This window comes from Anser cygnoides, chromosome 1, assembly GCF_040182565.1.
Source record: "Anser cygnoides isolate HZ-2024a breed goose chromosome 1, Taihu_goose_T2T_genome, whole genome shotgun sequence".
Classification (NCBI taxonomy): domain Eukaryota; kingdom Metazoa; phylum Chordata; class Aves; order Anseriformes; family Anatidae; genus Anser; species Anser cygnoides.
In genome coordinates, this window is record NC_089873.1 from 139677710 (window position 1) to 139821480 (window position 143771).

At 42.8% G+C, this 143771-nt stretch overlaps 3 protein-coding genes and 1 non-coding gene across 6 annotated transcripts in view; 3 read left to right on the forward strand and 1 right to left on the reverse strand.

Annotated features, from left to right (window-relative positions):
- The first annotated feature begins 14118 nt into the window (after positions 1–14118).
- Positions 14119–81090, forward strand: SLC9A7 (solute carrier family 9 member A7). Of its 2 annotated transcripts, XM_048051152.2 has the most exons (17): positions 14119–14478; positions 43409–43608; positions 44890–44967; positions 45678–45754; positions 46760–46872; positions 48176–48281; positions 48570–48711; positions 52213–52318; positions 52681–52769; positions 52906–53019; positions 56528–56639; positions 57886–58039; positions 64535–64594; positions 68250–68313; positions 70902–70984; positions 74034–74139; positions 79299–81090. In XM_048051152.2, exons 1-17 carry the CDS (start codon positions 14211–14213, stop codon positions 79545–79547), a joined length of 2121 nt encoding a protein of 706 aa, XP_047907109.2. In that variant the 5' UTR covers positions 14119–14210; the 3' UTR covers positions 79548–81090. The 2 variants fall into 2 exon arrangements, with proteins under 2 accessions (XP_047907109.2, XP_047907111.2); XM_048051154.2 differs by lacking the exon at positions 64535–64594.
- On the forward strand, positions 77219–77416 carry LOC125180540 (U2 spliceosomal RNA). The gene has a single exon (XR_007159155.2). It is a non-coding gene; the product is annotated as a U2 spliceosomal RNA (small nuclear RNA).
- Positions 81091–95322: 14232 nt separating the features above from the next.
- Positions 95323–101389, reverse strand: CHST7 (carbohydrate sulfotransferase 7). The gene has a single exon (XM_048051186.2). The coding sequence runs from the start codon at positions 101272–101274 to the stop codon at positions 99856–99858; it is 1419 nt and encodes a 472-aa protein (XP_047907143.2). The 5' UTR covers positions 101275–101389; the 3' UTR covers positions 95323–99855.
- Positions 101390–132320: 30931 nt separating this feature from the next.
- TUBGCP5 (tubulin gamma complex component 5) overlaps positions 132321–143771 on the forward strand; it is a 24350-nt gene continuing 12899 nt past the window's right edge. The window contains exons 1-11 of one of the 2 annotated variants that reach the window (XM_013180638.3): positions 132321–132789; positions 135145–135198; positions 135276–135384; positions 137255–137351; positions 137957–138067; positions 138620–138699; positions 139781–139916; positions 140963–141080; positions 142473–142562; positions 143114–143207; positions 143510–143756. In XM_013180638.3, coding sequence (XP_013036092.2) covers positions 132605–132789; positions 135145–135198; positions 135276–135384; positions 137255–137351; positions 137957–138067; positions 138620–138699; positions 139781–139916; positions 140963–141080; positions 142473–142562; positions 143114–143207; positions 143510–143756 — 1321 coding nt within the window. In that variant the 5' untranslated portion in view covers positions 132321–132604. The remainder of the gene's footprint in view (positions 132790–135144; positions 135199–135275; positions 135385–137254; positions 137352–137956; positions 138068–138619; positions 138700–139780; positions 139917–140962; positions 141081–142472; positions 142563–143113; positions 143208–143509; positions 143757–143771) is intronic. The other variant, XM_048051190.2, reaches the window with a different exon arrangement.

Here is a 143771-nt window from a genome sequence, read left to right on the forward strand (position 1 = left end):
TACCGCAGATGCAAGTTTCTGAGCTGGGATTTTTCAGCAGTGTCAAAACCAATATACTTGCCTTGCAAAATCATCAGTCCCATAAAAAATCTGGTTTCCTATATGGTTAAAGCTGATCGAGACAGGCCTTAGGTTTTATCTCTCCGTCATAAAACAACCTCTAAAGCCCCAGGGTGTTTCCTGACACCAAAGCACCAGAATATTTGTTCCAGACCAAATTAATATGACTTGTGACTTACGAGCACGTGACTTCTTAAGAAATTGAAAATGCCTGGTTCAGTTCTTCCTTCTCTATTCACACGCCAGCCAGACCCAACCCTCTCGGCTTGTGAGATTTGATACAATCATAGCCCGAAGTGTAGTAATATAAGATTGCAATAATATCATAGTCACTACCGACCATTATTATACTTACTTTAATTTCAACAAACTGCTGTAATTAGTGACTTGCCTCCTGGGGATGTTGTGAAATATACCTAATTACACTCTAATACGGAGCTTTCTGATCCCCAGACAGTAGTTTCCAGGTAACTGGAAAATAAGACATTTTCATTGTAAAGGTTATGTATCAAAAAGGATTTGGTGAAGGAGACTTGGCATACCCGTACCTTCTGTGCTAGCTTTTATCCCCGCACAGCGTTGCAGTGCCTGCTCGTCTGCGTGTAAGGGGATGCTGCCTTCCCCTCCTTCTTCTCGTTTGGCAACCCCTGTGCATCACCTCGAAGGAGCAGGGAGGGAGCTTGTTCTCAGTAAACACCGGGACCTGGAAATCTGCCCAGGCCTTCAACAGGTAGCACGAGGAAGTGAAAGCTCCCAGTGCGCACATCTGCACTTCCCCTAACACCGGGCAGGATCGGGCTCTCTCTGTGCTGCTGGAAGCTTGCCGAAACACACAGAGCCCAGCTTTCGCAACCTCATTATTAATGAGGCTCATTGTATTCTGCGTGTGTGTGCCTTAAAGCTCTTGAAACCGTATCCTTGTGACAAAATCTGGAGAGTGTCTTGTTTAAAACGCAGGTTTTTAATCCTGTTGGTTATAGAGAAGACCTTGAAAATATCATCTGTAAGACATGAAAGTCAAGAAGACAGAACAAAAGAACTTTACTACTGCTACTTCCTAAAAGCTCAGCTCATGTTTTCTGTCAGGAAGGGTTACAAGTCCTGTATTTGAGATACTGGCCGCTTATCTAGACTATGCTTTGAAAAGCATTCCTAGTTAAGATTAGATTCACCTACACTCATATGAAATTGTGAATTACGGGTGAGATAAATTACATGAGAGGGGCAATTCTTTATGTATTCAACAGAAAGGAAGAGAAGGATATTTACTGCTGGGCTCACTCTATGAGACTATGTTTTGATACACGGTTATGACAGAGCTGTTACCAGAAAGCATCCCTTGCCTCCAGCTGCTTATCTGCATCCCCCACCACCTATGCACAAATGTTTGTACAGACGTGGTAAACTGTGTTGGGTAACTGATGAATGTGAGAAACAACCATTTTAATTAGACATCTGTGCATTTGTGTCTAAACAGACACTCTTTTTTTTTTCACAGAAGCAGATGACATATACTGAGTAATCTCACACAGAAACCATCGCATAGTCTGGGATCGCATCACACTGGCCTTTTTTCGTTTCTCCTTGCAGATTCCCTAATGCCAGGGTCTCTTGCTAGACTGAACACCAACAGAAGTTGGTCTGGGACTCGAGACCAAGATGAACAAATAATATGGCTAATTTTGTGATAAAATGTACTAGAATTTATTTTGCATTGTTACTGCTGATTTTGGACTAACTTCCTCCTGTTCTTCAAGCAATATATGGCTTTGTAGCATCTCCGTGCATACAGAATCCAGCCCTGGTCATCAGTAACTTTGTTGGACCACAACGGTGTTGGACAACGAGGGAATGTGCTGTTTGTAGCTGTCCTCAGCAATGAGTCTGGTAGGTGTGGTACACAGCTGTAATGCTGGGGTTAGTTAAGTAGGGACAATGCACCCATGTGGCTGTGTCCCAGGTCACTGTGAACTGACGTACTACGACAAGGAAAAGCACAAATACTGAACTGAATGGTTCATTTTTGCTAACTTGTTTGTTCAGACATTGCCTTTCTGATATTCCCAACCTAAATTAACTTCCTGGTAAGAAATTACACCGTGTCCGCAACCCTTTCTCTATTGCTGGTGTTTGGGGCAAAGATGAGCAGAGTTCTGCACAGTACATTAGACACAGACAGGGAGTATACTATTTACAAGTCATTTCAGAAGTTTTTTTTTTTTTTTTTAACTGAAGATCTAAGTGGCCCCCCAAATTTAAAAGCCATAAATTAAATACTGCCGGCCAAATGAATGAAAGAATTATGTGAAAGTAGGCCATCATTTAATATATCCTATACAGCTGAAGTATGCATCCTAATATTAGGACAGCAGAATGTATGACACAAAAAAAAACCAACAACATATTAATCTGAATTTTGCTGCAAGCTGTTTCTGTGGCAGAAACTCTGCAGCTGAGAGGGGTCACAGTCTGCTTCAGGGCTGCTAATGTTTTGACTGCACTTTCTCAAACAGAGCAAAATTAAGTTTTTGTCTGTAAAGCATATTCTTGTTTAGCAATTGCAGTTTCATAGCTGTTACACAAGAGCCTAGATCCTAGATCCTTTTTTGTGATAAGAAGCGAGCCGCCACAACCTGGGAGTTGCCTAACTGACATACCAGAGGAGCCTGAGTTCCACCTGAGCACCTCGCTGAGGCAGGCAGGGCTCTTCAGTGTAATGTTACGTGCAGATGCAATGTAACAACAATAAAGTTTATGGAGAGTACCTTGTGTGGTTTCTGTTTAATAGGGCAGCAATTCAGATAACAAGCTACAGTGCTGATTCAGCAAGGCGTGTATGCACGCGCCAAAACCTACAGATTTCAGTGGGATTTAAGCAAGAGCAAAAAGCTGGGCACACAGCTGAATTTAAGATGAGCTTTAATAGCTTGCAGAAGCATAGCCCAGGAGCCCTTACTTCCTTCCCTAAGCTTAGGTCAGGGACTTTTTTTGTTCTAGGTGCACCAGTGCCCTCTGTGTCCTAGTTAAAAATGACAAGATCACCCGCCGGCATCTGTCTCCGGCTGCTTCTCCGTGTGCTTTATCCTGGTCTCGAGCTCCTAATCTTAGGGGTGCTCTGTGGAGCACTGCTCCCAGCGGAGGCTCCTGGGAAGTTTCATTCCACTACAGCCCTAATGCAGAAAAGGAAAGCCAGAAATACACTGAGTAAGGGTTGCTTTCTCTTACCACTTATTTTTCATCCTGGACAAGAGAGGGCTCAGGGGCAACCTTGTCACAGCATTCCAGTGTGTAAAGGGCAGCTTTACGAGGAGGACAGAGGCTCGCTCTTCAGGGAGACACATGGAGAAGACAAGGGGCAATGGTTACGGGTTGCACTGGGAGTGGTTTCACCTTGATATAGTAATAGGGTTTTTGTTTGTTTGTTTTGTTTTTTTGTACAGTGAGGACAATCAATAACTGGAACAACCTCCCTGCAGATGTGGTAGAGTCCCCATCACTGGAGGTTTTCAAGCTGTGACTGGACAAGGTGCTCCATAGTCTCATATAGGCTCCCCTCTCCCCCAAAAAAGTTGGACCTGATGATCTTTGAGGTCTTTTCCAACCTGGGCTATTCCATGGTTCTATGATGTTACCATTTCAGAGCCCAGATGACTTTTTAACTGTAGAAAAATAGGAGTCCTATTTGTGGTTCTGAGTTGATTTTCTTTTCTTTGTTTTGTTTTGTTTTGTTTTGGGGGTATTCGGGGGTTGTTTGTTATCTGACATTGTATCAACCCTCTTCCACTGTTGTTTCAAGCCGCTGCTACGGCACAGGAGAGGGATTGCTGAGGCCTGGTGTACACACTCATTCTCCTAATTCTGGTGCAGCAGACCATCAAAGGCGGGTGGTTAGAGGTACCAACATGTTAATTTGCTTTTGCACAATTCATTAGAATTTGTCTAGCTGAAGTCTTATTTTACATTGTTGCATGGTCTATTGATGCTCTTCCCATTTCAAGCAGTTAATTTCTGGGGGTGGCTTTATCTGTGGTGCCTATTGTCTTCGTGGGTGAGAACAGTGGCTGGCTGATGTTCCCAGGGAGACTGGCAAAAAGTGAGAAAAGTGGGATCTCCAGCAAAAATGTAGGAGACATCACTTATCTGCAACCATGGTGAAATCCTGGCAAAATCTACGCAAGGGCTGTAGGTGTGCTGGACGCTGCCTACATAACTTTAGGGAATTACACAGGATCTGTATCCCTGAACATTCCCCACATGCTTTAGGCTATCAGGTCAAGGTTTTTATTGAACCTCATCAGCACCATTCTGAGCCAGTGAATCAGATCTAAACTACACATTTTAATATTCCGTGTTAACTGTAAAATATAAAAATAAAAATTAAAAAAACTCCTGCTGTTAAAGTCAACAAATGCAGGATTCCATTTGTTTTGCCTTTTCTTCCCTTCCTGTCTGTCAGCAGAATGTGTAATAAACATTCCAGACACTGTTTTTGGAAATACTGCTACGTCACTGCGAGGCTCCGAGGAATAAATTAGTTAAGCTGTTGATAGCACAAAATAGCAAGGGATTCTGCAGAGACAGCAGGTGGAAGGAAAATATCAAAGTAATTATTAGTTGGAAGAGTTTAAACTCTAAAGCTTGCTTGCGTATTAGGAAGGCTTGTTGCACTAAGCCTGGTTTTCAAATCATGTATTTTGCACGGAAGGAGCAAAAATGTCCCGTACAGAAATCAATAAATTAAAATGGTCAGATTGGGAAAAACTGGGGTGGAATGAAACGTATGTTCTCTTGCAAAACAGACTCACTCACCAGAGAGAGGTACACATTAGACAAATCTGAGGCGGAAAGACCTTCCATTCAGTTCAGAGAGGTAGAAATGCAGATCTTAATACTGTAAAGTGAAATCCCAAAGGAATTCTGTTACCATATGCAGGGGTATGCACACTCTATGTAACCTACAAATAATGTAGGCTGATGGCTCTTGACTTAAAGGTCAGAAGAAGGGCAGCACAGTCACGTCACGAGAACCTGGTGCAAAGCTGGCTGATGAGCAAGGGGAAAATGGAAAATGTCTTTGAGTTAACGCAAATGAAGTCTCCCTTCATTCAACCCTGTGCTGTTTTGCTGAGTTTCTGCCCCTCTCTTTCTAGGCATTCAGAAGTCATTCCAACTGCAGTAACCTCTGTAAAAAAATTGTAAATGAGAGAGGCATGGGGACAGGGCCAAATAAATAAAAGAGTAACCAAAGTCCAATAAGAATGGCTCACTTTGGGACTCATACTTTATGTGTTTCAGAAGTATTCGGTAGGCTCTATATCCCCAGCAAAACAGCCTATTGATTGTCTCTGTTTTGCCTCATTTGAGGAAAAATTTGTCTCTGCTCTACGCCTCTGAGAGATTGCATGTTTTCAGTACAGGTGAACTACCAAAAAGCACCTTTCTTTTGGAGATGGCAGTACTTAACTGGCGTCCTCTGCTACCAAACTAGATCCGTGGGTAGGTTTCCTTGGCCCTAGGTCTACTAGCTAGATATGCAAGTCAGTTTGAGTTTGTCATCCAAAGCAATCTCCTTATAATAAAGTCAGTGGAGGAAAACTTTGGCGATGGCAAACTCATCTCCTCGGATAGGCACTTTTTGGGGTAGCTAATCTGACCCATCTCAACTACCCATTTTTCTGTGTTGATTATAAAGCCAGCCTAGGGTGAGGAACACAGACTTAGGCATCAAAATTCAGCTGCCTAAAGCTGACCTTCCAAAGCTGTTTCAGGTGAATCACACTTTTATGCAGAACTGCTTATTGTTCGTTATTTCTAGCAGTACCCTGTATGTTACAGGTGCTGTACATAACTGAAACTACAGTCCCTGCCAGCAGGAGCTTACATCTGAAAAACAGCTGAGCCCAACCAGCTCACACACATTAAAGAGGTGCTTGCTATAACAACTGAGCTTCAAACAACTGGCTAAATTACACTTGCTTGTTAATTATGAAGGTGATATATATATAGAGAGAGATAAATATGCCAAGTAAATAACCCTGTATTGTACTTTGAAACAAATCCATTAAAAAGTTTTATTTAGGCATATGAAAAGAGTTGGAATAGTTTTGTAAGATAAGGCAAACACAATGTTAATTTTCTGGATTAAACTGGTCCGTGATCAATTTTGTACATCACCTATTTAAAATGATTTCATTTAAAAACTATTTGCTTTGAAGTTCCTCTCTCTATTTCGTAGCTATTTACACACCAAAGAACTACACAGCAAATCACAGAAAATAACAAGCAAATAATTAGAAAACATCAAGAAAACAGCCGATTGCCCTGAATGTAATAGCAGTGCACAAGAGAAAGGCTCCAAACCCCAGTATGTGAGTGACACCAAATTGTAGTGCAAATAAAACAACCCATGTCTTCCATAACGTGCACCTGCACCTTGTTGAAGTGCCTACATCTCTTCCAGCCGTGACAGAGCACCGGGATACCTTCTGCTGTTGGTGACTGACTCACTGCACGTTCATCGTGACTCAGAGGCTGCAGAATATGATGGATGAGAAGGGAGGCCATGGGAACCAGCCCAGCACTCTACAGAACATAACTTGTCTGTCTGGGGCGTCCCGCAGTCTGCTTGCTGCCCTGCCGAGACTGCGCCAGCTACTGCCTCTGAAAAGGCTGATCTTCTCCTGGCAGTCCTGTGAGAAAGTGTGGTTTCCTAATCACACAGTCATGTTCACCGATTTCTGCTGCCACGTTTGCTTCCATTTCCAACTTATCTTTGTGTCAGTAGCTTCTTTCTGGCAGCCCTGATCCTACCTCTCTCTGTTGCCAATGTCCATATCCCAGGCAGGGAGCCATTCCTAACCTTCTGCTTTTGCTGTAGGGACTTTGGACCCTCGAAGTGGAAGTCCTGCTTTTCCTCCTTGAGTGAACAGGGCCCCGATAGGACCCACAAAAACAGGGAAAATAGAACGTTATTCTTCTGCCAGTGTTAAAAGAGAATGATATTTATCCTTAACCTCCTGAGTCACTGCAGAGAAAACGCTGGAGGCTTTACCTCCCGGTACTCCTTGCCATTCCTTCTTGCACTGGTGTTGCGGGTTTCATATTTCTCTGCATGAAGACAACAGCAGGGAAGATCAATGACTCTATGTAATTAGTTGACAACAAAAGCATTGCTGCAAGACATTTGCTCTGCTGAGTGTTTGGAATTTCTGCTGAATTAAAATTTTTTCTCAATCCTATCCTGGCTGTGGGACAACATTTGGGCCGGCATAAGCCTGACAGTAAGGCGGGATACGTCAGAATAAACTTACACACAGTGCTTCTGTAAGTGTGGCTTTTCCCCACTTGTATCAGATTGCTGTGAGTGACTTTGACAGCGCCTGGGCTTAATACCACTAGAGGTCATGCAATGTACTTACTATCTAAGCTGCTTTTGAAAAAATGCTCTAATACTCCACATTTAGTAGATGTGTTTGTAGATGGTATTTGCAGACACTGCTTTGGCCTGCTAGATGTCCCTGCTTTGTATGGACGTAATAACCAGGCCACAATAAATCATCCTACCTATTCTATTGCCCAAATTCGGAATTTATCTTCAGTAGCACACAACTGGAGAAGGATGAGGAACGGGGAATATGCAAATAATATTAGCATGAAAAGCCTTCTTTATAGAATGAAATATACTCCCCACTAAAACAACAAACACACAGGGAAAGACAGTCCAGTATATTAAGAAACCTGTCGTTACAATAGTGCAAGTGGTGACTTGTGCCTGACCTGACTACTGTGATGCTGATTCTGCTAGCATATCTGCCTTGGATTTTTCCTATCTTGGGGGTACAGCTTGAGATAATCTTGAAGCAGCTGACAACTACTCTGTGTCTTTTGATTTCAAGCATTTTGGAGTCTTTCTCCTCTTTGCCTTTGGCCAGCAGCCTAACAGTCAACCAGATAAGCACCCCTTTCCATATCATCCCCATCCAGCTCCTTCTTGAATAGGCATGCTTGTGAGCTGTCAGACTTACGTTCTGCCACAATGTGGCCTGGCCCCACTGTAATCATTAATCTGGTAGATGCAGAGCTGTTGTGAGAGGGATCAACTGTTGGAGCCAGCACGCTTTCCCTTAGAGCTTCCCATTGTTACTAGCCAGAGTCCATGAGGCACTAAAACTTGCCCAATGGCAAGTTTTGTCCTCACCAGCCCGAGTTTGCTTATTCTTGGAAAATACAGCTCCCAGTATTGGCATTACCTGACCTCATTCTGCACTTACGTCTGAATCTCTTTCAGCTATGCAGCCTTTTCTGCCTCCTTCACTCAGGTTTCCCCATGTTGTGGTGAACTGGCTGCCTACATAGCCTTTCGAAAAATATCTCCAGATTTCCTACGCAATTTGTCAAACCCTGTAAAATGAGATCAATAACAATCAACTAGCTGTTTATTTTCCACAGTAATCAAAATTTACAATGAAGTTGTTCTCATCCTCTTGGAGGGCCATTCACTTAGACTTTTGCCAGTCTGGGAAATTCTGGAGACAAGTATTGTTACTAAGATAGATTTTACATTCATAATCTCATCATTGATAAACTCATTTTATTTTATCATACATTAATAATCTCATCAACGAGTATAAATATCTGAAGGGGGGCATTAAAGAAGACATAGCCAGGCTTTTCTCAGTGGTGCCCAGTGCTAGGACAAGAGGCCCTGGGCACAAACTGGCCCACAGGAGGCTCCGCCTGAGCACCAGGAGCACTTCTGTGCTGTGCGGGTGAGGAGCCCTGGCACAGGCTGCCCAGAGAGGCTGTGGGGTCTCCTCCTTGGGGATCTCCAAAAGCCGCCTGGAGATGGGCCTGGGCAGCCTGTGCTGGGTGGCCCTGCTGGGGCAGGGCTTGGGCCTGGCAGCCTTCAGAGGGCCCTGACAGCCCCAGCCCCGCTGTGATTACTGGCCAGTTAGCTGAGGCTCTGAGGCTCTGCTAGTAAGCAATTTATTATCTATGTAGGAGATTGTTCAGATTATAGAAATTGGCTGTATTAGTATATTGTTAATAATTCAGCACTTTCAGCAGCAGGAGAGCCTAAGGAGATATGGCAAGCAGGTTACACTTACTTGCCAAACTACTAGGCTTTCAAAATTGCAGAGCACAGTGTGCAGCATGATAGAGCCATTTATCACTCAAGCACATCTCTCAAGGGATGTTTTAGGATCGAATATTTATAGAAGAGCCTGTTTTCCTGGAGAAGAAAGTAGAAGTCTCCTGATTTTTCCAGAACAAGAGTAAAAATAAATACATTCAGGTATAGCTTCCTAAAACAGATATATCCTTTTTCTTGCGTATGCCTAGCCATGCCTAATTCATATTTCATATGTCTAGCTGCCCAATTCAAATGAAGCCAAGATACTTAGCATATTTTTACTCACAAAGACTCACTTTCTAGCCTATGTGATGCCTACAGGCATAATGTATTGAGTGTAATCAAGATTTAATCAAACATAGTTTCGGCATTCTGTTTCTCTATCAAGAAGAGAACAGAAGGAGAGCTTTGTCAAAAGATTTGGTACGATTGTACAAATCCAGAATAGAAATATTTTCTACCAAGCTTGAATGCCATAACACTGTACCCAGTCTTTCACCCTTTGCACTTTAGAACTCTGCCTGAGGAAATCGTCCATAGGTAGTGTTTCTAGTAGTGGCCAACAGGCTGTTGACAAGATAGAGCATCCACCTGCATGTTTGCAGTTTCGATGTTCAAATAACTCCTCATAGGGCTAGACAAGATTAATTTTGCATGAGAGGAGGTCAAATTTCACGTGCCTCAGACACGGCTTGCCTGCTATTCTCCAGAACTTTTTCAGGCACTTCTGGCACAAGGTGAGTCCTGGCACTAGGATATTTGCTTGTTTAAATATTTATGGGGACGTGATGGGGAGTGATGAGAACAGACCAGTGATCACTTAGCTACTTCAAGCAATTATAGGATTGAAAGTCATAACCATGATGTGCACCTGCAAAGAGTAATGAACTACCTTCTTATGAAGAATAAGGGGAAACCTGCTTAGTTCCTACTAGAATGGCACTTTCTTGTCTCATGAACAGCTAGAAGGGGAAAGCATCCTATTTAGATGTGAAGGACATGAGAAAGCCCCTCTGTGGATAAAATTCCTAGTCTTATCCATCTCTGACACTTTTTAAATGTACCATGCCCTAAAAGCCAAGATGTGCTGTACAGAAAGGAACAACTCCTGCACCCTGCAAGTATCACAAAAGAGCTTTTACTCTTGCTACACTTTTGTCTATTGGAAAGGGTAATGTTGGTTTCTGCATTTGCACAATGAAAAGTGGCAGTTTTGACATTTTCTCTGATATACAACACCTCTGCAAAACTGGTACTAATAGACAAATGTGTCACAATTGTTAGCACCTCCAACAAAATGGAGATTCAAACAAATTCCTTTTTGAGTCAAAATATGACACATTCTTCAGGATTTTGTTGCAGAACACTTAGTTGTCTTTTAGGTGATGTTGGCAACAGGGCAAATTTTCTGGAATCCCAGGGTGTGGGGATGTCTAAATACTGACACAGGTGGGCAGCCCACAAGGCAATCCGGCCACTGTCAGAAGCTGGCAATAGGCTCAGGATGGGTTGCCATTTTGAAAGCATGGTGATGAGAGGTCTTAACTTAAATGGGAAGAAAGGAGAAAGAAAGGAAGGTGATAAGGACTGTGCTAGCTGCTGCAAGTTTATTCTGAATGCTAGTCAAATTACTACTGTGTTCTGGATTAATGTGGTAGAAAATTTGAGCATGCAAGGGAAGTTGTATAAAGACACCACATATTGAGGTAAGGATTTGTTAGATTTTCCAGTTTGTTGTAAGCATAAGCAATTGTGAGGCATTTCTGTGTCAGAATCAGTCCAATAAGGGCATGTTAGATCAGTGAAAAATCTCAAAATGCTGTTTTCGGCAACACAAAGAGCTACTCAAAACAGAGCTGAACAACACAAAAAAAGGTCTGGACAGAGGGTAGAAGCTCTTCGGTGTTACTGATGAGGAGTGAACAATGCTAACACCAAGAGCTCAGAGACAGAGCAAGGCATGAAAATAACACTTGGCATTTGCCTAACATAACATTATTCAGTTCTGGGAATAAGAATAAACATGAAGTGTGTATCGTTTCACATGGTAACAATGGCTTACGTAACAAAGGAAATTATAAAATTGCTGAATGGACTACTTGATGATGCTTCTGGCAATCTGAACTTGTCAATGAGAGAAGACTGGCTGGCAAAAAGAATGGAGCAGGCTGATCCATATCAATCCTGTGAGTCACTGTGACTGTGTGCAAATGCACCTGTTTATTAGCATTTAATACCAAAAATCCTCCTGCATCCCTCCAGCTATGGCTGAACTCAGTAGAATGACTAGATTTTGTCCACTGCCATCTCTAAGTGCCATCTCGTAGCTTTCGTGTTAAGACTTTGATGCCTTTGCTGTGATCCCACCTGGCCATCGCCTTGCACGTCATTGTTCCTGCCTTGAGCGGGGCCTCTCAGACAGCAATCAAATCTAAGACCTCTGCGTCGGACCAGATAAAAATATGGCAAGTAGGAAGAAAGCAGGGATAGAACAAAGATAGTTTTGCTAAGTGAACAGGTTGCAATGCATGTGGTGGCCTTGAAACAGAGGTAACGTCCAGGTGCCGCTTACGGAGAACACAAAGAGGGTTTAGTGCAGAACGGCGTGGGAAGGCAGGCGGAGACCTGCCAAAAAGTCTGGAGCACAGCTGCAACCGCAGGATTACTGTGATGATGAAGCTTACCTAGAGGTGATGTTGCTGATGTTCCTAATGGACTAAAACCAGCACAGCAGTCCACTAGAGACTTTGCTGTAAGGAACTGAGGTGTATGAACACAGCTCTCAAAGGATGCTGTAAATCCTGGTTTACGGTGGTATGTAGACAAGCTCAGGCTGATACCTTTTTTCTTATTTGATGCCATACTCCCCAGATGATCCTGTTTAAAACAGTTGAACTATTCAGGCACCATGATACCAATCAATGAATGTAAGAACAGAAAACTTTGGTCTGTAGGAGCCACATATACCACATGTGGGTATATGTGCATCAAATTTCCTGGCAACAATCTATTAGGCAATGCACAGAACTGAGGAGACCTTAATTACATCATTATTAAGTGTTGACTGACCTCCTAAACAGACTGAAACAACCATATTCCTGTCACCGATTTGTGTATGTGATTTAGTCACGTCCACATTGTCCAACATAAGGATGAGTTTTACCTGATTTTATGCACAACAGTGGCAAACATAAATTTTGTATGCAATAAAAATATTTTGGGACAGTGCCCACTGAGGTATTGATTTTAGTGGAGGTGTCCCTAGGATGAGGGGATACCTGGGCAGAGGCTACAAGGGCAATGCAGCAGTCAAAACACATAAATTTGAGTGTGGAGACTTAAAAGTTGTCCTTATGGTAGTACTGACATGCCAGACTATGGATAATGTTTTCCTCCACAAACAATAGTTCAGCTGAAAGAAAAAAAAGAAAAGTAAGACCAGGCTATTACACTTCAGTATTGAAAGAATTGCCTCGATATTACTCACTGTTGCCTGGAGAGCAAGAGGCATAATGCATCTGACCTGCATGAATGTTGAAAGATAAAATAAAAATTACTGATGGAAGATTTTGCAGAATGCAATTTAAGATGCTGACTGCAGCTCATCTACAAGGTAGATGAGGTAGATAAAGTATAGACGTAAATCGTTTTCTTAAGACCCACCATACACTTAGGGACTGACTTTACTTGGCACAACACAGTGCACAACAAAGAACAAAACAGAAGAGAGCCAAAAAGGTTGGATGTGGTGCTTAGGGACATGATTTAGTGGGTAATATTGGTGGTAGGAGGATGGTTGGACCAGCTGACCTTGGAGGTCCTTTCCAACCTTAATGATTCTATGACTATTGTCGTATAGCTTTTTATTTTACAACTTTATCAGCATTACACGTACCTAGCACTGTATTGCATACCTTTAGTCTGCTGTGAGGCCTATAGCTTGTTAAATCCTGAAGATCTGGAGGTACAATGCTATCTTTGTAACAGAAACCCTAATCTGAATGTGAGATTTAACATAAGACAGTCTGAAGGCGGCAATTTTTAATGGTTCATGTAGGTTTAAGAGCGAGGTCTTTAAGGCAAATGAACAATTTTCGTCTCCTCGAGGTATACAAATGAGGGCACTATCAGTGTAAACTTTCACTGCTGTACAATCGAACATTTACAGATAATTGTACCAGATTTTGAAGGCTGCTGAGGAGTTTGTGTAAATAGCATGTTTAAAGGGACTATGTGTAAATAAAAATGTGAATTTACATAGCTACCATCTTGAAAAGTTTCTGAAAAGGACTCTTCTAAATGAAAGTGTATGGGATAAGAGGCGATCCCAAGCCCACTAGCAGGAAAGTTTGGGAGAGACTCTTGAACGCCCCAGCGAACACCCAGAGAAAACAGCTGTGCAGCGACATTTAGGAAGGGGACAGCGCTAAATGACAGGGGACCTGCTGTATAGCCAGCCGGACGTGGCCAGAGCCTCTCCTGCGTGCCTTTTACCCCGAGCAATGCTAGAGCCGGCCGGGCAGGGCCCCTGCCGCCACAGCCCTGCTCAGGCCGGGCGAGCAGCGAGCCCCCAGCCCCTGTACGAGCAGGCAGCCGCGCTGCCCCTTTTTCCTTCTCATTTGCGGACGCGGTATAGGTTCTGCCGTTCGTTAAAGGACGAAGTTAGGGGAGAAAGTTCAGATTTTGGCTGGCCCGGACGGTGCTGGCTCCCAACCAGAGGACAGGGAGGCGGCAGGCGAAAACCACCGCCGGGCGCAGGACGCGCTGGGGCGGCAAGCCCCGGGCAGGCAGCTCAGGGACGTGCCCTCCCTCCGCCAAACGAACCCCCCCCCCTGCCACCGCCGCCACAGCGCCCGCCCTCACCCCCCGGCCCTCGCCGCCCGCCCCTGCGGCCGAGGAGCCGCCCCGGCTCCGCCCCGCGGCCGCCGCCTTGAAGGGGCCGGGGGCAGGCGGCGGCGGGCGGCTCGCTGTGCGCCGGGGCCGCCTCCCCCGGCTCGGGGCCCGGGCAGCCGCGGCCATGTCGCTGCCGCCGCTCGCCCTGCTCCTGCTGGGGGCCGGCGGGCTGCGGGCGGCCGAGCCGGGCGGCGGTGGCGGCGGCAGCAGCGGTAGCAGCAGCGCCATGGAGGAGCTCGCCACCGAGCAGGAGGCGGAGGAGAGCCACCGGCAGGACAGCGTGAGCCTGCTCACCTTCATCCTGCTCCTCACCCTCACCATCCTCACCATCTGGCTCTTCAAGCACCGCCGCGTCCGCTTCCTCCACGAGACCGGCCTGGCCATGATCTACGGTGAGCCGGGGGTGGGCTGCGCGCTGCGCGCACCGCCCGTCCTCCCTGCGCGGCCGCGCGACCTGTCATCGCCCCCGGCACCGGCCTGCCGCTGCCGGGGGGCCCGCACGGCTCCCTCCCGCAGAGCCCCGCTGTTAGCGAGCCGGCTCGCCGGGGGGTATTTTTAGCTGGGCCGCGCGGGTCATGGCCGTGGTTGTCTGGCAGAGCGCGAGCCGAGCGTCCCCGCCGCGCTGCGTAAAACGGGCTGCGGTGCAACTTTGGTGCTCCCGGTTTTGCTAGCTGCCTGCCAGCACAATGCTCTTCTGTCGCGGGCAGCTGGAGCTTACTGCTTACCAACTCACTGCAGCGAAACCAGGTAGCCTGGAAAGCTCCCACAGCTCGTCTTAAACCCGCTCGGCTCAATGAGCACTGCACCGGGGTGCCTTTGTCCGCACCAGCCCCCAGTGAGCGCCAGGAAAGTGAAAACAAGTACCTGCACAGAGCATATGTGCTCGCCCGCTTTCTGTGGCGCTGATGATTCAGATAAGCCGGGCTCTGTGCTGTTTCCATTAATGACTGGTGCAGAGAGCTGCAGGTGAGCCGGTGCTGGGGTGTAGCGCTCTGCTGCGAACTTATGCAATTGGGTTTCGTGCGCGGTTTGCTACAGGGAACGTAACAGTCCCGAGGAGAAGCAGTCATCCATTTAGAAACTGATTCGTCCGCCTGTGGTTGGTTCCTGCCGTGGTGCCGGGGGCCCTTCTTCTCGTTCGTTAGTTAACGTTCCCGCCGAACAGTGCGAAACACCTGCCCGATATTGGTTGGGATACCACGGATGAGAAATTCAGCACGCCGGGGGGCGAGCAGGGAATGGTTTCCTCCCCGATGAGTACTACTGCTCTCAAGATGTACGTGATTGCTTGCAAAGCAGTGGAATTTTCCTCTGCTGAAGCATCTCTTAAACCACCCCAATTTGCTCTTAGTCACTGATATCTTTGCTGCATTGCTGTGTATTTCACATATGCTTGTTGCTGAAAACTGGCAAATTAAAGATCGGGCATATAAGTAAATTATGCACGAGGATAATAATCCGTAACACTTGTATAGTGCCCGGGAGGTGGTAGATTAACTGTACGAATGCTGATTGGAAGTGACAGAGTAAGGTTGTATTGAGGACGTTATTTAAATATCACCCTGGTGTTGTCACCTTCAGAAACTGTTTTAAGACCATTACAGTGATCCGGATGTTTGACTGTATGGTAGAAATTCTGCGTACATGGGCGTGCTAATGTATGCAATACAAATAATAGGGCATCAAGGGCGTTTGCATTTTGATGAGCTGTGATGGCAACAAGAAAATTGTTCACCCACAGAACTTCTGCCTCTCATTAAACTCAAATTACTTTACGATAGCTTCCAGTTGCTGATCCATGAAATGGGTGCTAGATTCCTAATTTGATGTACAAATGCTGAAATTATGTGTTAGAAAAGGTACTATGTTATGGCCCTTTCTGCACCATAGGCAACACTGCCAAAATAATGATTGGCTTGAACTGCAGCATGTTCTTGGCACTCCCTCATTTGAATCTTTGTTTTCCAAGATGGTGAATATCTTGGGGAAACATCCCAATGAACCCCTCTGGTATCCCAAAACACACACTTTCCTATCTCCCAAGCAAAATGACTCTTGCCATGTCACGGCAAATGTCTGAGGAAACATATTCAGCCAGTGCAGTTCTGTTTTATGCTGTTAGCCTTCGATGCCTGTGAAGCTCTGCTGAGGCCTGGCTTCATTTAAACATTTTGTAGACTTCCTTTAGAGCAAAGAAAAAAAAAACACATAGTAACTGTCATAGTAACTGTCTGCTGCACTTCTGATAACCCAGCTTTATTCTTCAAATGGGAGTTTTTCCCTCTTCTTTCTTTTTGGTATTTAACGGACAGTGGTTAAGCTGAGAAACATTTATGCTTTGCTGATAACTTGGGATCTGAGAAATGCACACATCTCAAACTGTATGTGTGTTTAAAACACATTTGATGTTTGACTTACACACAAAATTGTGTGGCAATATTTCGACCGAAGAGTTTGTAGTCCTAAAACCAGAAGCATCTGGCATGAAACAGTTCTGATTATGATAACAGGTGTCTAGGTGCTCTCGAAGATGTATTGATTAGTATGGTATTGATGTAGGTAACTTTAACAGCGTCTTAAGCTGAAGTCAACAGCTCCTGTACCATTTGCATTCCATTTCTTTAACAGTGGCTTTTAGTGGTGAGTAAATGGCTTTCATGTACAGGAGAAAAGTAGGCTGGCAGTTAAATGCCGATTACTTCTTATCGTGGAGACAATGACCTGGAAAAACTGGTCTTGTTGCACCTAAAAGCCCTCTGAAATGGTTGGTTTCAGTGACTGAATCTTGGGGCGATTGCAGTAGATGAAAACCTGTCAGCATGATGTGTCTGAGCTAGTTAGAACTGGAGGTCCTGATGGTTGCTTGCTTTTTTCTTTCTTTAGGAAGAGGGGATGGAGCTTTTCTTATTTCTGGTCTAGCCGCACAGTAGCATGCCATCCGACCTCTTTCCTCGAGCACAGCAGGAATCAGGTGGCATGACAGTGGCCTGAGATGGTGGGCGGTGAGAGAAGAAGCTGCCTGCAGCCAGACCTTTAACCAGCATTTCTCACTTATCTTTTCTCAGAACCCAGCTACAAGCACATCCTGTTCTACTTTCGTGATGTTTTGGCTGCTGATCTGATCGCATTTCTGACACAGAAAGTATGCGCTTTATCCAGCTAAAAGGACCTGTGGCCCAAATACTGCTGGTGCTGCTAAAGCCCAGAAGAAATGCAAACTTTAAGTAGCACCTTTTTCTGTTGAGTAGGAGGCATCTGTCGTGCTGGTCGGTTTCAGTGTGGTAGCCTAACAATTACCCAGTCCTCATCAGAACAAAGGCTCCTACCCTGTCCAGATTTGCAGGGCATTGTGTAACTTCACCATGTGAGCTGCTTTGGTTCAGAAGTCATTGCGATCACAAAGGGGTCTTGCTGTGTTTCTTATTTCCTGTGCTGTCACCATCTTTTCAGAGACGGTTGCTGCTTTCCTGTCTCTTATTCTGATGTGCTAAATGTCCTGCTCTGGAAGTGTCTGTTAAGATGTAAAATAACCTAAAGTTTACACAAATGCTTAATGACTTACCATGCTGCTTTCTTGTGTGGTGTACAGCTTAAAGTCTTAGAAATTAGATCAAGAAATACGAAAGTCACAGAGCCCAGGTGCACGTGCTAGCTCTGACAGCTGTGTACATGAAAGGGCAAGGGGTCTTTTTCAGACGTCTTAAAATACTTTGCACCTAGAACTGCAGGTTCAGGTGCAGTGCTGACTTTGGTTCTGCACCACGGCACTGCACGGCGACTATGCCCAGGTCGTTCCAGAAGAGGCACTTGGCTTGCGAATGCAATTGAAGCCTGGTCTTCAAACTTTAACAGGGAGTGCTGCTCTTCTGCAGCTGCTCCACCAATAGTATTACTACTGCGAGTCATTATGGAGCAATTAGAGGGAGGAGGAGGAGGGGGAAAAAAAGGCAGATAGAGAGCAATGAAGGAAATTAAGCGCATGCCAACTTGTGGTGGTGGCTGTGACGCTCGCATTGTGCCTCTTGAGTCCTGAGGGCACAGTGCCCGGAGTTGTGACCTTCCTGAAAGGGCTCGGTGGCACAGGGCTGCCCTGTGGGGCAGCAGCCTTGGCTCCTCCTGGAAGCTCTCCAGGGCATTAGGGAGATGCAGGATGCCAGAGGAGAGCTCAGGGAAGAGCCTGCTGACAGGAGGTGGCTCCTTTGCTTTCTGCTCCTGAACGCACGTGTCGTGGTGCGTGGACGTGTCCCAGCAGATGCAGCACTATCGCTGCCATCAGGGGACTTGCCTGTCCCCTTCCTGGAGTGACAACTGGGGCAGCCGGCCACCTGCACAGCAGCACAGGTCCCAGATGTAGCCGGGGCCTCCCTGACTGCAGAGCGGGTCCGGAGCCACCTGTGGGCCGCACCTCGTGGTGCTGCAGGCTGGCTGCCTGCCCTGGCTTTCACCGCTGCTGCTTTTGTTGTGTGCCGCTCTCCGTTATCAGCCGTGTTGCTCCCAAAGGTCGCATGCTGCCCGAACAATTCCATCAAAGTCTGGCCTCCTGTGACGTAGGGAGCACGCCTAGGTAGCGAGATCATTTGTTAGACGCTTTTATTCAAAGCTGCACTCCCTGCAGGTAAAAAATAAAAGCCAAACTGGACTCGAGTACTAAGAAAAACAATATATGAAGAGTCACGGGAAACTTCTGTTACTCTTTGTAAATCAGAAATGAGAGGCGAGGTAAATGTTCAGGATAAAAAATACCACGTTTGTTCTGAAATACTCAGTTTTAGACTAGGTTCTTGTATCTGCAGAGTAAATACAGAAAGTCTGTCCTTGTCTCATCTCGCTGCAGTGTTATCTGTTACAATTCTAGGCTGGAGACATGCAAGAGAGGACCTAATGCATCTCCATGGCTGTCAAAATAATGGCAGTGTTGATGTTTAATAAACCACTTTTATGTGAGCATTTTAGTATTAGATTTAGGAGCATAACTCCAAGCACTCAATTGCAAGAGCATTATCCTTTCTTTGGCAGCCCGCATGTTCTTTTTAAATCACTGAGTTGCAAACTTTCAAAATGAGTCTTGCTCCATCCTTTGGGTGCTCTGGACACTTCAGTTGTACTGCAAGTCTTGTTTCTAAGCTTACTTTGTGGGCTTGGACTACATAGTTTTAAAAATCTTTATCTTGTGAGAGATTTCAGAAGTGCTGTATCTCTGCCATTAACCTACCTCTATTTCAACTCTGCTTTTCAGGTGGGATAACTGGGTGGCCTAAATATTTCTGAAGTGTCCCTGGGATACAGTTCAGTTGTAGTCCTCAGGACAGTGGGTTTTGGGGGTTTTGTTTTCTTAAGTGTTCTCAATAGCAATTAATATAAATTAGTTCATTTTTGTTAATGTTAGCTTCTCGATGTTCTGTCAAATCGGTGTCAAAATACCCTTCTGAGCACTGGTATGAGAGGAGAGGAGAGAAATGACAACCCCAGATTTATGAGGAGAGAAATGACAACCCCGGATTTCCTGTCTGAGCAGCCCTTTGGTAACGTAACTGGCTTTTAAAGCTAGTGCTGCTCTACAACATCAAACTGTCGTTGTAGGAGGGAAAGTGTCCCTTTGCATATACTTTAAGTCTCATCTGAATTAGAAAGTTGCTGTAAACAAGTGCTAGTAATGCTGCGTAGCTCACACACATGCTTTCTTGTGCTCGTGTGTGTCTGTACAGTGAATGGTCTTCTTGGTAAGAGCGTGCTGAACTGAGGGCAGGTAACGCTATGTCTAGCACGCAGCGTTGTTATTAGACAGTGATAGTCTCTACAGCATGTTACAGGTTACCTAGCCTGAGATTTTCATTAATCCATTTCAGAAGATTTTTTGTAACCGTTTCCAATTTCTTTGCCACCTTGCAATAGAAATGACTCTCAACAAGTCCTCCAAGGAATCTCCCTAAAACAACACAAGGGCTGAGTTCCCATGTAGAATCAAAGTGCCTGCAGCTATTCCAGTAGCCTCAGCCCTTATTGCAGATAAGACTGAAAAGGGGATGATGAGGGAGTGTATAAAAGCTGTCAAGTCCTACAGGGATACCCCAGAATGCTTCTTGGGTGCTGATGGTATCCACCTCAGTGCTGTTCTGCTTAGGAGTTGGACTCCATGTTTTTGGGAGAAGGTGGATGGGACAGAACAGGTCTGCATTTTCAGCTGTCTCCTTTCCCTTCGTTAAGTTGGGTGTTTGCTTTATGGATAATGGAAAGATAATAGGAAGCGTTTCCTAGGCCATGCTATCAAAAATCTGTGTAGCAACCATCACAATCTCATTTCTGGATTTTGCAATACAATATTAGCTTATACCTTATTCAAAATAGAATGAACAATTCTGACATTGTTTTTCCTGATTTTTATTTTTTTTAATATTGTGCTGGATTGAAGTCATTTTGGTCGTGGACTTTATTGCAGTGTCTTTTACACTTCTTTCTCACCTGTAGTGCTAAAGAAAAACCAGAGCATCATAACACTGAAGTCACTGTCATGCGAAGCAATTAGGTGCGCAGCAGGGTGCTTTCAGAAGTGCTTCAGGTTCATTTGTACAGCCAGTCCTGGGCAGCATTTGAGTACTGGAGTGTGACCTACAAAACTCCTTCCTAAGTGACTGTGTGTTGGGCGCACTGACTGAGGTGGGAACTAAAGGCTTCTGCTGCGTGTGCTCCTGGCTCCTGCTGTTGGCACAGCTGGTGCAAGTGGAAACAAGCTGACACCTCGCCTCTGACTGGATAGGGCCTGAGCTCTCACTTCTCAGGGGGGCCTGGCCTTGCCTCCAAGCTGTGATGGATTCCTGCAGCGTACAGAGATGGCTCAGGGAGCAGTGATGGGAAGGCTCGAGCCCCTCTGACGGAAGAGTGTCTTCATTCAGCTCGCCATGTTCCTGATTGTGTCACCACAAACCTTGCATTGCGGGTGCATAGTAAGACTTTTGCCCCCTTCCTTCCTACTGGAAGTTGGCTTTCCCTTCCAAACCTATTCTGTGGAGCAGTTCAAGACAACACCTTAGAGTGTGTGTGAAGCCTTTCCCTCCCTTCTGGTAAGGAGATATTTCCACCCCAACCCTACTGTCTGGGCAGCTAAGCATCTTCTTATTTAGATAGAGGTGGTAGTATCCATCGCCTGCAAGAGGTGATTTAGGAACCAGAAATCTGAAGCAGGAACTGCAAGTCAGCCGTCCAAAATAATAACGCAAATAAGTAAGACTCAGAGCTACGGTCTACAACAGGACACTTCCTGCAGGTGTTGCAGTTCCTATCTAGCCCTTTAAAGCTTGCTGCATGCCGTGGATGTGCTTTCCTTGCTGACTGCTGCGAGTCCTGCGCTGAACTGCTGAACCGTTCCTGCGTGTCGAGGAGACAGCCTCGGTATCTCACTCAGGGCTGTTACTTTCACTCTGACAGCCAGGAACAGCAGCTTGCAGACAAATAAAAAAAAGTGTTTTAGAGTGTTCTTCTTTGTGATTTAGGATTAATACTTCATCCCCATTTAAGGCTGAATGTAGCCTTTCTCCCCCTGCTTTAGGCTAAGTGGTATCTATATTGAAAGGAATGTGATACAAGCAATTATTTTTTAGAAGGGTATTTATCTTGAACACTTTTACTTGTGCTGTAAAAATACACAGTTGTTCTCAGCAGATCAGATCTCTTCTGTGTCTACCGAAGATGGGTAATTTAGCTCAAAAGTACTGCTTTTTTTTCGCCTATTAAAAAGCACTTCAGCCTGCAATTAACCGAGTGTGAAGGAATAAAAGGGAAATGATTAAAAAAAAAAAAAACACTGCTTTTTATCATGCCCTGAAATCAGACAATTCACTTTAGTTTAGAAGTGCCCAAAGGCCCCTGAAAGCTATGGCTAGGGAGTTGGTTTTTATCAGGGAGAGAGAGTTGGAGGCTCCCCCTTGATCAGTGTGGAGGAAGGTGAACTGTGCTCCTGGCCGAGGGAGGGGTGTGCTTTCTTCCTGGCTTTTGCATTTCACATTCGGTTTCAAAGGCTGGGTTTAAGTTCCAAATTCCTCTTGATACAGCTGTGCATGTGAGCAAGGCATGGAGGAAGACTGATGGATCTGGCCTGGCAGCACCCCGTGGGCCCGACATGGCTGCCCCACACGAGGGGTGCACTGGGAAGCCCTGCTGGAGGCTCCTCTCCTGCCTGCTGTGGCCTGTGCTGCTTCTCGCTGCCTGCTGCTGTCACAGCTCACAGATTTTGTGAAGTGTCCCCTGTTGAAAGAGCTCTGGAGCAAGTGTTTTAATGGCAGCTGGGGACTGCCGAAATACCCGATGAGCTCTGAGCTCGTGTAGGGCCTGTATTGCCGGTTCCTCCTCTGCTACATCGTAAGCCCTTTGGAGGCAGCAGCCTGAACAGCAGAGCTGAGGAGCTAGTGGATACCTTCATGTGCTGGCTTTGTGGGAAGGTTTAAGGTGGCATGCTTATTCTGAATGCCAGGTGTCTCCATAGCGGTCTTTCTGCTTTAAAAAAAAACACACAGCAAAAACCACTTAAAAAAAACATTCTCTTCAGTAGTTTCTTTAGTTGTTCTTCTGCTCTTTCCTTATGAAGGTGGGTGGACTATTCTTAACAAAAAATAAAAATTGTAGAAACAAAAGAGCACAGTGTAAGTGTGTCTCAAAGTGCAATTAACTTGTCTGTGCATAAGATGACAGTCTTCAGTGTGCTGGCAGTGTGTGACTGTGGTATGTGCTCCTGTGAGTCCTGACATCGGTGGCTACCTGTGGTCAAAGTGTCCTGTGCAGCTGGACGTCCTGCACGTGTGAGATTTGATAAAAGTATTGTGTCCTGCAAGGGTATGGCTAGCTTTTGATTTGTATTCTTTGAATCCACTAAGATGGATATTACCTCTTTTCACGCTAATTTGGAGAGACAATTGTTATTCCCTCCACTTCTTAGCACTTTATAATCAAGTCTTTCAGCTTCAGTAGTGAAAGTAGTGAAAAGAAAGTGTCATATACATCTCAGCTGTTTTACTGCTGCATGATCCCTCCTATTTGTTCTTCCCTTCGTGTCAGTCTTCACTGTGCTTACTGGTTGAGTGCTGGTCTCTCTCCTGGGAATAGTTTCATTCCCCTTATCCATGAGACAACTTGAATGTTCTTCCTTAATTTGCCCTCTTCATGAGCAAACTGATAGGATTCGGCCCCAGCATCCACCCTTTTCTGTGGCTGGAGAACTTGTATGTGCAGCCAAGTCTGCAAAGCAAGTCTTCTGCTGCAGAGCTGAATACTTCCTCCATCCAGAACTCTGCTGACGCTGCAGGTCATGTCCTTGCGTTACCTGAATACCAAGGAAGAACCCCAAAGTAATAAAAAAAAACAAATAATAGCTGTTATTGCAGTCTCAGGGCCTGGTTGTTTCTGCAGGTGAATTGCAAACTCTTCTGTACTGTTAAGTGTTTTTAAAAGTATATAGATGTTTGGAGAAGTGTTACTTGTAGAGGCTTCATCAGAACATGTTTGAAAATGATCTGGTTGGCTTTGTTTTGTATAACAGCAGTAATCAAAGACCTAGTTAGGTACCTGCTTGTCTGTGTGTGGCTGAGAAACAGGGAATAAATTTTGTGCTATATTTATATTTGCTAGTGGATACTGTATTTGAACTTGTTATTCTTGGCCTGAAATACTAACTTATTCCAGCCGGCTCTTAGCTTTGCTATTTAAGTGACTCTAAGTAGTCTTTAGAAGTTGGACTTAATGGAGTTTGAACTGGCAAAAGTAAAGAGCTCCTTGGCTGGTCAGGAAGGATATGCCCCACGAGGTGGAAGCAGGCACTTGTGCTGGTTTCGCTTGACTGCCAGAGCACAAAGCCTCGAGGCATGAGTGTGGCACAGCATGGAAGGCACAGCTTTGCTGCATCTATTGGGAATCTTGCAGGGAGCTTATTTGCACTGTGCAGTGGGAGTATTCTGAAGGAGGAGAGTATCTGGCAGATGTGATGGTGTAAGTGAATTAGCCTTAACCCTGGAATAGACTTTCATGTGGGTAACTGAGTATTGCTGCAATGTTTCAGCCTGACCATTACTGTTTTTCATCTCTGCACAGCAGGGTATGTAACTTGGCAAATACTTCATGAAGTTGATTTTTATCTCTAAATACTTTTAACCTTTAAACCCCTCAAACCACATTCATCTATGTTAGAGCAATGTGTTTGTGCTTAGTCCCAGACATATTCTTCAGACTTAAGGAGCTTAAATGGGAAGATTCTGTTTCCATACCAGCTTTAATTTTTCTCTGAAGTTTGGACTTATCAAGTTGTCAGAGCGTTTGCTGCTCCCAAATCTCTCTCCCTCTCTGAGAAGGAGTCTGTTCAGAACACACAAATCGCTTGGTCTTCCAAAAGTCCAGTGGGTGACCATCCTCCTAATGATTGTTTACAGAGTTTTGTGAACACAAAATTAATCTTTTCCTCAGCACAACATAACTTAAGTTCGTAAGCGGTTTCCTATTGAGAATGCTTGTTAAGCTGCATTAACTAAATATAATTACAGCATACTCAGTTTTTACATGTGTGCACAAAACAGAGGAAAAAATAACTTGGATATCGTGGTGATACCTCGTACTTAATATGTTGATTTCTTACTTGCCTTTCCCATATATTAGCTTCAGAGAACCATAAAAAAGAGTTTATTGCTATTGCTGGCAAATATTTGAGTGTGTTTATTTCAACATTTTCAATTTCAAATCCTAATGGTTCTGGGATCTTTTCCAAAATGTAAAACGTAGGACAGTTATATTTCTCTGTACTTCAAACACAAATACCTAAGCTGCTTATCTGACATCAGAAGCACCTGATGCAATATGTGTTTTGTCAACCCTAATTAGGGATGGAGAAAATTTTTCATCAGCTGTTGAGTGCGGCCCTATGCTACAGACTGGAAAGTCAAGGCAGGAAGTGCAAATGCAATCTACTCTGTATCTATTAACATGTTCACCCAAGCTTGTTGAAGTTAAGGCTCTGGATCAGGGCGTCAGTTTTTTTCAGTAGTACTTAAACTTACAGCTATGTTCTTTTTATAAAACAAACAAAAAAACACACTGGGGGGGGGGGGGGGGGGGAACCCATCTGGAGTGTTTGGTTTGCCACCCTCGCTGCCCAAAGTCACAGTTTCTCTGCTACCAGACCACAAGCCATTTTTCAGCATTAGGTTCTACCTCTACCACAGCTCCAAGAAAGCACAGGGAGTCACATAATGAATAATGTCCGTATGGATTTTGGTAGTCTCCTGTCTGCCTTCCCCCTCCTTTCCTCATACGAGAGGTGCTGACATGGATACAGACACATGTTGCCCTGCAATGGCTCCTCCAGGTTTGCCTATTGTTTTTGGTCATGTTCAGCTCTCCTGGAAGAAGTACTATCCTCATTCTGTCCTACAGCTTGTTGTGCAAATCACCTTAAACTCTTTCCTCATCTCTTCTCTGTTTCTTACCCAAGGTGCATCCAGTAGCTTAATGCTGGCAACTTGGATTCCTCTTCATATACTGGGCCTGTTTTTTCAGTCATAACTAAACATTTTTGGTCTTCTTTCTTGAGAACAGGTAACTGGCTCAAGCCCAAAATGGCTGAAATAACTTCTTCCCCCTGCGTCCACCATCTTGTCTGTCGTGCAGTCCTGTTCCCTGAGCATTGCTGAAATGATCTATGCCTGTCTTCACCTGCAAGCTATTTAAGTGTACCGCTTACTATTCTTTACTACCAAGGTTATGTTATGGAATTCTCTTGGAATGGTGAGCGAGGAAATGAACCCAACTTGGCTTAATTCCAAGTGGATTATTACAAATTGGATAAAAATAGGCTTTTAGTAGGTCTGGTCTGCTGAGATCTTCAGGACCCTTAGTTGTAGAATAAAAGGGTAATACTTAAGAACAAGAACGGGCAGATTTTGCAGTGATGGCAAGTGCCAGGATCCAAATTATGCAATATCTGCATCATGTTTTCCAGACACTGAGATCCGTGAACTGGTCACATTCCTGACCCACGTGCATGTGCCCACATACTACATGCATGCCACAGAGCTGAATTACTTGCTTGCCAGAATAGCCTGTGCTTGGGTAATACTGTGTATCCAAACACAGAAACAGTTTTCTGAGACTTCACTAAATTGGTGACCTTATTTTCTTTGCATTTGTTTTAGTGTAGTATGTACATCATTTTAAACGTGGAGACAATATTTTCTTTTCTAATGACAACCAGGAAAAAAAATTGACTAAAGAAACACAACTATATTGCTCAGCCCATATATATCTTTTTTTTAATCAGCTGTTAACACCACTCCTATTTTCTTCATACTCCTGTCCTGCTTGGCACACCTAGCACACCTGAAGGGGTGGTGTGATAGCAGAGAACAAGGGAATGGCTGGGCCACTTCTACTCATCAGCTTAAATCTACGTGAGCCTAAAGTTAGTATCCATATATTACCCGTAAGATCTGCTCAGATCTCTTTATTTCTGTTTAATTCAATGGAAGATTTCAGTTACCATTGTGATGGGAGAAATTTGGCACACCTTGTTAACTTTTAGTCATATTTTGTGTTCTTTCCCTTAAATTGCTGAGGGGGAAAAAAAGATCTTTTGCTCAGAGAATAACTATAGCTGAGCCTAGTGCTCAAAGCAAGCTTTTCGGTACTGCCCAGTCATTGTGCTGGTTTCTGAATGCGTGGGTTTTATACACTCAGTCATAATACCTGCTGGTTTTTTAGTGTTACGTTTGTGGTCTAAAACGTGTCTGATTGTGCTCTGGTAATGCTTTCCCAATGCTCTTGCAGTGCAGTCTGTCAGTATTTGGTATGAGCAACCGGTTTTGCTATTAGAACAATCCAGTGGAGTCCAGCAATGACAATACTGTACTCTTCTTCAGAGTTCTGCTGTTGCTTCTGAAATGTTTTCTTCTAGCATAAATAATTGTTATGGCCCAATAAATAAATTGGACTAATTAGTCCAATTGCTTCTTTATGATAATTAGCTCTGATCTGGAAACCGATCCTTTATGCTAGTAGCCAGGTAACGCCTTCCTTTAAGGAGCAGTTCTCCAACTTGATCTTCTATTTATTGTTGCTTAACCAGTTCATGTTTCATAACAAGTTTTCATGCTTAAGTTGATACAGTCTCATTAAAAGCTTTGCAAAAAAATCCAGTGAATGTGTATTTACTGGTCTACTGTGCAGTCTATTCTTAGAATTTGAGAGGCAATTTTTTTATTCACATTGTTGTAACAAGAGTACTGTAACAGCTGGTATGCCTGCCACAGAGTGAAGGCTCACTAAAGCGGTAAATCTCTTGAGTTCCTTGGCATGAATAGGCATTGCAGCAGTATTTTTTTTCTCTTAAGAGCTACTTTAATGTCACGGCTTCGGAACGCAGCAGTGTCAGGAGCTGATGCGAATTTGCTGGCTGCACAGAAGCAAGAGGATGCTCCGCAGTGCCCTGTAACTTCTGCACACCGGTAACCTCGTTCGATTTTTGTCATTCCTTCTTTCTGTGAGTTATTGATCCCTAGGTACCAAGGTGTGGGGAAAGGCCATCTCTTTGTGTATTTGGGATGGAAGATCCGAAGCAACTTTGTTTATACAGAAGCATATTGTAGCTTTTGAAATATAACATCTGAATGGTCTAGCGCTTCGTAAACCCCCTTTGACTTAATTTCCACAATTTTCCTGTTTTGTTGGAGAACATGTACCTTTTTTGGCTGATCGTTGTGCAGATCAGCAAGTCTTCAGTGGATGCTTTGAAAGCCTGAATTTTCTTTGGATGGATTTTCATTATGGCCCCGTTGCTGTTCTTTGCAATCTAAAGAAGGCCCGCATTCATAAGGGTTGCTGCATCTGTGAAGGATGAAGAGCAAGTAGGAATGATGAACTCCAGTCGGCATGAATGGATGGATTGTCCCGGGCATTTGGTCGTTTGGCAGTATATTGTGATGTATTTGGGCTGGCAAAAGCATTCGCTTTGGGTAGCATACAGGTTTTACTAAAAGCATAAAAGAGTACTCAGAGGGAATGTATTCTGAGACAGCATGTGATGTACCGGCGTGGATCTCAAGTGTGACTTGACTTTGTTTATTTTTCAGGAAATGCTTGCAACTTTAGATATTAAATCTGCCTTTCATTGTTAGCTGTGCTTGTCCTGTCAGACAGGTCTTATCAAAAAGCTACCTGCACTTTGGCGTGGGATGCTGTGTTATGTTATACCAGGAACACTGAAGAAGGGAAATCTTGCCATCTTGGTTATGATCTGAGTTGATTCAGAAGGCTGAAACATCCTCTGCGTTTGCAGGTAGAAATAGCACTGTGACCAAGACTTGCATGGTGTTGGCTGTAAATGAAAGCTTTTACGTGGTGTTCTGGTAAGCAGTTGAGTGGTTCTGTCCCCAGTGATACCAGTGCCTTCTGAACAGTGTGATGCTGAGGAATACCTGGTCAGTGGGCAGCTGCCACACCACTAGGTGTAGTGACCCTTCCTGCACCCATAGGTCTGCAGCCCTTCCTGCTGCTCCAGTGCCAGAGAGCTGAGTCACATCCAGTGTTACCAGCTTGCTCTTCCTAAAGCACTCTGGCTTAACTACTGCCAATAATTGAAACAGGTAAAATGTCAGAGGGCTAGTGCAACATCATTTAAAATGAAGAATTAGGATGAAACAGTTCAGCAAAGCATTTTGCAAGGTATGGGTAACTACAGTGCACTGACTGTGCAGGTCGGAGTGGACTTGTCTTCATCACTGGGGCTTCCAGTTCCATCACTACTAGTTGACCTGGGAACTGCACAAACAAAATACAACACTCATGCTGATGGTGGTCTTATTTACTGCGCACAGAGTTAATATTCTGATCTAAACAATGTGGTGATTTTTTTTTTGCTTTGTTTTGTGGGTTTGTTTTCACTGTAGAATCTGGCACTTCAGGTGTTTTGGTTGGGTCAACAAGCAAATCTGGGGCTTTTTCGAGACACCTACAGTTAGATATAGCCCTTCCTCAGTAGTGTGTTGCTAGTGACAGCTTGTCACTAATGGCAAGTCTTGCATAAAGAGTCTTTGAACAGCAAACTAAGAGCTTGAAAACAGTCACTGAGATACGTAGTTGGAGGAAGGAAGTTGGGGGGGGGGAAGATTTGCTCCTTTTATGAAGATATACTGCTGTATACTATATTTAAATGTGTATTTTGAATATTGCTTTCATTCAGACTTTTGGTGGAGTTGCTTTGTATGCAGTTGCCATCTTTAGGACCTTCACCAATAGTGGCCTTGAGTGCACAGTGATGTGCTTTTTTGCAGATCTCTGCTAATGCATGTGTGTTCCTTGACTGGGCATGAATTCATGACTGCATTTCCTTCAGGGCATCTATCGTTATTGCTGATAGAAGTTACTAATCGAATGTTTGTGTTTCTGTAGACACTAGTTGCTCAGCTGTTACCTGTCAGGCTTAATTTGTGATGTTATATTCATGTCAGATATTCTTTTTTCATGGTACTCTGGTAATTTTGACAGGTCACAGTGAAGAACTTGCCTGTATAGAAGTACATTCATGCATACTGACTACCATACTACTTCTGGCACAGAAAATCAATCTATGATGTCCAACGTTGCTATACCCTGGTCACCTGGACTCCTGGGGTATTTCACCAGGCTTTTGGAAACTGCAAAAGCCACAATTGTCACATTCAAAGCATGTTCTGGACCAACCTGTGCTCTGCATGTATCAGTCCTAAGCTAAGGCGACATGTGCCTGCCAGTGTACCTAGCTCATGTGTCAGCTTCTAACTGTGCTAGTCAGGTTGTGTTTCATCTAGGTCTTAGGAAACCGTGCTTCTAGCAGCAGTGAAGATGAATTCCTACATGTGTGAGACAGAGGGTCCCCAGAACAGCAAATGTCCGTACCTTGAGAGGTCTGCCTCACTTGCATTGTGGTCTCTTCTTAGCTTCAAGAAAAGAGCTTGTAAGTGATAGGTAGAAGTCTCATCATGTCACACATCCCTCCTGAAGTTTTCCTCGCTCCTTCTCCTGTTCCTTAGGGCTCCGATCACTGGAGATTGACCAAGCCATCTGTTAAATCCCTTAATGTGTTTGCAGGAGAGTGCTGTTACTCCATCTCCCTGGTAGGGAACTGTGACAAGGAACGAGATCAAGAGCATTCACTGCACCTCTTACGATGCCCGTGACAGGGATTTTTTCCTTAGTGTAATCCCAGATATGATTTCATGTACCAGTGAAGCTTGGAAAGCCCAGTACTCTTGCAGGCAGACCTCTAAATGCTTACTGGTGTAAGAATGCGAAGTCATGCCCCTTGTGGGAAGTCCCTTGTGGTTGTCAGCATCACCCAGAACCTCTTGGGCACAAGCCTTGAATCCAGCTCTGCAGACAGCGTGATTTCACTGTCAGGCTTTGTCGCTTAGAAAAAGACCCGCCTTCTGGTGATATCCTTTCCAAATTTTACCAAATAGGATATGGGCCAAGTGTGCAGCAGCCTCCTGTGAGTTGTAACTTGTCTGATCTTGGAGTAAATCCCAGCAGAAGTGAGTGAGATGGAGAGTGAATATCATTGTTAAGCTAACTCGGTGCAATGTTCTTGTGTTCTGCCTGCTCTGGGAGCAGAGGGGGGATTCTCCAAAGCAAACTGAAATTCAGGTTATTGCCCTGCATATGCAAAGTGGGAAACACTGAGTGCCCTGCACAAAAGCATGCTGTTGGAGTTGAGATAATGTTACAGCAGTTGTAATGGAGGGAAGACACAAGTAGGGGAATGCAGCTCTGTGCAGTTTTGGTTGCAGCTTCTTTGCATTTTGGTGACTGTTTTTTGTCTCAGCTTCCACGGCTCATGGCAGTCTGCTCTTTCCTCCCTCTCTGAGCTGTCCTTGTGCTCTCCCTGCTCCAAGATCTGTGGCTCTTGTGGCATCCCATGAGCTTCTGTGCTGTGGTAGCCTCAGTAGATACCATTTCTGTTATTAATCTTTCATAACCAGTGACAAAACCATGATGGGAGCATCCTTGGAGATGCTGATTGATAAGCTAGCTCAAAGGTTTTCTAGTGTAGTAAGTGGTGTCTTAACACCTGCAACAGTCTCTTCTGTCTGCTGTCACTTTTTACTTGGTCTGGACTTTTTTTGGATCCCCTTTAAAAAAAAAATTGAGGTTTTTAGTTAAGTTTTTACAGCAAATTTAAATTAAATCACAGGCCTTAATAAGGATATGACTTAAGCCTAGCAAAATAACTCCTTCAGTTTTATTTGAGAGAACTTGCCTTGCTTTTAAGAAACTCTTCCTCAGAAACTGAAACTGAGAAGTGTCGTTTTTCTGATATAAATATTTTCTACTCTTTGTCTGCAAAAAGTCTGAAGTTACTTTCATACAAGTGTGCCTTTCACAAGATCCACAACAACGTCAGGTAAGGACATCCTAGAGACCACTCAGGCTGTCAGTGTTGGATTGCGAGGTCTTAAGTCTTGTTGGCATCCCTGCAATTTGTTAGGCCTTAATATTTTATAAACCTGATACTCAGGAATCTCAGGGATGAGAGCAGTTCTTTAAAAATTGCCTTGTGACTTTGTTGAAGTTCTTTCCAGGCTCCTTAAATTCAGAGATGTGCTCGTAGCACTGCGTCTGAAGGCTAAACCAATAATAATCAATGTCGTGGCTCCATACTTCTGTTGTATTCACATCTTAAGCTGTTTGCAGAAAGAAATGCTTTACATAGCTCCTCTTATCCCAAATCTGCAAGCTCAAGTTCAAGGTTGCTTTTGGAACAGTTGCCCTTTCTGATTTTTGGGCTGCTTAAGCAAAAAATTCATCTTCCATCTTTCTGCAAATCCTCAGCCAGTAAGTTGTTTTGTCTCAGTTCCAGGAAGTCGTGCACATTTATTATAAAAAAATAAAATAAAAAATAATCTTGTGACACTGGCATATTTCAACAAAGAAATCTATGCTAAATGTCATAACTCCTTTTGAATTAGTCGTGTGTGTGTGTGTGTAGGAAGCTGCCTAGCTGAGTTGAAAAAGCACTGCTCTGAGTTGCATGGTTTGGGAGTTAGCAGTTCAGTTTTCTGTAACTCTTATGGGGGAAAAAAAAGTTGCAATTTTGTGGCTTAAAAATGGATCATTTTTAGGTTTCAAAAGTGATTATTAGCAGACATCTAAAGGAAGAATATGTACATATTTTTCCTGTTTTATTTTTCTGGAGGCTTGAGTAAAGCAAAAAACAAAAAATCAAAGTTTGTTTTAGATGGAAGTCACAGCTGGTTTGTAAGATCACCTCATTTTTCTCCTAACGTGTCCTCAGCATTCGAACTTGAGCTTGAACTTTTAGTTTTTCAGACTGAAGTCAGTGCTTACGCTTCAACACTATATTTTTTTGTTTGCAGTTGATTACTGTTCCTGTCCCCCACCTTTCTTGATGAACAACCTGAAAGAGGAATGTGTGGGAGCTCTTGCAAACTGCTAATGACTCCTTTTAAAAGGCAAATCATTAAATAAAACCTCTTCTCTTTAAGTGCACCATGGATTTTCAATGTCTGAAAGAAAGGAACTTCATTTATAGTACCCCCGTGGCTTTTTTTTTTTGACATAAATTGTGCAGGGGAGATCTAATGTCTGTGGGGTGTGACTGAACTCAATTTTACAGTGTATTAAAGCTGTGCATTCTTCTGGGGGGTAGGGAGTAACCTGTTGGGCTGAAAATGCTCCTGCACTGGTGGGCTGGAAATCCTGGGCAGTGGGATTAAGGGAGAGGATAACTTCTGGCTGAGGGTTTGGAGTTGCAGTGGAAGGCACTGGCAAGCCTGGGGCAAGATTGTTTTCTGTCAGCGAGGAAGCTTGAGCCCTTGGGAAGGGATGAGAGAACAGGACTGTGTCCTGCTGGCTCCAGGCAGGGGCTATTTGTTGGTCCCTGTGGCTTCCCTGAACTTCAGGCTGTGCACGATGGCTGTACCACCACCGTGGCTGGTGGAGGCAAATCAGAAGCTTACAACGAGTTGTCCGCGATAAATTACCTCCAGTGAAGCAAACCTGCGGTCTTTGTGTGTTAATTACCGATCAAGCTTGTGTGTTGAGAGTATTAATACGGTGCACATACATGCACGGCCATTGACCCACAAATTCATATGGTCACCGACCTCAGAGTAAGTACTTACAATAAATAAATAAAAAAGTAAAGTTTCAAGAGGTGTTTTTCCAATTTTCCAAGTGTCCAAATAACCGTCTCTTAACCATGCTGCCTAAAAGCGGTAGTACCAGCATGTGATTTTAAAACTAAGCAGCTTTTTGCAAAGACTCGAATGCTCTCTGAGCGCAATTCTCCTTATGAGCGGCATGGACAGATCTGGATGAGCTCAGCAAGGTGGTGTAACCGGTTATCTCCACAAACCGATGTTTCGGGGAGTTTTGTGTTACATTAAACTATTTATCTGATACAGGAGTCCTAACAGCCACAGTGCTGTTAAATGAGGTGCTTTTTTTGTGGTTTGGGATGGCAGCTGTGGGCTAGACAAAGTGTTTTATATGGTATTGCATGTTGTTGTGACTGGCACTCGTGTTATTCCGTCAAGCATTTTTAGTCTAAGAAAAGAGTATATTTGGAGAAGTGAAAGTGACATGAAGCCAGAATTAGCTGATGCTGTACTTTGCTTAAACCTGAATGGAAAAGTTTCAAAGTCAGGTGGCTGATTATTTAAAGAAGTCTCATGTATGGTGAAGGACGTACTTGTGTGGTGAGCAGCAGCGCCGGGTTTCACGGCCTGCTCATCCTCTGTGCTTCCTCGTGTGTGGGTGCAAGCCAGTCCCTTGTCCTTTACTTTTACAGGAGGTGGGAGGTGTTCACGTTCCTCTTTGCAAATGTGTATGTTGCCAGGTTTTTATACATATGGTATGCGGTTAATTCTTCTTTTGAAAGCAGCTTCAGCGATTTTGTAAGCAAACTACTTACAAGTAGTTAACCCCTTGTGATTGTCATGAAATGGATTGACATGGAAGTCATGTCATGAGAAGCAAGATAAAGTTTGGAGGGTATATTGGTGACAATTTCCTGAAACGGTCACAACTGTAGTGTAAAATGAATGAAATAAATAGATCCTTCTGGTCTTGGTATTTTTGTGAGAGGGTATCAATTCAACTTGGGATGCAAGAGTTGCTTTGTGGTGATTATTTTGCATAGGCCTAAATCCAAGATCTTACTGTTTAGGTTTTCGTTGCTGTTAAAATAGATTTTGTGGAAAACCTACTGGCTCGATCTGAGAACCTCTTACTATTTTCTCTTCAAGTTGTACCTTTGGAGAAAGCATGCAGAGAGGAACGGATGGCCAGAAGACAGCATAAATGGCTATATGCATGCAAAATGGCTAAGATAAATATAGTCTCATGGGATGCACTGTGGTCCTGATCATGTAAGTGAGATCATCCTTTGGAAGAATGTTTTACTCCTTACCTTTCTGCTGTTTTAGTGCCAAGGGGTCTTGCAGCAAGCCCTTGAGGTGTTAGTAGGTGCCCTGGATGTCAGTAGGTCCTATTTTTCTGTGTAGTGGGGCTTGGCCTGCTGTTCAGCTGAAATAAGTCTGATCCTACTGGATCTCAGGTGGCACCTTGTGGACTAGGAGGGGATGTGAGCTCTTCAGTTCCCAACCACCTCTGTCACATCAGTGAGACGTGCTGGGGTTAGAGTTGAGGTGGGATGCAGGTGAGACACAGCAGATGCTGCTCGGGCACTGTGCTGACACCAGTGGTGCTAAAAAGATGGAAGGGATGGCAAAAACGTCAGACGAGAACAGCGTTTGAGATCTGTCAGGAGCAGGCAGGGAGGCATCAGTCTGCAGTGGGAGCAGAGCAGGAACCGTAGGGTGAGCTTGGTTAGAGGGAAGGCAAAGCATGTACTGGTTTTGGAGGGAGCACGGTAAGAGGCTGGGAATGGCTCCTGGGGAATGGTACAGGCATGGAAGGATGGAATAGGTCTCCTGTTAAGGCTGTGGGTGGGTGTTGCAGTAACAGGACTTCAGTGATCACACATAGTGACCACAGGAAGCCATGGGGTTGTCATCTTCCCACCTTCTCTGGCATCTGGATCACTGCATTTCCCTGGAAGCCATGACCTGTCTCACGTACAAGCACCGGTTGTCTCAGCAGAAAGGATTTCCTTGAAAATTCAGTCAACTTTTAAACTTCCCGTCCTGCAGGTAGGAGGCTGTCTTGTTAGTAAATGGATGTGGCTTGGAGCAAAAAGACGTTGCAGGGAGTATTGGGAAGTACTCCTTAAAACCTTTGAACACCTTTTTGATGCAGGTTTTAGCCTGTTCACCTTGCTCAAATGTCTTCAGTCTGTTCTTCTTAAGGCTTTGCTTGGGCCACTGTCCAAATCAGAAGATCCCAGAAATGTTTCTCAGGATGAAGGCTTCTGTAGACTTCTGTAAACTTGCAAATATTTTTCAGATGACCAAAGGCTGGTGGCTGGGATATGGTTTGTTGTTTTTTGCAAGAAAACAGGCTTATCTGTAGTTCACAGCTCTCCTTGTAGCCGTTGTGGAGTCTTTGAAACCAAAGCCATGCAGAGATGGATATATTTCCTGCCTCTTCCCTTTCCACCCTCTCCCTGTGTCAAACAGGGATCTCAAAAAGAGATTGCTGCTGCTGCTGCTTAACGAGTTTCTGTTGGGTTTGAGATTGAAGCCAGACTGCTGCAATGACAGATTAATAACTCCTTCTGCTAAGCTTTATGGCATATGCATTGGGGTGAGGGGAGTAATTATTGTCTGGGCTTTTTTCTCATATATAGGAAAGCTGCTTTTCTTGCTAGTGCCTCAGCCAGGTGATGATACTAGTGTAAAGGTTTCTTGTACCAAACAGCCTGACATTATTCTTTTTTGGCCTCTGAGGAGCTCACGGCCTCCTGTTTGAGGTATACCAAATGTTTCATGTGTCTGTATATATACAGAAATGGAGAGAAAAGTAGTAACAAAACATGATTGAATAGAAAGTTTTCTGCTATATAACATAGAGCTGCTCCCCCTCTTTATTTTTCTCAAGGTGCCTGCTAGTGTGGTCATAAATGTGCCTGGGGAGAAAATAAATAAATAAATAATATATAAAAAAATAAAATAAATCTGTGTTTGGGTTTTCCCTTGTCTGTTTTAGAAGTGTTTGTTGAAGGAGATGCTCCAGCCCTGCCCCTGCAGCAGGGGATGGCACCAGCCGCAGCTGGTGCTGGGTTACGAATCCACTGCTGCATGGGGAAGGAAAGAAGGAAAGAACTGCCCTGCGGCTGGAGTCAGTGTTCTCGTGGTTGCCCATTGCTGCTCACGCCTCCAGGAGCGTGTGTGGCTTTAGTTATGTGTATGGTTTTCACTGCTTTGGGCTTTATTGCTAGGAAGGAATGCTTATTTCTGGAAGTACAAAGAGTCTTTTAAAATATGTATAAAATGCTTGACAGCAAATGCTTTGAGAACATTGCCTGAAATGATAATTGTGCTATAATTGAACTTGAAGGCACACAGACAGTTTACTTGCAGACTCTTACCTGTAATCTCTGACAAACACTTAGAAGTTGCCTTTTATAACTGCAGTATCTTCTGTGTGAGGGTGTTTCTTGAAATTGTCTTCTCTGGCTTGCCCAAGCTGTTCCACTGAGTCACTGCTGTAGCTGGGAGCTGCCAGGAGCCTTGACTCACGGTCCCATGCTTGGACCAGGGGCCACATGCCCTTACCACAGGACAGCAATTTCTTCCAGGAAAGCTGTTGAATACATGGATTTTGTTCAACTCTTTTCTGAATGTTAGATTCCAGGGACAAGAGGGTGGTGGAATAGAAGGAACAATTTTTCTTGCTGGTCATCAATTTGCTATACACTTGTGGTCACGTTTGTGGTCACCACCTTGCTAATAGTGTCTACTCATCCCTCCCCGTTAATAGGAACGCACTAACGTTTCTGGGGTTATCACTGCCCTGTGTAAATGTGCAGCTCTGTGAAACAGTAGTTTTTCAGATCACTGACCGCCAAAGCAGTCCTCTGCCTTTTGATAGTTATATTTTTAGATGCCTTTTTCCTCTCTTAAACCCGTTCTTTAACCCCGTTGTCATTAAAGAATGAAGTACATCTGCCGCCTTCTGTAGTTCGTACTCTTTTGACCGTGTCACTTCACATGAGTATGTAGATCGCACTAATATGATATGACCTGAAAAAGAATTAGATCTCCTCAGACACAAGCAGAGCCATCAGACTTAACAGTTAGTCAGAAGGGGTTTTTGGCCGTCAGACGCTCCTGTGGCCTTTCTGGAAACCAAGGTTTTAGAGAAGGCAGCAGTGTGCATGGGGTGTGTGTGTCTGGCAGCATCAAGGCAACAAGTTAATTTGATATTTGGGTGCTGCGCAGCATCTCTAGCCTTTTTGAGTAATCTGTTTGTTTAAATACAGAGCTATGCCTAGGTTGGTTTACTGATTTTTTTTTTTTTTTAAGTGAATAAAATACTTCCTACAAAAATGCCCTTGATAGCGTACCACTCGCTGTGCCTACAAGGAAGAATTAGTGCAGAGTGACATTAATCCACACCTTGTTTGCAGTCTTTTAATGCCCTTATCTAAAATAGTCCTAAGGCAGTGACAAAGCATGACCTTGAATCTGTTATTCAACACTTCAGATTCTGGATATCCCCAAAGTTTCCTTCAGACTTCAAGACCTGGCACCGCATGCCTCCGTTGCCTGTTGGAAAAAATGCTCTTTCACTGAAATGTGGTGAGGGCTCGTCCTGTAGTTATGCTGCTGAACCTAAACCGCCAAAGACGAGGATTATTTTCAAAACAAGTCTCATCTTTTGCAGAGATGTGACAAGCTGATGAATCCTGGGCTGGAAGCATTGCACCCTTAAAGTAATTAATGGTAGGTGGTGCTGAGTGCAAGACACTAACAGAGGGCTGAAGCTCAGCAGTGTCTGGCTTGCACCTTCTTCGAGGGTTTGTACAGCAGTGTCCCTCTGTACTGCAGTACGTGGAAAGCACAGCGAGTGGCAAGCACACGGTACAAAGAGTGCGTTGCTAGCTGGTCTGCAGGTGGGACGTAGCATTTGATCTGATTATTTTCGGTGCAGCACTGCTGGCTCTGTTCTGGAACAGAAACAATACTTGGATTCTTTTCTTTGTAAGAAGCGTTGAAACTTCCTGATGATAAATCACTGGAAGGTGAAGGTGTGGGTTGTCAAGTTCAGAGGCTGACCCTGTATTAGGAAAAACACTTCCTGTTTTTTTAAAACTGTGGTATCTCGATGCACATGAACATCCTATAGTAAAATAAGCTGTGTGATAGGTACTGTGTATTATTACTATTAATAATAGTCTTCTGCCTTGAAAATATTTGAGCAGGGCTTTCTCTCAACCTTCTTGCTGTTTTTTTATCTTTTGTTTCTTGGTCCACAAGCTGGTAAAAAGTTCATTTTGGGTGTATGGAGGAAAAATCTAGACTCTCGAATGTTGTGAAATCCTTTTTTACATACTTGCTTTTGAAAAAACATGTAAGTATTTCACTTGGCATCACCTTGGACCACTGGGAAGCCAGAGTCCCAGAGGTACCCAGAAAATGCTCTATGCCTCTCTGGCTGCGCATCAGCAGTGCTGTCTCTCATTTAAACAAAGCTCCAAAGCCACAGAAATCCCCAAGGCTGGCCAAGGAAACAGCAAAGTTGCTTGTAAAGAAACCTTTGCAATATAAAGTACCTGTCTGGGGGGTCCAAATCTTTGCAGGAAAGAGTCTGAATCGCCCAGTTAACCCAGGTGGAAGCACCTCTGGAGGTGGTCTCATCCAGCCCTCTGCTCAAAGCAGGCCCCTGCAGGCTGCACTGCTCAGGGCCATGCTCATGTGAGTTTTGACTGTGTGCAAGGATGGAGATTATGCAGCCTATCCTGGTGCTTATCCACTTTGCTGTGTGGTGGCTTTTCCTTAGATTTCGTGCGTGTGTTGCAACACATTTGTTGCTTTTAGACCTAATCACCACGTACTTTTCAGAGAAGTCTCTTTTATTCTCTCTTCCCAGTAGGTAGCTGTAAACAGCAGTAAGGCCTCCACTGAGTCTCCTTCCTCCTGAAATGCAGTTAGTACAAGTTGTGCTCCACAGGGATGGTGCCTCGGTAGTCTGTACCCAGTCCTCTGCTGGGAGTGGACAGAAGAAAAGGTATCTATCTACAGGCTTGAGTTCACCCACTGATCAAGTTCAGGTTCACAGTCTGAATTCATTGACTGAGCTGTGTGTCTTGGAGTGTGGATCCGCCAGTTCTGAAGGCTGCTGACTGCTGAAGCTCCCTGAAATCTCAGGGCTAATTCTTCTAGAAGAGGACTTGGCTGGAAAACGACACAACACTCAGCCCTGACCTGGGACAGGCATTAGTTAGTGGTTGTGTGTGTCTGAGCTCAGTCTCACAGCAGTGACTTCTGTGCTCAAACAAAAGCAAAAGTAAATATGCCACTTAAAGTGGTGTTTTGTTGGATTGGTGTTAACTACCTCTGAAGTTTTTATCATCACTAGAGATTCCTTTTCTTTAAAAAAGGAAAAAAATAGTCCTAGCTTTTTAATGCTTTATTTGCAATAAGATGCTCTTTGTGTACCAGCTGCATGATTGGCATTGTACAGGCAGCGCAGTGGCAGGAATGCTTTCTCTGCTAGAAGTGAGAGCGCAAGTCATGCGTAGGCAAGACATTAAGTATTAATTTTTGAATTTATCTTTCCTGAGTCTTTATGAGCAGTGATGTAAATCTACAACCATTACCACAAACAAATTTTGAAAGTAAGGCTCTTCTAAAGTTTTGCAGTGTTTATAGTTCACTTCTAGCTCTCTCTTGTGACAGTCTTGCAGTAAAAGGCAGTGCTGGTTTAGTGGCCCTTGAGGTTTCTTTTTAAAGAGCTAAAGTGTTCAAGTGTTCAGACAAATATTTGCTCCATTGATCCAAGTTCTCTGTAAACTCTTCATCAGTGAACCTGTGCAGGATGAAAGTAGCATGGGGACTGCGTTATTCCTAGCCCCCGTCCCTCTTCTTGCCTCCAAGTGAGCAGTAATGCTATACCAAATTTGCGCTTGTATTAGCGTCCTAGAAATTGCTGTAGAAATTGTTAAAGTAAGTCTAGAGTATCCCACTAAGCTTGTCCATCAAGCGGCTCCAAGTCTTTTTCTTTGATGGCCTTTTTCTGCAGCTGTGACTCTGTTGCTCTGGAAATGGTTGAAGTCAAGTGTCTAGAGAGTTCATAAAGGATGAACTTGCTCTTTCTATAACACGTGATGACGGGCAGCTTAGAAAGGCATTGTTTGTGAAGCTGTAAATTAGGCAGTTCGGCCTGCCTGAAAGGTGCTTAGGTCTTCAGTTGTTTGGGACCTTGGGGGGATGAGTAGGTGTATAAGCTTTCTTAATGTTGCTTTATCGGGTTAAAATAACTAAATAAATAAGATGTGGAAATGATCTAACATGTCCAGGAACTTTTTAGTGTGTAGAAGAGTTGATGTTCATTGGAAACATGAATGCTTCCATGCACTTTTCCACTTACACTTTTTCATCCACATAAAAACTTTGAAGTTTTTTAGAAAAGTATTAATGACTCAACCTTTCTGCAGCTTGCTTCTGTCAAATGTGCCCAGCCTAGAGTATTTCACTTTAATGCTCAAAACCTGTCACTTATGAACAATATAACACAATGCCTGTAGCTTTGTAAGATTAGGGAACTGTTCCACTCTTTTGAGTGGCTGATCTTCTGAACCACCAGTTGCTTAGTTCTGCCCCCCCCCCGATGAAGCTGGCCATGGGATTTGAGTGGCCTGTTGGCCCCTTGTGTTTTCATACCTATTTCCTTTCAGGACTGAGCCCCATGCAGCTGTAACCACTTCACAGCACCTTTCCTTGACCAGCTGCCACTGCTTCTGACAGCCTCCTCAATGTTGGCCATCCCAAGGAAAAGCAGTAGCTGCAGACCTTGGTCTTGGCTGTGTCCTGCTGCTGGTGGTTTTCCCAAGGTTGCTGTGGGTAGAGCTGCGAGACAGCCTGACAGCAGGAATCAGAGGCTCTTAAACTGCGTGGTGCTCAGTGTGAAGGTCATCCAGCTTGGTGTTTTGTCAGCAGAAAGCGTATGAAAGCAGGGTATTTCCCAGTAGCTGGGGTAGCTGGGCCATGGGACAGTGAGGGTTAAAGTATGTTTAACTTCAAACAGTAAGTATGCGTTGCAGATGTAATTGTCGTATCTTCAAAACCAGATTTAAAATAACTGATGTATTTTATTACAGGGGGAAAATGTATGAGTGGCTTATATCCAGTTCTGTAATACAATCACATCCTGCTCCCTCTAGTGCGTCCTCCTAATACAATAGCAACAAAGGTTTCCCTATTTGCTTTTGAAATGAATTCACTGAATGATGCTCTCTGAGCCTAAGAAGCTATTATGTCAGCCTAGTAGTAGTAGTATAGATCTGGTTTTGTGCCACTGCTATGTATACAAGCTAATCTGTAGAGTTTTTATTCTTGCTCCTGATTTACTACAGGGTTTTGGCTGATCCCCGGTTAAATCGATTTTTAAGACTGAAAACCTTCTGGGGGTATTCTGTGAGCTCGGTTCTCTCTGTCTAGGGATGAGGAGAGTGAGAACAGCAGAAAGTTTTGGCAGTTTGACCAGTTGGGTTTGTAGAAAGTGTCTGTAGCCATTGTTGGCAGTGCCAATGGCTCGAGGCTGACCGGTTGTAGCCTGTCACTTCGTGCATAGCTGTGTTTTCGTTGCACCCACGATGTGTAGCTGAAAAATACTCTGAGGTCATGAGGAAGCATGCTCCATAACTCTGTATTTCAGTTGTCAGCAGCTGAAATTTCAGAAAGTAGTCTTGTCTTGCCAAAGTCTTCATCCCGTGTGTTCTCTTTGAGTATACATATCTCTTTTCTAAATGAAATATATGCTAATACTCCAGTTAGGTTTTAATGATCATGCTGCCATTATGGTGTATTGATGGCAGAGAAGGGGGACAAGTGGGTAGCCAGCCACTCAAGTGTCACAGCTATTGTGTTATACCTTTTTTTTTTTTTTTACATTAAAACTATTTTTCCACTCTGAACCTGAGGACAATGAGGAGGCTTATTTTGGTTGGAGGGTTCTTTTTTTTTTTTTTAACTGCTTTATTACAGTTTGATTACTCTTTAGTCTGTGCCATAAAGATAAGTTGTTTTTGGTGCTGTGTATTTTTTTTGTTATACCTCATTTATGCTCTGGCTAACACCTGTCAACTTTATTTACCATCTGGGGGGAAAAAATCTATGGATGTAGATTGGTCACAGGTGGCAAAGCCAGCATTAACTACTGACCTGTGGACAAAAGGATCATTTCTTTACCGATAAATATCCATCATCACCTTGCAGCTGTCTGCAACAAGGATTAAATCACAGATTGTTTTAAGGTGGTGGGGAGACTTTAAGAGGGCATCAATTTGTGTACTTAGCAGACCAAAGCCACTCTGACTATTCTTATCCATCTTTCTGCGGAGTCTTGTTCATTCCACAGTACCTTTAAAAAGGAATGGTGCTCAGTTAAAATGTTATACTTCCCAGATTCCTGGCATTGTCCTTCTATTAGGTTACCTTTTTTTTTTCCTCATGCTGATGCATCTCTTGTTGATAAAGTTTTCTGGTAGGATTTTATTTAGGCTGAGTGACTCTTAGATTTATGAATCTCATCATGTCTCCTGTGATTGCTTAGGTGGTTTTTTTTCCCCTTGCTTTATTTTTATTTTGTGAAAGACATGCAGCTGACTTGTGTGCAGGTAGTATTAATTTTAGCTGCAGAATTTACAAGTATGCAGGAGATGCTGCATCTGCCATCGTTAGCTGGCTTAGAGTTGCCAGGCAAAAAAAAAAAAAAAAAGCTGCATCATTGCTGCAGCTGTGTTCCAATATTTTACAGCGAATGGTTTCAGTTAAGTTATGGTCTCATGTTTTCAGCAGTAATTCGTCAGCAGTGGTGTATCTCCTCATTTCTGCCCTTATGAAGGTGAAATCCATTTGTTGTGTCCCAGTGCTTGGCCTCTAGCACAACTCAGCATTTACACATTAGAGGTGTGAATGAGGGTGAGGAAGAAGAGACATGAAAGTGAGTACTTTTGTCAATTTGGGCGGAAACCAGATTTTACAAACTCATCAGTAGTTTCAATGTGCTTGGGGCATCTCTTCCTTTGCCGGAAACTGGAAGTAGCAATTCACTGCTGTAGGTGTCCAATGCCTGTGAGGTTCCTGCATTACACCTTAGCTGATATTCAAAACTCAGCAAGGAGGTAGAGGAGTGGCAGATCAGCCTCATGGATTTTTAACTCTCTTCTTCCAGGACTCATCGTTGGGGTGATCCTAAGGTACGGGACTCCCTCTACCAGCGGCCACGATAAACCATTCAGCTGTTCGCAGGAGGACAGGCCGTTTACGACCCTGCTGGTCAACGTCAGTGGGAAATTCTTCGAATATACGCTCAAAGGGGAGATAAGCCCTGGGAAGATCCACAACGTGGAGCAAAATGACATGTTGCGAAAGGTGAGGCTAGACCGTTTCTTGTGAACGTGTGCTGCTTGGCTGTGTTTTTTCTGCAGCTCCCTCCTTCCCCTGCCATTTGGATGTTAGGTAGTTTCAAATGGCTGCATATCTGGTGGTAACAACACTTCAGTGCTGAATTCAAAAGCACCTTCTGTGCTCTAGCGCTGCTGGCAAAGCTGTGTTCTGCTGCCAGTGTGTAGTTCTTCCCCAAAGCCCTTGATTGCTGCTGGAGGCTTAATGTACACTGCTAACATCTGTACAATTCATGAAAGCTAGCTGAGCAAAAAAAGCCTTCCTTATGATCTCTGATGCTGCCTTCTATGCTACAATATATGGGAGAAAACGAATAGTGATTGTTTCTTTGTTTTGTCCTTGGGTTTTCGAATCTGTTTATTTTCAGGAAATAGTTGCTGCTTACATCCCTGTAATCTACCAAACAAGACAATCTGGTATTGGAAATGAAATTCATTTATCAACTGTTGCTTGCATCTGCTGTTTCTCTGCTTCTATTCAACAGCAGAAATTAAACACCCTTTGTGTGTAGCAAAGCTAGACCTTGAGGTACAGGATTGCCACTTTAGGGCCGTAACCTAAAAATGCTTTTCTGTGACTATGAAGAGAATGTAGGTGACTGTTCATATGTACCTGTCTGCTAGAGACAACTGAAATGAATCCCATGCTGGGAGTGCACACTTGTGTTTGTATTCTAGCCTGTGTTTAGACACGAGGTGAAGAGGGCCTAGATAGCCTCGTGTGTGAGGGTCTTGTTTTATTTCTAAATGTCTGGGATTGTTCCTTAGTCTAGTGCAGACTGTCATGGATATCTTCAGTATCCACTGAAATATTTGGAAGTGATGAGTGATCCCAATTCCTGAAAACCAGACTTGTATATGAATTGACTGGCAAGGGGGGGGGGGGGGGGGGGGGGAACGCAACAACAAAAAATACAAATACATGACTGTCATGTATCACAATAAGAGATACTTTCTGCAGTATCCTTTCTATTAGACTTTTTTTTATTATTTCAAAAAGGGGACTGTATTTGGGATTGTAAGACTGTAATTACTGATGAATGCAATGTTTGTTTTCCTAGATGCTCTTCAGTATGAAAAGCTGCAGCTCTTTGCGGCTGCATCTGTATAGAGCTGACCAATATTTTGGAAGGTCAACTTGGCCAAAAGTTTATTTCAACACCTAGAAATATTTGTTGTCAAAAAAGGAAAAAGACCTAAAAATTTGTGTGTTTGTTTCTAATTAGTTTCACACTTTTTATTTTTTTAGGTAACTTTTGACCCGGAAGTTTTTTTCAACATTCTGTTGCCTCCTATTATCTTTCATGCTGGTTATAGCCTGAAGAAAGTAAGTGTAATCATTTCCTGAGGAAAATAGCCTTTTCTTAATGAGAGACTGCTGATCTGTTCAGGATCAGGATTTGTTCAGGACCATTTGTGTGACAATAAGAAAAATCTGATTTCCTTCATAGATGGCTGGCTCATACTGTTTTAAGAGATTTTTTTAACAAAGCAAACAAAACAAAAACAAACAAACAAAAAAACTATAAACATATTAAATTGATGATTTGCTTTCCTTTTGAATATTACCAGAAGTTAATATCAGTTACATTTAAAGTAGAAGACGTCCCGCTATGAATCATGTTGGTCCTTCTCTAATGCCAAAATGCAGTAAATTACCCTGAGAAGTGGACCCAAACCTGAATCCCAGTGGGGGTGTTCCAGATTCTGGATGACAGAAGGTCTGGGTTATGACATCTTCAAGTGGTGCTTGTTTTTATTTTTGCAGCTAACTCTTATATCTATATATTATATCTAGATATTTGTTATAAAAATATTTTTGGAAAGCTTCCTGTCAGTGAGCTCCATGTAAGATTCGATACTTGGTTCAGATTTGATATATTCTATTTATTGAAGTTGGACAGAACTTACATTGCAGTAATCGATTGATTTCTCTAGAAAGCACCAATAAAGGCAAGCGTAATAATGCACTGTATGTTTTTTGAACAAGTGGTATAACTTATTTAAATGAGTACGTAAACCTTTTTTCTTATTCAGAGACACTTCTTCAGGAATTTGGGGTCGATTTTGGCCTATGCCTTCTTAGGAACAGCAGTCTCTTGTTTTATCATTGGGTAAGTGAAATCTGTACTATCTGTTGCTATTTTTACTAAAGCTAAAGTTGAAAAGTACACATTGAGCTATCTGGATTGTCTTAATTTTGTGATTTGTTTGATTATATTTGTGAATATTCCAGACAGAATTAAAAGAAACTTCTGCTGAGATCTAACTTTTAAACAATGCCGACCCTTCAAACAATATTGTCAAGTTCAATTGTCAACAATATTGAATCACTTGATGAGAGTACTAGAGAGCAGCATTCTGTTTTTAATGTCATGTTACAGTACAAAGTGAAAGCTTATTAGACTCCTATTAGAATTAACTTTATCCTGAATTGTAGCCACTACTTCTAATAGAATTTTAGCTCTCGGACTTCTAGAGATGTTCCTTCCATTGTGCATGCAGTATCTCTCTCCCCCTTCACCCCTTGATATACGTGTATGCATAATTTTATATGTATACGTACACAGACGTTTGGTTAAAGATAATCACATCGGTTTACTTGCATACGATCACTTATGCAGCTAGTATTGCTGTGTTCTTGGCTATTCTGAAATACAGAAATTGCATAGAGAGAAATAGAGTTGCATATGCGACTTTGGTTCGTGTCTCTCAATTTCACTAAAGAGAAATATGTTAAAAGCTATTCTTAGTTCAGAGCTTTTTCTGTGTCTTTGTGTACTGTGGCAGAACCAACACTGAGGGGAATTCTGAGCACAGAAATGTTCCCTGCGGTGGAAAAAGGAAGCAGCCTGGGGAGTTTGTGCTAGTTGTATGAACAAATCTCATGCTGTTTGCTGATTTTAACTGTTAAATGTTGGATCATATCTCACTCTTTGCTCAGTTCTTGGGAAAGAGAGAGAACTGAATTTTGAGAGTTTAGTGTTAAACTGCAGCAGTGTCTCATGGAGCTCTAGAATAACAAAGCCCACCTGAAATATTGTTGCTTGTGGTTTTGCTTTGACTGTCTGAAATGTGCCAGCTGGTTTGACTTGGACTGTTTTATCCTCTCTCCTCAGGAATCTCATGTATGGGGTTGTGAAACTAATGAAATTGGTGGGACAGCTCTCTGGTAAATTCTATTACACAGACTGCCTCCTCTTTGGAGCAATAATATCTGCCACTGATCCAGGTAGCTTGCTGAACGACTTTTAATAATCTTCTTAAAAGATCCTGTTGCTAGGATTGTTGGCTGTATAGCACAAAGATATTAATTGTACTTTATTTCCAGTTACGTTGTGCTAGTATCTCTGATCTTCTGTGAAATGCACACAAATGCTAGGTGCTGTGAAAGCTATTCTGTAAGTTTGTTGATGTCATAGTATGTCTGGGGACAAATCCAACTTTCCTGTTCATTATATGTTATTTTAAATATTTTTCCCTAATAGGTTTTTGTTTAGTGTACCTCAAATTTAATTTTAATTTATATTTAATTAAAAATTAATGAAATTATACTGTGTGGATAGCAGGACTTCTGTAAATACGTTGCTTGAGACAATGGATATTTTAAGAGCTGTATTTGAGGAGGCTTTGTGTTTTTTCTCATTCCAATGATGTTATACAAATTCAAGCAGAAGAATGCTCTTCTGCAGATAAACTTTAGCTTTTGGAAAAAAAAAAGTCATTCCTTGAGGTCCAGCATGTTCACAAAGGTGTCTGCGCTTGACAGGTGAGTCTGGAGAGCTGGTGTGTGTGAAGGGACAGGGGAGGGAGTGTTGAAGTATGAAGCTTGATGTTTAAAACAGGTCGTGTGATGTCCTCGGTGGTTGGTATAAAAATCGGAAGTAGCTCCTGTGACTGAGCTGAGCTCTGAACAGCTCATGGTTGCACATGATTTTGGCCTTTATGCAAAAAGGAGTACCATGTGATTTTTTTGAAGCTTATATATGGGAACATCTTCAAAATCATTCTCTCATGTCAGACTGAAGTGTTTGTGAAAAGACTGATATAAATATTTAGCAGTCTTGCCCATTTCAAATCTCACACAATTTTACACTCCTGTGGCATAGTGCGTGCTTTAGGGAACACTTACAGCTATTAGCACTATGACCGAAATAATAAAGCCAAGTCAACAAGCCATGCAGCCTTTAAAAGTAGCAAGGGCTGCAGAATGTTTTGTTGAAGGGTTTTTTTGTTTGTTTGTTTTTGGTGGAAGTTTCATCTGCACCATGCCCCTTGATCATGGGGGACTTTGCTACAAACACTGTGCAGATGGGAGGGCTACAGAGCCCCTTCCTAATGGAGCTGCCTTAAAACCGATGGTGAAGTTACCTGTACATAAATATGGCTGGTCTGTGTCCTAGTTTGATTTTGATCCTGTACTTCAATTCTGGGTTTTGTTGCTTAAGACAAACTGGAAAGTCTAGGCTGTCACAACTCACAGTTGTTCCTGAAGTCAGACAATGTTTTTTTCTTTTTTTTTCCTCTTTCTGTAGTTACCGTGCTAGCAATATTTAATGAGCTGCATGCTGATGTTGATCTCTATGCCCTTCTGTTTGGGGAGAGCGTGTTGAATGACGCTGTTGCCATTGTATTATCTTCGTAAGTAACTACCTGAAATTCTGTTCTGAAATCACTTAATCGTTTTAGGTATTTTTCTCAGAAAAAGCATTTATTTTAGACATGCTATTTTAAATTTAAATGTACTATCTTGAACTGAATTACTAAATATTACAAGCGTTTGCCAAGATACCTCATGCATAACAAGCACAGAAAAGTAAAGTTTTCCTTCAGTATGGGTTTGTCTTTTCTGCTGTTTAGGTGATGCTGTTAGAGTTAAGACCTTTCTGATGCCACATCTAACTTGTCATTGTGTTACTCTGTTCCTAGATCGATAGTTGCCTACCAGCCAACAGGTGAAAATACCCATGCTTTTGATGCAGCAGCATTTTTCAAGTCAGTTGGTGTTTTCCTGGGAATATTCAGTGGTTCTTTCATGATGGGAGCAGTGACAGGAGTAGTGACAGCTCTGATATCCTTTTCATGTTTAGCTTTTCCAGATAAGATGCCATATTCACATGCTAACGGAGCTCACCTATTTCCAGCAGTAGCAACGGTGACTTAAGCTTGTTTTAATCTGATTGTGAAGACGTGACCAGCATTCATGTGACCTGTCAATAGAAAGGCATATAGGTATCCATAGAAATCCCCTTTTTCTGGTGTAACTGTGGCCGCACTAGAAGTTTTAGTGATGTTGCTGCATGCATTGTACAGCCAAAAGATTTAAAGTCAAGGGGGAGACCCGTCCTAATGTTCAGTTTCTTTTTAGGAATTACAAAAAAGATTTTATTATATAAGCTTGAAAGACATCTCATAGGATAACTGGTGTTTTGTTCTGTCTTCAGCAAAATCCTTAATAGCTATTTCTGACCCTAATGGGTTCTTTCTGAGTTCTGCATTTAACCTTTCTGCTGGAAATCTTGTATCATGCGGCTTGGATAAGAGTATCTCTACCAGAGTTAACATCGTAACATTATGTGCTTTGCTTGACCTGTCCTGCTCTCTTGAAGCTTTGTCTATTTGATCAGAGCTCTGAGGCACTCAGGGAGCAATCTGTGTGGGTTTTGCTTTAGGCTTGGGCAGTAAATCTTAAGTCTGATCTGCACCAGAAATTGTGATGTTTCCCTAGGAAAGGGGAAAAAAAAAAAATCAAACTCTTTGCTTTTGGACTGGCTAGGATAATGGTATTTTTACACATCCCACCTTGCTTTGATCTGCCTAGACTTCTGAAAACTGGCCTAGAAGGGGTAGAATGTGATATTTTTTACAATAATCATGAACCTGTGACTCTTGATCTTAAGCAATAATGTCTGAACTGTATCTCGTTATAAATACATGGCTCAGGTTTGCCTCATTGTATCCTGCATAATGGAAACCCTTCAGGTATTGAGGGGAAGATGTGCTGTGATGCTTTAGTGTTTGGTCTTCAAGCACCACTGTTCTACAATCAGTGTGACCCAGAACAATGATTCTTAGCCTGGCTTTTAAGCTACCAGCCATCTATAGCTCTGGCTGATTGAGTGCTGTTGCTGTGGTTTTTGGCTTTCTGGCTAGCTTCTAATTACAGCCAAAATACATTTGGATCCATTTTGTAAAATCATGATCTAAAGCAGCAGTTGGTTCTTGCTGTTTCTAATGCATGTGCTCAGGACAGCGCTGTACTGTTCACAAGACAGCCTCTGGTTTAAAAATAAATGCATAAAAATACATAAGCTTTTGCTTAATTATACCATTTTAATTATCTTGAGGGGAGGAATACTTAACATCTTGTAATACTCTACAAGCAAACTGTAAATGCGCATTTTACTACTCTTAGCTAATTAGAGCCCATAACTTAAGTCGTGAATGAAGTTAATAGGACCTTATTCCCAAGCAATGTTCTGTAGCACTGCCGTGGCTGTGAAGTACCTACAGCTGTACCTGTACCAGCAAAGGGGGTTCAGGTGGTCATTCATTGTCTTTTGAAAACAGAGAGAACACTTGGTTTGCACATATAATGCAGAAAATATATGCAGACTTGTTCTGCCTTTCAGCAAACTGTCCTGGCCTCACTGTCTGTGGTTATTTTTTTTATAACGTTAATATATTGTACCACTTGGTATTCCCTTTGTAAATTGTAGAATCTGCCTGGCTGGAATGAAGTGAAGCAGAATATTATACCTGAGGAATTAAGAAAGAAAACTCTTTTCTTTCTTAACTTGAACATTAAAGCAAATAACTTAATTTGAAGTAGTACTTCAATTTGGTCTATTATTATATGAAATAAGAAAAGGATTTTTTTTTACTCTTCTTTCACCATCCTCTTCCTCCAGAATGATGAGCAGAGGTTTTCATGTTGGATTTACTAAAATGTTTTGGTATGGTTACTTACAGTGTAACAAGAGGAATAAAGAGTTTGATTCACAAAGCTGCCAGAAGAGACTAGAAATGAGGAATCAGCTCTGATGAGGGCCCTTCCCTAGCTCAGAAGGCCACCAAGAAGTAGTGGTGTGGGTGGGGAGCAGGCAGCTGGGCTCGGGAGTGCTTTGTGCTAGCCAAACTTCCCCTGAAATGCTGTCAGCTGTTTGCCTCTGGTGTTAATCACTTGTGGCTTGCTGTGAACACTGAATTCTGTGGTAAAGCCTGCAGGAGACTGCTTCCACTGGGTTTTCCAGGCCAACTGAGTGCTTCTTGCCAGAGTCACAAGGAGTGCTGAGCCCCACACCTCCCAGAGCCTGTGAATTGCCTTGTGAAAGGGGTGCTCCTCATTGTTTTTAGCATCCCTATCATGTACTGAACTGTGACTTCTCAAGCAGCTGTGTTGCCATTAGGTTTGATTGTGTAATGCTGCAGAGAGCCCTGGTTGCAGCTGTGTTATGCATGGAGAGGAGTGGTGGGTGGTGGTGCAGCCTTGATGTGTCTGTCAAGGTACTGGCTTCCTACGTGTGGGCAGGGAGTGCTACCAGCTTGTTGCTGTTTCAGGTGTCCTTGCTGGTCTCTTGCTCTCCTTCTGCTTGGATTTCAGAGAAGACTGTGCTAGTCTTTAGCCTTTAGAAAGACCAAGGATTTCTCCACCGCTCTTACTAGCACATGGTTTCCTTCTGTAACATCCAGTGCAGTTGTGCATAGCTGTCTGCACTTGGGATTTAGTAAGCTGTGCTGTTTACTTGCTGCCAGAGTACTGACTGTAGGGGAAAAAGGTCCATAGACAGGTGAACAAATATTCTCCAGTATGTGGAGAGCTATATTTAAGACTACTGAAATCTGTCCCACTCTTTCAGTAGCTATCCAACCTGTTAATTCAGTGTGTTTGACATTATTCAAGTTTTACTCTCATCTGGAAGATAAAACTTCTTCTTCCCACTGAAAGACTGAGCTGCTGTGGTTGAGCTGGCTTGTCGTCTAAAGCACATCAACACAAGAAGCAATACGTTTTGTTGTAGGCAGGATATCTGCTTTGCCTCACAAGTACAGAAGTAGCTAAACTTGCTGAAAGACCTTGTCAACAAATCTGAACAGAAAAATTCTGACAGATCTACTTCATCCTAGGGTTCCTGTAGTCAAGAACAGCCCTGTAATGAAGCACTTCTGAATGTATTTTATGATTTATTTAAAGGTGACTTGTGTACATGTGTTCATTTAAAAATAAAATGAAAGAAGAACAGTAAAAGGAACACCAAGTATACATGCCTTCCCTGCTGGTGCTTTGCAGGGAAATGTGGCATTGAATAAGCTCTTAGTTCACAGAGGTGGGGCCACAGTTATGCTGTGGATATGCAGCACAAATATCCAAAATTAATGACTTCTGAGGGGAGACCTTGGTTCTGAAGTTTGTCTTGATGTGATGAAAGTGATGTTTTTCAGCAAATAGTGTTTTGTTCTCAGACCAGCTTTAGGTGTTAACACATAACAGCACTTTTCACAAATATTGGGTACAGAGAAGCCAAAGGACTGGTGAGTTTCTTATTTTGGATCCCTTAACAAATGTCTTAACGTGACAAAGTTTACCAAGTTGCACTGCTTCCCCCTGCTGGAAACGGCTCTCTTCTTCCTGATGTCCTGGAGCACCTTCCTGCTAGCAGAAGCTTGTGGATTTACTGGTGAGTTGTGGCTTCAGGTACACTAAGAGAACTCCAGTCTGTCTTAGCAGCCATGTATCCACCTTCTCATTGAAACTTTCCTATAAGGAACATGATTTTAGCACTTAAAGCTTTTTTTTTTATGTCCTGCACAATACCACTGATGGTGCAACTTGCTGTGCAGCAAAAGCTTTTAGGAACAGCATGGATTTGTTTCACATGCTTCTGCCCCCCTGTGCCTTACCTAATCCTTGGCTTGAAAATGAGTTTCATAAAATCCCAGGGTTAAGGTTGATGTCTAAGTTTAATAGAACTTGAAAAGGGAGAATATCTTGTGCTTATGTAGTAAACAGACTGATGCTTGCATGTAATTCTGTTTGCAGGTGTGGTGGCCGTCCTGTTTTGTGGTATTACCCAGGCACATTATACATACAACAATTTGTCAGTCGAATCAAGAAGTCGCACCAAGCAGGCAAGATTCTTTTTCCTCTTGTACACTCTATTGCTGTAGTATTGTGTACTTCTTTTTTTTATTATTTTTTGAAAATTGTCTTTATTGCTCAGCCTTTAACATGTTATTGTGTTGTTTGTCTGTTTTTTCCCCATAGCTATTTGAGGTATTGCACTTCCTGGCAGAGAACTTCATATTTTCTTATATGGGTTTGGCACTGTTTACTTTCCAGAAACACATATTCAGTCCAGTTTTCATCATTGGAGCTTTTGTATCCTTTTTCAGTTTGAGGCTTCTGTATTATCCTGTGTGCCTGAAGGCTGTTGGTGTCTGGCTTTACGAAGTAAATGATGGTGTTGACTTGGAGTTTTCCTGATGTCTTGCAGGAACAAGAATTCCGAGAAAGTCTTTCATTAACCCTTACATCAAAGTCCTAAGGACTCCGTGCCACAAAGTTGTTGGCTTTGCACCTGAGCAAGTACTAAAATTCGTGTGAATTCAGTATATAAATGAACGAATGTGCTTTACTCCATGTAGTCATAGCAGTGGAGCTTTTAACATCAGATTTGGAAACTTCCTTCCTAGCTCAGAAACCTCAGTATCAGCAGGAAGGGAAAGCAGCATGCTGCATATGTTTATCAGCATAGGCAAATTGAGTCAGTTTCTTAAGAAGTATGAGCACCTGCTTTTCAGATATGGAGAAACACTTAATCTAAAGGTAAACTGATGGATGATGATACCAGGGAATTCTTGGCGAAGAGGAGTGGTTCACCCATGCAGTGTTTTCTCCAGATGACATTCAGGAGTCTAATTTTTATCTGCTCCCTTCTCATCCCAAACATACACCTTGCCCACCTAGAAAAATTATACTAGATTGAATCTAACACTCTGTGGAGTGGAAGAGAGCAGGGAAATGAGGGATAGAGTGGTATGGGAGAAGAAATGTCTGGGTTGGGCTGTTGTTCAGTGAAACTACATCAAGTATTAATCTGTGCCTTTTGGGGAAGGAAGACTCGAAGCTGTTATTCTTGTCCAGACCTTAAAACTGAAGAAATTATATTGCATCATGCAGGTTAAGCATGTGTGATGGTGTGGGTATGAGCTGAAATGCATCTACGTCTTTCTGGACTTCCAAATGCCTGAAGTGTAGTCTGTTTTCTCATTCCTCCAATCGATTTAAAGCGCTTAATGCTGGAAAGCTGTGTGAAAGCAAAGCACAGTGCCTTTAAGGAGGATTTGCATGGTATAGCTTCGATTGTCTTTGACAGAAAGGCATTTAGAAGACTACCACTCCGTGACACTCAATTAATACATATTAACACAAAATCTCTTTGATTCTTGACAATAACCTGAAAAAAAGTGAAGTAATAGCTGTTTATCCCTCTGCTCTTTCCCAATCTTTGCTGTGGAGATGTTGACAACTTAAGTGGAAGCATTGTGTGGCTTTCAGTCCATATAAATAGAATAATAGCTTTGTGAATCAGATTGCAAAAGATACGTGGACAAATAAGGTAGAGATGAGGTTATGAGCACCTAAACTTCTTCCTTATCACTGTTTTTTTGTACAGTCTGATCCAAAAGAAAAACTGTTCTTGTTGCTTCTTGTCAAGTTCTGTTGGGATGGGGAGGGAGGACAGCATAAAAAAATGATTCTTTATCGTATGCCTTGGCTAGAGGTGCCAAACAGTGCTTGTAATGCTGTTGTACCCAAACTTTTGGGACGTAAAAAGGACTCTTTTTTCCTCTTCACTTCCAGCTGTCCCTTGAACAAAGCAAATGAACTTCAAGTAAATAAAAGGGACTGTGGGCAAACTGATTAAGCAATATTCTAAAGGTGGAGGTAGCTTCTTAGGTGATGGAGGAGGCAGGCACTGAGCTGTGGTGCAGACCATGACACAAAGGGAACAGAGTGCTGAGAGGTGCTGGTGTTAGAGGTGGGTATCCAGTTCCCCTCATTCCTGGCTGACTTAGCAACTGGCTCTCAACTGCCTCAGAACAGAGCACTTTGGTGGTAGTATCACTCAGATTAGTTGGGAGCCATTAGATTCTTCTCCCTGTCCAACTTGAAATAGCCTATATACCTATTCCTTCGTGGTTTACTGGCTGTTTGAAAATCCAGAGCAATTACATGAATGAAACAAAGGAGACGGATCTTCCTGTCTTGTTGCCTCCCTGCCTGCTGCAGGGGTAGGGCTATCTGCAATGGAGATAAAACCCAGTAAAAAAATACAGATGGCCTAATACAGAATATACTTTTCTTTTTTTTCTTACTTTGTTTTCTCTCATCTGTTTTATCACATAGGTCTTTATCTGGCCATTTTCATTGTTTCAGAGAAGTGAAGAATTCTCCTCTGTCCTCCTATCTGTTCTTCTGAACTAAAAAGTGTTCCAGAGCCCTATGGCCATTGGATGAAGACATGGATAGGATGGTTGTCTCTTTGGTGTGCTAAGTGTTGCCATCTTTAGTTTTTGCTATAGCCTTCTGTTATCTGTCTGGGCTACGCTATCAGTCTATGCTTCTTTTCAGTTTTTCTATTGTTCCATTTTCTTCCTACCTGTCTAATGTTATTACAATTTTCATATCTCTTTCTGTTACCATACCTAACCTTTGTTGCCTCTTGAGTGACCTTTGAGGAAGACAAAGGGTATTAGTGCTCACATTTTGCCTCGGCCCTTCCCCATTGAATTAACACCTTGCGGGTAGGGGGCTGAGGAATTGTACAGACATCAGGATCTGCTGAAAAAGGCTGGACTGCAAAGGCAGAGCTAAAGCCTCAGTGTCACTAGCAAAATCCTGGTCATTCTTCCTGCATATGTTGGTTATGATGGCTAATGATTTTTGCAGTTCCCAAAAGGATTGCTATAAAAACATAATAATTACACGAACGTTTTTTAGAAAGTAACGATCAAAATCTTAGTTTCTTGTAGACATAACTTTCTGCAAGCTGTGTTGTTTTAAATCCATATTTAGGTATGGCAACAACCCGGACATATCTCGAGTTCTTCTCTACTTTACTTTTCTGTAAGAGAGCTCTTTCACTTTTCTAATGTTGCTATCCCAGTAGCAAATGAAGAGTGTTCGGTTAATTTCTGATTGTGTCAGTGTGTTACAGGATTTCAGCTTATCACTCTATTTTGTACCAAAGTGTTCCTGAGTTGGTAGAGCATGTATTCAGCTTTCTGGTTATTTACTGGAACCAGGGTTACAGGATGGAAAGAGCTTACCACTTACTGTCATGTATTTCTTCTTGAGGCAGTTCCTTTTAAAAATACTTTTCAAACCTCATTATAGTGCTGGCAGTTGTTTTTGGATTCATCTTTGTAGTTTTTGTGAACTCTTAAATTCCTGCCAGCCTGTAGAAGATCGTGCCTCTGCAGGAGCAATAATGGAGAGGCCACTTGCTGGTCTTTTATGTTGGCTTTCCTTCTGCACTGGGGCTGCATTTCTGTTGGTCTAAAATGCACAATCAGATGTTGGTGATAGTTGTTTAAGATGTGATATTAAGTCTTCATTTGTACAGCTGGTAGCCTTAATACTAGGTGTAATTTCACTGTGCCTTAAAAAAAAAAAAGTGGGTATATTAGTTAAAGGTTGTAATCTATGCTGTGAGTTCTCTATGCACGTAATTGGTGAAAGTCTGTTTTACATAGACAGGGATAACATGAACACTTTATCATTATGTAAATTTCCTATTAAAACAGAAGGTTCATATTAGAGCCAGGTACCTGAGTATGCACACCCCAGGAACGTGAAATCCTTAACCCTCAGCTGTGAACAGGTTGCAATCTTTTTGGGCAGAGCTGCGCACATCTACCCTCTGTCCTTCTTGCTGAATCTGGGCAGAAGGCATAAGATCAGCTGGAACTTTCAGCACATGATGATGTTTTCAGGTAAAAGAGCAAAAATGTTTGGTAAAGCAATAATACTCTTTAAATCATAAGATGTTTATAGATCCATCGCCTGCTTTTATAATGCACATGTAGGTTTTTTGAACGGAAGACTTAAAAATTGCAGCATGCCCTCATGTATCTTTAAACTTGTACATGAAATGTCATGTCTGAGAAGAGTGACATCTTGAATTGCCAGCTGCTGGCAGCCCACAGTCACCTTATGTTGGGAATGGAGTATTTTCATTTGAAGTGTTGAGCATCTGAAGGCGATGGGGGAATTGGGATGTATTTCTTCCAGTAAGTCAGTTCTAGGTGAGACAATCTGCATGTTGTTCAGAAACAGAATTAAGGCATTTAAGGGTGACTTCTCCTACTTAATTGAAAAAAAATTTAATTTATTTAAACTCCTTTACTTGACATGATGGAGTCAGGCTATTTCCAGTGGTGCCCAGTGCCAGGACCAGAGGCAACGGGCACAAAGAGAAACATGGGAGGTTCCCTCTGAATACCAGGAAACACTTCTTTGCTCTGCAGGTGACGAAACACTGACACAGGTTGTCCAGAGGTTGCAGGGTCTCCTTCCTTTCAGATTTTCAAAAGCTGTCTGAACGTGATCCTGGGCAATTGGCGATAGGTAGCCCTGCATGAACAGGGGGTTGGACTAGATGACCTCTAGAGCTCCCTTCCCTCTAGAGCTGTTTGGTGACTCCCCTCCTGAATAAGTTTGCAGGTGGCCAGTTGCTTGCCCTTGTTAGAGGAGTTTCATAATCTGTGGGAGAGGGGAAGCAATACGTTCTGCCTGTGAGCATGTTCTTAACTAACATATTTTTCCAGGAGATAACAATTCCATATCAATAACTTAAGCTTTGGTTATGGAATCAAACAGAAAAATGTTTTCATTTAGATTCAGGGAGCTGCCTGTTTTCCAAAATATATTTTGTTGTTATCCACAACTTGTTTGTTTCTGCACTTCTTTCCTGTTAATTTCTGGAAATAGCTACTCCTTGTTGTGTCTTCTGTAAGCCACATAAAACCACCAGGGCAAATCATGCTTTAAAACATCCCAGAGTATAATTTACCAGGGAAACTGAGATAACTGAAACTCACCTGAGAACAGGCTGAGCCCCATGCTTTCTGCCTGTTACTCTGAGCCTGCATGGCACAGAGGGAGCAAGGAAAGATTCCATGTTATGAATAGGCATGATTGCACGCTTCTGAAGCTCTGCTATTTCATTCTTTTGCATAGGTCTCAGGGGAGCCATGGCCTTTGCTCTGGCCATACGAGATACTGCTACCTACTCGCACCAAATGATGTTCTCAACAACCCTCCTCATAGTCTTTTTCACTGTGTGGATTGTCGGTGGAGGTACAACTCCCATGCTGTCATGGCTGAACATCAGGTCAGTATGCAACTGTATGCTGGGGAAAACTCCCTTTTCAGGTGGCAACTTGAGAAGCCCTACAGAACTTGTTTGATGCTTGCTAGAGGTGTTCTGGGTGTTTAGAACGCTCTCCTATATAGAGGAAGCTGTTAGTGCAGGCAGGTAAAGAAAATGCACAGTCTGCTGCTGGGATTCAGCTCCCTGATGCTCTGTGATTAGGCACCTGATCCTTGTCAGCCCTGTAGGATATGGGATAGCATTGCATGGTACAGTAGCCCCCATACTGAAAAGAAAGAAATAGCCAATTAGCCTATCTAGTACCATATTGACTTCTTGTTCTATTAGGCATTTCCCTGTCTTCTGGCTCTAGGTAATGACCCTGTTCTGTTTATCAAGTTAGATGAAGCCTTTAGTGCTATAAATGCACTTCAAACATTTATCCAAACAAACTTGATGTTACCTTACAACTGTGATAAATGGGAGCTTGCTAGATCTCCTTGGTGTGTTTTTTCTGTTTTGATGAGACCTATGAAAACTGTGAGCAGCATGAGTATAACCATTTGTCTGTAAATCTGGGCCAACACTTGGTACTTTAGGGCTGCAAGTATATTCATGTTTGAAACTACTTATCAACCGAAGTCCTAGATAATCATGAATCAAACTTTGTTAAAGACTACATATGCTTTTCATTCTGAAAAAGCTTTGGCTGTTGTTGTGGGGAGGGAAGGTAAATAGAGTGGAATTAATACAAGCACACTATACAAACACTCCAGTGCATTTTTTCATATGTAAATTGTGTGCTGTTTGGTCCTTGAAAGCTTACTTTGTCTTGCATTCTAGTTGTGCTAATCAGAATTTGTCTACCATTGTTTTTTTCCTATCCTAGCATGATACAATCTTGGGTAAAGAAAACAGTTTCAGTCTTTGGAAGAATTAACCATTCTCAAGGAGTATTGCTGTTTTTTGGAAAACTTCAGTAAACTTCTTGTGGCAATAGGTAGCAGGTGCTTTCTAGGTTGGAAAAAAAAGGGATGGATAGGATGCTCAGAAATGCCTGAGACTCCTATTACTGAAAGTAGCTAAAGCCAAAATATCTGACAGGACAATGTCAACAGCAAGTTTTGGAGTCACAGGGTGAGCTTACCAAAACTGTGTTGTCAGACTGACTGGCTGACATCCTGTCAATATGCATATGCACTTGAGCGGAGTTGAACTACTCTGTACCAAGAACATATCAGCTGTATCTGATGTCAAATGCTTCCAGCCTGAGAGGTGTTACAACAGTGATTTACAATATTTCAATTCTAACAGCACACATTGAAAATCCTGGCTTCCTTTTTCTTGTGCTACACAAATCAATTTTTGTCCTTTACAACTGTGTTTAAATGCAAGTTCCAGATGTTTGGTTAGCATACCATAAAAAGGCATTGCTTCCATGTACCCAATGCCTCTGAAGGTCATATTGCCAGTAACAGGTTATGCAGCACCTGGTCTCAAAGTCAATAAAACAATTCCAATGCAGTTGTCATTAATGAACATGAGATACACCATCATAATGTTATTTCTAAGCCCAGCCTGAGTGGTTTCCGCTCCCAAGTGAAAGCTATTTAATGACTCTAAACAAGATGCCTGGAATAGGTGCCACATGCAGCTTTCCACTAGGCACCTCTGGCAATGACGCAGATCTGTAGTCAGTAGTGATATATAAGGAACAACTGTACTTACACACCTCGGCAAGCCGAGCAGTCAGTGTCTGCGTAACCAGCGCCGTACATAATAGGCTGTCTGGAGGATGGTGTACAAAGGGCATGAGTTCTGGCATGCGCTGTGCAGGTAAGAAATCTGCCAAGATCTGCCTGCAGCCTTTCATTTGCTGAGGTGAAATTTGACCATTACCTCTGCCACAAGGCTCCTTCAGCCATCAGCAGTAGGACAGGACTGAATTCTGGCATGTCCTAGCTCCTGGCCAACTGGAGACTAGCTGAGGTGACTTGTGGTGGTGGTGGTTGTTCTTTAATACAGTCTAGCCCAGTAAACAGTCTGTGGAAGTACCTAAGAAGATGCACTTACTCCTTTAACAGGTCTAGTCAGGCTCAATAATGAGATTCCATGGGCCTGGTTCATGAGCAGTCCCTGAAGGTAGAAAAGGCCAATGCCATATCCGTTCCAGGCTTGCCTTTTGGGTAAGCTGTACTTGCAAAAATCATTACCGTGGCCAACAAGGCAGAAAAGCTGGAAGCACTGAGAAGTGCCTATGATACCCCCTCTGGAGAGCAGCTGCCAACAGTGAGCTGAACCACGGTCTTGAGCATTTAGCTGTTTTGTTTTGGAAGACCGACGCATGCTTGCTAGTAAGTAGGAATTTTTACTGTCACTTGCTTGGCATAGTTGACAGAAACCAAACGTTTAGCATCCCCATTAAGAGAAGGATATCATGTGGAAAAGGGAACTCTACAGAAGTATTTTAGAGAGCTGTTTGGGTCTGCATGTGGCTGCCTTGATGGGCACTGCTGTGTTGGTCAGTGAGGCTGCACTTTTTAGGGGGAATTCAGATTTGTACCAGGAGGTGGCAGCCGTGTGCAGCTGATGAGTTGGAAACTTCTTTCTGGTAAAGTACAGGCTGTTGAGACAAAACCCTTTCTGCAGGAAATCAAGAAGACCTGTCTGACCTTACAGAGGGAAGACAGAGACAGATTAGTTTCCAGCTGAATTTTAGAAGTGTGCTGCTTTCCTCCATTCCCTGCCATGCAGTGGAGGAGGTAGGCAGGAGGAGATGAAGATGCTCTACTGTATCAATGCCTCACGCAGCTGCGGTGCATGCTGCTGACACAGCACTTTATTTGGATGCTTTCTGAGCCCTGGCACTTACCCATTAGATTGCACCGCAAGAGGCTGGAAATAAGTACTGCTTCTGTATAGCTTCATTTAGCAGAAGGGAGAATAAAAGATAGAAGGCTGGTTGTTTCCTAGAGTAAGTAAACCAAGGGAAATAGGAAACTAATGCCATTTGTGTGTTGGACTTAAACGTTAGGATTTGTGTGGACTCTTACAAGCCCAGCTCTCATGTGAAGTTCACAGCAGTTACTGGGGAGCTAAGGAAGGCATAAACAGGAAGGGATCTTATTTGAGGTTAGCCCGCACAATGTAAGTAGAACAGTACCAGAGAGCTGACTCCAGCCAAGACGTTCAGCCTGGCTTGGTACTACTACACCCATAGCGTGCACACATGGGGCAGTGCCTATGCAAGGATCCAGAATCGCTTTGCTGCGGCTCAGAGGCTAAGGCAAGTGCCTGTTAATTGAATGATGATTGTATGCATGCTTGGTTCTTCTGGTCATCCCTTCTCACCCATGATGTGAAATATTTCAAATGAAAAGTAGGTTAGGGAGGGGGAGGCTAACATGAAGAATAAGTGTTGATAAAGTACAAAACAGCATAAGGAGGAAAATAGGCAAAAATGCTCTGTTCCTCACCATGCTCTGTTCTGAATGTCTTGCTCAGAAGATTGGGTATGTTTAAGAATAGGGTGTGTTACCAGTGTCCAGTGGTCAGGATTAAAATGTACAACCAAGCAAAGGACCTACAGTTTGCAGTGGAGACTTAGTTTGAGTTTACTGCTTAACTGGTTGGGAAAGTGGCACCATGGCATCAAAATCCAAGCAAAAAGAACGGGATCTTCAGATGCTGTTGGTTTCTGCCACTTAATGCTAAGCAAGCTTAAAAGTTAACACCAGAAACTAGCATTAAAGCCATGATGTCATATATTTGCACTTGTTGGCTGTCTTGGCTGTGAAACATTCATGTATGTGAATCATAAATGGTAATGTTTTTTCAGCACTAGATTTGCTTTTTTTTGTAGAAATTAAAGCATTACTTGAATTTTAAAAATGAAAGTGTCTTCCTTTGAGACTAAAATGATGAAACAATTTCCTGCATGAAGCTGTAATGCTTTCAGCAAATTAGCCCTATAAATCAAAACTACTGGCAAAGTTCCTCTTCTGAAAAGTAGCTGACTTGTTGTTTCATTTATTTGTCACAGGAAGGAAGGAAAAAAAAAAAAGAGAGCTTCTAGCATTTGTATTGAAAAATATTTGCCACTTTTCAGTAGGATTTGACCTGGTTCTTTTCATTTTGAATCAAGCAGCAGGTAAATTAATGCCTGCTTCTCCATCATAAGCTGCTTCAAATGTTTGTATATTTTAATGAAGTAATTTCAATTATACTAATCAGTCTTTGTAAATCTTAAACATGAGAATTATATCTTTTGATTTAATATAATTTTGTTATCTTTCTAGAGAAAAGTTAAAGGTTGGCTGGATGATGATAACTTAAATTTTTATCGCCTTCTATATGACTTCGCAATTATATTCTTCTTAGCTTTTTATCTAGTGTTTTGTTTTTTTTCCTCATCAAGCAAACTGAAAAAAAATCTGGAAATACTAACTCTCATATAGGTAGATAGTTCACATAGCAGCTCTCTGGGGTGGTGGTAAAACAGCTTGATGTCAGTCTCAGGTTATATTATATTAAATCATCCAGGGTGGTCCAGCTATTAGTTGCTGGGTAAAATGTGCGTTTCTTAAATACCATGCCTCCGTGTGCTGCAATGACAAGGAGTGCTGATGCCAGAATCCAACCTTGTTATATCCGGGGCTGGTGTGGGGAATGTTTGATCAGAGGTCATATTCTTCTCCTTTGCTGCCTGTTTCTATTTTTCTGCGATTTAGATCTTTCATTTGGTTTATCATTTTCTAAGCCTGACTTCTAGCTGCTTTCTTCTGCCCACGCAGCAGGCATTGTGCCTTTCCCTCCATTGTGGGCTTTTTTATTTTGCCATATCTTTCTGTGCTGTTTTCTCCAGTCTTCATGTTTGGTTTCTCCTCTTCTCTTGCCTCCAACCTCTGGTTTGTTTTCATCAGTCACGAATCTCTTAATGGAGGTGCAGGACAGCCTTCAGATCTCCACCCTTGCTGAACTGGTACTCTGGGCTATCTACTTGGTAGGAGAGGGATTGCTTCCTCTTTTGGATGTCTGGGTGTAAGCATGGGAGATGCTTTCTTATATCTGTTCTTGTGCTCTTAAACATGGCAATTCCTTATAGAGAGAGTGAGTATGGGAAAGACCCCCAGGAGCTGGGTTGATGTATTTAGAGCAAATGGGGTGTTAGGGGTTTATCTGCAAATCTCTGACAAGCCTCTGTGGGCAGTTTCAGGAGCCATTATCTTGCTTAGGTCAAGTAAAGGAATCCCTGAAGGTACCCTAAAAACAACCTCTGTAGTAGCTTACCTAGTTCTAGGGTTTTTTAGTGATCAGTGCTTTTATATTTTTTTTAATACTGGGGTGGGAATTCCCTTCTTCCTCAGCCACCTTCTGAGAAACAGTTGAACTCTTCCAAAATAGCTAAAATTTTCCAAAAATGCTGTACTCATTATAGACATCTGGGAAAACTTCAGTATATTAGCTTGGCAAAGACACAACAAAGAGAAAAGTCATAAAGGGAAGCTATTGGACAGTTTTCATTTTAGTTTTTGCTACATGTACAGAGCTTTCTCAGCGCTGACCTTTCGAAGCAGAGTGTTCTGACCTGTAGTATACGTTGGCATGAGAGCGAGCTATTGAACTAACAGTCCAAAAAATAAATCTATCTGAAGTCCACTACTTGCCTCAGCCTTAAAGTATTAGATTAGTGCATGTTCTTTGTAGTACAAGCTATTGCCTTAAATATTTGATTCTTAAACATGTAAGCTTGCAATCAGGAAGCATACTTGTTCTTTGTAAAGTGAAGCTGCTGTGGATTTGTGGTAATCTAGGCTTTTATTTCATATGGGCAGTGTATAATTCACGTAGCATACCTTAATGGAGAAATGGGGAGGGGGAGGGAACACAAACTAAGGAATTTACACTGAAAGTACTAGAAACTAAGCATGCTTTCACTTGTTTTTAAGTACAGTAGAAAAAGGCAAAGTTAGCAGTAAAAACAGTGTCTGAAGTATTATGTTGAAGGTTGCTAGTTAACTGTTAATTAAACCAATTGAGTGATTTATGTATGTATTAGCAGTTGTATTTGACTCTGAAACTAGGAAGTGATGATAGCCTCTTTCATATATACATAGTTTTCAATCTTGACTTTATTTTATGACTTTCTTTTAGAAAATGCACAGGTCTGAGGCACTGGGAGCATGTCTTCGGGTTCTGCCTACACGTAGCAGTTCTCTTAAGAGCTGTTGAATATAACTTATACAAGAGTGGTAGCCTGTCATGAATGTAGGTGTCTTTTCTAGCCTGAATCTGAACAAATGAAGAATGTTATTTGACATCTCCGTCACTAAGGGCTGCTTTTGTTAATTTCTATGATTTTTGTCACTTTGTCATTGTTCTGCCATTCTTGTTCTTGTATGTCTTGTCTTTTTTGGTTGGGTAGGTTTTTTTTGTTTTGTTTTTGCTAGGCAGCTTTGTAAAGCTACCATCTCATGAGCGTTTTGTTACTCACATTCCGTTCTTGTGCTGTACCAGAGTTGGTGACCGTGTTCCATCGGTGGAAGAGATGAGTGAAAGCCGCTGGCTGTATTTCAGGTGACACTGAGCTGCTTTCCCTGATACCGAACTAACCTGGTGCTTGGCTTTCTTCATCTTTATAACACTGTGCTCTTTTTCTGTTCTATGGCATGCCACTGCTGCATCTCCTCTTTTGCAGTGCCGTAGATACTCCTCACTTCTGAATTAGTTCTCGTCTTGTGAGCTGGGAGAGTGTGGATCATTCATTGTCTTCAGCTTAAAGACAAAACCAACAAAACAAAAAATACCTTTAACTCTTGTGTATGGGTAAAAAATGAAGCAAAACTAGTGTCTCTGGCCTGTGAGGACTTGAAAGCTGAGAAGTTATGGATGTGATCCTTAATCACGCAGATGGTCTTAGGCACTCCATGGAATTGTCATACAGCTGTTCAGGTGAGAAGGACTTCTGTGGACGATTTAGCCCAGCCTCCTTGGGATCTATTTTTAAAAGCAAGGGTTGACAGAATGCTTTGTAGGAAGATGCTAGTAAGGGTGGAGAACACACAGAATGCTAGACTTCTCCAGCTGGTGGCTTCTAGAACTGTTACAGACAAATAACCCACACTCTACCTCCCCCCTCGCCCTGCTGGCCACGCTGCTTTTGATGCAGCCCAGGATACGTTTGGCTTTCTGGCCTGCAAGCGCACACTGCTGGCTCATGTTGAGCTTCTCATCTACCAGTATCCCCCAGGTCCTTCTCCTCAGAGCTGCTCTCAGTCATTCTCTGCCCAGCCTCCATTTGTGCTTGGGATTGCCCTGGCCCAGGTGCAGGACCTTGCACTTGGACTTGTAGAACTTCATCAGGTTCGCACAGGCCCACCTCTCAAGCCTGCCCAGGTCCCTCTGGATGGCATCCCTTCCCTCCAGCGTGTTGACTGCACCACACAGCTCGGTGTCACTGGCAACCTTGCTGAGGGTGCACTCAGTCCCACTGCCCATGTCACTGACAAAGATGTTAAGCAGTGCTGGTCCAGGGGACTCTGTTAGAAACTGGGGGGGTGCAGGGCCTACAGAAACCATGCTTGTCATTAGAGCTGGGTGTATGTACCTTGAAACTTGATTAGGCAGACTTGTTATGAATAATAAATGTTTTCTATCCACTTCACTCTAGTACAGCAGATAAAATATACTCTACACTGGTTGAAAGATAGATTACTATTTTGAATTCCCACATCTACTTTTTGTATTTGGTGTTAAACTGAACTGAGGGATAAGCTTTGAAACAATAAAATAAAAAAAAAAGGTGGCTTAAAGAAAAGGAATTCATTAGAAACACTCAAATATAAATTACACTGAAGAATAACTTCGGAAAATGTTAAAAATGTGAGTCTGTGTATTTGCATTATTTCAGTGTTGAAAGAAACTTATGTAGTAAGAACTTGTCTTATTTTTATTTCTTGAAAGCTGAAACGTTTTAATATAGAACAGTGTTTTCTTATTCAGGAAGTCAGTGAACCTGGCCTGTAATGTACTATGACTTTTTCACTGACCAGTATGGTCGTCCTGCTCTGGTCCCCTAAGCCCCATTCCACTGCCCTGGGGAAGTTAAAAAGTCTGCAAAATCAAACGCACAACCTTATCAAATAAAACCTGAGATGTTCTGAATTGTTTGTTTTTGTACAATGTAAAGTGAATGCGTAGCATAGGGAGTTAAAACTATTTTGGATGTTTGAGATATGTTTGTCTTCTGGAACAAGTTTCGTGAACTCACCATTTATATTGCCAGTCACAAGGCTAAGTCGAGCATGGTGGATGTTTGTAGTGCATTGAGCCTCCCTGATGTGTAGTTGGAGTGAGAAATGCCACAAATCTTTTATTGTTTTTATTTATGAAGGAATGTGCAATCTTGTATATGGCCATATTGGGCCTGTTTCCTGATGTTGCTTGTCAACTTTGAGTGAAGCCTCATCAGATAACTGATTTGTCTGTCTGTAGAAAATCCTTCTTATCTCTTCACTGCTTAGCAGTAGCCTAAGCAGTAATGTGTAAGCCCTTGTAACCTTTCCAAGCTCTTGTGTGTGGCATTTCATTCTGGCATGTGTTACAATCCAGTACTCAATCTATCTGACCAGTACTCCCATCTGTCTACTGTTAAATTTGCAAAGCTTTTTAGTCTCTGTGGCTGGTCAGTGCCAATGAAATCCCAGGCCAAATGTGCCTAAGGGTTAAGATGGTTCTCTCTGTTTCTTTGCTATGAAAGGAAAAACAAAGGGATGAAGAAAGAAAAGACAGGAAAAATCAAAGCAGAGGAGTTGGATTAGCAGTAGCTAGTCAGCACTAGTTCAATGTGAGGATGCTGCAGGCTGTCTTAGAGCGACCTCCTGGATTTTCTCTGAACTACATTAAGTTCTGTGAAGCCTTGAGTCCACAAGGATGATTTAAACATTGAGTTCAATGCCTACTTTTTTTTTTTAATTTCCTCTCAAAGTTCTGCCCTGTATGCTGTTTAATGGTGTTCCTTTTAGTTTAATCAATGCAATCTTCTGTGTCTGATGGTAAGTCATGTGTGGATCGCTGTTTGCCTTACACAAGCATGCATCCCCTGGATACACAAATGATATGGTCTTACCTGCAATGTTCTGTTGGTTTCTGGTTATCCTGTCTCAGAAGGGAGGTTGCATAGACACTGTGGCTAGAAATAGCTGACACAGTCTAAGTAAAAATAAATGACACTAGACCAGCTCTGTCCCTTCCTGGTGGGGGGTGAATAAATGTGAGCTGTTTCAGGCAATGTTTTTTAGTTCATGCATTTTTCTACACAACAAATGCAACAGTTTGACACTGACAATCTTGCCTTACACATGAGGTTGTACTTCACTGCAGAACTTAAACCACCAGAGATTGAGACATGAATGGGATTTGAGGCTAGACAAGTCTAATCTTAACGGATCAGAAAACATAAACATAATTAAAAGGGTCAGATTAAATACCTGTCTAGGGTAGGAGGGCTATGTGAAAGGATGGTCCAGTAGTAAGATGCCTGCTACCTATGCAAAAGAGAGTAGTCATCCACCATCTTACTATAATGACCCTTCCTCAGATGAGAGGCTGCAGTAGACAGACCGCCTGCTAATGCATTGTGACTGTTTTGTGTAAGGTGAACAAAATTTGCAGGAACTAACGGTACAAACCTTCATAAAGTATTTTTGTTGCTTTGCACTGTCAGTGCCTTAAAATGGTGCGTGTGTATGGGTTTTGTTTCTGTTTTCTTAATAGTATATTAGCTGTGAGATAGGCCTGAGAGTAGCTCAAAGTTATTTGCCATGTCAAATATTTAGGCTGGACTTATCCTTAGTCTCTGGTTTCCTGCTGCTGGACATGAGGAATCTTCACTGAAGAGGACGTCACCTACAATTCACCTGTTTAGGCCAAAAATAGTATTTGCCAGTGTCTTAAAAGAGTTGGCAACAAAGGTAAGCAGTTAAAGCTGATGCTGAGGTAGAGTTAAAGCTGTTATCTGCAGGTAGTAGTTGCTGCTTAAGTGAAAAAGCATCCTGTTTGTTCCTATGTAACCGCACGGGAATAATGGACAGCTCTTCCTCAAACTATTCTTATCTCTCTGAATGCAGCTTTGCTGGATGCTTAAAGTGCTTTTAAAATGCATTCTGCCAAACTTACAGCATTTGCAATCCTCAGTAACACCACTTGCTTTGTTTTCCTGATGTTTCTGTAGGGTTGGGGTTGACCCAGATCAGGATCCTCCACCTACTAATGACAGCTTTCAAGTCTTACAAGGAGTAAGTAATTACATAACTTCTCTATTAGGCTGATCTTATTTTATAACGTAGGATGGTAAAGAACTGCAGAAGCTACATGCGTGCATGGGTGAAAGCTTTCTCTCTTAGCTGGCAAATCGATAATGCATTTTACTTCATAGTGTTCAAGTAACACCCACCAAAAACATTGTGTTGTTGGGTATAACACTGCAGCGTCGCTCTGCATTTCAAATTTTGGCATGTGTATATGTAAATATAAGGCATCAAAACTCTTCCCAAAGCTACTAACACAACCTATAACAATGTGCTTTCCTCTTCCCTCACCCACCGCCCAACATGCTTACTTTTAACATTCTACAACACGAATGGTCCTCCCTTAGACTGACACACAGATAATCGTCGTCGTTTTTGTCCAGTAGTTGATAGCAAATTTTGGCCTTTGGACTTGATTTGAATCAAAGATTGTTTGCTAATCAGACTTCAACTCCTGTATGCCATATTACAGCCCGGTTGGATCTTGACTCAACTACCTACCCTTGAGGCAGAAGGAGTATTGGAAAACTATCATCTTCAACAAACTTGCTGTGAATCTCCAGCGCAGTGTTCTATGAATCAGTAACAGTCTGAGTTGCTTTTTTTTTTCCATGCAATATGTTATGTGCAAACAAGATTACTGAAAGAATGTTGTCTGTACCAGAAACTTTGGTTTTCCTCATCTGTAAATTGAGTGAATTCACAGGAGGAGTGAAAGGTCTGGAAAGAAAACATTTCCTGAGGTTTAACTGGGAGCTTCCTCTGTGCAAGGACATCTTCATCACAGGTTCCTCTGTTCAGACCTTAGTTTACACTCTCCCAGACAGTGTACTGCTTGACAGTAATCGTTCAGTAGCGTGACTGATTAGTTATGTAGGAATCTGCTAGAGGAAAGTGAGGTTGAATGGCAGGAAATAAGATGACTGAAGCCAGAGGATGAACAGAGCACAAGCATGTGAGCTTTGCCGTGTAAACCCCAAGTTGTATGATGCTGGTGGTCAGGCTGGCTGTTACTCCGTTTGGGATCATCTTTATTAGTGGTCTCCTGCCTTGTGTAGGTGTGGTGGTTTTCTTGTTGTTCTTCTTTTCCTGTTTGTGACGGGTTCTGCAGATGCCTACCTGCTCAGGAAGCATTTATTTCATTGCAGAAACTGAATTAGGCATCTCTGTGTTCTTTGTAGAAGCCTGGGTCCAGCACATAATAGATTCCTGTAGATATTGTATCTATTCTATAGATTGTGTGTCTATCTGGAAGCAACCAGAAGGCCAGGCTTCAGAACACCATCTACAATGAAGGCCACAGTTATGGCATAAAACCAAGGTTAGGAAGTGGTATCAGGGTAAGATGACTTTCAGACTGAGCTTGTCAGTATTTGAGAAATTGTTTTAACAGGAAATAGCCACAGCCAGAACATGAGTATTCTGTTCTCATTCAGTGTCGGGGTGGAAATAACTTGTTTGTTTTTTTCCCATGTAAACATAAAGCACTTACCCATTTGTTTCCCTCTTTAGCTGTGTATTACATTCCTACTGGAATCCATTAGTCAGTTCCCTTTGGATTCCTCTGTCTTTCACAAAGCCAAGACTGGCTGCAAGTCACAGTTAAAGAAAATACATTGTTTGGGATGGGGCAGGGGGAAAAATGAATGTGTACTATGGTTTAACTCTTGGTGAACCATATCATAGGGTTTTTTTGCAGATGGGAAGTACGCAGGGCAATTCTATCAAAACTGCTGGAAAAGAACACTGCTGGAAGATGATTCACGCAAGGCGTTTTCGCATCATCTGTTTTCCTGGGTTTAACTTTGGTCTCTGTCCAAGAAAAAAAAAAGTAACAAAAGTGTGTTTAAAAAAAAAAAAAAAAGAAAACCACAAATGCAGCTGCAGACCAGCTGGTGTGATGACATGCAGCACAGCTAGTGAAGGGACTATATTTAACTGTTAGCACTTCTGAGGGCTGCTGTGATCTAGCACTTAGGAAATTTGCATAACCTTCCTCAATTGTGATTTTTATGTGGATTCCCTGTTAAGCATATTTCTTATAAGCCTGATGTGTTTAATCAGGTTTGCAAAAATTTATCAGGTATAGTAAATTCTCTTGTTCTTTCAAGGATGTAGTAGGCTTAAGGGAAAACATAAAATACTGCTAGAGTTAAGGAAGCCAGCTGAGTAATGAAAATGAATCAGTCTGGACTGTCTCAGTTCATTTATTTGACAGGGTGGGGGACAGGATATCAGTGAGGCTTATTTCTCAGTTTTGAACTTCTTTCCTTATCATGTAGTCAGGGCAGTAATAGGTAAACTTTAAGGCTTAAGGTAACTTGGTGGCAGGGAGTTTATTAAGGTAACTTGAGGATAATGAAGAGAGCCTGCTTGTTCTCTGCACAGTCATTTCTGGTCTTTCTAAGGAAAGTAACATCAGTATAAGTCTCTAAATAGTTTTCTCCTGCAGTCTCTGTACAGTACTGAAGTCATTTGGCTTTGCATAGGCCATTATAATGTGAATGACTGGAATGTATGACTTCTTTTTTTCTTCCCTCCCCATAATAATGAATATGCTTTTATCTTATTTTTAGGATGGCCCAGATTCTGAAAGAAGGAACAGAACGAAGCAGGAAAGTGCTTGGCTTTTCAGGCTATGGTATAGCTTTGACCATAAGTATCCTTCTGAAAACACAGCTTCACTTCAAGACGTGAAATATTCAGACTTTTTTTCTTGCCATATACCCATATGCAGCTTTAAGCACTTGCGAGAGTCAGGCGTGATAAAGATCAAGTATTTGACAAGGCACAACTGAAACTTCACCTCGCTGACTCAGAAAACGGACGTTTCCATTTCATGCACGGTATCTCACATTTGCCAGATGACCAGAAAAAAAAAAGTCAGTCCTGTGAGCTGAGGTTTTGCTTAACAGTAAGACAGACAATTAACTATTCCAATGAGTATGAACGTAGAGCGTGTCTTTTTGTGTCTATATAGTACTGTACAACCTTTCTGAAGCTGTTTATGCTGTTTAGATAGCCTTGGTTGAACTTCATAATAATTTTTATGTACCTGTCCCATCCTTCATGCTTGAGTTTGTTGGCTTTTTCTTTTTTTAAACTAGTTAGTGTATTCCTAATCAATATATTGTACAGGTGTCCCTCCTCAATGTTTTATATTCACTTAGTAGAAAATGGGAAAGCTAAAAATGGGAAAGCTAATCTTGTGGCCATGCCAAGTCACTTTTAACTAAAAACTTAGACATTTCAGTATTTGATTCCTGGTAATTTGTGGGATATTAAAGATACCTAAATACCTGTGACAGGGCCTTAATCTTATTGCAGCTTGCACCTGAGAAATTAATAAATGGCCTGAGAACTTGTCCATTGGTGGTTGACATGTTGCTGGCCTGGTTGGAGCACATTTGTTTCCTTCCTTGCTTTGTACATCAAGATCAACCATTCATGGAAACCAAGGTATAGTGTTGGAAGCATTTGGATCCAACTAGCACTTCCCTATTCAGGATAAAATCTGTGACTGATGCTTTCAGATGATGCAGTAGTGGGACAAAGCCCAGAAGGGTGTGTGCGCGCTAGTTTAAATATTCATAACTGTTAATGATTTAAAGTAAACAGTTTAAATGTAGTGACTGGTGTCCAAGTGCATCAAGGTCATTTTTTGTTCAAATACCATATTCGTATTTTAAAAACAACCAACCAAACAAAAAGACTTGTGTGGTGAGAGCGGGACGTGGCTGTGACTGACTGCCTTCCGCCCACCCCCCAAGGAAGCAGAAGCAGAGCTGTCCTCTTCCCCTGCCTTTACAAAGGGGATGTGCCCTATGAATAACAGGAGTAGTTGGCAATGCTGACTTCCCTTCAGCTGACACCAGCACAAGTGCAGTCCCCAACAGCCCCAGCAAGGGGGGAGAAGAGAGGGGGGGAGTGCTAAGTGGAAATTACAGCTTAATGAGCTGTTTCACAGAACTTTTATTTAAAGGATGCTGGTAATGCACTTGCTTTTTCAGTAGCAACTAGCAATCTTTAGTGAAGCTTTCTGTGAAGTTTATGCTGAGGAAACTGACGTGCAGAGGCAGAGCTGTCGTACTGTATCTTAAGTTAAATTCTGCTACTTCTCTTGTAAGGAAGCATTCAGATAAACATCTGCTGGGCGGGTTTTAGTTGCACCTAGAGGATGATCTGCAGAGTTGTCACCTCTATATTTACATCTAAATATCAAAATATTTTTTGCTGATGCATTCACTTGTTTTTTGAGTAGAAAGGTAGTTTGTCTCAAAAATCACTCTTCGCAGGAATGAAATTTAACTTGAAAAAGATCTAAGATGCATTAGGCAGTGTGCTCTAATGCTGGCTATTTTCTGCAGAGCACGGTGTGGAGGAGTAACTGGGAACTTCATTCCTGTGGAATGTGGAGTTCATTCAATGTCATTGGCTTTTCTCTGGGTGCAGCCCCAATTGTTAAATGTGAGAGAAACAACAACTCAGATGAAGTACCAGGTGTCTTTTAGTGGGCTTGCTTTTTTTATGATTGATTTGCTACTTGCCTGTCTGCCACAGGGAAACACTTAGGCAGGTAGGTTAGTGTAAGGGCTGGGGGGAGAGTTTTTCTTTCCAGGACTGGATGTAGCCACACTGTTAGCAGAGGAGGTAAGGAGGAAATATAACCCTGCAGTGGCATCATCACACCACTATGTGCTCAAGTCAATGCACTATGCCAGGCTTTGCCAAAGAGGAGGGATACTCCTTGGCTAAAACTACTTTTTTTTTTAATTCTCCTCACCTTCCCTAAACCTGCATCTGTTGAGTTAGAATGAGGGAAACTATTAATTCACACATGGACTTGATTCTCTCTGTGTATAAAGGCTTAAAGTAGCTAGAATACCTGTATCATGTTTGCATTTAAAATAAGCAGACTCACTTAAAAAAAAAAAAAAACAAACAAAAAAAACCACTTTTGTTTCTGATTTCAGACAACGTTTGGACATCTTAGCACTCTCCCCGAGCTCTGTTCTTGAGCCAGGCAGGATTAGCATGCTGCTCTGTAGCAGGGACACCTTTTTTGACTCATGAGTAAATTTTTTTGACTCCTCAGTCATATCATCAGTCTAGAGTAATAGTGTGAACAAACATGGATTTGTTTGGAAGATTCCAGGTCTACTCCTGATCTATGGTTGCATCTGTGGCTCACTGACCAGCTAGTAGTGGACCAGTTCAGGTGACTGTAGTGTGCATGCAACATCCTCAAAACAGTATTTCATCATTGGCGTGTGTTAAGCCACATAGGTATGCCACCTTGTTATCTCTAGCTTGCAACCTCAACACTGTGCTCCCACCTGCAGAGCAGAAATACCCTTGGACCTAATAAAATTAAAGCACTTGTACCTCTGCTTGCTTCTCCTGACTTCAGCAAGCCCAAAAGCTTGAAGTGTTGCAACTACATGAAACTACAATAAGGGAGTTAGCTAGTTCCCCTTGCAGAAAACGTGGGTAAAGAAGCTGCCCTAAAAAGGATCAAGGGAACATTGGGGTGGGGGAAGGGAGATGTTTTTAATTTATTTGTTTATAAATGCAGATTTTTCAATGGATGTTACACGCAGTTATTGAGCAACACACAGATCAAAGGCAGAACCGTATTTATGTACAACTGTCTTTTTATTTTAAATAGTGGTTTTCAATTGCTGTTCTGTTTTCCTTAACTACTTAAGTTATTTAAAGCCAATTCTCACTCACAGTGGCCCTCCATTAACCACAACTCTACCCAGCTGGTGTGGCCTCATAGCCCGCTGCCTGACGAGTCCCCAGGTTTATGATGTAAGTAGAGTAACTCAATACTTTTTTTTATGTATTTATCTTCACCAAAGCATTCTTTTAAGAAAAGATGGTATGATTTACTTATTGTATGTAAGTGCTGGTAAGTGATCGTAGTAAATTGCTTCCAAATATTATGTCTGTTCTTAACACTTTTAGACAAGATTGTTTTCTTGTTACTGCTAGGCTAGTATTGAGGTCTACTTCAGAAAAGACACTGACATGTTTACCCATGCCAGAAAGAAATCTGGTAGAATGTCCCTTCGTTGTTTCCACAGTGAAATTTAAGATCACATTTCAGAAACTGTTGATCAGTTGCTTATCTCAGTCTAGCAGGGCAGTATACTACTTTTGCAGCCACGTCTTGCAATAATTAATGCTTCGTTCTCCTGTTACTCTTGCAGGATCCTGATACATGTGATACATGTCATTCCTATCTGTAAAGTGCTTCTTAAATCTACAACTTTTTATGAACTGCTTGTAAACAAAATCTTAGTACTGTGTGATCATTTCAGTTTGCAGGTTCTCCAGAATGGTAACATCTTTGTTATGTTCAAGTAGCACAGCCAGTTCTCTATTAATTTTGGACCAGACTTCTATTTTTCCCCCAGAAACTTAAAAATTCCACGTGCAACTTTGATATATTTCCCTGCATTTCTTTTTGTATTATTAGAATCTTACTTTTATCTGACAGTAAAACTTCAAAGAAATTTTCCTCTTCCACTGCTTATTTAGAGCTATTAGTAATGCAAGAAATTGGCCTTGTTCCCATCTTTGCAATGCCATTGGAGATCTTAAAACAGATCTAGGCTGGAAAGCATCCATCAGAGCAATTAGCCTACTTGTGTGTTGCACATGTGGCTATCTGTGTATGATCTTATAAGATTACTTTTCCAGTAACAGAGGATCTAACCAGAATGAGCATGTAGTTTTGGCTTTCGTTTTCTCTACCAATTTGGCTCTTTCTTTACTCATTATTAACGACTGCCATTAGCTACAACTGATTTATTTAATTGGATTGGTTCTGTGGCATACCTCACCATCCTGTCTTGAGGTGTTAGCTTCATCACTGCATAATTCACTACTTATGTAAAAAAATGTTAAAAGCCTGCATACTTTTTTTTTTTAAACCCATATGATGTGGAACTTTCATGTTGTAGTCTTTCTTATTGTTCCTATTTTGGTGCATTTCTACATTAGGATTAGGAATATCAATTTGAGATGCAATTTCTAGTTCCCTTTCCAGGTATCTTAACTCTGTGATTGCTTTTCATTTATTTGCATGGCTGCCCTTGCAGCCATTACCAGCTAGCATATTACTAGCTAGAACGCTAAGGAAGCTTCTTGCCTTCTGAAGTGCAGGTGAAGCAACTCAGAGCCATGTCTTTTGGGGAACGGAAACTGCTTGGAGTAGTTCTGCTTTTGTGAGGTATTTTTAGGAAAATTGCATGGTACATCTGAGAGGCTTAAAGACTGAAGACCTTGAATGTGTTTAAGGAAAAAAAAAAAGGCAATGTAGCTGGAAAACGTGTTTTGAATAGTAGAGAATCACAAGTGCACTGACTATGAGATTACAACATCTACATACTGTGGAAGAAGAAAGCATACAGGCATATGGCTTTATATACTCACATCTTTCTCTCCTGGTATTTTCTGCAGTGCATGACCACTTGGAGGGCTTTCCAATTTGTCCCAAACTAGTGTAGGCAATTTTTAATTCACTTTTGATGTGTCCTTTGAAACTTGCAGTAATTCTCTATTCTACCAACCACTTATCCCATTTGGAAGAAGGATCTATATTCTCATCTGCTCTTCCTGATGAAGCACTGCTGGGGACTTTGTTTTTGCTTGGTTGTTCAGGCGTGTCTTCTGTGTCCTACACATGTCCCCACCCACTTTTTTGAATGTTTAGCTCTTGCACCATACACAGTGTGACACTTGGTATGACAGTAGAGAGAAGTGGTTTTCTAAATATGTAAATCCAATAAAGAAACTTTGTTTGCAGTATGTCTGAGTCTTGGGGAAAGGAACTCTCAAAACTGGTGAGAACTGTTGTTTCCTCACCTCAGCCCCCTCTTCCTAGTGGATCTAGCTTTATAGCAGAAATTTAGTTTCCTTGATGGATTTGAACTCAACTGAGAACTAGAGAAACTCTAAGCAGAGCATCAGATTTAACTTGTAATATATTTTGCATGCATAGTACATGACGCTTTTACTTTGGAGCCACAAGATAAGTAACTTCTGATGCAAGTTTTGTCATTTGTGATGCCTGTGCTGTATCTGCTACCAGCAGTGGAAATAGTGCCTACCAGTGTTTTGCACATGTAGCATGCTTTGTGCTTATTTTCATACTGCCTTAAGAGGCAATAAAGACCACCATTGTGAGCAGTAACTCTAAATAAGCTCTAGCAGTGTGAACATCTCCAGCATGTGGTCATAGGCATGTGACCTCTCAAACAAATTTTACGACAAATTGGACAGAATGCTGTGAAGTCCGTGGGTTACAGTGCCCAAGTTGAAACAAGATTCAGTCTTTTGTAGAATGTTGGATTTAGGTACTTTGACATGATAGTTTTTAAGTAGTGAAGTTCAGACCTGTATTTCTTGAGCGAATTGAAGTTACTCTTAGAGAATTGTAGGGGATTGTAGGGGCCAGTTTAGGGTTATTCTTGGAAGAATTTCAAGTCTCGAGGGACCTACTTGGATACATTTCCTGTCTTTCTTGAAAGAATTGTTCATGCTGCGTGAAGCACAGTAGGTTTATTCATGCATCCTCTGTCCTTGCAAACATAGCATCAAATGCGTATACTACATGGGCTTGTTCATGTATGTTCTCCGGGGAAGCGTGTGAAATGAATTGCCCGCTGTTGGTAGTGTACTTCAGAAGTGAAACAAGTACGAGGAGCTTGCCTCACACAAAGCAATGTTTGTTCAGTACATTGAGAGAAAGCTCAGTGCTTTCTCCAGAACTGATCATGTTTATGTAAAAGTACAACCTGGGAAAACCAGAAAAGATTTAGTCAGGAATTGCCACATAGTATAAGGCTTGCGGCCCCCCTCTCTACTCAATATTTTTCTTCCAAAAGCTGTTCAGCCTTTTGGTTGGGGAAGCTCAGGTGTAATGTGTGTTCTTACTAGTTTCACATCTGGTATGCCCTTGCTGCCAGGACTTGCTCTGAAGTGGCATTGTGGAGTCAGGAGGTGACTTGGGTGCTTGCTGAACTGCTCCACATATTGCCCTGGTATTGATCGCAGCACCTCCAAGTGCGCTGTCTGCCCTCCCTTTGCTTCTCCGAGGGCAAACACCATGACAGGCAACTTGTGATACAGCTTTGCAACTACTTTAGCTTTTTAGAACATAAGTCTGCAGTCACAAACTACCCATTTTTTACTCATATTAATGTTTCTGCTTGTCATCTTAATTTGAATGTCTTCTTCAAAAATGGAATATAGAAGGATATCAGACTTTCTTAAACAGCTGGTTATTTTCTCTACCTTTTTTATTCATCTTGGTCTTATTCCCCAGACTTGCTTTTTTTTTGCAGTAGAAAGTTTATAAAGGCTGTTCTGTTCACTGTATCTGAACCTTTTAATTTTTACTTTTGTTCTCTTTAAGACAGTTCAGTAGTTTAGGTTTTTTTTTGCACTCAAAGGAAGAATCCCAAACTCTATTTGCTTTTTGAGAACAGTGCTCTTTATCACAGTAACATTATCTGTAGTAGGTGGTGATAAACTTGGATGCCACAAAGGTTCTGAGAAATTAGCATTCAGCCTAAGTAGGACTTGTCTTGTACCTGACACTGAACTGCGTCACTTACTTTTTTGTTGGTTTTGGTAAACTCCTGACACCTCTTTGAGTCCTGACTAGTTGACATTCTGTATCACCTAGAGAGTTATGCTGCTTTATTTTGAGTGGTTGTCGTTCTGAAATAAGGACAGGCAGTTTTCCCAGGAAGTTTTATTTAGCTAGGCACAGAGTTTTTCATCGCAGACAGATTAATCAAAATTGTCAGTCTCAAGCGTACTGAAATCCTGTTCTGCAATATAAGTAGGGTTTTCTGGTCAGGCTGATCTCACATAGCCTGCACCCTCCTTCCTTTCTTGTAGTGAAAGAAAATGATGTATTATGAGAATACAGTCCAGCCTACCAGGGAGAACACCAATACATGCACCTAAATTTCATTTTCTTGCTAGGCAATACGGAGCCATTCAGACAGAAAAATGCTTTCAGTTGCAAGACAGCAAGCTTATAGTACTGATAGTATTTTCTTTGAATATGAGGAAAACCCATTTTCTGACCAATTCAGCCTTTTATGAAGACCATGCTAAACAGCAGTGAAATATGGTGTAATGGCTTGCTGTTGTACTGTGCTGTGTAGGAAAACTAAATTCAAGTGTTTTATTATACTTCACTGATTTCTAGTCCTTGACAATATATTTCATCCCATCTCCATCAAAATAAATTCATAGGGTTTCATGAGCCACTTGCCTGAATGACTTTGAAAAGAGAACACTTCAGAACTAGTCACAAAATTATGAAGGAAGCATTTTCTTTTATCAGCCTTTCCTACTGCCAGGGCTCAGGAGTGTTCCTAAGAACTAGGTCAAGTAATTCTCAGTTTAGTATCAGGTAAACAGAGTAAGCAGATATTTGAAATGTGTTTAGTTCTTGAACTAAACAATTTGTCGAGGAAGCCTTGAATATAAAGAACTTGGACTTAATGAATTCTTAGCAGTTTACATGAGTCTTGCTTCTGAACTTGTCTAATTAACGAAAGATGCAACTCACTTTATCTGGAATTACTTAATTGTGCTTGGTCTCAAGTCTTTATTTTTCCTATACAGCCTTCTAAATTGTCATGCAAAAACCACCATAGACTGCTTCTCTTATACTTCTGGTAAATTTCCAGTGCTATTAAATTGCTAAATCTGTTCTTGGATTCAGCTCCCCCTCATCTATCCACAAGAGCAGTAGTTATTCAGGGAACAGTAATCTGATTTGCAAACACTGGGTTCAAGGTTATTTTTAACACCTTCTTAAAGTGGAATTTTACCTCTTGTTGCTTCTGTATTGACATGTAGGTAAACTTTCCTGTTCTGTTATCTTTCTGGCAAAGACCTAATGTTGTGCACCATACAAAGACTTTTCTCCTTTATTCCAGAATCAAGAACAGCTTAGAGAAGAGGATTCTGATTTTATTCTTAACGATGGTGACCTCACTGTGACATACGGTGACACAACAATAACTGCGAACGGTTCTTCAGGCCCCCATACAGCTACCACTAGCCTTGATGGCAGGAGAACAAAGAGTAGTTCAGAGGAGGCACTGGAACGCGACTTGGGAGCAGCAGACCATGAAGTTACAAGCAGGGGTACCCGGCTAGTTTTTCCTCTGGAAGACAATGCATGATTACTGACTCAGTAAAAACAACTTCTGCTCTGTGGATGGATCAAGGAAGACTGCAGGCCACTGTGTCACTTGAGGTGGGATGCTTATTTAAACAAGTTAATGTGTTTGAGTGGTTTTACTAAGGTCTGAAGATGTCCCCTATTTTTTACTCAAGATGCTGACAGTGGGGCTTTTCTAAATGTCTGCAAACAGACAAATGAAAACTGGTCACACTCTGCTTTTAAACCACACATTGAATCAAAGTATAATTAAGATGCTGCAGTTGTCTTGTTCAGCTGCAGCAGCTCTCTCTGAGAAGAGGTATGTGACAAAATTGTCATAGAACTGAGCTTGTCTTGGCTTAGCTTGTGAATGTGGAAGAAATACAAACAAGATGATTATGAGACAAAAAGGAACGTGTGTGTATCTGAATGTGGAGAGATCCATTGTTAACTCCTCTAGCAAGGATGAGGAATCTGGAGGTAAAATGGGACAGTATGGGACAGTAGGAGCACAGATGCGTGAATGCAGCACTGTGGCAAATCTGTTACTACAAGCTGTACTTAATGTGTTTCAGGGGAAAAAAAAAAAGGGAAAATAAGATTTCTTCACTGGACGTGTATTTAAATAGGAAGACAATGAGCTGTTTGTCCCCTTAGCTGTGGGAAACTTTACTACTACTATTAGCCTAACTTCTAGTGCCTCAGAAGAGTAACATCCAGCTTCATGTGGTCCAACACATGCCTGACCTCACACAAGCTTGGAGCCAGGCTCTTGAGCAGAAGTCACAAGGAAAAACTTTCTCTCCCTTAAAGCTATTAAAATCAGATGAAGATAGATGGAAATATGTTTGGGCTGGGGAAAACAGCTGATAAGAGGAGGAAAAATAAGGGAAAAGAAAAAGAGAGCAGTATTGAAGTTGCATGGAACTGTGAGGTTTCATATTTCTCAGAAGAATCCATAGACTCTGCTTACAGTTCCTGTGTGACAAACAGCAAACATTTAATAATAAGGACAGACAAACATTACGGGCTTTACCATTTGTGTCTATCCTAAATGAAAGGTGTTTACTGCTCTTCTTTTTTGCAGAGTAGATGTGAAACTTCAGTGGGGCATTGCACAACAACATATAAACTACAGAAGTGACAAACTGTAGTATCATCTTAAATGTGAAAAGGAAAAAAAATCTTTGCCTAGTATTTAGCCCATTTACATGTAGGCTAGCTTTAACGTATTGCTTAATGCTTTTTACTTTCAAAGTGAGGCAGTATCATTGTCTTTGCCAGTAGCTGAAAACTGTTATGCTTTGAAGAGCAGTTCAGCTGTTTAAAGCATGCTAAAATGTCATTTCTCATGTCTCGAAAGGTTTATTTTTCAAACCATTCTGTGGCCCACTAATGTGATGCAATATCAGTTTGTCTAAAAATTGTGGTTTTATCTTGCTGCCATTTCAGTTGTTCGTCATAAAATTGTGTGTGAGTAAATACCCACTCTGTTTTTCCTCAACTATTAAACTTAATGATGGGCTAACAGTGGCAACTTACTGCTACAGAGAAACATTGCAGTTGTATCGTCTAAGTCTGCTTTCTTTCACGTGTTTGCTGATGAGTGATCTACCTCCTTGTGCATCCCTCCAAGATGAAATTTTTAAAGGGCATTGATCTGTAATGACTGTCTGACATTAAAGAAAAAAGACTCGAAGAAACAAAGAAGCTTTTTTGTGGGGAAAACTGGAGGTCTGAGCTCTGTTCTTAAATGGTAAACAGTAACAAACCCTGATGAAGATCTCTGAGAAGAACAAACTCAACAAAGACAAAGATGGCAACGATCCACACTCTATTTATACTGTTCGTGGTTTGTTTTATTCTCTTTTTTCTTAAGTGCTGGCAGTATAAAAAGTAGCTTAAAAATTACAAAAACAAGAGTCTTGAGGACCCACTCTGAGTGAGGACTTGAGACTTCAACAACAGTTAATTGAGTTATCAGCGAGTTGTATGAACCAAATTGTGGTTTGAGACAGTGAAATTTATCCAAAATAAATGTACATAATACTGTAAGGCAAACCTTTACATGCAGCTTGAAGCTGAAATGTACCAAATTACTTTGACTAAAAAACAGGGGCTTATGCAGAAATCTGTTCTTTAGAAGAAAGATTGTGTACAGATTGTAAAAATAAGAAATCTAATGAAATAGATTTTTTAGGAAGGCTAAGTCTTCCGAAAGCATCAGTAAATCAACCCAGTACAGATTTATCTGTCTGTTTATAATTTCTGTGGCAAAGATAGATGGCTGAGAGTGACTTTTTACACAGGCAGAAAGTGACAAGGCAAGGGGGAAGGGCTTTAAACTAAAAAACAGTAGGTTTAGGTTAGGTATAAGGAAAAAAATCTGTACTCAGATTGTGGTGGGGAACCGGCATAGGTTGCCCAGAGAAGCTGTGGATGCCCCATCCCTGGAGGTGTTCGAGGCCAGGCTGGATGGGGCTTTGGGCAACCTGGTCTGGTGGGAGGTGTCCCTGCCCATGGCAGGGGAGTTAGAATTAGGTGATGTTTAAGGTCCCTTCCGACCCTCGACCCAAGTCATTCCATAATTTTATGAATTAAGTTTGCCAGTAAACCTAAAATGTGGTTGTGAAAGGGTAGTGAAAGTAGACTGATCATTGATGAGAAGTGATGAATAAAGTAGTCTAACTTTTGTATTCAAAAAGTACTTGAAACACTTACCCAACATAATGAGGGGAGACCTGTATACACAACCTTAGTTTTATTACTTGATTTTTAAGTTCTTTTTAAAAATCTTTTAATTCTTTATTTTAAATCTTCCAAAATGTCAACTGAAATCTTCCACTGTCAACTGAGGGTAAGTTACACTATCTAGCCTTTTCTTACTACATTGATCCTTATACAAAATTCCCCATTTTCCTTTACTGAAAAAGTGGGGGGGGGATAAAAGCAAGAAAGAAAATACAAAACAAAAATATCTGCTTGCCCTGAAAAAACACTTTGTCCTGAAAAGCTGCGTATTTCACCAACTAGTGCTCTATAAAAGATCCTTACAGTTCCTTTACAGTAAGATCCTGAGCTGGCAAGAGCTTGACCTCCTGCACAGCAGATGTGTAATTTCTTAGAAGTTGTGCATGAGGTTTTGCATAGAGAAAACAGCCTCAGATTGTGATGAACGGCAATCGATATATACTAGCATCCATTTCTAATTGAAAGAGAAAACATGTAAGATGATGGTCTTCATTGAAAATGGTACTGCTATACTAGCGTGGGATGTTACAGCTTACGTGGCTGCCCTTGTAGTTGGGGCTGAGTGATTCCTCCTTGTAGGTTTTTGCTTACTGCATCATCAACTTACTGCTGGAAATCTTCACCTGAAGTTTCCAAGGTATCTCCTGGTATGAGTCCCTGGAGATGGGCAAAATGAAGTCCCTGGTCTTCTTTCAGTACTTCCCAGAAGCTAACACAGACAGTAAAGCAGGACTGGTCTGCAGTTGCTTGAATTCTCCTACAGACAAGTCTTTCTGATTTAATTCCATTACATGCCACAGCAATGTACAAGCAACACGTTAATGTGATATCTAGATACTAAGAAGTTACCTAAACCTCTGTGTTCATCTATAATGTTTGGTGAAGAATTTGGAAGAAATTTCCATTTACAGAACTCAGAACGCTAAAAATACCTAGACGAGGCATTTTTGTGCTTAGCCTGCTGTTAGCCTGCGTGAGTGTGAAACGAATCACTTGTACAACACGGCGTGTGTTTTCTGCAAAAGAGCTGATTCTCATAACGTCTGCAGGGTTATAGGCAGTTTATCAGTTAAAGTTGAGATGTAGGGTGGTTTTTTTTTTTCACATGGAAGGAATTGCCTTTGGGGAAAGGATTGCAGAAATTTTGAGGGGAGGAAAAAAATACAAATGTTTTTGGCTGAACTTCCAGTGAGCTGATCTGAGACAATACACTGCAAAGGTTAACATGCCTGCTGTTACGATAGCTACTCTGTTTTGCTCCTGGGGCGGTCAGAAGACCTCACAGTAGGAAGTCTAGCAACCTTATTAGACAGGGTAAGCAACTTATAATAATGAAGAGGCCACACCCCGTGATTTTAATCATTCAGCAAGACAATTTGTAGATTGGTGTGGAAAGGATGGTCTGTCTTGTATAACTTGCCTTGCACTCTCTCTTCTCACAGTATTGATTAGAGATTTTTTTTTTAATTCTGAACAGTAAAACAGGGGTAACTAATATGTTTCACATGCCTTTCAAGGAGAGTTTCAGTGTTTCTTTTAACTCTGTTTGAAGTAGCTCACAGGAATAACATGCTTGACCTCAGTCTTGGCAGACATGGTCTCTGCTTCTGCACAAGTGTGGGAATGGAATTTGAGCACTCAGAAGTCCCAGCGTGGTGTGCTTCTCTTTAAGATGAGGGTGAGGGGAGGACCTTCGCGGGGAGAACCAGCGGACTCTCAAATGCATCATCAGCAGGGACTATTCCTCTCCGAAACATTGAACTCATGACCCACTGAAACTTATAAACAAGGGAGGGTAAAACCCGACTGAGAGGCACAGAGCGTCATGTAGGAAAAAAGGCAGTAAATATCCCCAAATGGCCCCTGTGTCATCTTGGTCGTGACTGGAGTTGCAGAAAGCAGGACAGAGCTGCTTCGTAGCATGAATATGGTCCTAAGACAAAAACGTGTCGAGTAACAATTACACATGTCCCTACGTTGAAAACTTTTCTTTGTAAGAAGCAGCTCACACAAACCCTATCTGCAGTGTAGTTAGGAGGGTCCTGCTTCCCTAGTTTGGGGAGGAAATGTTCATATTCTGCAGTAAGAAACCACAGACACTTCTTGGCCTGTAATCCTGGGAGTGCCCTTCTGAAAAATAACTTCCAGTAGAAATGAGCCTGCAAAGTGAAAGAGAAGGAAAGTGGGGAGGAAATAGTGAATTTCAGAGCCAGGAAATGGCTTTAACAGGCAGCTTTACTGTGGGAACAGCAATGTAAACAATTGTTACTCTTAATCCTGCAGTCCTAAATGCTGAAAAGTTTTGGGGACTTCAGCATAACTTACACTTAAATAACGATGGGATAACACAACAGTAATTAAACTACCCCCGGCCTAATTCATCATAGATTCAAAGTCTGTCACAGGGACACCCTGATTTCCTTCTAGTCCAGGGCAAGGAAAGGAACTTTGAACAATTGCTTAAAAATAATTTCACAGCACTGCTCTGCTTTTTTGAATTTAGAAAGTCTTTAGTGACTTTGAAAGTCGTTCTTAGGGTAATATTAGTCAGATAAATATGGAAGTGCCTTAAATGTGCATACATACAAGGTGTAAATGTAGACCAATTATTTGCATCTGTTGCAGATTCAAATGACATTTCACATCTCAGTTTGATACATGATGTATACAAGCTTTTGCTATGGAACTTAATTGTGACAGACAAAGTGATTAAGTACTCGAATCAGTTCAGATTTTTGGGTAATAAAATGATCCATCTGGTTTGGATGCTTTAGCCAATACACCTTTATCCTATACTACTTTCTTAATCATGGAATAAAGAACTTTCTAGATTGCTTATACTCACTGTGTCAGGGAGCTTGGTGCTGTGGAAAAGCATCAGCAGGGAGGGAAATCCTGTAGCACTGGTGTGGATAAAGCCAGTGTCCCTCCCAGGTTCGTGCTCTGCAGTACAGAGCTGGAAAGGACTTAGGTTGGTGCATACAAACGGGCAGCAATCTTCATTCTGGGGAAAAAAAACATCTGGGTTAGCTCTAGCTTTTGTTAACATAATGCTTTTTCATTTAATTTTTGATGCCCCTAGTTTCCTGCACCTCATAACCTTTCAGAACTTGAAAGCATCCCATATAAGCACATTTGATATGCAAGATTTAAAAAAAAAAAAAGAAAAAAAAAGTTGGAGCAACATAGATGTAATTTTTGTGCCTGAGCACGATGTCAAAGCTATGCTACATTGTTAGCATAAAAAAAAAATCTGGTCAATTAGATAGCAATATTTTGAAATACTGCACTTATAGGGCCACTTTGATGTGGTTATTTGGAAGAAAAATGTGTTCCCTCAGAGAAAGTGAATGCTCGACTTAAAAGGGTTTTACTGCAGTGTTTACACATTTGGTTTTAGCCTATGAGAAATAGATTGGATTTATTTTTTAACTAAGACTTTGCTGCTCTTGCAGGGCGAGGGAGAAGTATGGTATGGTATAACATATTCATGCACTTCATTTCCAGATTTTAGTTTAATCAAGGATGTCATCGTCCACTGTCTGATTCTGAATTTCAGTCCTAGATTGCCTTACAGAGTGTCTTGATGCTGACACAGATTAATACCAGAAAGCAGCATGCCAGGAGACATTCTTCTAGATCATACCAGCATATTAGGAATAACCATTGTGAAATAACAGCTTCTAGCACAAGGGGTCACTTAAGGTAAGTTTGTCTGGTTTTAGTTTGGGAAATCAGAAGTAAAAGAAAGAGATATCACCATAGCTGGCTTAAGTGAAACTGGGAGAAGGTAAGCCAGCCAAGAATGTCTTAAATTTGCTTTCTTCCTTTAAGGGAGATTAGCCTTCTGTGCATTTCCTTAACAGTAACACTATATCCTGTAACTGCAGGGTATTTTTGTTGTTGTTTTGTTTTGTTTGTATTTTTGTGTGTGTGTGCATTAGTTGCGATCTGTTCATAGAGCACAAAATCATCATCAGCATTTTACCTGATTTTTATCAGTCTGCCATTTGCAGAACTCATCATCTGTTGCCACTTAAGATAACACATCAGTAAAGTTGCAGGAGCCGTCTTAAGGTTACTTCAGACGTAAATAGGCACTAGATAACCGAGGTATCTAGCGCTGTCCTGAGTAACACTGCTATGGGAGATGTTCTCTCCAAAATTTTTGGTAACTTCTGTTCCCTTGCTCTCAAAGCACCTAAACCCTGCGTTATCTGGCAGGTTCAAGCTGGGGCTGTGGCACGCGCTGTATCAGGGAGGTCCGTAGCACACGGGGTCAGTATCCTTCCCAGAGACAACGTTTGTCTCTTATGTGCATTTTTAATGACACTGAAGTAACTACAGTAAGCAGAGGGTTGGTAAAATTGGAATATAACACTACTTGGTGATACGTCCTCTTCGTAGTGGTGATAGCTACAGTAACTGCAAGCCTTCCAATATTTACACCGGAAGCTGTGGGGATATAAGGACAATAACTCTTTTTTGAGAGTTTGAGAGTTCCAGTTTGTTTTGATCTTAGGCTGCTCGTGCACTGAAAAAATGCAGGTGTTTTGGACATCTGGCTCGGGAGCTGAGTATTTTAATGATGTTAAATAGCAATGGATTATTGTTTAACTAAAAAAAGGGGGTTGGGGCAGAGAAAAAAAATATATTGTGAAAGCTCTGTTCTAGGGTGCTAGTAGTGGAGGAGGGGGAACAGAAACACCTGCTGGGCTTTCTGCCACTGGCTGTGTGTGTACATACGTAGCCAAACATTCAGTTGTGTGGGCAGGCATCGCTGTACTTTCAGCTGTGTTTGAAGACGTTGATTAAGGTCTCGTCCATGCATCCCTTTATAAGTGTCCAGAGGAGGGTGACGAAGATGGTGAAGGGCCTAGAGGGGAAGACGTATGAGGAGCGTCTGAGGTCACTGGGCCTGTTCAGCCTGGAGAAGAGGAGGCTGAGGGGGGACCTCATCGCAGTCTACAGCTTCCTCGCGAGGGGGAGTGGAGAGGCAGGTGACCTGTTCTCCATTATCACCAGTGATAGGACCCGTGGGAATGGTGTTTAGCTGAGGCAGGGGAAGTTTAGGCTGGACATCAGGAAGAGGTTCTTCACCGAGAGGGTGGTCGCACACTGGAACAGGCTCCCCAGTGAAGCAGTCACTGCACCGAGCCTGTCTGAATTTAAGAAGAGATTGGACTGTGCACTTAGTCACATGGTCTAAACTTTTGGGTAGACCTGTGCAGTGCCAGGAGTTGGACTTGATGATCCTTATGGGTCCCTTCCAACTCGGGATATTCTGTGTTTCTGTAAAAATAAGAGAACCCAGTGCTGCAGTGAGCTGCCGTGCTGCTAACAAGTTTCGGGTTAGGTGTGAACACAGGCACCTGTTGTAGGTCAGCAGAGTGCTGTCTTCACATTTTTTTACTGTCGAAGTCCACCATGTGTCCCTGCCATCGGCGTCCCCTGCAGCTTTGGTTGTCTTTGAAAAGGCACGAAACTGAAAAGGCAGAGCAAGGTAGAAAGGTGACGAGAAATCCAGTGTAATTTTCATGTAATGAGTAAATACCTGGGTTGTTTTGGTTTGGTAAAGGAGATGGCAAAGGGAGATCTGCTATGGCTTTGTAAAATTAAAATGTGGTACGGCAAAGGAGACCAGGGAGCAATTCACTAAAACAAATGGAAGGCTACTCGTTCACATGAAGTGGCAAATCAAAACCAAAGGCAGTGTTTTTACTCTAAACAAATAGTGAAACTTGCTGTCGCAGCCTTTGAACCCATTGATATGCTTTCGAACGAAAGTCAGCATTTCTGGTGAGAGCAGTTGCACTGACAGTGGTCGGACACAACCCAAACATGGCCCCTGCCTCAGGCAGTCCCTGAACAGCTGAAAAGCTGGGAGGGGGATGAACAACACCGCGCTGCATTGCTGTCCCCGAAGCATGCCGAGTGCCACTGTTGAGATGTATTTTCTTTTGTCTTCATATACGGGGAGCTACTCTCTGTTTTTTTAATAAAACAGATGAATGCTGGAAACGGCTGCCTTGTGTTAAACCCCTGTGCTGTACCTGTGCAGGCCCTGGGGCAGGAGACGTCAGGGCCCAGTGCAGCAGTTGCTCGTACAGAACTGCTCCAAGCAGCAGCGCATGAGTTGCTTTGACTGGCCGTCTTGTGAGAAGGCACGAAGCTTAGGCAGGATGCCAATTCTGTTGTGCGGTACTAGTGGACGACCTTATTTATCTTGCATTATCCTGCCATGCATTTTACACAGACATCACCCTACCTGCACACAAATTGGTGAGTTTTTTACTGTAGTGACCAGCTGGCTCTGGGATTATTTTTCATCTTAATGAAAACTGGAGCTCATTACTCTGAACGAATACTTCCCTCACACCTTCCCTTTTTCCCCTAAGCACACTGAAGAAATTGGCTCTGCTTGGTAGCTCATCAAGTCACTGGCATGGCTTGTGCAAACACCGTGACCCTTCTCTGAGCACGGACGGTCTGCCTCTTCCCATGGACACGATCTGAGGGCTTTGCTGCACTCTGCAAGAAGTGAGTCACTGTATTTTCTGGTGGCGGGGTGATCCACAGAGTCAGCAGATCCGAGCGTGAGATATTACAGTTCTAGTCAATGGAGGTGAAGCCTATCTCAGGCTCTCCTCGTCTCATTTCCCTACAAATAGCTGAAGGAGCGTTTTCAGTCATTAGAAGTGCTGCATTTTGTCTGTACTTGTCCATTCTGGTCAACGATGAGGTTATAAAAGTGACTGAACACGTTTTAGAAGTTGTTCTTGAGCCTCTCCAGGCAGGAAGTTTGGCTGAAGTACGTGTGCGCTCCAGGTTTGGGAGTGTGACTCTGCTAGTTCCCTATCCCTCTGTACATGCAAAGCGGGAGCTTGCTGACCGGGTGGCGCAGGTCCCTCTGTCCGCTCTGTGCCAGCCAGCTGCCCCCTGGCCCTGGAGTGGTCCTGCAGCCAGGAAGGGAAGCTCTGCAGTAAATCCGAAGGCGAGAAGCCTGTCGAGGCTTCCTGCAGTTAAGTAGGTTTTAGCATTTGTGAGAACGTGTGAAAGCTTGTAATCAGGTAAGTTATGAAATTCAGATCTGGTATTTAAAGAGAAAGGAACTCGTCTTCAACATTACCACATCATGTCTTGGAAAACTAAGACCTAAGAAGATTACAGCGCTTCCTGCCTGCAGCTACGCAGCCTCTTTGTTCGGGAGCCTGAAGATTTGATGCTTTTAATGCTACTTGTTTTCAGCTTCTTTTTTTTCCCAATCCAAATAAACCATTCTTTTGCAATATGCTTTCCTCAGATATTTGGGGACTTCCTTCTCAAGTTCTGAATAAAAATAATCTTTTTAAAGATACTCAGTAAATTTTCGGGATGCTAGCATCAGCTGAATATTTGAACTAGATCAAACAAGGGAGGAGTAGAAATAATGCTGTGAAATGGTGGTAAGAATTAAATTGTGCTTGACAAGCTGTGGAAGATCTGCACACTGCCTTTCCCCCAGGCAGTCTGTGTATTCCTTAATATAATCAATAAAGGATGTTTGTGTTTATCAGTCTAATATTGTTTCCATTGCAAGACATCATAGGTACTTAGACTGAGTTCAGTATTTGCAAAGAAACTGAATTTTGTTCATCTATTTTACCTCCTGTTTTCCCCAACCAAGACTGGGATCACTAAGTAAAAACTATTTATTCCTGTAAGACTAACCCCTACTCTAAGACCAAGTGATTTCTGCAACGCACTTGAAATAACATAAGTCATGTGTTTGTGAAGTTAGCAGCAAAGAGGTTTTTGTTTGTTGTTTTTTGTTTGTTTTTTTTAAAAAAAAGTCCAGTTTTGTGCAGTGTAATGCTTGAAAATGTGACTTTTTTCTGAATACCCTGTTTAAGTGTTCTGAGCCATCTGATTAATGAAATAAAATGGTCAAATCCGTGTCTATTTAAAATCTTAAAATCAAGTCTGCTCTCTTGTTATGGAACAAGAATTGTATTTAAATACTAAATGATGACATACGCTCTGAAAAATGGAAGCATAATCAGCTGTAATCTTCAGAAAACATGCTTTATTCTAGAGAGGCTGAGTAATTACACACATGCCCCAGTTACAGTCAGAAACTTGGGTTATGACACAAAATTTTAAATACCAAGCTGAAACGCCCCAGTTTCTAAATAGGAGCCCCAGCCTTGTCTTTCCAACAGAGCTTTTAGTCATTGTACTAAAAGAGGAGAGAGCTCTCGTGGGCTTAGTCATACTCTTCACCCTGCGCAGAAAATTGCTTCTCTTGTATTTGGTTTCTGAAATGGTGGCAGGAGGCAGAGCTGCCCTGCTGAGCTTTGCTGTGCTCACAGCCTCCTGGAGGGGTGCCTGGGGCAGGAGCAGAGTTGCACCCTCGCAGGTGGGGATCAACAACCTTCTGCTTCCAGACTGGTCCATCGCTACCCAAAAAGCACAATGCCACTTCCATTGTATGAACAACTGGCTCTCGACTGTATTTTTCTGTTCTGTTTCAACCAAAGGTAGCAATTCAGGTTTGGACCCCACGTAAATAGTAGCACTGAGCAATTTAAAGCAGCTGCAGGGAGGAAATCCCAGGGGATTTAGGTGCAGTCTTGTTTAGTCAGTTGGCTACACGAGGGAGTCTCCTCAGCACAAGCAACAAGCACGTCGGTAAAACCCTACTGCAAATACAGATAAAGTATGGTTTACCCTGAGAATTGGTATTTAGGAAGGGGGGAGCAGGGAATAACACCATCAAATTTCTGTGCTTCTCCCTTTGCTAGGAAGGAGCCATCTGTTATTATGGGCAAACGTGAACAAATCTACCCTCAGGTTACTGAAAGCCATCACTTAGCTGCAAGCTTCAACAAAGCTACTGCTAGAGCCAGGCGAGGCAAAGGCAGCAGCATGGAAAAAAATTGCACAACCATTAAAAAAAAAGTGGTGGTCCATTCTGGGCGTTTATCCAACACAATTTGTGACAATGGATATGGATTTTTTTTTCTTGTAGACATTCAAGCTTTGTTTATGCAGTAATACTATGAAAGTATGAAAATACTTGATTGCAGTAACCAACCCAATTTTTACCTTCAGGCCGTTACTCCAGAACCTAACTGTCCAAAGGACGCAAACATTGCTCCGTGCAAATTGCAGCTATGCCATTACAGGTGTTCAAATTATGGCTCAAACTTAAAATGCTTCTAGTCCTACAGCTGTTTTAGTGTAAAGAGGAGCTATCAACTTCCCCGGAAAATTTTTACCCTCGCTGGTTTAAAACCACTAAATATGGAATTATCTTTTCATATGTAGATGAAACCCTGCAGATATTCAAAAATAAGTCTTGGGAATCATTCCGCAGGGCCTTACACTGCTGCTGCATTCATTAGAAGAGGAAAATGTTCTCTTAATTAAATGCCTGTCTCTAAATTATTCTGTCAGGTTTGTAGCATCACAGGAGACTCCCCTCCCACCTAACCCACTACCATGCAATATTTAAGATTTTAATAATAAACTTTATCAGAGCACAGCCTACCTATTCAGAGCTGTGGGCTTTTTGACACGAGAACTGGGGCATCGCTCCTCTGCTCTGTAAAAAAAACCCAGTAAATGGGTTTTGTTCTCTGTCTCCGTGTCGCTGAGGAGCAGTGCAGCCGCAGCGGGGAGCTGAGGGGCTCAGACCCGGAGCTCCTCACAGCCAAGAATTTGCAGGGCTGGAGGTACTGCCATGACTGGACGTGCTTCCACGGCCACACAACCTGAAATCAGTTTCAAATTGAGCCAAGGCCGTTCAGTTTTAAAACTGCTTGCTAGCTGTTGCCTTCACGGTTAACATGAGCAGCTTACAGACGACACATTGACCTACAGTGGGGAGCCAAAAGCGGCAAGGCGTCTGCTTTCCATGGAAGTATCAAGACTGCTACACACAAAATGTTGACAGGAGATAAAGGTTAACTCCTTATCTGTCAAGAAACAAAGTTTAAGTAATACTGGCTAGATACTCCTGATGTGAATGTAACTGCTTTAAGTTGCCAGAAGAGCCAGCTAACAAATATTTTAGTAAGAATTTAGTGAGAATTAATAGCAAGCTATGGCGCCCAATTTACAATTTATGATGCAAAATGAAATTCATATAAAACGATTCCTCATTTGTTGCTGATATAACTACAGTCACTTGATCAGAAAGAAGCAACTCGAGGCTGGAGCCTCTTATATGCATCTTATATCAAAAGAACAACAAAACAAAAACCATTTGGAACAGGCAAGACAGGTAAGCAAAAGCACCTCTTTTCATGTGGGAATTTGGTGTTACATAAGCAACTAAAACATTTACCTGGTCATCTGATACGGTGGCATTAAGGCAGACCTTGGAGTGATTCGGCAGCTTGAGTGTGGAGTAGGGAAGTTGCTCAATATGAAAGGATAAATGAACCCCAAATTGCTCCATCAGAACAAGAACTGTAAAACTGAGGCCCGAACTGGAAACTAATAGGTTTGGAAGCTGATTAATGCTTTGTTGCTGCTGTTGTATAAAAAAAAAAAAAAAAAAGAATCGTATAATTGTGTGCTTCTGATAAGACACGGTTAACAAAGTTGGTAAGGCAAGTGGTGGCAGACTGTTTTCTGCATCCAGTAAGAGAAGTAAAAGGCTTAAGCTGGAGGAGGAATGATTCAGGTAGACAGCAGAGAGATCTTTTAACCAGGGGCATACTGCTGGGGCTATGAAGTCTCCATCCTTAATGAGCTGAAGAACAGCTTGGGACAGGTGACATACGTCACATCCTATTGCCCTCAAAACACCTGAGACAAAATTAGGTATTGCTGCCTGTTCTTAAACTGGTTTTAGGGGGAGGGAAAAAAAAAAAAAAAAAAAGACAATTCACCTAAGTCATCTCTTCACAAGCAGTAGCTGCAATGATTATGATAAGCTGAGGAAAGTTTTCCAAAACTTCCATCAGATAGGCCTCCTCTGTACCTAGGCTGGTCTTTTACAGCCCTCTCACATTATTTTAACAAAGGCTCTCTCCCGTGGTTTAAATGCTCACTAAAACATAGCTGAAAATACCTGTTTCATGCATGCGCATAAATTAGCAAGACGAGACTAATTTTACAAATTCGTAACAAAGCATTAAGGGCAGCTCACCCACAATGAGGGCAGTATTAGGGCTGTATGGCCACGCGCTTGGGTACACAGCTGGATTTTTACCCATTGCAAGTAAACAGCACATGGCTTGTGTTTACACAAACACAGAGCATTTTCCCTTTACACTCGGTTCCTCTCTTCTCAGAAAGCAGGGCAAATGAATTTATGATGTTAGTTTTGTTCATCATGATTTATTGTACAGCCGAGCTCTAATAGGTTTTGCTCAAATCCTGGCAAAGACAAAATCACCAGACTTCTTCCTCGGACTCTTCATGTGACGCTAACCCACTGCAGAATATTCCAGAACAAACTATTTTGCAGCATTTCTGTGGAGGTCAGCGTTACCTCCTTTTCACAGAGCACAAACAAAAACGCACAAAGCATCTGTAAGCCACGGGCTTGGCTCTTTTTGTAACATTACAGCTGATTTTTCAGAAGGCTTCAGCAGTCAGTCTGGAGCTTTCCACAGGCCACAGGGCTCCTGGATCACACAGCTTCACCTGTTGCCTTCGCGTGGCTGTCCAAGCAATTCCTTTCCACTTCTATATTAGTGAAGCTGTCTCCTAAAAGGAGCTGTCTTTTTTTTCCCTCCCTTCCTGCTCCATTTGGAAGCCTCCTTCAGAGCCCCCGCACTGGTTTCACGGTTCAAAGAAAAAAACCACCTTGTTCCAACTTCCAGGCTAAAGCGATTCACTGCCCATGTACAAATGTATGCTCCCAGTCTTGTCCATAGCTCGACTCGCCTGTCCCCCACGCACCGCTGCTCACACTGCTGTGCACCACCTCCATCTCCTCTTTCCACCTTTGTTTTGAGGCACAATGAGGCAAATTCTCGAAGATACGGGGCTCCTAGTTCGCTTGGCATTTCTCTGTATCTGCTAAAAACCTGACTTGGTTGGCTTTGAGCCACCGAGACACAGGACACAGCGGTGCCACCGCACGCTTGCCCTTTCCCCAGCCAGCTCCCCTCGGGGGCTCAGGGTCACCCTGCGAGCCACCGGCACCCCCCGACACACACTGACTCCTGCTGCGGCCCTTCTGCAAGTGCCAGGCTTCACGCGGGATCGGTTCCTCCCCAGACAAGGGCCACCTCATGGAAAAAACCCACCTGCGATACACATACAGCTGTCAAGGAGCATGGAAGAGGAGGCAGCAGGTTTCCTTCAGTACCTGACTTCACCACACAGACATTTAATGGCTCTGTAACGGCATGTGCACCTACAAGAGGCTTCCTGTTTTGTTTCTGTTTGTAAAAGCTCATACTGAGGACTCGATGGTCCTTGGGCTCGATGATCCTTGTGGGTCCCTTCCAACCGAGGATACTGCATATTCTTTGGGAACAACAGATGTCAGTGATACGCACATGAGTCACTGCTAGCACTGGTGCTTCTAAATCCGAAGTGCAAACGTGTTACTGGAGCCAAGGGCACAGAGGAGGGCCTCCTCCAGACCCACCTGTTCCGTCTGCGGGTTTTAATGCCCAATGCACAGGGGATCGCAAAGCCCCTCCAAATGCACCCAGGGCACAGCCAGCTGCATCAGGCAGCTCCCACATCACCCCTTTTACTCGCAAGCCAAGCTTGACAGTACTGGGGGGCAACGGGGGGGAAGAACCTGGTAAAAGCTAAGCAGGAGAGTGCTGCTCCCGCCTCGGGTGCTGCTGGGGCAATTAAGCTGTGGGGCAATTAAGAAATTCCTTAGGCAGCGTGGGGCTGGAGGAGAAGGCATCAGCGGCAGTGCAGGGATGGCAGCTCCTCGTGGTACGTATGTGGCTTTGGTTCCCAATGCTGTGTGCCTCACACCGCACCGAGCTTTCCTGTGGGGAAGGCAGAGGTCTGAGCATGCTCGCTGAAGAGAAGAGCAAGGCAGGTTTCACTTGGTACAAAATAAAGACAGACACACATACCAAAACCACTTTTACTGAGCACATGCTGGTTTTTTGCAAACATTAATGTATTTGGCCAACTTGGAATGGCAACAGTGAAACAGAACACGCATCCCTTGCACAGAGGTCAGTTCCCCTGCCCAAACTGGAGTGCTCGTCCCAAAGCACTGACGTGACAGGAGATTTCACAGACATCTTTGAACACAGGCAAAAGACCACTGCACCCTAACCCTGCTTTCGAAAGAAGATGCACTCCATGGACTGAACTTCCCAGAGAGAATTGAAACTTAAGCCCAACACGAAACATTTTAGCCTAGATACAGTTAAAGTTTGGCAAAGTTAGACGATTAGAAACGGGGAGAGAAATTTGGGAGCACCAGGGAAAGGTCTGATTCCCGTTTACCAACACCAAGAAATGGTGCCGTGGGTCAGCAGCAGAGCTGAACAGCTCAGTGCTGGAAGCTGTAATCTCCTGGTGCTAAAAGCCTGCAGAGGGTGTAAGCTCTTCAGAGCCAGCCAGCTTCCAGCCAGCCTGCTGTCCGGAGCCGAGACCGCTGAAGGTATGCCTCAACAGCAAGAAACGGGGCCTTTAGTCACAGAAAACCACAACTTCAGTGCCTTTGGATTTAAAAATTCAATTTGGATTAAAAGCCTGAGTTTGGATTTTAAAAAGTCTCTCTCCTATGGCCAGTGTGGCCTTGAAAATTTCTGCTGGTGCAAGACTTGCTACGATGATCTTGTTTTTGCCATATTCGTCTCCACGGTGGTAGGTGTCACGTCCAGTTAAATAGGGATGGCAAAATAAGTTAAGAGAGTCCCAGTGCCGGACGGATTGCAGGGTGATTCTCAGAAATCACAGGCACCATACTCGCTGTCCCTGTACTCCAAATACCATCAGAGAGGTTGAGTGACAATTCTGCAGGCTGAAGAAAAGGACGGCACGTGCTGCCGGGCGTGCTGGCTCCTTGCTGTCTTCCGAGAGCACAGCTCTCTGAGGTATTGCTTAATTGCGTTACCGTAAGAAACCCCAAAGTTCTGCACTGATTTTTATAATCTTACTGAAATCTGTGATATTGATACCTGAAGAGAATTTAACATAGAAACTCGCAACTATTCTTGAAGCGCAGGCAGAGCGAGCAGGGGGACAGGACAGAAATGACCGGAGCGATGCTGAAGCTGTTAAATAAGTAACTTCACTACCATTCTCCACGACTGCTCTAACGCTTCTCAGGGGATGCTGCACCAGGAGAGCTTTGTGCTGCCAAAAAGAAACTGAAAAAATAAACACCTCTGAGCAACGAAAACATTTCTGCTGCAGCTGAAGCGTGTGAGCACGTGCCACGGGGATGTACAAGTGATGCTCTAGGACTACAAACAACGCAGGGGCTCGGTAGTTTTTGACTCCGGACCTCCAGCGTTTCTCTCAGGTGTGTCAGTACAGTTGTCGCCCAACTATTTAAACACAGGCACAATGTTGTGACAGAGCAATTAGCAATTCCAGCGTGGGAACGCTGCATTCAGAACACAGTACTTTACATACAATTACAGTGCTCAAGTTTCTACCTCCCTTAAGGCAAACGCGTGACAACGTTTAAGTTAAGTAAAACCAGATGACAGAAATAAGTTGTGTAAGCGTTTGTCTGTTTTGTTTCCATTTCCCACCGCGGCTTAATATATTAATGTTGTTAATTCATTACAAGCAATGCAACACAAGCATACACTTTCCCCAAATCTCAGCCTAAACTACTCAAACTCGCCACTAGGCAGCTGCTGCACAGTCCTGGATGCTCTTGCACACCCTGCTCTAAGATCCTGGTCTGTGCTACTCCATTTTTCCACTTCATATATTCCCCGTTGATCATTTTGTAGAGTCTTCTAATAAACTCTCATGCCCTGAATGCAAAACGGAAATTGCACTTGCTGTATTTGTGTATGCTTTGCAGAACAGAGCCCTTTTCACAGCACTCAAAAACCTACAGGAACAACGCTGGGTCTTAGGAGAACAGCTTGGGGTGAGAAAAAAATCGAACGAATCACTAACAAAAAGAAGAAACTGCATCAGGGAGCAACTTCCATTGAGAAAAATAAATATGGATACAGAAAATGCATCTCTGTCAAGCGTGGAAACTATTTCAGAAGACACTAAATTTTAGTTAGTGGATTTTTGCAGCTATAAGCACCTTTTGTCTTACCACGATGAAATGGTGAAGCTAAGTGTGCACTTTCAGCAACCTCTCGTGAAAGACCATTACAGCCCGCAGTGGCAAGAAGATATTCCTGGCCAAGGTGAAGCGAATGCTCAACAACCGTGCTGTACAACCCTGTGACCGCAACATGCTGAAAAACAAACCGGCAAGCTATCCTGCATTTTGATCTCCCATCTGACGTAAGGAAATAAGTACTGTACTGTCTTTTGGCATGCGATTAAATCGTATTTTCTTCCCAAACCTGTCCGTACAAGCCAGGCTGGGTGTTTTCCAAATTAGGCTACCCGACACAGGTTATCAAGGCATCAGGACAGGTATTGTTCATCTAAACAAATCCCACTGCTAAACAGCACCAGAATGCCCAGAGACAGATTCTGCTCTCACGCGTACCTACAGCAGAACACAGAAACATCCCTTAGATAATACAGAGGTCGTTTCAGTCCAAAATGAGCCCCTGCAATTTTCACCTCAAGCAGAAACCAAAGGATGCACAACTGTATGACGCATGCTACCATGAAATTAATTGATTTAGTCAAAAACACTTTTATGCCTGCACTTTTCCTCAGACAATGACAGCACCAATGCTTCTACTGCTAATGTACCCTTGGGTGGGAAGGCTGAGGAAGGAAAAGAGCTAAAATAAATTAAGGTTCACCCTAGCACACTGGCATGTTTTACAGCGCAATATGCAAAGCATGAACAACTACAATGCAATGCGAATGTTTGTTGTAAGACAGCGTAACTCCTTTGAACTGCCTTTATTTCCAGCACTTTATATAAATATAGCTTTGTTCTTGAGCCTGGATTATCCTCAGTTTGAAGTTCGTGTTCTCACTTTGTGTTGGAGGACTGCATGTAAGCGTCCCCACAGCCTCGTATACTCCCGCAGTGCCACTGAGACGCTGTCAGATTGGAACGGACTCAAAAGCAGCCCGTAACGAGTTACAGCGCTGTGTCCTCACGTTACATTTAAACCTCTTATCCCCACATTGAGAAACAGAATGAAGATGCTTCCATACACACACACACACGCACACCCTTCTCATACAAAATCCACGAAGTCTGCAGAAAAATATCATTTGAAAATCCAAAATGAAACTTAGAGTGTTTTTTTTTCTCTATTTTCTTTTTTTTCCCCCTTAAATACAAACTTTTATTTGGGAGCTTCTTTTGCCAAGATGAATTTGCTCAGCCCTGTTAGGAAGCATTTGCTTTTGTCCAAGCACACGAGTTACCAGCTGAGAGGATGTTATTGTTCGGAAGGGATGTGAACGGGGGAACCTGCGCACAGCACAATGTATCAGTCAGGAAGTTAGGGAAGAAAAGTGATTCTCTCATCCAGTTGAGGAAACAAAATGCAAATATCAAGAGTTCACCTTCCAGCTACTGTTATCTCTACGGGTGTCTGCAAAAAACATGTTAGTCACCTGTATTGCACATGAATATCACCATGAAGCTACAGGACCGTATTAAAATATCCTACTTTACAAAAGGGTTACAGATTTCTTTAGAAAAGTTACTATTTCTGAAACAAACATCTCCAAAACACTTAAGCATCCGAACACCTTCCCTGCTCCTACAACCAAATACCCGAGAGCTCCAAGGGACAGAGGGGAACTGCAACTAGGAACGGGAAAGAGACAAAGCCACCCACACAGACAGAGCTCACATGGGCTACGAGCTCAGCAAGCGCCAACACCAAGGCTTCCTCCCTCGGCGGGACATCCTCCTGTGGTGCGGGCGAGACTCTGGCAGTCAGGCCGTGCATAAACGCCATGAATTTCACAGAAGCCTCCTTTAAGTGTTTTAAGAGCAACACAGCGGAACACAACGTGTTTTCATGCTCTGGAAAGGGTGATCCTCTTACGTTAATAACTTTTGAGTCCTCCGATTCCTTACTGAGAGTTGTTGTCCGGGGGATTTTTAAAATTTAACACAGCATTCTTGTTTTCTTTTTACACAACCCCCACTCCTGGCACGGGGTCGCAGTTTCACGTCTAGTGGGCCTCAGAGTCTGGCGCTGTCCCCCAAGGGCATCTCTTACCGAACACCTCAAAAACGTGTCCCTTCCATCGTCACCCTGGCGGCCGCGCTCCCTGACCCCTCGGCACCCAGCGGGAGCTCAAACCTCCCTCCCTCCCTCCCTGTGCCCACGCCAAGGCCAATGCCAACACGTTCACCAATGCCAATGCCAACGTGTCCACCAACGCCAATGTCAACGCCAACGTGTCCGCCAATGCCAACATGTCCGTCGACGCCAAGGCAGAGGCCCATGAGGCCGTCACTGCCCTGTCTCAGCCCGGGCCCCGTGCCGCAGGGCATCCTGGCGTTGGTCCCGGGGCCGCTACCGCCCGTCGTCGGCGCTGAGCGGGTAGGCCAGCAGGCTCATGGCCTCGCCGCACGCCGCCTCCACCTGCCGCACCTGCTGGCGGCTGAGGCGCTCCCGCCACGCGTGGACGGCCTCGCGGGCGTCGCGGGCGGAGATGAGGAAGGGCCGCTCGGAGGAGTACGCCTCGCCGCGGGTCATGTTGACCACGAAGGCCTCCATGGCGGGCGGCACGGGCAGTCCGGCGAAGCGCAGCAGGCGTCGCAGCTGGGCGCGGGGCTCCCGCACCAGGTCCTCGTAGCGCAGCTGCGTGTAGCGGCGACGCAGCCCGGACGGGGCGCGGCGTGCCAGCAGCAGGTCGCGCAGCCAGGCCTGGCAGATGACCTCCAGCGCTCCGCCGAGGAAGAACTCGGCGCGGTGCTGCGGCGGCGGTGCCCGACCCGCGCCCAGCAGCCCGGGGGCCAGCGGGCCGGGGGGTCCCCTCGGTCGAGGCGGCCCTCGGGGCTCGGCGCGGTGCCGGCTGCGCAGCACCTGGATGCTCTCCCGCAGCAGCGCCTGCTTGGCCTTCAGGCGGGAGTTGTGGACGGCGCGGGGGTCTCGGAAGAGCTGCACCACGCGCAGGTTGAGGCCGGGCTCCCTGAGCAGCGGCAGCAGGGCGCCCAGCTCCAGCAGCCGCACGTCCTTGATGACCACCACCGGGTACTTGCGGCACTCGGCCTCCAGCTCCCGCAGCGTCCGCGGCGGGCAGCGCTGCTCGCAGGCGGCGCCGTCGATCAGGCCGACCTCCCCGCGAGGCCGCGGGGCGGCGGGGCAGAGGGGCGCCGAGCAGATCACCTTGTTGGTCCGCCAGCCGAAGATGCCGGCCGTGGTCAGGTTGGGGGAGCCGGGGGCCAGCGGGTCGCGGGGGCCGGCCGGGGCGGCGTAGAGGCGCAGCACGGAGAAGTCGCAGCGGAAGAGGGAGCGCAGCATGTCGCGCAGGGCGCCCTGCAGGCTGAGCGCGTCGCCGGGGTACAGCGCCTGCCACAGGTGCCACATGGGCTCGTAGAGGTAGAAGACGTCGGGGTGCTGGTTGAACAGCTCCCCCACGAAGGACGAGCCCGTGCGCCAGGTGGCGTGCAGGTAGATGTGCCGCTTGCCCGCCGCCGCCCCGGTGCCGTTCCCCGCCGCCCCTCCGTCCCCCTCCTCCTCCTCCTCCTCGTCCTCCTCGTCGCCCGTCGGCGCCGGGCGCTGCTCCCAGCCCCACTCGCTCAGCGCCTCCTCCAGGCTGGGGCAGCGCCGCAGCAGCGGCTCCTCGTCCGCCCGCGCCCGCCTGGCCCCGTAGTCCCGCGCGTAGGGCACCAGCAGCAGCAGCAGCAGCGTGTACAGCCCAAGCGCCACGGCCAGGCGCCGCGGCTCCCCCCGCCAGCACCAGCACCACCGCCGCCGCCGGCCCTTCATGGCGGGGGGCGGCCCCGGCCCGGCCCGGCCCGGCCCGGCTCGGCTCGGCTCGGCTCGGCTCGGCGGAGCTCGGCGGGGAAGGCGGCGAAGTTAGCGGCGGGGGTGTGGGCTCCGGGCGGCCCTCCCCGCCGGGAGCACGCCCACGGGCACCGCCGCCTCCTCCTCCTCTCCTCCTCCTCTCCTCCTCCTCCTCGCGGAAGCGGCCGCACCTGCCCCACCGCAGGGCCGGGGGCTCGGCCGGGCTCCGGAGGAGCGGTGCCGGGTCCCGACGTCTCCGGGCTCTGCGGGGAACGAAGGCGGTGAGGCGATGAAAGCTGTGAGGCGAGGCGCGGGTGTGTTTTCAGGCGCGTTAGAGGCTGCGGTGGGTTTGAGGCGTGCTGCAGGAGGGGAGCCGAGGGGGCTGGCCCGCGAGGGTTTGGGTTTTGGGGCCGGAGGTGGGCATCCCGCTCCTCAGGCGGTTCTTGCAGCCCTCACGCCCAGGAGGAACGGCTACGCGCCTGATTCCCTTCTGGCAGCCACCCTCCTTGCTTATAAGGGAGCGTTAACATTACCGACCCAGACTTAGGCATCCGCTTTTTTTAGGCTTCTCACAGTAGTTTAAATAAATCTCTTCATTTGAGCTGGACAGCCAACGGGAGGTCGGCCTCAGGTGCTTAAATACAAGCACACAGCCTCAATACCCAGCACAGCCCCTGCCTGCCCTGGGGAGATGCGCACGGGACGAACGAGGTGGGTCACGATCCCCTGTGCACCTGGCAGAGAGGTGATGTCCCCGTCCTGCTGGCTGTGCAGCAGGGGCTGCTGACCATCCTAACCTCGAGGCAGTGTAGAAATCAATAACTAAGCACAACACTCAGAGAGAAATCCAGCCAGGATGACACGGTTCCCACCCGCAGCGTGTGATGTTTTCACCTCCAGAGCAGTCCGTGCGGTGTGTACTCACCTGTGGTGAGGCACGTGCCATAACCTTCATCAACGATACCACACGTAACAGCGCACAGAACTGACCCCCTAGTTATATAGGTTCTAAAAATGCTCCTTCTGTAGTGTAAGTATATAGCTACAGAGTCTGCAGCTGCTGTGCGTTTTTCTGCCCGAATGAGTAGACATTAAGCAATAACCTTATTTCAGATTTATTTGGTAACATAAGAGAAACGCAGAGCGACGGGAGAGAAAAGGAGCGTTCCTATTCTGTCCAGGTGGTGAGCCAGCAGCCTGCCTGCTAACACTTTCTTTGACCTCTGTTAAGTACGTGTTAAAGACTTGGCTTCCTGCAGTTTATGGCGTGCTGAGTGAGGAGATGAAGCCAAACAAGACTCCTGGACTCCTGAGCAGAAGAATGTAAAAATGATGGCATCTGAAAGGATCTCCTGTCCCAACATACATTTCCCTGTTTACAGTCATTGTGGCTTTGGGCATTTTAAACAGTCAGATAAATCAGCCTGAGCTTCGGCTCCAACTTTGTTAAGGCCAGGATTTCATCTAGACCCTCACGCAACTAAAGGGGGAGGACAGAACAAAAACACACTTGCCAAAAATGGGTCATGGGCTTGCCAAAATAACTTGACCTATACAAAGTAGATGCTTATCTAGTATTTCGAGGAGGTATCTCCAGCATGGTTTACATCATGCATGATGATAATTTTGGAGGATTTACCAACTTATGCTTACCAGGACGGGATCCTGAGAAGTACAGATGAGTGTGGTTATATGAGAGCTAACGGGGTTTTCCCTTTATATGACATTTCACAGGGTAAGACAAATCAGAAACCAAAGGAATAAAAATACGCATGCATTACACTGTTTGTTTTTGCAGACAATGGGGCTACAAACTTCAATGGCTACTGTTCTGGAAAAGGCAGAAGACGCAAATCACTTTACCACAGGCTATGTTTTTACGAATATAAAGACATAGGAAGTTCTTGAAAGATTATCAAACCAAAAAAGAATCGCAGTAAATGTTTCATTTTGCGCCTTCGCAGCAAGGCTCCTGTGCTGAAGCAGGATTAGCCTGTAAATAGTTGCTTTGGTTCTTTTGGGGTTGTTTTTTTATGTTTATTTGGTTTTGGTTTTTGTTTTTGGAGTGGGGAGAGAGCAGAAATCCCAACAAAGCTTGTATTCATGCTGCCTCTGATCGGGCGCTTTCACAAACCTGAAATCGCCTCTTTCCAGCCTTGGGATGGGTCATGAGAAGTATCAGATTTGAACACTCAGGAGCTGATTGCAGGTCCTAAAATAACTGGGAGATCAGCCATGGCTTGTCTTGGTTTCCAGTTCGATATGACTCTGTCCTGTCTTTGACACTAACAGTAGCGATAAGGGGGGTGATTTCCCCCATTTAGGCTTTTCTGTGAATCATAAAGTCACTGTTTCAATAGACAGATGATCTTCATTTCCTTCCAAGAAGAGCATGATAATTCAGTGCGGGAGAGAGGCAGGCAGATAGATTCTTTGTTCATATGCGAAGCAGCCTGGCTGTTTGGCATCTAGCTTCTGCCATGTCTTAGTGATAATTCTGTGCTTTATACTATTTTATAAAGAAAAAAAAAGTATGTACATTTAGCATGTTCGGCATAATTTAGTGTAGCAGTGTTTCCATTCTAGTTTCCAAGTTTGTCACTGAAAGCACTGGCTGCTTTCAATCTAACACAGCGCTGGCTTCCTGTGTGTTATCTCTTTTAGCTTAATTTTTGCTCTTCCGTCTCCCACAGCTCTGTGACTGACAAGAAAGCCAGTAGATGTTGGAATGCCGTGCTTCAGCCCCGGAATAATTTCTGTCAGAGGTTTTAAAATAGAAATAGTTGCCTCTCTCTCTGTTCATCTTTCAGATCATGCGTGCTCTTGTCATTTTCAAAGAGCACTTTGATTAAAAATAACTTGATTAGCTGATAAAATTAAATACACTTTGCAAGAAGAGCATTAGCCTCAAACATCCTGGCTGTTAATGAGCACTGCGCTTGCACGTATTGTCACTTACAGACTTCAGCCAAAAGGAAGTCCGTGGTTAATGACAGCTTCAGAAGCTTAAAGAAGCTGACAAGCTGGGACAGCAGTTTTCTCTATTTCTTTTGGCCTTTGTTGAAGGCTCTTTGTCGTCAGGTGTTTCAACGTGTGCGGTACCACATGCCTCGCCTATGAGACCGGTCCTCATAGCTCGTGGTTAAGAAGGAGCATTTCTGAGAGTAGCGGGATGGCTGGTGGCAGAAGGAGCCTGACGGGTTGCCCCTGCCTGCGCAGGAGGGCTCGCAGCAGTGGAATTTCCCCCAAAGAGGAACAGAGAGGAAGAGCCTCTAGAAGGCCAGCAATATCGCAGGAGTTTTGAGGGACTCGGTGGAGATCTAGAGGAGATGATGGAAATGGAGGTCAGACAAAAGGAGCAGCAGAAAGGCGAGGAGACTTTAGCCAAGGGGCTGGTGAGCAGCCTGCGTAAAAGCGAGAAGCTACGAGACCCCAGAGGCAGCTGCAGAGGTTGGTGCTCCAAGTCAGGGGACCAGCAGCCTGTGTGGAGAAGGGTGGCAGGGGTGCCCTACTCCCTTCCCTCTCCCAGATTTCTCCAGTTAGTACCAGCTGAGAACTGGCAAAGTCATAAATGCTGCTCAGTGCCACCCAGCAAGATGCCAGGCACAGCGCGTGAGCTGGGGAAGTGCCTGGAGCCTGCAGCCTGCAGCCTGCTTTTGGGCTAAGGGATGCTTAATAGCATGGTTCAGCAGAAACAAACCAGCCTTTGGCCTGACAGGCACCCAGCAAGGCTGAAAGAACCATAGTCATTCCATTTCCACTTCCAGATTTTAAAGATTAACCTATTATTAATACGGTACACTGTAAGTGTCAGAGTGGGGATTTCCTGTGGACTTAGCTTGCCTTTCTGGTTTTCCATGGCACAGCTTTACCAAGCATGGGAGATACGGGTTTTGAAATGTCAAAATAAAAAAAGCTTTTTTTAAAAAAAAAATCATATCATGGTCCATTTCATGTAATCGGTGATTTTCTGAGCTCTCTAAGAAAGGAAGATAATGTCCTCGTTGAAAGTAATAGAAGGTGCTACTCTGGAAATTCAGATCAATCAGTTAAGTAGCGATGAAAGGAGAAAACATATATTCCACACTAAAACTCAGTGTTAATGTAACCTGAGTATTTCCAAGCTATGCCAAGGGTGACTCTATTTTGAAGTATTTAAGGCTTCTCACTGCAGAGTATACTCTATTATCCCCTTAACAGCGACGGAGTAAGCAATGGGCTTGTGATGCACGAATAGCCAGCACCTCCTGAAAGCCTCCCCGAGCCTGACAATTCACAGTAGCTGCTGAACGAGGATTATTCCAACGGGAATGTGTTCAGTCTCCCAGTTTCAAGTTCAAGAAGTGCCTCAGCACTAAGACGGGTGTGATATAACAATTTTTAATGGCAGAAACCACGAATCTTTTTTCTGTTTTCTCTCACTGCCGCAGACATGCTGTTGCACGATTAAAGATGCTGATTAAGAATAACAGCAAGCTTTCGCAACTCAACAAGTTAAGCCATTGTGTCTGTATAATTAGGGAACTAAATCTTTTGCAGTTCAGTCAAGCAAAGAAATTAACTAGAAAATTTGAAACCTATTTTTAACAGGGGATTTTTTTTTTTCAAAAATCCCTCTGACAGCCATTGCCACAAACTACGTGCAGGTCTCCTGTGCCTTCATAACTCAACACTTTCATGCACAGAATATAATCTTTGGGCTGAGAAGTTGTCTGCCTTTTTAGTCATTTTAGTCTTACATGCAAATTCGTACTTGTATGCGTAAATGAAAATGCTGAGGGCTCGATCACCACACCTGCTGTATATATTTGTCCCTACGGCTTTCTAAAGATTATTTTGTAAATTTGTAATTTCTGATGTGAATAATTTCCAGGAGACATTACTATCCATTATGGGAGAAAGACAAATGCTGTAATGTATAATTCACTTGAAATCTATTCCTGTATATTCTTGTGCCAGAGGATCTAACTTTTATGAGGAAAATGTTAACAGGCAAAAGGTGGTGATTCTGGGAAACTCCTTGGTTGCTGTGACCTGTGGAGACGAGTCTAGTTTCCTGGCTGTCGTTACTGGCTGTTCCTGAGGAAGTCTCTCCTGGTTTTGTTGTGTTGATTGGGGTTTCCCAATTTGAAGGGCAGTCAGCAGTCTGTATTTTTTTTTTCCAGCTGCCTAATGAATGCAACATTTAAAACTCGCTGTTATTCCTTTGGGTCTTCACTGCAAGCTGTACAAAATTTGGGCATCATAGCATAACTATGCTATGCTAGACCTCACACACAACCAGATGCGTGCAGACTCACATATGTCTGAGAATCGCTGCAACAAACAATTGCATTAACGTGCACATCAGCTGTCACGAATATTTTGCTCCTGCATCACGCTCAGTCTCACACATTTGTAGTTCTCAGAGGTAAGAGGTATTTGTTTTGTGAAACTGCAGAATGAGGACAGGATACAGCTGTCTCACAGCCTCAGGACAGGCATCTGGTAACTGCACACTGCGTTGTCAGGACTGAGCTCAGGTGGGAGTAAGGAGTAAAGGATGCCTTAGGTATCAGCACTCTGGCAGAAAAAAAAAAAAAGTAATGGGGACAAGTGGGTGAACATAAGAAAACCACACGGTAAAAGGTCATTACAGGATATGGTAGCTGCTTTACAAATGAGAGATAACTAATGTTCTAACTGAACAACAACAAAAATTACATGCAGTTGCAGAGCTTCTGTGGAAATTAACTTGAACCATTCAGCTCAGGCAGAAAGTGTATAAATTCAGCCTGAAAGCTTCAAGCTGGTCTCAGCATAGTTTCTGCAATGTTCCTTTTGTTCTTTGCCCAGGAGAAATTCCTGCCCGTTCTGCCTATCGCTTTGGGTGATATATACTATTCTCTGCCCAGGCAGGCTTCCTGCATCATGTATTAGCTGCTGGGCTTGGGTGTATGGAGAGGAGCACGTAGGTATTACTGGCAGTAGGACTGAATGGGTCAAATAGGCTGCTCCACCTTGCTGTCCATGACATTCATCAGCTGAGCAGATATTAAAGTTCCCCATACCTCTGCTTTGCATGCAAGAATTTTTCTCCTAGTCTTTGCTGCATTTTTGTTAGTTTTGTTTTTATCCTGCCTTCAGTGTCTTCAGTCGTCTTGCCTACAGGGGTTTTCTTGATCCTCCTGCTGGACAGCCCAGCCACCCAGCCTCCAAGGAGGAGCACTGTCCCACCCGCTACCAAGGCAGGGAGCTACCGTGGGCTTCTCACATTTGTTTTGATACTGGGGTGAAGTGGAAGGAAGCCCCTGTTTTACATCTTGTTTTGACAAATTGCCATATTTTGTGGTTTTAATGTTCTTTTTCTTTTTTGGTGTGTGTGCGATTTCCCCTTCAACCTGCTGTTAAGACACACCTCCTGAAAATACTGTAAGACTACTGGTAAAACAGAAAGTTTTACAAAATTTTCAAATATTTTAAGTCTTTGAAATTGTTGCTACAGCTACCTCCGTCTGAGTTGTGACCTGTTTTTCAAGCAGGATGCCTTTGATCCTGACCTTCCCCGCAGATGGCCCAGGCCTAGGCCTAAGTGGGGTCCTGGGCCCTGGGCAGGGTGCGGGGAGCCCTGAGGGGCTCGGCAGGGACAGTGAGATATGTGGGTGCCCTCAGGGGCCTGGCACCTGGTAACTGATGTTCTTCTGTGCTCTTGGCTTTCATTTCTGTCAAAAGTCACTGTGAGGGATGTGCAGGATAGCCACCTACATCAGGGCTGACTCACTGCTACGAGGCCCAGGCTCTCCCGCCTGTACTCGCTAAAAGAATAGAAACACATTAGCGGGTTTTGTCTTGTAAGGGTTAATGTACAATAGGTGTATATATTCTCCTCATCGCCCCAAAGTAAGCATCACAAGGATGTATCTCCGCTTGGTCTCCTTGATAGACCAACAGCTGCTATACAGGAGGGAGGTGTCCTCTTGGGTAGTGGGACTGACTCAAGTAACTGCTCTGCCACAAAAGGTTGTGCCTGCCTCTAAACCAAGCAACTCTAGATAGCCAAACAGTCTCTTTACATTTCAGTTATTTTGGGGTTTTATCTACTTAGTCACGGTGAAAAGGCTTCTGAATAGATTTTACTCAAACTCGCAGTCGGTGACTTGAAATAAAGGAGTTTCTTAGCTATGGTATCACCTCAGCTCTTGAGCAACCCAGCCACAGAAGACTTTTGCTTGATGAGCACTGAGGACCTCATTTGAGGCTCTGGTTGGAGCCATCTTCTGAGGGGCACCTCCTGAATACACAGAGCAGGGCAGGAGAACATGGGTGCCTTCCACCTGTCCAGGTCCCTGGCATCTTACTGACGGTCATCGAGGGTATCAGTCTGTCCAGTCATGCCCAGTGCATTGGGAAACTTTAACCTCTGTTCCCTTATTCTTGATCTATTTTGTTTGTTGCTCTTCTTATGACTCTTTTTTCTCTAATTCACAGTTTCAACTCTCTCCATCCACAAGTACCTTGGTTTTGATGTATCTCACCTTATGGAACTGACAAAAAGGCTTTGTATAATGATAATATAAATGTATAATGATAATCTAAATCAACACTTTTCCGTACTTTGGTTTTACTGACTTCAAGGGTCCAGATGATGCCTAGGGATTGCTCAGGGATTGCTCAGTGCCATCCCTCTTCCCCTGGGGAAGTCTGGCAGTTACCCTGCAAGGAAGTCAAATGCTTAAAATGTCAGTTTGCTTAAATATTTTGCCTGGGATCTAAGATGTCTTGTGTCTATTTACTTGGTTAACTTATCATTATCCTGTGGGAGACCTGAAAAAATGGTGTATCTCTTTAAACAGCTCCTGTAAAAACAATTAAAGTAATTAAAATTATCTGTGTTTGTGTTGCGAGACCTGTTTTCCTTCCCTACATGACCCAAATTAAAGTTCCCTGTGATCTGAGTACCACCCTTGGATTTTGCAGCACTCAGTTTTACTGCCTTGACCACAATCCCTTCTGCTCCATGACATGCTCAAGCAGAAAGCATTTAACATCTTCCCTGATTTAATTAGCGATGCCTCCAACTGACTCATGATGAAAGTAATACTATCATCAACACCAAACTACGTCGCTTTGCTAAATGCTCTGTCTCAATTTGTGCTGCCAGAAGACAGTCAAGGAAATCAAAGCAATTTGATAGTAAATTATAGTGATACGTCTCAAATGTTCAAGTGATGGACGTTAGTCAGTCATCAGTACCTTCATCATTGATCAGTATGTGAGTAGTCAGCCTCTCAGCTTTAAAAATACACAGGTTTTCACTGCAATCCAAAACATCTTATACGGTACTTGCAGGAAGTGAGAGGTGTGAAAGGATTTTAAAATTTAAAACAAATCGATCCCTTTCAATTTGGAAAAAAAATAGACCAAATGAAATGGCACATGGCTAATATTTAAATCCCAATTAATTTGGCAATTAAACTGGACTACTGTATTTCTATTGTCATTTTAAGATGCATAATTTTGCAGTTAAAGAATAAAAAATAACTGATTTTCTCAGTCTCTTTTTGAGTAACATGGGTTTTACAACAGATTACAGAAAATAACTTACAACAAAACTAGTGTGGGGATTTCCTGTCTTCACCTTTGCAGTTCTGCTGCTTATGTTAGCTGGCTGCTCCTCAGTACCACTCTGTGTCAGCCTGTGTTAGTCCAGAAGCAGCGTCCTCAGAAAGTGACTCTTGCTTCCACTTCGGATGCTGATGCAAGAATCATAAACTTATCAACACAAAACAATTATTATTATTTTTTGGTTTGGCAGAGTGGTGTCTGCCCTAGCTCTTCAGCCTTCCCGTACTCATGTAACACATGTAACCTATTGACAGAAATGCGACTCATTATGTATTTCTGATGTAGAAAATTGTATTTAGAGGTCAAAACACAATGAAATTAAATCAAGAAAAGATGTCACCAAAACATATAACACTAAATTGTAATAAAAACAATTAAAACTCAAATGAGATTAAAGTCAATTTGGTCAATACCAAAACAATTAATAGCATGATAACCTTTCCTTATATAGACTCTAAACATGACTTTGAGTTTGAACAAGAAGTCCAGGCTAGGACTGGAGAATTTTACTAAATAAATTATAAAATGTAGCTGAACAGAAAAGCAGAACTATTCTTTTTTGAACCACAAACTCAGGCCTGATTGCGGAACTCCCTTCAGTTTTTGCTATGATGAGGGGATTTTGCTATGATGACAGGATACTCCTGTTATCCTCACATTACTGGCACAGTGCCTTTATAATATAAACGTTAGCAAAATCATTTCAGTGGGAATCCTAGCAGACCTTAATTAAACTAGAGCACAGTCTCAGATCTCTAGGTAATCTGAGCTGCATAAAGTAGTGTAGAGGCTCTCTTTATGAAAATATTTAGAATCATGTTAAATCAGGGGAAATTTTTCTCACATTCATTCTCCTATGCCTGGCCTTACTGTCAGCTTTTTTTATTATTATTTTTTTTCCCCAAGCCTACAATTTTCAGCTCTACAAAATCACTTCACTGGTCCCACTGGTTGGGACCTCCCTGCAGCTTTGGCCAGAGCCCTGATGATGTACTCTGAGCTTCTGCACTCCTTGAGCTCTTGGTGGCCCTCACTGTTGCCTGGCTAGACATTCTGGACAAATATAAAATGGCTGGTTGGACACACACATGCTTGACACATAAGGATTGATTGCAGGAGCTCAGCTGATGTGTATGTGTGTATGTTCACAGCAGAGTTGATGCATCTAACACATTTCAAAGACTTCTTGTCTTTGCTGCTAGTTTCCTGGGCTTCATATAGCCGTGCTTTAGCTCTGCCAGTTATAGACGTGCTCCGCTTACTCATGGCATGCACGAAGCTTTCGCTTCCATTGTCATAACATAAGAAAAAAAAAAAAGTAGAAAACTATGGGGATGGATGTCTCTGGCAACAATAACCAATCAGAGAAAATAGAAGGTGGGCAAAAGCCAGGATGCTGTTTTCCCAGCCCTCGGGCCTGTGGAAGGGCAGAGTCTGGGACCGCAGGCAAGGAGCTCCTCACATGAAGTGATGTTTTCTTACACAGCCCTTCTCGCTGCTTTGAGGGGAACAGGACAGCCTCTGGGAGGCTTAACTGTTGACATGGGGATGTTTTCCCAAAGTTTTCTGTTTTGGAAAGTCTGGAAAGCCAGTCTTTCCTCAAATATCAGACATCTCAGGCTCTTTTTTTAAGGGACTTTATGTACTTCAACCTCCAAGATTTCCAGATCACTTAGGTATGAGACTCATGAAGACTCGTATCCACTTGAATTTGAAGTAGGCCACCGACTTGTAAAAATGCAATCATTTTTAAGCAAAAAAACCTTAAAAACTGCTTGGTGTTCTCCGTATTACAGACTCCATTGTTCTGATGTCTTTCTCCAAAAAAATGTCCAACATTTTGGACACACGTACAATCAGGTTTTTAAATTCTCAGCACAGCCTTATCACACTGAATGGTCTTAAAAACACATTGCCACTCTTCTGTGGAACATTTGAGTAGAAGTCACTAGAGAAACTACTATTGCAGAAAACCTGTAACACAATAAAGCCAGCTGCTCAAACATAAATTCATTCCCCCCCCCAAACAAAACAAAACAAAACAACAAAACCCTAAGAACTAATGATTAATTTAATAATCTCTGCTTTTCCTGAGTATTATCTAAAAGCAGATGACCATCCTTGCTCTTGCTGACATGATAAGTGGGGTAACTTTCCTGTTTAAAACTGGGTCATGGATCGCCTGATCTGTTCTGAAATCTTGATAGAGAAAAATTATATGAAAGCTTACTAAGAGGAAACCATCTGACATACAAACCTATTCCCAGGCAAGCTTTTCTCTTCTCATGAGCCAGTTCCTCAGCAGCTGCAGGTGATGTGCTATCACCCCACTGCAGTACTCATTAGCCCACACTGGTTTTACAGCTGGCATTCGCTAATTGTCATTGGGATTTTGTACCTGAGGCCACAGTCTGACTTGGCCATGTAGCCTGTAGGCCCATGTGGGGATTTCAGGGTGTGACAGTAAATTAAATTCAACTTAATAAATTAAAATCCCACTGCTCCATTCAAAAAATTTTGTGTGCCTGCAGCTTTCTGATTTGTTCAGACACTTTTGGAGGAAACATCTGAATCACCAAATCACATAGTGGCTGAGGCTGTCGGGCCCTCTGGAGGCCGCCAGGCCCAAGCCCTGCCCCAGCAGGGCCACCCAGCGCAGGCTGCCCAGGCCCATCTCCAGGCGGCTTTTGGAGATCCCCAAGGAGGAGACCCCACAGCCTCTCTGGGCAGCCTGTGCCAGGGCTCCTCACCCGCACAGCACAGAAGTGCTCCTGGTGCTCAGGGGGAGCCTTCTGTGGGCCAGTTTGTGCCCAGGGCCTCTGGTCCTGGCAATTACAGAGGATGCAATAGTCTGCAGTGAATGAAACAGGCGGAAGCTTATTTCTGTGTTTTGTGCCAGTGTCCAACTGACATGCACAGTGCAAAACAGCCCTCAACAAAATCTTTAGTTTGGTTCAGGGAAAGAAAGATGCAAGTCTCAATGCTCATGCTGAGACACCTTCAGTATGGCCAGCCACTCACAGACACAGGATTGGGCGTTGGCGTATTTTTAATGTCAAAGGTGTGAAATATCACTTTCAGGCAACTCAACAAGCATTTTTCTTGCAGAATTTAGCCCTCAAATCCACAAATCTCAGCAGCAAGTACCACACATCTTTAAAATGGGAAGTGCCCAGTGGGAAGTACCTGCTGCTTTTAATTCTCTTTTACACTTAAATTGATCCCACAGCTACGTTGTTTCCCTCCCCAGCATTACCAGTTGATGCTGTTTATTCTGTTTCATTTTGTTTATTTATTTCTTCTCATTATAAGGCAGAAAAGCCATGTCACGGTGATGAAGGAATAATCCTGGGCACCTGGCCTGGTGACGTTGTGGCCATGTCACAGCAGGCAGAGTGTTGGCGGTGGTGGGGTCACAGGGCAGGGAGTCTGTCGTGGCCAGCCCTGGTGAGCACAGGCTGAGAAGGGAGGCCAGAGAGGAAAGGGCTGCCTACGGTGATGGAGAGCAGCTGCTCCTCTTTTGTTGCTTCTTCTGATTATCACAGCCAGGCTCCTGGAAATGTATGTGACAAGACCTTTCCCTCCTCGCCACTCAGCTGGAGAGTTGTCCACCCTCTGCAGGACAGATGAGCTAGCCCCAGCTGGTACCCCGTGTTTGTCTTGCAGATAGCTACAAGCACACCACAGCCACTGGCAGAAGAGAGCTCCACATCCTTTTTCACAGGGTATCCAAGAGCTGGGACCCACAGAGATCCTGGCACCAGCCCTAGCCCTAGCGATTTAGCAGCCATGTGTACAGCATGCTCCTGCCCTCTGTCTCCTTGCCACATGACATTCATCAAAGAGGAAAGAGAAACACACAGCCCTAGGCTGTACCATGTCGTGCTTCTACAAGCATCTGGAAGGTGCATACAGATGCGGAAAATATGAACTCCACACTATCCACCATAGCTGTACCCAATCTGAGGCCCACAGACAGCTGGAAGATGTCCATGTGGATAACTGGGTGTGGACAACTGGACCTCCACACTACCCACCGGCTCTGTATCAGAGCAGACTGCAAAACCACCTTGAACAGCAGTTTTTTGTTTGTTTGGTTGGTTGGTTGGTTTTGTTGTTTTTTTTTTTTTATATTTAAAAATATGTGAATATGCCTGTATATCTCAATGTTTTTCAGGTATGTCCCTTTGTGTTTGCGAGCTGCTGATAAGAAATGCAAATAAAGCTAGTGATGTTCTGGTTATTTAGGTGCCAAAGAGTATGTGGTGATATTCCAGGTCACTGAATATGGTCTCAATGTGTGACCGATACTCTTTGCTGTCAGTGCTATATACAATGCATGTAATATTTCAAGTATGTAGTGGCTTCATTCTGTAAAACCCTGAGCACTCTCTTCTTTCTGTTTCTGCTGGAAGTGAAATATGCTCCCAGTGCACCAGAAAAATTCAGCACATGTTTTGTTAGATTCAGCCTTATGTTAATCTGATATGGGTACTTTTATTTTAAGTGCTATGCTGTATTCATACAGCTATGCAGCTTGTCAAAAATAAAAACAGGCTTCATTTAAGAAGATGAATGTAGGGAACAGCAGCTTTGTTAATTGAAGTCTCTGATGAGGAATGCTTAGGATTTAAATGTCCTAGTACAGAATACTAATTCAAAGGATAACCTACAGTCACACTGCAGGCAGCATGTAGTTACAGGTAAGGCATTCGAGTAGGATTTGAGTAGGATGCCATTGCGATGCCATTGCCTCTTCACTTATACAGAATTATTTTCCAAGTCTGATCCTCTAAGTGTTTGTGTTGATCTTCACTGGGAATGCTATTGTAATAAATACAATATAATATAATATAATATAATATAATATAATATAATACAACATAAATATAACATCTCTTGCAAGAATTGAAAAGGGCACGTATAACTGGTTCATTAAAAGGACACAACGTGAACACCCAGGTTCCAGCAAAAATCAGAAAGTTAGTGCTCCTCTAATCACACCATCTGCTGAGACCTAAAGGCAGACCTTGACTGCTATAGTATCTAGAGATACAACAATTTGCAGCACAGAGGAATAAAAGTCTCTCTGCAGCAGACAGATTAAGCTTCTTTTTTTCTCATTCTAATCTGTTAATCGTGCACAGGGTTTAAGTACAGCTCAAGGCAGACCAGACATGGAATGATTTAATTTTGTACTATTTATTGAACTGGATTTAATTTGAAGATATGCTGTTATCCATTCCTCAGCAGTTATTCAAAAAAGTAGAAGTCTATAACGAGATTTCTACCAGGAATCAGTGATTGTGTGTTTAAAATGGGTCACAGGGCTGGCCTTTTCTGGCTCCCAGGACTGCAGCTCTGTTTGCTACAGCCATGCAGGCAAACCTATGCAGAATTCACTTTACTGACAAAGGCAGGGACATTGTCATTTGTGACATTTACTATCACTTTTTTTTCACTTCTTTTTTTTTTTTTTAATAAGTGATGGGATTCAGTAGCTTAAAGCAACTTCAGCCAGCATAGAAAGCAGAGAGTTAAAAAAGAAAGTCCTGTTTGGAAGTGAGGGGCTGGTTGTAGCAGTAAATCTGAGCTCAGCCAAGACGATGGAAGGCAGGGGCTCTGCTGGCCCAGAGGAGGGTCCCTAGCGATTCCTGGGGAGAAGAGGTCAGGCCCCACTTTCAGAAACTGAAAAGGTCTGGAATGCCAAGAATGTGTGAATGTGGTCTGGCACCTGTAAAACACATAACTGCTGACAGCATCACAGCAAATCCCAGAGGGAGAGAAATGACCAAACATGAAGGTATGCTTCAGGACAAGATGGAAAACCAGCTAAATAATGGAGGCTATGAAAACATGCTGCAAGGATGTTTCTATGATTTTTTTTTTTTCTTTTATAGTTTCTGGAAGGCTGTGAGCTCATCCTGCAATGCTTTCACCAGCAAACCCCTTCTTGGGTTACATTTTTCAGGTGTCTGTTTCATTTTAGAGTGAGTTGAGTGCACCAAACACCAGAAGAGTCACTGGCCAGGCCTAGAGACACTGCTTGTTCAGTTATTAAGATCCTCTGGAGGGATTGCAGCATACGAGACGGTGTCTTTCACGGCGACTGGTGCTGCACCATGTCCTTGCTGATGCTGTGTGCAGGAGTGTATGTTTCTGAGACTTCCTCCTGGTTCACATCTGCCTGTTGGCCATGCTGTCCCAGCTGGTGCTGTCCCTTAGCTCATCCCACACATGGGACTTGGAAGTGCTGACCTAGCAACACAGCCTGTGTGCTCATTCAGGTCAGCGTTCACTGGCTATAACAAACATTTCTTTTGGCTAGGAACACAAGGAAATACTTTTGTGAGGAACTAAGAAATTAAACATGACCAACCTTAAATATTCAAGTAAATAGGTCTGTTATATCTTTTACTCCCTTGCCACATAAGCTGGTTTGCTTCATTTAGCACAGTGAAAGATACACGTATTACCTTCCATGAGCTCCTGATTTAAAACTGCACAGCACATTGGAGAATCAGATCTCTCATTAACTGAATATATCAAGAAAGCAATAAAAAGATTAAACATACAATTGTCAAGTCCAAGCTAATGGATCCATTTTTCTTTCTCTATCAGTTTCTGAGTAAGACAAGGAGTGCTTTCAGAAATCACCAAGAATTCCGATGTTTTGGTTTCCCTTCTTCTCCTTTTCTCCTCAATTTCCTCTTTGCCACATTCCTGGCCTGGCTACAAAATTTGTTCAGATAGTAAATGCATATTGTTGGGGATATGAATTAGAAAAGGCGGCTAACCACAACAGGGAAAAAACCGTGTTAAGGAGATGAATGCATACCTTACAGCCCAGAGAGGGATACAGTTCTAGAGTTATGGTATGTAAGTTTGCTGGGGTGGGGGAACTAGGGAAACAAATTTCTTCATTCACTTCATTCCTTAACATTTTCCTTGGGTTTACCGATACAATTTTTATAGCTAAAAGTGTCAAAAAGGGAAAGGGCATACAGAGCAATATAAACTCTTTCTTCTGTCCTTGCACCCTACTAGGTGTAAACCCTTCTTTGTCCATATGCCCTTCAGAGGAAGATTTCCCATTCACATTGGCTTGAGCTGTGGAGTCGTGACCGTGCCCTTCTTTGTTATGTGGTATTCTTTTATTCTGACAGGGCAGCTCCAACTTTGCATCTCTCCTCCCTTGCCTCCCATTACTGGGAAGTGATGCCCATGGCACCAAATGCTTGGGTAAATGGATCTGTGCAGCTTTTTTTCTGCTGCCATGGATGTCCATCCATCTAGGTTACTTCTTCGTACTTAGCAGTGTTTTGGACACATGAGAAAGGTTAATTCTGATCGTTTTCTCCAAGTTCATGAAAAGCACAGATGACATTTTAAGGATTTTTTGGTGCGAATTACGGCAATAATAGGCCGAGGCACTCCTGGGTGGCCTAGCCAATCAGATTTAAAAACAGACTTAAAAAAATACGGAAAAACAAATTGTCTGATGATTACAAAGGATATTGCTTTCCCTCTGTAATGCAAACAATCGATGTGGCAGCTATATGCTGTATCTGACAGCAGTCGCAGAGGAGCACTTTTCCTCACACCTCCTTAATTCTTCACACCCTATCAGCCTACTTTAATCTCTGACTCATAAACAGCTCGTAGATAACGACACTTACTCCTCTGAGCTAATCTATTTTCAGAAATTAATGACAAGATGAGACTTTCAGGCAAATAAGGTGGCATTTTCCAAGTTAGCTGCTTCGCTGGCCATCACACTCCCCTCAAAAAACTGGCAATTTAGGTTGCAGGCCTCTCTTTCCCTTTTCCTATTGCAGCTCCACCCCAAGGCACTGGCATTCCTCAGCAGCTCTGACACCAGTTCAGCATGCGTTGATCTGGTCACACAGGGATAATAAAATTATTATGTAAAACATTGTGCATACAGTTCCCAAGGGACACAGTTTCACGTCTGTCCTTTACAATGGCTAACGGCACACAGATCAGTACCTTAACAAAATTAGGGTTGTCTGTAAACAGACCCTTCAGTAAGTTTTCCTTTGCTTTCCTGACAACCTGTTAATGAACATCTGTGCAAACTACTTTGCCAAAGTTTGCATTTTTTCTACCTAGATGAGTAAATGAAACAATAATATCACTGACCCTTCATGACTTTCCTGTTAGCATTTCAAATGCCACAGAAGGCTGGACATAAAACTGGTCTGGATAGAGGGCTTGGGGAAAGCTGACTTTGGCTGCTCCAATTTTACATGTAGAAACTTTGCCTGGGCTTCAGAGCATCACAGGATGGTTGAGACTGTAACGGACTCCGGAGGGCCTCTGGTCCAAACCCCACTTCTTCTGACTTGGTTTTATACATCCATGTTAGAAGCATTTACAGAAAGGCTGGTCACCTTTCTCCACCCTTTCCAGTCAAAAGAGAGAAACTGGCAACTTCAAGGTGCAGTTTAGTTTAATCAGTACGTATACCAGCTTTCATGTGGGTTGACTCATACCCAGAAACATCTGCTCTTCTCCATTTGCTACAAGCCCAAGGCGACTCATGCTGCACTGGAAATATCTAATCTGACCATCTTTAGCCCACTCTCCGATCTTTGCTCTTGTCTTTTAAAAACTCCTGACACAACACATCTCTATACACTCTTTTTGTTCTTCCTGAATTATGTTCTTCTGTTGAACTTGAAAATTTCACCCACAAGTACTGGGTTGAATCTGAAGTCCTTATTAAGAATTTATGTCATTATGAACTGAATTGGTTCACATAAGTGTTGTAAAATCCCATCTAAGTGATGAAGGCAGACTTTTTCCAAGCGTCTTCAGATTCAGCGTTCACTTACTAGGAGTCCTTAAATAAATCAAAAGGTCCTCTGTGTATTGTCCATACAGGCCAAGCGAGACAAGTCCAGCGGACTCCAAGAAATCACAGAATCACAGAATCACAGAATCGTCTAGGTTGGAAGAGACCTCCAAGATCATCTAGTCCAACCTCTGACCTAACACTAACAAGTCCTACACTAAACCATATCACTAAGGGCTACATCTAAACGTCTTTTAAAGACCTCCAGGGATGGCAACTCAACCACCTCCCTGGGCAGTCCATTCCAATGCCTAACAACCCTTTCAGTAAAGAAGTTCTTCCTAATAGCCAACCTAAACCTCCCCTGGCGCAACTTTAGCCCATTCCCCCTCGTCCTGTCACCAGGCACGTGGGAGAATAGACCAACCCCCACCTCTCTACAGCCTCCTTTAAGGTACCTATAGAGAGTGATGAGGTCTCCCCTGAGCCTCCTCTTCTCCAGGCTAAACAACCCCAGCTCCCTCAGCCGCTCCTCGTAAGACTTGTTCTCCAGACCCCTCACCAGCTTTGTTGCCCTCCTCTGGACTCTCTCGAGCACCTCCATGTCCTTCTTGTAGCGAGGGGCCCAAAACTGAACACAGTACTCGAGGTGCGGCCTCACCAGAGCCAAGTACAGGGGGACAATCACTTCCCTAGACCTGCTGGCCACGCCGCTTCTTATGCAAGCCAGGATGCTGTTGGCCTTCTTGGCCACCTGGGCACACTGCTGGCTCATATTCAGCTGCCTATCAACCAGTACTCCCAGGTCCTTCTCTGCCAGGCAGCTTTCCAGCCACTCATCTCCCAGCCTGTAGCTCTGCTTGGGGTTGTTGTGCCCCAGGTGCAGGACCCGGCACTTGGCCTTGTTGAACTTCATGCAGTTGACCTCAGCCCATCGGTCCAAATCTCTTGGTGGACTGGAAAAAAGGGGGATGCTAACACACTCCTGGCATGGCCTTTCCTACTTACACTCAGACATACCTTCAATAATTCACTTGCCTCTTCACTTGTTTCCCATGTGCTACAGAACAGAGTCCAGTGCTTCTTCCCTTTTCACCAGACTTCTGCCTTCTTCTTCTTTCTTTCAGCACACTTTTGTCTGCTGAAGGCTGATTTCTGCCCTAGTTCGATTCGCTTAGAAGGCAACTGATCCTCTTCTTTCAGTTTCTCCTTCACTACTTTCTTCCAGAAGGGAGCAGGACAGACTCTAATTTAAGCGTAATTTGCCTCAATACTATAGGTGCAGTTTTGGTAGACTTTTGTTATGTTGCTCAGCCCTGAAGACAGACCACATTGAACTATTGCCAGCTCATCCTGAAAGTGTTTTCCAAACCAGATGACATTTGCCAGATGACCAGATGAAAAGTAAAATGAATTAAGAAACTAGGAAGTAGATTCAGAAAACAAATGAAAAGAAACAAAGCAACAACAAACTTTATTGGTTATCTGTCTTTGGCCTGATTCCCAAAGTCCTCTCTGGGTTTTGTTCAGCTGGGAGCTGACAGGACACGTCTGCAGCTTGTTGGATAACGGAGCTGGCTCCCTTGACATGCTGTATGCCCTGGCACATCCCCTGTACTAGAAACCCTTGTTTACAAGAAAGACCTTACAAACTTCTCTATGTGCTGCCAGTTCAGCTGAATATAAATGCACTTCTGGAGACATCCGGTATCCCACGGTCATGACAATTCCTTTAAATAGGGTATTAATTTATGACTCCCCAGTTTGTGAAGTATGGTTCCAGGTAGCTGTGGTGCTTTTGAGATGCCAGACTGGGCCATGTGGCCTGTGCTTTTTTATTAACTAATTTGTCAATAGGCAGTTTGCTTACCTAGTATTAATGTATCCCTTTTGACAAATAGGTTAATTAAGAGCTGAATTTATGAGGCTCTGCTATAGTGCAGACCTCAACAGCTACTTATTTTATAACTGTTTCAGTGCTAACGAGAAATATAGTTTATTACCAGCTTCAGACAAAGACTAAATATGAAAACCTGGGGATCATCCCAACTACAGCATCCCATGTTTACTGACAAATGACACATTTGAAGGGGACTGCAAGAATCTGGAGGTGATAAGTGGGGTGCTCTTCTTTAAAAGGGCTACATTCTCATCGCAGTGTTAGAAAGCAGAAGTAACGCCACTGAAAGCAAGGTAAACATGCAGGTGTACCAGACTCAGAAAGAAGTTCAAGCACAAGCAACCAAACAGGGAGGAGTGACTTAAGACCAATTAATTCATTGTTTGGCTTGTGGGACCCATAGCATTGCAATTTGCTAATGTATACCTGACCATTAGAAAAAACTGCAACACACGCCGGAACCCACAACCCTTCTTATAGCTTTTCTACTGCTCAAGGCAGCAAGAAAGGTGGTTAAAAAATGTTAGGGTCCATCACGACCATCGGTTGGTCAACCAGTCTGCTACCTCTGTTGAGGCAGGAAATGGAGAGCCATGTGGCAGCAAAGGCACAATGGACGTTGACGTGTTAGAAATCACAAAAGTGCCTGGGAATGATCATGCAGGAATTAGAGATTTTTCCCCCCAAAAGGTGACAGGATCGCTAGCCAAACTGAAGTGCATCTACACCAATGCTTGCAGCATGGGCAACAAACAGGAGGAGCTGGAAGCCATTGTGCAGCAGGAAAACTATGACATAGCTGCAATCACCGAAACATGGTGGGACAGTTTGCATGACTGGAGTGCTGCAATGGACAGCTACAAGCTCTTCAGAAGGAATATGCTAAGAAGGAGAGATGGTGGGGGAGCCCTGTATGCTAGGGACTGTTTGGATTGTCGTGAGATTAGTAATGGCGATGACAGGGTTGAATGTTTATATGTAAGAATCAGGGGGAAGGCCAATGAGGCAGATGTCCTGCTGTAGACCATCTAAACAGGCCGAAGAGGCAGATGAAACATTCTACAAACACCTGGGAGAAGTCTCACAATCTCTAGCCCTTATTCTTGGGCGGGGACTTCAATTTACGAGATACCTACTGGAAATACAACAAAGCAGAGAAGAAACAGTCTAGGAAGTTTCTGGAGTGTGTGGCAGATAACTTCCTGACATAGCTGGTGAATGAGCCAACTAGGGACGGTGCCCTGCTGGACCTTTTGCTTGTAAATAGAGAAGGACTTGTGGGTGATGTGAAGGCTGGAGGCCGTCTCAGGCACAGTGATCACACATTAACAGTTTTTGAATCTTGGAAAAGTAAGGAGGGGGGTTAGCAAAACTGCCACCCTGGGCTTCCAGAGGGCAGACTTCGGCTGGTGGAGTCCCTTGGGAGGCAGTTCTGAAGGACAAAGGAGAAAGAAAGAAATCCTAAGGGCACAGAGGCAGGCCATCCCCACATGCCGAAAGATGAGCCAGCACAGAACAAGACTGGCCTGGCTGAACAGAGAGCTGTGGCTAGAGCTCAGGAAGAAAAAGAGGGTTTATGACCTTTGGAAGAAGAGGCAGGTCACTCAGAAGGACTACAAAGATGTCGTGAGGCTGTGCAGGAACAAAATTAAAAGGGCCAAGCCCAACAGCTATTGCTGCTCAAAACAATAAAAAAATGCTTTTATAAATACATAAACAAGAAAAGGAGGACTAAGGAGAATCTGCATCCTTTATTGGATGGTGGGAAACAGTGACAAGAGATGAGGAAAAGGCTGAGGTACTTAATGCCTTCTTTGCCTCAGTCTCTAGCAGCAAGACCAGTTGTTCTTCAGGTACTCAGCCCCCTCAGCTGGTATATAGGGACAGGGAGCAGAATGAAACCCTCATAATCCACAAAGAAACGGTTAGTAATCTGCTACTCCACTTAGACATATGCAGGTCTGTGGGGCCAGATGGTATCCACCCAAGGGTACTGAGGGAGCTAGTGGAAGTGCTCGCCAAACTGCTTTCCATCACTTGTCAGCAGTCCTGGCTATCAGGACAGGTCCAGTCGACTGGTGGCTAGCAAACGTGACGCCCATCTACAAGAAGGGCCAGAAGGAGGATCCAGGAAACTACAGGCCTGTCAGTCTGACCTTGGTACCAGGAAGCTCATGGAGCAGAGATTATCTCAAGTGCCATCACGCAGCACTTACAGGACAACCAGGCGATCAGGCCCACTCAGCATGGGTTTATCAAAGGCAGGTCCTGCTTGACAAACCTGATCTCCTTCTATGACAAGGTGATGTGCTCAGTGAATGAGGGAAAGGCTGTGGATGCGGTCTACCTAGACTTCAGTAAGGCTTTTGACACCATTTCCCACAGCATTCTCCTGAAGAAGGTGGCTGCTCAAAGCTTGGACAGATGTATGCTTTGTTGGATTAAAAACTGGCTCCATGGCTGGGTCCAGAGAGTCGTGGTGAATGGAGTTAAATGCAGTTGGAGGCCGGTCACTAGTGGAGTCCCCCAGGGCTCAGTACTGAGACCAGTTCTCTTCAATATCTTTATCAATGATCTGAACAAAGGGATCAAGTGCACCCTCAGTAAGCGTGCAGACGACACCAAGTTAGGTACAAGCGTTGATCTGCTCAAGGGTAGGAAGGCTCTGCAGGAGGATCTGGATAGGCTGGACCAATGGGCCAAGCTCAACTGTATGAGGTTCCACAAGGCTAAGGGCCGGGTCCTGCACTTGGGGCACAACAACCCCATGCAATCATAGAATCATTAAGGTTGGAAAAGACCTCCAAGATCATCTGATCCAACCACCTCCCTATCACCAATATGACCCGCTACACCGTGTCCCTAAGTACAGGCTGGCAGAAGAATGGCTGGAAAGCTGCCTGGCAGAAAGGGACCGGGGGATATCGGTCGATAACTGGCAGAATGTGAGCCAGCAGGGTGCCCAGGTGGCCAAGAAGGCCAACAGCATCCTGGCTTGGATCAGAAATAGTGTGGTCAGCAGGGCTAGGGAAGTGACTGTCCCCCTGTACTCGGCCCTGGTGGGGCTGCACCCCAAATACTCTGTTCCGTTTTGGGCCCCTCACTACAAGGAAGTCATTGGAGCATGTCCAAAGAAGGGCAATGAAGCTGGTGAGGGGTCTGGAGAACAAGTCTTATGAAGAGTGGCTCAAGGAGCTGGGGTTGCTTAGCTTGGAGAAAAGAAGGCTCAGGGAGACCTCATTGTACTTCACAATTACCTTAAAGGTACTTGTAGTGAGGTGGGGATCAGGCTCTTCTCCCAAGCACCAAGTGATAAGACGAGGGCAAATGGTTTCAAGTTGCACCAGGGGAGGTTTGATATTAGGAGAAATTTCTTCACTGAAAGGGTTGCGTGGCATTGGAATAGGCTGCCCAGGGAAGTGGTCGAGACCACCATCCCTGGAGGTCTCCAAGAAATATGTAGATGTAGAACTTAGTAGCATGGTTTAGTCGTGGACTCTTCAGTACTGGGTTAAAGGTTGGACTAGATGATCTTGGAGGTCTTTTCCAACCTAAATGATTCTATGGTTCTGTGATTCTATGACAAATGGTGGCAAAGCCAGCCAGCTTAAATCCTTTCCTTGAAATCCCGCAGAACTAAACATTTGCTCCCCTAAAGCCCTTAACTTTCAGAACTCCTCCATCCATAAGTGTGATAAGACTGTGTATGGCTAAGAGAAATTTTATGATATAAAAATAATCACAGTCAGGAACCTGCACAAAAAAAATAGGAGGAAAAATAGACAGCAACTTCAACAGAAGCTCATCCAACTCCCTTTCTGTGATTTCCAGATGGCATCCATATAATCACTTGTTATGGAAGTCATGTTTATGGTGTCCTAAATATGTCTGTCAACATCTTCCTGCTATGCTTGATGCTGATGTGGGCTTGTCCTAGTTAGAATTCTTGATTTTGTAAAAAGATTTCCTATGAGCATATACTTCAGAATAAGTCTATTAGTCACCTCAGTGGTTTTCCATGCCCCACACCCCAAAAGTATGAGGCCTGCATTTAAAACATATAGTTCTGGGACATTCTTAATTTATGAAGGTTGTTGTTGCTTAGACATTCACTGCTCATTGCCGATACAGATAAGTAAAATTATTTTCCTCCTGTAATACTTCTCTATGCATTTGGGCATTTTGGAATGCATATAGCAATACAGCTTGACTTTTTTATTGAAGAACGAATGTGATTACATTGACTAATATTTTAACATATCAGGGCAGTCAAAATAATTAAGATAATCCAAAGAAATTCAACTACTCACTACAGTTGCTGTTATGAAACTGAAGCAGCTCCTCAGCTGCAGCTGAAACATTCTTTGGGTGTTTGTCTTCTACCTCAGACCATTGGAGGCTGGTCTCCTTGCCCTCTCTATTTAAATGAGTTTCCAGTTAAATGCCAGTGTCATGACCATGCTTGCCAGCCTACAGGGCGTGTACATTTGCCTGTAAGTGTTACATTTTTTCAGAAATGTAAACTGTCTTTTTGCAGCACATGCTGGAGAGTTTCATGGCATTTTATGTACTTATAAGTACATCTCCATGAATAAACAGCATATTCACAAAGCAAAATTGGACTTAATCATTCGCTGTTTTGATTAGAGTCAAAACCAGTCCAAACATACCTGAGATTTTTAAAAACCTATCATTGTTATTGTATATTAAAATTGCTACCTAGGCACTAGAAGTCACCCCTAAAGGCCTCGATTAATACATCCTGTAGCAAGTTAAAACAAGAATCTTCACCTTTTCTGTTTTTCAAAATAGGGTTATAATACTGTATGGTTGCTATTTTTTTCTGATCTAGAAATATGGTCTAGTAGTTCTTTCACTGAGTGGTTCTTCCCAAGTCAATGTCTGCTTTTCTTCCAATGGCACTGTGATAGCTCTGCCAGATTTCTGTCACAGAAATTCTGGAAGTGGACAACAGTGATTTTTGTCCTGATGTGTAATTTCCTTGAACTGGGCCACCTACTCATAGTACTTTAAATGATTTTAAGAGCTCTCTATTTTACCAGACATTTTACCAGTCTCCCTCATTAATCTCACATTCTTACATTCAATTTTTATTACTGGTTTGGTCTACAGGACTTTTCAGGGCCTGGCTTCCTTCTCTGTTTTGGCAAAAGTCCATCACATTCTTCAGATTAAGCTGATCTCTTGTTGAGGCCAGCTTGGCTCCCACTACGTGTTTCAGCAGTAAGACTTGTTTTATTCAATGGGAAATGCATAAATGCAATGGGAAATCCTCTAAGTGTGAAGGGGTTGGGCAAGGAAGAAAATATTAGAGGCTCCCTACAGAGCTACATGGAGTTTATCACTTGGGAATAACTGGCTAAAAACCCCACTATTCTCCATTTCCAAAACCTCCCTCCTTGACTGTTTCTTTTTGGGAATGCTGTGAGAAGCCATGGTTGATAAAATCATATGGAAAATGATGTAAGTGACTGAATAAACGTTCTCCCCAGCATACTCAATTCATTCTACTTTTTTTTTTTTTTTTTTAACTTTTGTACCTCAATTATATATCAGCTGGATGAAAACAGCCAGTTCCTAGACGCTTAGCATGTCAAAAGGGATGCTCAGCAAATTGTGTAAGGTAGCCATACTGTACGGCATAAATCAAACGCTCATTTGTCTGAACAACTTCAGTCATGATCTAATGCAAATACTCCTCCTATAGTGATGTACATGCATCCATTGATTTTGCTCTCACTAATGCAAAAGGTTTTGTGCAGTATATGTGTTGAATTTGATGCAGATTAGTTGTCTTTAAAAGGACAAATCATGAAAGACCCTCATTTCCAGTACAGTTTTCTATACTAACAAGAATGTACAGAGTTCTGCTTGCTTGAACATACAGAGAATCAGACAAATGGAATTGGTTTTCATCATCACCGAGCTCCTTTTCACCAAGTATCCCACAAATTTCTCTTCTTAGGACCATACTGTTGTATTTGTTTAGACTGCTCTGAGGTCTGCCTGCCTCTCTAACCACCTGGACTCTCTCTCATCCTTGCAGACGCTGCTGGATCAAAACAGCTCTTGGAAAAGCCCGTGGTAGTCCCTGAGAAACTTCTGAGTAGCTGTCATTTTTCTTTCTTTTAGGCAGAGATATTACCCATATTTGGGTATGACTGTCTTAATCTCTGCTGCCAGCTCAGATAAAGGCACCTGTAGATTTCTTGTAATTCTCTGAAATGAAAAATTAGTTACTTCCAATTATATCAACTTGCTTTAATCCAGCTTGCAATCATATAAAATTACTAGTGATCTCATACAGTGTTGTCATAATTCAGCCTATTATATAGCAATTATGCCATTTGCTGTATATTCATTAGAAATTTTCAGCTCAAGGACAAGCACAAATTAATTTCTCATACTTCATTTATTCTTGAATTTAATACTTCGGTGTCTTCCATTCTATGCCTGGGAATCAGCTTCAAAACTACTGCAGCTGAAGCCCGAGCTATGTGCTGCAACTCCATTTCTCAGCTGAATAAAAAGAAATGCCCTTAACAATAGCAATGTTTGTTCAGCTTGGAACGGGAAGAATTTCCAGAACAGACCAGGCTTTTCTCATTCCAGGATAATACCTAAAATGACTTCACATTTGCTGATTACCTGCATACCCAGGAACTAGTAACAGATTCATCTCAGTAATGTATCTGGAAATAATTGAAAACTATGTAGGCTTTTCTGGGGAAGTGTGAGGAGGTGTTTTGCAAACAGAACCCCTTGGAAAGGTAGTTTAGAAAATTTCTGAGGTCATCAAGAAGTGTAAGATAACTACTGTGTGTTATGAAGAGAAGCATTTGTTGCCTTTTTTTTTTTTTCCTTTTTTCGTTTCTCTTGCTTTACTTGAAGTTCAGTATTTGCCTTAACAACTGGGTTTTTAAGTGAAATCTATAGATTACCTCCAGCTGAACACAGGCCATTAAGGTCAATAGAAGCCTGGCAGCATTTATGTGCCATTTGTGTGGTTGCAAATTACTGCATAAGTAAGAGGGCAGTAGAGACTCTGGCCCTGGTGACTGAAGTACATTGGGAGTACCAGAACCAATGCAGCTCACTTGCTTCAAATAGAACAGTGAGTCCTCCGCTTGTGCCATAATACCAAATCCTAGCCCTTGTATCATTTTTCTTCCTTTGTCATTGGATTCTTCTTAAATGTAGACAGTTCCAACACACATTTTTAATTTCTGACTTGTTGGTCAGTAAACCATACCGGTACACTAAGTTGTAACATCAATGCACATACGAACAGAATAACAACGTGCTTCCAGAAGGATCTGACAAAGGTGGAAATTTACGTCAATGCATTTACAATGAAAATAAAAATCAAGATAGTTTTAGAAGACCAAAGTATTTTTAGTTGGAAGGGGTACAATAAAAGAAGAAAGCATCTATATACTTTTTAAAGCAAAAACAGCATATGGTAAAATTGTCTAAGAAAGCTTGATGGCTTTAATGGGTGGGAAACGTGAAGAAAGCAGACCGAAAATATAAATGCCTGTGACAAGCTCTGCAAATTGGAATACTTGCTAACATTTGTGAAGGCCATGTGCAGTTGCCATTGAGGATTAAAGAAAAGTTCTTCAATCAAATTCACAAACAGGTGAGAAAACCTGGGGACCATGGCAACTCCAGTGATCTTTTGGAATTATATTACTGAAGTAAAATGCACTATATCTAAATAAAAATTCAGAGTATAAAGTTATTATTTCAGCAAAGAGACTTTCAATTGAAAACCAGTATCTTCCTTCTCTCTCTTTCTTTTCTCACTGTGTCATACATGTTTGTGTGCTTTTTGTTAATTTATAAAGAAACCTTTATGACTCTGATTTGGCTTCAACAATACACATACCTGTAAGGCGACTGTTCACCCACCCTGTCCTGCAAGGTCTGGATGAAAAATTTACATAAAGTCAGAATTTTATCTAATATTCTACTCTGTAGTTATAATAAATTTTTAGATGCATAGGAACTGTACAATGATCTTTGTTGAAGCTGATGGTAATGGTGTAAATAGAAGATTGGCGATATGCATTCAGTTTCAATACACAGGTAACATGCTTGAACTTGAACTTGCCTATTAAATACTGATCTTTAAAACCATCAGAACGTTAGTACAATGCTAAATTGATCAAATTAGCTGCCCTGTCCTTTCTGTCACTCAGTCAGTTTTGCACCCATACAATTTCTTTATCCATACTGTATCTCTTTATGACTTCTAAAAATTAGAAAGCTATTTTTTTCCTTTAGGACTACATCAAATCTTTACAAGTCTAGCACAAAAGTCTGTGGGATCTGCAGTTAATGATAGTTTAACTAATATCCTGAAATGTCCATTTAAACATGCATGCAACAAAAAATTATAAATCACAGACTTAAAGTCAGCTTTAGTAGTTTTTTTAAATCTGTCCTACATTGTATTCAGTTGTGAAGCTTCACCAGATAAAGAATTGAGAGCAAGAAGTTATGGTGTGCTTCAAAAACTATTGTAGTAGAAAGTTATCAGATGACCTCCTTCCTGTCAAGGATAACGATCAGGTACATCATCTTCCTGTTGCTTTTCTGAGGTATTTTTTTGTGCAACTTCTGGTGCAAATCATTAGGTAAATTCGAAGAGCTTAGAGCCTCCCCTAGTATTCAGTTGCCCAGACTGATTTTTGCAAGACCATAAAGGCATGATAACTCAGCACTCAGATTAGTCTCATGCATCCCATGTTTAGTACTAAAGGGAAGTATAGCCACAACTTATTTATAATAAATATCAGTTTTCTGTGACACCCTCCAACTAATTATTAAAGAATTATTTCTATAGATATACTCACAATTAAAACAACAAACAAACAAAAAAAACAAACAAAAAAACCCAACCTTAAAATCTTAAATACTTCTCTAAACACAGTATTTTAAGCATATTCTTCTCAGTCCTGTGGAATTTATCCAATGCTTTGCTGGTAACAGGTGATTGACAGAAGTGAAGGATACCTGAACATGAGCCAGCAATGTGCATTTACAGCCCAGAAAGCCAACCGTATCCTGGGCTGCAGCAAAAGAATTGTGACCAGCAGGGCGAGGGAGGCGATTCTTCCCCTCTGCTCTCATGAGACCCCACCTGGAGTGCTGCGTTCAGCTCTGGGGCCCCCAGCACAGAAAGACATGGATATATTAGAACAAGTCCAGAGGAGGGCCACAAGGATGATCAAGGGGCTGGAGCACCCCTCCTATAAAGACAGGCTGAGGGAGTTGGGGTTGTTCAGCCTGGAGAACGGAAGGCTCCAGGGAGACCTTACAGCTGCCTTCCAGTACCTAAAGGGGGCCTACAGGAAAGTCAGGGAGGGACTATTTGTCAGGGTGTGTAGTGACAGGACAAAGAATAATGGTTTTAAACTAAAAGAGGGTAGGTTTAGATTAGATAACAGGAAGAAATTCTTCACTGTGAGGGTTTGAGGGAACAGGTTGCCCAGAGAAGCTGTGGATGCCCCATCCCTGGAAGTGCTGACAGCCAGCTTGGATGGGGTTTTGGGCAACCTGGTCTAGAGGGAGGTGTCCATGCTTGTGCCAGGGGGGTTGGAATTAGATGGGCTTTAAGGTCCCTTCCAACCCAGACCATTCCATGATTCTGTGATAATCTTGTGCATGAACTGAGAACCTCACGTAGCTCATCTGATGAATGACCCACTGCAGTCAGGACTTCACCTGACACATTTCATCTCCTGCAGACCTTGTCCTACTTTTGAATCCTGCTTGACAAATTGGCTCACCAGTTCAGGTTGAGAAGCAGGGTAGAGCTCACAGCAATCTCACTAAAAGACACAGTTCAGCAAATGACTTGCACTGTAATTCCTCCTCTGATATGCAACTGGACACAGATGTTTATATGCCATTATGTGGAGGGACATATCTCCCAAATATGACCTAATCCTGTGACCGAGGAAGATCTTGCTTGAAATACATCTAGTTCATAGCAGTGTGGCCTGGAAGGACAGCTATTAAGCTTCCTAGCATTACATCTTACAAAAAAAAAAGTGTTTACGCCTACTTTAGAGAGGGCCTTCGTGCCCTCTCCTTGCCCAGCGCTCCCTCCCACAGTTGAAAACAAGCACCAAGCCTTGCTACTATAAACTGGCAAAACAATAATAGAAATGAGGCTTACTATGAAAAAAAAAAAAAAGAAAGAAAAAAGTAGCGTAAGAGTCTTTTATGACAGAAGGAGCACAGATGTTATACATTTGTCCCAGCCCTTGTATCCTGTTTTGAAAACCAGCCACAGATTTCTCATTCACCAGCCACTGAGGGTGTATTTTTGTTGCCTGGAGGCTTTAGGGTGCGTGGCTCTTCTCTCACTTCTTGACGCCTCCAACAAAACGGATCAGCGATGATTCTGTGATTCTGTGAATTGATCCGTGTTAAAATTCCTTGCAAAACAGAGCCGAGATTATTTCTCACCAGGATCGATTCCTCGATGCAGCTCACTGTGTCGCTCCACACACAGCACAATTGAGGGTGTGGTGTGAGAGGAAAATGACTTGTACAGGGCAGCCGGGAAGCAGGAAATCATTAAATCCGTGTTTTGTGGGACTCGGCTTGTCACATCAGCCATCAAGATCTGGAATCCTCCATGTGACAATCCCTTTTATTTTGATGGGGTACTGAAATGGGTGGCTGCCAAGCTTATCATGCCACAACGGGTGCAGATGACACACGTGCTACAGTCGCTGCAAAGCCTGTAACTTCCCCTCTGAACAACGATCAAAGCGGTGGCACAAATATACTTAAATACGCAGGAGTAAGTGATAGGCTGAAAAACACAGCAACTCTGCAAAAAGAACAGTTGAAGCCTCAACATATATATTTTTAAAAATGCTACTTATGATATTCCAAGCATTAATTACAATGCTATATACCACTGGTGGTTACTGACTGTGTAGACCTTTAGTTAACACCCAGGACAAGAAATTATAGCTCGAAACACTACTTGGCTAAGTACAGCTCAACTAAAACTAAAGAAATTGTTTCTAAAGTAGGAAACACAGAGAGAGAACATCAAAGGAGATGTAGGAACACCAACAATTTATAGACTTTTTCTACTAGTGTTTTGAAAGTTCAGTTTTTGTAAGAAAGGCCCTGAAAGGCCCTCTGAGCTTCTACATCTGAAGCTCAAGATTTAGCCTGCCTGGGTAAAAGTGCACCAGTGCTCTTGAATGCACCACAGCAGGACAAGAGGGAATGGCCTCAAGTTGTGCCAGGGGAGGTTCAGGTTGGAAATGAGGAGACATTTCTTCTCAGAAAGAGCAGTCAGGCATTGGAACAGGTTGCCCAGGGAGGTGCTGGGGTCACTGTCCTGGGGGTGTTTAAGGAAAGGTTGGACGTGGTGCTTAGGGACATGGTTTAGCGGGTGACATTGGTGGTAGGGGGATGGTTGGACCAGATGATCTTGGAGGGCTTTTCCAACCTTAATGATTCTATTTTACTATTGTTAGGCATGTGAAATTATCCCGACTACTGTACTTTGACAGAAAAAAGCCTCAAAAGGAAATGTCCTTTTAAAAATACAAGAAGCATAGCAACAAAATTTAACAAATGCAACACCCTGCTGATACACCATTTATTTTAAAAAGGACATTTTTGTGCTGCTCATCCGATCTTTTGGTGGCTCCTTTGGTTGTGCCGTTATAAATGCTTTCATGGTGAAGAGAAAGGCTTTTCTTCACCACGAAAGAGGGGAGAGGGACAAAACCCCCGTGACCAGCTCGCCGCCATAACCGCGGACACGGGACGCGAACCCGCGTCTCCCCGAGGGCGCCTTTTACCCTCCCGCCTCACCATGAGGGACTGCGAGAGCTCTCGCGAGAAATCGCCGCGGAGTCTCGCGAGAGGCGCTGCGGGCGGCTCTGTGGCGCCTCCCGCAGGCGTTTCCCCCCCCAACCGCCGCCATGGCGGCGCCCGCCTCGCCCGGGCGCCGCAGCCGCTTCGAGCAGGAGCAGGAGCGCGCCGTCCGCGCCCTGGTGCGCAGCGTCACCGGGCTGCCCGAGGGCAGGGAGCAGCGGCAGCAGGAGGAGCAGGAGCCGGGCGGCGGCCGGTTCCAGACGGCGCTGGATTTCGCCTGGTCCAACTTCAGGTCCGCGCCCCGACCCGCTGGGGAAGGGCAGGGCAGGGCAGGGAAGAGAAGGGAAGGGCAGGGGAAGGGCAGGGGAAGGGAAGGGAAGAGAAGGGAAGGGAAGGGAAGGGAAAGGCAGGAATGGGAGGGGATGGGATGGGAGTGGAGGCTGTCTGCCCAGCCCCTTGCAGGCAGAGTGCTACACTGCTTACGTCAAACCCCCAGAGAATGACACCCGCTTGGTGTGATCTTGTCACGAGCACGTCCTTATTAACGCTTATTAAGCCTTTTATTTTCCATCAGGCCCTTTTCACCTCACGCCTTTGACAGGTTCAGTTCCCGGCTGAGCTCTGAGGAGGCTCATTGTTTTTGTTGGGCGTGCAGGAGTAGGGTTGGTGCTGTACCCGCTGTCTGCCACGGCTTCTTTTTATTCACCACAAATGTTTTGTGTAAGGTATCATAGCATTACATGTGATGCTTCTGTAGCTGCACCAGAAACGTTCGTTGCAATAATAGCTATCCCCAGTCGGCAGCTTGCTGATGGCAGCAGGGTTTCTCGAGGCAGGTGGATGGTCCGTCCCCTCTTGTGGCATCTCTCCCTCTGTGTCAGGGGCTCGGTTGCTCATGGAGCCGTGCGCCCCTCTAGACTGAGGAATTCAACCTGGCAGAAGGACAGAGGGTGCAGTGCACTGATGACAACAAACCTTGGAGACAGGAATGGGAAGAGGAGGGTTTTTTACGCCAGGGTTGTTGTCCAAGAAGTGTATGTGGAACCTCAACCAGAGGTTGACTGTTATTTTCTATATCCAAATCATGAGCTTCTAGGTGACAGCAGAAGTTCTCTTTAGTTCCAAGTTTCCGAAGCTTACAGTTCGTAGCCTTAGATCTGATGATGTTTCTGTGCTGTAGTTTTCAGAACCATCTTATTTTTAACACGCAATATGCTGGTTATCTACTGCAGATGCTGTTCCCAACTTGCTTAAAAACTTAAGGTACCTTTTTTTGTGTGTGTTAGGGTCGTTAGTTAAAGCATTAAGTAATATCGGGCTAAAGGAATTTCATTAATAACTTCCCTTCAGCTTAGCAGTTTAATTTTTCCTTTCAGTGCAGATTCTTGGGTGGGTTTTTTGGGTTGTTTTATCATGTCTTTTTTTCTAAATCTTCCAGTTCTTGTACTTGCCACTATTTTACAGTTGAACTGATGATTTTCTATTAAGCTAATGTGCTATAATAGATACGAAAAACCTGTATTTTCTTCAGCTAAATAACAGCTATCTCATTAAGATTACATTTTATCCGACTTTTCATTTACTGTCATTTGTAGTTGTTCCTTCTGGTATTTATTCCAAAGCCTTGCATGCAGCTGAAGTCAGGCTAGTGGATCTGTGGTTAACAACATTTTTTCTTTTCTTAAATCCTCTCTTTATCCTCCAGTGATGCTCATTACAAATCCTTGCTGCTAGGCCTCCAGTTTCATTTTCTAGTTCATTGCTTTGACACTGAGGTGATTCTAGATTGTCTTTCTAAATTCAGTATGTTGAACTTGGCTTTTGCCCCCCCGACTCAGATGCAGTAGTTTTCATTTCTCTCTGCAGTCATATGAGTTTTCTCACTGTACTTGTTCCAATTGTTGACGGAAACTGAGGCAAAATATTAGGCTGGCTTTGAGGGCCTGTGCATAGGGTACCTTGTGCTCACTGCCATCACATCCCATTTCATGGTTTCTCTGTCTGTATAACTGATATATATAAAGAAACTTACTCCTACTCTAACTACTTTTTCAAAGTCTATTGTGCCTTTTACAAGTTTTTTTTTTTATTATTATTATTATTTTTTAATCCATGTACCTTTGTTTTACCTTCTTTTGTTTTGATTAGGCTCTCTTTTCTTTTAGGTGCTCTCCTTTGCCATTTATAAGGGAGCTTCTTTTGGGTTTACAAGCCTTCCCTTGTGGATGTTTGTTTTGCCTGTGCTGGTGGTGCAAGTCCCAGATAATTTTTGTGTGTTTGACACAGTTGCCTTTGACAATAACGTTCTTCATCTCCTTGTTCTGCTTGGCTTAACTGACGACACATTTTAATTGCTTACTTTGCTGTTGCAGCAGTAATTTTCCATTCAGTTGAAATTGCTGCTTAAACATAATCTGCATTCAATTTTTCCATCTTTAAGGTCAATTGTAGTTAATCCTTGCTGAGATCAGAGGCATGGAGATTAAATTCTGTTGATGTTTAATGATGTTGCTGAATTAAGCATGCTTTGTTAAAAGGAAAATATATTAAGATAATGAAGTTGTCATCATGTATGTAAATCAGCTTTATTTTCTTCTTTACATAAGTTGCCTTATCAAACTTATTCTGATACAGATTTCTTATGCAGATTTCACCGTTTTCTGGATGTGAACAGTCATAAAGTAGAGAGGACAATAGAAGGGTAAGTTTTATGTTTATGGATTAATAATCGAGCAGTTAACTTTCTTGAAGCATTATTGATACTTTTTTTGTTGTTAGAATACATGAAAAATTGATAGTTCATTCTGACCTTGGAAAAGCTGCAAGCTGGAAAAGACTAACAGAAAAGTTTCTGAACTCACCACTCCCAAATATTGAAGAAACAAAAGTATGTATGTCTCAATTTCCTTATTTTTTCCACCACTCTTGCGTTTACACTCATGAAGCGGGCTTCTATTGTAATGTTGAGTTGGAAATTTCTGGTGACTTAACAGTGAGGTTTACGGTTGCTGTTCAAGTCATGGATTTGCAGGGTTGTAGTTTTCCCATTTGTTTTGGAAGTAGGTTTATTGTTTGTTTCAGGGTTTCAGCATGCACAGTTGGATGACCTAAAGGAAATCTTTTCGTTGCAGAGCAGACATTTTGCGGTCAACATTATACAGATGTTGCAGCTGAATTCCAGTCTGTTCTAAAACGGTGGCTGAACAGAAGTTCTTGCTCTTTGCTCAAATTTTTACCTTAAGTAACAAGACTGCACCTTTTGGTTTTAGTATTCCCAAATGGAGTGTTCCTGTCCCATAGCTTCTCTGTTGAGACCATGTGTGTGTTTTGCCTTTGATACACTTTGTATCAAATCAGTTTAGGACGTGGTCTGGATGGAAATGGTGAAAGTTTTCTCACTTGGACATTTTCTAGTGCGGTAGTTTAATAATGAATTTGGCCTTTGAAAACTGGAAGTTTCTTCAACTCTTGAGCCCTCAATAACTTACACATATCTTGAGTTGTAGTACTGTATATACTCTGTAGATTTTTGAGTAAGTACCTTTAGTTGTTCTTGTTTTGAGAGTCAAATAAAATGAAAAGCCCACACAAGCACTTTATACTTGAATGATACAAGTATTCTAAGACTTGAAAGAGTTTTTATCTTTGAAATTGCAACTGGCATATAGCTGGAGATAAAGAATATCCCGTATTTGGGAAAGTAAACTGCATTTGGTTTTGAGTAGTGTCATATAACTGGGAAGATTGAGTATATACCAGTTCTGTGACTAGTAAGTGGGACACCATCTCCCATGTGTGGTTCTGTAGGCAACCCACTACGTTTCTTTGACAAACTCTTGAAAAGTCAGTGATGTTTGGCAGGAACATGCTGTGTTCCATATATACTAGGTGAGCGCGATGCTGCTCTATCAGAAAGCTGAGAATTTTTTTGAAAGTAGAGGTGGATCTCATTCCCAAAGAGCTTTGTAAGTACTTTTTATTTTCTTTATTGTTTAAATCAAAGTATATAGGAAGTAGATAGCAGAAATCCGTCTGGCTGTTGACCATTTGAAATGGTCTGCTGAAGAGCTGTGCAAAGTCAGAATAAGGCCAAAGAAAAAAAATCTTACTTCTGATAGCACTGGTTGTGCTCTAAGCAGGTATCAGGAAATAGACCATAACACCAGTCTCTGCAACACACCAGTGTTGGTGCAGTGTTCCTGCCTGATTGGAGGCCTCTGTTTCACAGCTGCTTTAGTACAGTATCAGAGAAGCATCCTTAACACTCGGTGTAGGTTTTTAGATGAGGGAAGATAAATTGCTACGTTTAGGTGTCGTGTTCACATTTAGCAGAGTGTATTAGCTGACTTCATTTCAGGCTCTATTTGAAATAACAAACCATATAAATGTGGGAAATCAGACTTGTATGTCTGCAGGCACGTTTCTTGTGTCCTCTCTTATGTCCGCATTGATGTAGCTGTGTCTACTACCCCTGGGTTCAGGTGACTTTCTACTTTCACAGTAGGTCTGGGTTCCTCTTATCTCTTTTCTATAAGAAACAGCTATGCTGTTTTTGAAGTATTTGCATATTGATCTGCTAATTAGTGGGCAAAAAAGAACAGATAACAATTGTTATGTTACAGATTTTATTTCTTTAGTTCAGGACTGAAGAACAGGAATTAATGTGGAGCATTCCTGCAGATAATAGGCTGAATTCGTTCCTAACCAAAATCGTTTAGTCCATTTATTGACTTTTTTTTTTTTAATGTGTTTTAAAGACAGATACACACTATTCCATACTGTCTCTTCTGTTGTGTTTGTCTGATTCTCCATCCAACACCACCTATGTGGAAAAACCAAGACAAAAAGAGACAGGTAAGTTTACGGCATGTTTGTGTTGCTAATAGAAGATACGCTCAGTTAATGCAATCTGATAAGAAGGCCATTTTTCCTCTCCATTTTATTATCTCCTTCATATCGAGATGCATTATTGATTGTCTTTTTTATGATTTATACATTTTATATAGCCTGCAAGTAGCCTTTCGTACCCCATTTATGTTATGTTGCATAATTAAGCTTTCCAGCCAGGAAGGTACCTTGGGAACTCTTTCTGACTTGTACTGCTGTCACTTACTAATGATCTCTACCTGTTCAGCAGCGCTTACACAATCAAAGACAGACAGCTGGTTTCTGTCCTCAGTCTCAGTCTTGCACCTTAATAGGAGGTCTGTTGAAACAGCTCCGGTAATATAAATTCCGATGTTCCCAATGTAGTCAAGGAAAGCTAAATGCCTTGGAAGGTTTCCAGAGGGAGATCCCAGTTGCCTAAATTCCAGAGTAGGACTGTTTCACTCAGTGCCTAAAAACAAGGCTTGTGCTTAAGTGTGAGTGGATACCATCCCCCATTTGTTTACAGTGTTGTATCATAGACTGAAAGAAGAATATTTCAGACTAACCTAAAGAAAATCTTGCATCTTAAGATTCCTTTTTGAATGATCTCTGCACATTCCCTCGGCGGTGTTTTGAATGCACTTTCAGCCCATTCCAGGAATGTGAATATGAAGAGGTTATCTCAAACAGCACTAATTACAGTTGAGTAAGCTTCATGTTTCAGATAATATATTGTAAGTGTGACTTGTTATTTTTTAAAGTATTACACATCACGTCATTGATATGTGGTGTCTTTTTTTTGGAGAGTAAGATGACCCTTGCTTTATTGTTGTTTACAGTCCAGTATGCTTGTGCATCTGCAAATTTCAAATTCAGAATGTCTCTGCTGAGCTAAACGAGACGGGTTACAATAAGTAATATGTTGCATTCTTGCATGTTTTTACAGGAATGAAGTGTAGGGTAGTGTTTGTAGTAGAGATAAATATGCTGGTGGCACGGTTTGCTGCATATTTTGAGTGTACAAACAACAAAACTGAGAATTAATAAATAAAGAATATACGTGGTTGTTACCACAATTTATGTGTTGTGTTGAAAGTGTATAACCTTGTTAAAGGAATGGTGGTGTAACCTGAAATGGATGGGAATATCTTTTGTTTTAGATTTAGAGTAAAAAGGTAATTATAACTTTGGAAATGTTTTTAAAGAAGACAGAATTATGTGATACTTACTGTTTTTCTTATTTATACTTCTAGAAAAGGAAGAAGAATTTGATTGGGGAAAGTATTTGTTGGAAGGAGAAGAAATTTACCTTGGCCCAGGTGTGGATTCACCGGTAAGTAATTTCTTAAGCTAAAAGAAAGTAAGTGTTTAAACTGTTGTAAAGTATGCTGGAGATTGGTTGAGTTGCCCTGGCTTGTACACTCTGTTATATCAATTCTCACAGGATTCCCTACTATGCTACTTCTAACTTAATACCATGAAATACAGACCCAAGCAGAATATCAGTAATGCAAGTGCTTTTGTTCTTGACCCTGTTCTGACTTAGTTCTGCAACTCAGCTAACCCTTTCTGCTGACCCTCCTGCCTGCTCCTAAGCAGAGCTTCCTGTAGTTCTGCAGTTAAACGCGCTTCCACTCCCAAGTTCCAATTCCCCTGAAAGGTTTTTTTTGGGGAAAAAGAAGAAAAAAAAAAAAAGCTTTCCTGTGGCAGCCAGTGTACTGTTCTGACCTCTCTCCTAGTTAACAGGTGATTGCAAGGCTTAACCAGCTGTTGTCCCTGGTATGGAGGGGCATGACAATTTTTTAACACCAACATCGTAGGATATACTATGACAAGAGGAGAATAGGACAACAGCAGATTTTCAAGTAATAATTTCACAGTACTAGCTGAAATTAATAGAATATATGTGGGTTTCCCAGATCATCGTAACACAGGCTTCTGAAACTTAGAAGCTTACCAGTATAGTGAGAAGTAACCGGTATGGCACTAAGTAAGGAGTAGAGGAAGTTCAGGAGGTCATATTACATTTTTGAGTCTCAGGAGACATTCTCCTGATAACTTTGAACAGCACAGTAGTGTTGTCAGAGCCTTCTCTCGTGTGATTGTGGGCAGGTGGAATATATTGCACCAATTCAGTAGCATGTGTTTTATGCTACACCTAACACCGGTTGTGTTTGATTTCATTACAGATGAAAACAAATGCTTGTTCCACCTCAGGCGTGCAGCCTTAATGTTAATATAACTTAAAACACTTTCTGGGAGACAGTTACGTTAGTTTTAGCGTTGTAAAATGACTTTATAGTGAAAGAAAGAAAATAATAGGTTATGTTCAGCTTCACAGGTCAATAGGAACTGAATATAGATCTGCCCATGATACTGTACTGAAATGTGCTGGGTTTTGTTACACTTGCTAGGATTGGTCTGGAGAAAGTGAAGAGGAGGAAGATACGCAGCCTTTGAGTAGGGAGGACTCGGGTATTCAAGTGGATAGAACACCATTAGAAGACCAAGATCCAAACAAGAAAACAGTACCTAATGTTTCCTGGAAAGGTTAGATTAAACTGTAATTCTTATAATCGTACGTGCTCAAATTTAGGAAGCTAATATTACTTTATTATAACTTAGTGAGATACTGTGTGTTAGACCTAAAATTGTAATTTAAAGATGCACCTTACTGTTCACTACCGCTTGTTTAATTTTTAACAGTAAAGTAACAACATGAAAGGCTTGATTTGATTTCTGTTGATGCTAATGGAGAAGGCTTCTGCTTATTTGTGTGGAAATATACACAAATATTCTAAGATAGAAATGAGAACTGATACGGTAAATGTAACATGCAGTTTTATGGGTATAATGTAAATTTTTATTTTAAAGTATTGGGACTACAGTATCAGAATACTGAAATAATGTGACTGACAACAGGAACAGTTGACTCAGTTGTAAACATTTTTGAATGAAACATTTTTGAAAAATAAGTTCTGTCATTCAAACACCAGTTGGCTTACTCTTGAATAGCTTCAGGCAGTATTAACTGTAGCTGTATATTTTTGTGTAGAACATTTTAGGACACAAAATACCTTGTATAAGAAGACTGTAATATTCATAAGATGTAAAAGCAGTAGGTATCTAACTGGGATTAGATGTAGTTTTCTTGTTAATCACATTTAAGAGAAAAACATTTTTAGGTAATGTACTGAATGAATAGTAAAAAGGAACAAAGAGATAAAGCTAAAAATATTTGGCATTTTATTTTTTTAAGTCAGCTTTGTTTTGTATATATTGTTTGACAATTACCTGAAGCACATTTTCTGATGAAGAATTGAAAACTAAGTAAACCTCTGAGTTTATTTTCTAGGACTTCTGCTTAACTTTCAGGAGATAAGATATGTCTATGTCTCTGTGTCACATAACGTGTGCGTAATGTTATCATGCAAGTGAGCACAGTGAAGTGTAAGGAGTTGTAATTTGTGATTTATTTGAAAAGATCGATGCTTCTGCAGCTGAGTGTATAGGCTAATTCATAACTTTTCCTGTGTTTTTATAAGCATTTCTCAAACAAATAAAAATACCTCACTCACTATCCAATGTTTTCACAGTCGGTGAACCTGATGCCCGCAGCTGGCTGGAGCAGCATGTAGTTCCTCAGTACTGGACAGGAAGAGCTCCTCGCTTTTCACATAGTTTGCACTTGCATTCCAACCTAGCTGCGGTCTGGTAAGAAAACAATACCACGTACATATTCCTTACTGGCATATAATTTTAAATAATGACTTTATTAAGCATCTTGACTGCTAAAAGTAAAAAGCTAGTATAATTTCTACTGATTTAGGGAAAAACAGAATTTATAGTTAAAAGGATACAAATTAATAGGACGAACAAACAAGATTTTTTTTATTAATTGCTTATTTTCCTTTTATGTAGCTTTTATTACGTTTGTCACGTCAGAAAGAGAGTTTTCCTTTTTCAAAGAAGCAAATGTTACTGTTGAATTTTGTTTGGGTGGACCCTTCTGAAGGTCTCTGTGGAACTAATATAAGTGGGTTGTAAGTGGTCATGGAAATTAGGAGTTCCCCAAAACTTAACTTTTGGCTTATTTTTGGTATCTTGCTTAAAAAGTTAATCCTAAACAGTGATTTTGTGGGGGAAGAAACATTCCAATATCCTTTGTGGTGTTGGAAAGAAAATGAGAAGGATGTTTAAACAAACAAACAAAACCAAAAAGCAATGCCTGATCTTCTTTACTTCAAATTCTGAAGGATCAGTACTGCATGAATACAGACCATTAGATTTGTCTTTGGTTACTTAATTTAATGAATTTCATAATCAAGAAGTTAAATTTATTTTAGTGTCAGTTATGTTGCCAGTTACAAACCAAAGTTTACAGTAAATATTAGGAAATCAGTAACATAAATAAAGCAACACTGCTTCTTTTACAAAGTTCTGTTAGCAGATGTATGATAAATAAACAGTATTAACCTGGATTTTTTGAATTTTTAACATGATTACATAAATACTGACATTGATAATATTAATGAGTCCAAATACTACATATGCAAGTAATTATTGCATACTTTACTAAAATACGAAAAATACTTTGGCAGAATTATGCAACACAGGATCATAGGGAAAAGTTCTTAGTTGCTTGTGAAAGCTTCCAGTCCTTAAGCAAACTTTTGGGAAAAAGTATGAATTTTCTGAGATGGGTTAGAGAAATTGGTATTTTACTTTTTAGCGTAGTACTTTGAACAGAAAGAGTAACTCCATAACTTTTCAGGGCATTGAGAATGAAATAGTAAGTAGTCACAGCTCAAGAACAAAAAAAAAATCCCCCCCAAAAAACTCAGATTCAATAATTTGGGTATTTGCTTAATTGTTTGTCTTGTTATGTACAACTAGATAGTATTTGAGTGCTTTCCATAGTACTTTGCTTAACGGTATGAAAAAAAAAAGTTTTTGTTTGTATACTTAAAATGTCTGCGTGAACATCGTGTCTACCCAGATATAATTACAGCAGGACTGAGCCTTAATATTATTGCTTCATCCTTACTTTCAGATTATTCATCTGTAATTTCACCCTTAAATCACTTTCATTTCATATTTTACAAGGGACCACCACTTGTACGCCAGTGATCCTTTGTATGTGCCAGAAGAGAGAACACTAGTTACTGAAACTCAGGTTATACGGGAAACTCTTTGGTAAGAGCAGCATCAAAACCTGCATTTTAACTTCTAGTGTTTTAGTATCCTCATTCAAGGAAATAACAGATTAATCTTTGAAGTTTTATCTGAAGAAAGATTACTGAGTGTTTAGCTTCCAGTGTAGCTTACAAGAAAAAATGCTGCTAGGGTGTATCTAACCATTCAGGTTCACAAAGAAGAAAATAGTTTACTGCTTCTTGTATCTACTGATTCCTCAAGTCTAACCGTTAAGAAGAACCAACTTGTTCTTATCCTGCCCCTAGGGATTTTTAGTACGCTGTCCGTTTTTTACAAAGTAGGTTTGACTCATCCCATAGCTGGAAAATACCTCAACTGGAAAGGAACTTTAGTTTACGTTTACCTAGTGTCAGTGTTTTATTGTTCTTGTTCTAGCAACAACTTACAGTACCAGTAGCATTGTAGTTGATCTGTGGGCCCCTTTCATTTGAAAAAAAAGAAATGGTAAGGGAGAGCTAATCCTGTTATTAATTATATAATTGAGTCCATTAAGGGGTGAAAAAGCATTACTCTTTTTGTTTATTTTCAAGGCTACTTTCAGGAGTGAAAAAGCTTTTCATATTTCAGCTGAATGATGGCAAAGTGGCTGTGCGCAACGATATTATTGTAACTCATTTAACCCATGTAAGTTGTTTCTGAATCTCAGCTGAATATCTGTCATTAGGAAGATGTAATTTTTTGGGAATAGGAAACTAAACTGCTTGTGGAAAAATGATGTTCCTGTAATTGTTCTTAATTTAGTCAAAACGTGCCTGACTTAATAAAATAGAATGAACTGTTCCAGTATGTGAAAATGTGATGAAGTGATAGAGATGGCAAAATTTCATTGTATTTTAATTCATAGAAATATCTTGGGATTTAATTGTTATGCTTTATAAAATACAATTTGTTATTAGATGATTCTAAAAAATATGCTTTTTTTCTAGAATTGCCTAAGATCTGTATTGGAGCAGATAGCAGCATATGGTCAAGTCGTGTTTAGACTACAGAAGTTTATTGATGAAGTGATGGGACACAGCCCAGAAAACACAATGCATGGAACTGTTTCCACTCCAAAGAAATCTACGGAAGCCCCATTCAGAACCTACCAAGCTTTTATGTGGGCTTTATATAAATATTTCATTAGCTTTAAAGAAGAGCTTACGGAAATTGAAAAATGCATCATCAACAAAGGTACAGTGCATAGGA

Coding starts and splice junctions, on each gene's coding strand:
- CHST7 (XM_048051186.2), bottom strand. CDS start 101,274: ATGAAGGGCCGGCGGCGGCGGTGGTGCTGGTGCTGGCGGGGGGAGCCG.
- SLC9A7 (XM_048051152.2), top strand. CDS start 14,211: ATGTCGCTGCCGCCGCTCGCCCTGCTCCTGCTGGGGGCCGGCGGGCTG. Junction 43,609..44,889: donor AAAATGACATGTTGCGAAAG/GTGAGGCTAGAC, acceptor TTATTTTTTTAG/GTAACTTTTGACCCGGAAGT. Junction 56,640..57,885: donor GCACATGATGATGTTTTCAG/GTAAAAGAGCAA, acceptor TCTTTTGCATAG/GTCTCAGGGGAGCCATGGCC.